We start from the raw sequence: 119849 nt of genomic DNA on the forward strand, positions 1-119849 counted from the left end.
AGGTTCTGTCTATGACATCCCAAAGGGTATTTATTAAGTATTCAGAATACAAGCACAGTAGCAAACGCAGTCACATTTAACAGACTCATTTCTTCTTTCAGTCAGAGTAGGTTTTGTCAAAAAACCCACTTGATTACTGAATCTTTTTAGACGACTTGTTACCATATCCATGATTATCAGATCATGGCCATAGGCTAGACACTGGTACATATATCCAGCTGTCAAAGTGAATTTAATCCATTAAATACAAAGGATAGCTATGGACAGGGCTGTTTTCTGTTTATGTATTAGTCAATCTTTTCAGACTAGTATTTCTTTCTTGAAGAAATTTAGGCAAATGTATTTATCTGCGCTTTCATATTTGGATTAGATTCAAATAAAATTTACAGAAATGAGAAGCATATGTAATCTGTGAAGGTTTCCTGAAACATTTTCTAGCACATTGCTGAGTCCTAGACTCAAATCTGCATTTCCACATTTTTAAATAGCAGAACTCACATTTAAAAAGCTGAATAGTAGATACAGTAAGAACTGAATTGAAAAATAAAAACCCGAAAACTTTATCAATGTAAGTAAAACATTGAATTACATGAGCAGAGACACAGAAATTATATACAAAAAGGAGTGGATATTAACACTGAAAATATGTGCAAGCTAATTTAACTCTGCTTAGGTCATATGAAGTTGTTTCTATTAATCCATTCCAAGTCCACCATTTCCCTGAATTGAGGAAGTTAATAAACACTGTCTCTTCTACAGTGTGAACATTAGTCCTCATTTTACAGCTGAGGAAATGGGAAAATAGAAAAAAAGCCAAACAAGCCAAACAAAACCACCCACCAGTTCCTCAAAGGGACGCAGGAACTATGCATCAAGATATGGACAGAAATTTTGCCTCTTAGCTATGTCCTTTAAAACTCAAGATTATCCTCTCTTTATTGTGCAATAATACAATCTTGGCAAAATTTTTTGATGGAGATATTAATGCCTGCTTTAGCTTATTTAAATTACAAAAATAACAGCACTAAGTGCCAAGTGATTAATAGTATGTCCCAGGAATTTGCTGTTCCTAGTGAATTTCTAGATATGAATTTTCAGGAAAAAAATCATTAAGACAGAAGAAAAACTCACATTTTGAGAATTCTGCATTTCGTTCATAATTCAGTATTCCATACCCCTATAATTTAATGGATCTGATAAAACAGTAGCACAGATGGAAACAAAACCAGAGGATATTTAAAAATATTGAATATCTCAAGAAGGAAGCTTGCTACATGAATTACATGAGCTGCTCATTTCATTTTAGAATCAGTCCTCCAAGTATAAAGTTCTTTCAAAATTAGAATTTCAGAAGATAAATACCTAACTTCTCATACTAAACTCATTTTAAATGTTATCTTTGCTAAGCCTGACAAAATCAGGCCAGTATTAACACATACTTACATATTCAGAAGACAATGAGCTTATCTCAATGTATTTCAGTGAACCTATTGCCACAATCCCAAAAACAGTGCCTATTCAATCGGTATTAATTGACTCAAAGGCTAAAAGGACACAAAAACAGAACTTTTGTTGGAGCTGTGAAAGACCTTTTTTCCCCAAACGTGACTTGAGACCAACTGGCAAAACAGTTAGAGGAAACTTGGGTTATTAATGTTGTGTTCAATCCCAAGGATAGGTAGAGAGCTTCAGTACACATGTCCGCTGATACAGCATTAAATTTGCTTAAAAAGGGAAAACAACAACAAACAGACACCTTGCAGCATCTAATTCCCTTGGTTCATGCTCTCCGTGGAATCAATGCTGACCTCTCCTTGGTACAGGATCTGCTCACCATGCCAAGGTCACTTACACCACGACTTGTCTACCCAGGTTAGACCAACATATGTAGGAACCATAAGTAACAAGTCCTGTCGAAACTGCTTAGAGCAGCAGCTCAGTAACGCTTCCCAAGGACAAGGCAACCTGAAGCTGTGCTGCTTCCCTACACTGACCAAGGGGCACGAGGGGGCAGGGATTAAAAAACAAACCCAAACCAACGATCACTAGGATGGCACATGCACACATCTGCTACAGCAGGCAGAAAGTTCTTTTCGAGTACCAGTAAAGTAATAATTATTTCATTCTTCCTTCACTGGGAAGGAGAAAAAAGAAGAATGAAGTGTTTTTTTAATTCTCATCTATATCTACAGCTTCAGAGAAAGTGATAAACCTGAAGACTATGTTACATAAAAAGCTGTGAAGGATGGAGCAAGCTATACAGATAACTTCAACATTCTTCTCTTCTACAGGCTCTTTCAGTAATAAAGGAACTCTCAAACATGGAAATCTCAGTCCACATGAAAGAATATGCTGTACAGTGTTAGTCACATTAATTGTCTCCTGGAGACTTAGAAAATTTTTCACTTTTTCCTTATATTCATCAGCTTAAAAATTGTTTGATCTTTTTAAATAAGGAAAAAATTAATCAACTCCATACTCACAGCAGACATAGAAATGAATGTTACTGCTGTCCAAAGCATCTGTGCTACACAAGTTGCCTCTGAACTCCTACACTTCGTCTTGGGGAAGAAAACATGACTCATCAAAAAAAATTATATACCTGATGGGACACAAGAAGTTCACAGCCTTTTCTTAATTTGATAACAAAACCACACTCTGAGGAGGAAATATCTGTACACAAAGACCTATCCGTGTTTGCTGACAAAGGGATCCTAGATAAGGTACATTTTCCAAATAAATACAGAGCCACACAACTCTACACAAGCGATTCTCCCCCATTAGTGTCGCATTTAGGGTTCTGTAATATAAATAATATGGGAGCAAGGCAACCGCTTCACTTAGAAAAAAGGAAAACTATCAAGTTGAAAAGCATTACAAATACAGCAGTGTATTTTCACAACTGTTTTGCGGTAACCAGAATCATGGAGGAAAGTCAAATGTATTTTGAAAATGTATTTTCCAAGTACTAAAAGGGACAAGTACTGTAGGAAACTATGAAAGTCATACAGTGATACTTTTGCAATAAACACTAGTTAGCTGTTATGACAGCTCAATCTATATAGGCTTTCAAGCTAAGTATGTTAAATATAAGAATCATTCACAGCTTAAGATTTTAAAAAGCTGTAGCTTTATGAACAGGGGGTTCAACCAACAATTAGCTGTGAAAAAAAGAAAACAATGTATTTTAAAGAAATCTATACTTCCCGCTCTTTTCTCTACAGCTATGTGCTAATACTGACAAGGTACTTTCAGATCAATGCACCGAATGCTTCAGGAGATGCAACAGCTCTGCCAAGAATCCTGCCTTCAAAAGGACTTCCATTGCTATGGCAACAGCATGTTCTCCAGTATCCAATTCAGAGACAACCTATGACACACACATGAGAGATGGCCAAACTCCGACTGAGTCCTCACTGCAGCACCAGTCACATTGTTATGTACATACCAGTTTTCACTTGCAGAAATATAAAGTACAAAACAGGTTTTTTTATAATGGTTCACAAGGCATTTAGATTACCTACAAATAAAGACCTGCATCTAGGAGAAAAAAAATGCCATGCACTTTATAAAACATAGACTATTTAAAAGCCGAAATGAATATAACCATTAGCCTAGACTATAAATTGCATGACACAGCATCTCTCATATGTAGGCATTTACCCCTTCTCTGATCCCAATTTCCCCTGACAGGATGGGGGAGAAGGAAAAAGGAAGCACTAGTTCATAGTAAATAAGTAGATTGAAGCCAAGTATCAAGTATCTTGAAAATTAAGTGGGTTTCATGAGTATAACAGACCCGGCTAAACATAAACTCTGGGTTTACTGCATCACTCAAAAAAAATAATAATAAACAGTGCAATCTCTTGTAATGCTTCACCTTCTACCCAGAAACATACTCACGAATGCACAGCCTTGACATGTCTTGAAATGTATTCACCTAACATGTAGATTTTTAAGCATCCATGCCGTATACATCACTGTTACACCTGTAAGAGTTTGTATACTACTACATAGGGACTAGCCAGTAATGGAAGCCATTAAAAAAAGATAAAAAGGAAATTTAAGGTACATATCCATTTATGTACTTTTATGACAAGACAGTTTTCAAGAGGTAGACAAAAACCAGCCAGTTGTTCCTCACTTAAGTTCATTCACCCCAGATGGTCAGATATATCTTTCCTGTAACACAACGAGAAATGCAGCAATGCAGTTGCATTCTTTATGTTCCTGGCAACCCTAAAACAGTTTAGCAACCTTTAAGATCACTTCTGGTTGTACTGTACGGTGCTTATATACTTAAGACTAACATACAAGTAGGAACTTCTTGTAAATAATCACAGCCACCTTTAAAATCTTGGTGGAAGAAAAAAAAAAAAAGATTAAATTAACTTTTATAGAAGTTGACTACTTCCCACTTTACAGGGGTTGACTTACAAAGAGGAGAAAATAAAAAGCCCTTTTGCCGATTTATGAAGTCCTGTAAGTCTGTTGGGAGACCATGTTCTGGAGAATATATGGTCTCCCATCCCTTAAAGCCACTCTCTGCTGCCTTTTGAAGTATCAGGCATTATCTAGGTTGGTTTGCAAGTAGTAAAATCACAGATTATTAAAAAAATATTTCAAATAAACTAATGAACAACTTAAAGGGAAAAAAAAATAGGGCTTTGGTTTATTTGGGTTTTTATTGGGGTTTGGGGCTTTGGGAGGTTTTTTGTTTGGGTTTTGGGTTTTCTGTTTGGGTTTCTTGAGTTTGGGGTTTTTTTGGTTGAAAAGCTTTTTAAATTCAGCATCTCATGAGTACTTGCAAGAAAAATATCTAATTCAGATGTTCCTGTCATAAGTAATATTGACAAAGTTCATGCTCCGATTTTTTGTGTGCTTATTACTGTCCTCTGGCAAGGGAATATGATATCAGAGATATTTTCAAGGTTACCAAAATAAAAGCATTACACAGAGCAGAGAACACATGTCAGACATTACACACATTCATACACATAAAGTGGCAGAGATGTGCATTTCTTCTATAAAATCAAACTTAAGAGAAAAATTTTTGCTTTACCATACCATTCAATCACCTTACCTCTAAGCATCACAAGCACTAATCTTGCAAAGACACACTACAAAATACAGCCATTTGAACTCCGCAGTAGTAAGCGCCATGCATCATTTTTTATAAATATACAAAAGCTTTTCATTACTCCGAAACTCGGTCATCTTCATTAAATCACCATCTCTTCATAAAAGCCTCAGCTTCGTTTAGCATTCAGGAAGATGAAAGAGCAGCTACCCTCCTTATGGATTACTTCTCTATTACAAGAGAATGTTTTGCACGTCAAAAGCAAACATTAAAGGATTAAATGATATTGTCGTTGCTGCTCTTGTTTATTTGCAGTGGGCAGTGAATAGAATTGCAAAGAAACAATCAGTGATTATTTTAAGCTGTGTTCTTTTGCTAGGATTATGACTCATGAAGTTGCTGCATAAAGAAACTGGAACAGGATAGGTGTCGCATTGAAAATCATCGAAACATCACAATGTAAAAAAAAAATGTTTGTCCTACAAGCAAAGCTGTCTGGTTTAATCATTTCACAGAGTAGCCACAATAGCTCTTGGGATAACACCAAGACAATAGTATCTTGCATTCAAATAAACAAAAAATAAAAATATAAACAATTAATTCCATTCTTCTACAGAAGACTAAAAATAAATATACTTCAGAAAATCCTAATGTATCTCCAACAGCATCCCACTAACACTAATGTACTGCAGTAGAAAATTCAAGAGCTACTTGGTTTCAAGACATCCCTGCAGCACGCAAAATGCAAAACTCGACGTCTTTATCATGGATTTATCTATTTCTTTTAGGCTTTAAATACGTTTTCCAACAGAACTAGAGAAACCAAGTTTGCAAAGCAATGTTATTTTAAACTAAAGTCTTTACATTTTACTTATACATTATATGCTAATAGGTATGAATCACACTCAGTTTCATGTTTCGCTAATTTTTCTGTCTGGTTCCCTTCTTACTGCCTCATTCAAGTAAAAAAAAAAACCAAACAGTTTATTTTGGACTTTTAAATAGATGTTAAAAATGCAGCTAGTACATACAAAAACCACCAATGTGCATTTAGTTTTTATTTTAGGTAAGACTTGGAATCATTCAATACACTAAAGATTTTGTCTGTAAAACCTGAATATGGAAGAAGACAGTAGGACTGTAAATCAATTTCCTCTCCAAAGACAACGATACACATATTTAAATTAGCAATATATTTTGGTCATGCTCTAAACAGAATAAATACAGATACCAGGTAATGCTACAGACCAAGTTCTTGTTTATATTGAATTAAGGGTAAACTTTGGTTTAAACTCAACTCCATTTAACACACAGAACATACACATTCATAGTCTGATATTCATTGGTATTTTACTCACAAAATGTACACAACTAGAAATGACCAAATTTGTACTTTGTTTTACTAGGTATGTTTTTCTAACAATTAGTTCTGCCTATTCACCTTTGTACTTAAGAAGGGGAAAAAAATACACCATCAAAAATGTAATTTTCACAAATCAAGGCTTAGGATACACTTCTATATAAAACTCTAACTTAAGTTTCTCCATGTTACCACTGCTTCATCTTCAGCAGCAGCAAAGAGCTCTTCCAGAAACAAGGCACAAACAAAATGTGTCCTGCCGTTTTGTTCATGCAAAGGAAAGGAGAAAAGCAAAAGTGGTTCAACTTATTACTAGAACTCCATGTAACTAACAACCTGATAAAGACACAGAGATACCACCGCTCCTGCAGCTACAACTGCTACAGAAAAAAACGAGTCTGCAATACCAAAGAAAGCAGACTTGAAAAGCATAATATAAATATCTCACATGCTTACAAAAAACAATATAGGCAATGTCTGTAGAACTTCAGGAGCAAGAAGTCAGGTCCACCACAATAAACAGGATTTACTTCAGAAAAAAAATTATTACTTCAAAGGTGTCAGCTATACGTAAAAAATATCTACTTATTTTCCACTTACCAATAAAGAGAAATTGTATGCAATATCAGAAATATACATTTTTAACCTTCTTTTTAAAATGCAGTTCTATAGCATTAGCAGTTTTTGAAGTTTTCTGTAGCACTAATATGGAAGTGTACAACTTCCCTGTCCAAGACAAACCTTACTTAGTTTTATACTAAAATTTTACTAGCATTCCTAGAGAGTATTACCCTACTAACAGGGCTGGAAAGTAAACCCTTTTTATCAACTCTTCCTCTTCTATACCCCATCCCAAGGTACTTCTTTAAAACACCAGCAACAATTATTCTGATGTGACCAAGCAAGATTTTTCTGCATTACATCAGTAAGAACATGAAGTTTATTTAATTTAAAGCAATTTAAGCTTTTTCTTAACCAAATAAAAAAAATAATCACATCCCTAGCATACAAGAAGAATCTAACAAAGTCCTAAAGATTGATTTGGTACATTTTAGCCTGATTATCCTCTGAAGACAGTGAGATATTATTAAATATAACAAAAGCTGTTCTTTCTGATCATTCTTGGTATTCAGTTAACATCTTCACCAAAAAAGTATGTCCTTTATGTTTTTGAATGTTGTGTTTACAAACACAGCTTTGTCTTACAATTGAAAAAAACAAGGCATTCATTCAATACTTTAAAAAAAAATCATTATCTCATCTTAGTCTCATAATAGAAAAAAACCTTGCCCCTACAACCACTAGTAAATAATAGATTGTAGTATTTAAAAAGGCCACAAGTACTTCCAAATCATCAGGTTGAGGTATACAATAGAACTGGAGACTTCTAGACTTTCATATTAATAAAAAAAAAACACAAATTGAAGGAGTGGCCATCACTACTTAAGACAGAAAAAAAAAAGATATTAAAAATACATTTCCTGTCCTTAGAATGATAATTATGCACTGAAATAATACTTTCCCCCCTTTTCTTACAATGCTTAATAATAAAAAAAAGTTAGTAAGGTGTATACACAATTTAAAACTAGTTGTGAGTGTTCAATAACAACCTCCATCTATTAATTCACATGCAGAAGAAAACAGGGCCTTCTCTTATTTCCTTATTTACTATTTAAATTTAGTGATTTGTTCACAGAACATACAAAACTAATCAAGTTTTGCTATATACTTCTGAAGAAGTGTGAACACACTAAATTAGACAATGCCTCTAAAAAAACTTTTTAGAGAACATACTTTAATTCAGTGAAGTCATTTATTTAAACTGAATTTTCAAATATTATAGACTAATATTTATTTTGAATTTAAGATAGAAGGCTTATTTATTATATCACATAGATACATCTGGCACTACAGGTAATTTAAGAAATTTTATAGAGCTTCTAAAAAAGCTCAATGCTATTCCCAAAAAACATAATCCTTCAACATTGGAGTACCAAAAAAAAAAAAAAAAAAACCACACCTGCCTCTCCATGGTCAAGGTCTAGTAAAGTACTCAAGTTTATGCACATCTTTCAATTTTAAAAATAGTCTCCACAAACTCCAATCTTACTAAGTGATATGATACTATGTTAGTGCCTTAGACATCCTTGTGTTCATAATAAATGCACACAGTTTTCAACCATTAGAAATTACACCACACCTTTAGCAACTTAAAGAAAGTACAGTTTACCAAGTTTATAGTACAGTATACAGTAGATTAATGGAAATTCATATAACAGTATCTATAGGCTCAACCACGGATAAAGTAGAATTATCTGAGACAAACAGCTGTCATACCAACTTGACAGCAAAATGACTAAGGGGTTAAGTCCTCTTTGTGTGACAGCTGGAAAGAAGCAGGGGGAAGGGGAACTTTGGCACCTATGTCTAAATGACAAGCTTTTAACATAAAATCCCCTTCCCAAAGACCAAAGAGAGACCACAAACAAATAAAACAAACAAACCCTCAAACCTTAGCAAAAGGTACAGACATAATAAAAGTTCTACAGTAATTAAGGGACCAAGTACAAGTTCAGCTGCCATTAAAGAAAATACAAATATGCAAGAATCTCATTTATACTTCTCTTTAAAGAAAAGGAATTCCTCAGAAAACATGTAATTTCTCAGTTTCTTTTCAGGATTTATCCTCTACTTCACCCAAAACTTTAGTCCTTGTGTTTACATTGATATCAACACTGCTCTCTGGGCAAATCCAGAAATACAGCAACAGGCAATTCCAAAACATATTCCTTCCCATGTGCCATTACGACCACTCTCCAAAGCATGTGGATACTGTTCAGCACTTACAGTAGCTCAGAAAAATCTGGCAGATCAAAGAGCTACTGGCTGGGGTGGAGGGTGATGGTGAGAGGTACCCACCCCAGGTAGCTCCACATCAGAAAAGGACAAGGCACTACTGCCACCCCAGACCCTCTGAAGCCAACCACAAATACCATTGCAAAGATCCCCCTTGCGAGACAGTAATGTTTATGTAGGGATGGGAGGTTAGATGCTGTGCTTGTCACCACAGTGATCACATCACTGCTCTCAACCAGGGAAAACTAATTGCTGGAAATAAGAGATTAACTTTTTGAAAGAATGCTTTCTAGATGCCAATACAGCAAAAGTCATTTTCCCTTATTAACAGTGTCAAGTGTATCTCTAAACAAAAGACAGGCCAAACACTACTAAAAATTCTAAAATTAGTTATTTGGAAGACAGCAAGGAATTTCTGACCAATTGACATGTGGTTCATACCATCACTTTCAGTGATAACAGCCATTTCAAAACCATAGTCCACAGCAAGAAATGATGGACAAACACCTACTTATCTGCTCATCAAGCTAGATTCAGAATAGCTAGCTGTTCCAGTAACTTTTCCTTCCTTTTTCTAAAAAAACAAAAAACCTCAATATCCACATGATCACAAACACTTTGCGAGAGACTGTCTGCTTTAAAATTGGGTTATCAGTGCCCTCCATTTATCCAACACTTCCCCCCCCCCCCTCTTTCTTACACAGGAATATGGAAGCAATACCCTGTCTACACGCTGTACTTTTCAAGACTGTTCATGGAGAAAGTGTCTGATAATTTATCTTTCCAAAGGCAAAGGAAGGGGAGGAGGAAAAGGGATGGCAATAGTGAGACAGCGGCTGTCAACAGGGAAGCTGCAGAGTCGTGTATTTACTGGCACTGTATCACCCTTCCAGGTTTCTAAATGCCATCAGTGAGGAACCCAGACTGAAATCTTCAGCTCACTTGGGTTTGGCCCATTTGAAGGGTAATTCACGGGTCCCCCCTACAAACAACTAGCAGGGAAAGAAGCTATGGATACCTGTCCGCTTTCAAGCATGAGGCTTCTACAACTCTTCCCAGGCGCATCAGAAAAAGCACTGAATTTAGCACCCCTCAGATCCAAGATGAAATACCAGGTTACTGGGTCTGCTGGTTCACTTTTAATGGAGCTAAAGGACAAACTAGATATTAAAAATAAAAATAATAAAAAAGCCACATAGCTGCATGACCTAATGTTTATTTTAATAGGCCACCCTAGATTTCTAGCACTTAACACACAATAAGCTTATCTTCTTTTGAACAGCAAACAAAAACACACATCTTGGATGACAAAACCAGAATTACGGATCAAATCCCTGAAACATAGGCCTTCCACTTTTTTCTTTTTTAAATTTAAAAGAGTCTGTCATGACCTAACACCAAGCTATGTGACTACACGAGATCACTCATCAGCTCCTCAATTTAGGGACTAGGAGCAGGCACTAGGAATTTCCTGCACCTCAATGGGAGACCGCACCAGAAACACGTGAAGAATGATATCAGAGAACTGATTCTTCTTAGGAATCACAGTTCTGGTTAAAAAAAAAAAAAAAAAAAAAAAAAAAAAAGAGTATTTTGAAAGGTTGGGAGCACTAATTTGCATACCTAAAAAGTCTCATCTTTCTGCAGTTTTCTCCAAGGCTGTGATTTGGCTGTCAGAGTTAACAGTGCCTTTTCTCTTCAACACTTTTAGATTAATGCACACAACATTTAAAACATTGCCCATCCAGGTAACTCCCAAGTTTTTTTGTCGGGGTTTTTTTGTTCGTTTGCTTTTACAAGGAACTGCTGATGCAAAACTAAAAAGGAAATAAGAGTTCACAGGACTGACAAACAGTAATCAAGTCAGGTTTTGCTAATTTTGGAAACACTGTTTGGAAACTTAATAGACCTGCTAAAGAATTGCCATTGTGTCCAGTCTCAAGACACATGGCCCTAATTTAGGGACACTCAGGTTAATGGCAGGCTATCAATTTAAACGGTCTTTGCATCAGGCCACTAATTAGTGGCCTATCCCAATCCATTCCTTACAAAGGCAGTATATTAGCAGACAGAAGTGGAAAGGGCACCCTCTTGAATTTGCATAAAAAGGGTCAAACGGACAGATACATTCAGAAGTTTTTTTGCATGTAGGTCTAGCATGAGGAATGTCAGGGCACACACAAGAGCTGTGCCTAAAGCTGTCCATACACAAACGTGTGCACTCATTTTTCATGAGCTGCAGAAGAATCTTACAGGCAAGAGAAGTGTCAGAAGTTTTGATGATGTAGCTCCTGAACTGTACCTCTTACTTCTAATTCTTACCACTTTGTTATCTCGTAGACATCCACACTACCTCACTGTAGCTTTTTGACTGATACCTCGCACGTGTACGTGCACAGCCACACACAAAAATAATGCTATTGGTACAATGAGGAGGCTACAGAAACTGAAGCTAGTAAGCCACATAGGAAAATGTAGTCTCAGATATGTTCTTCTTTAACATGTAAGAAGTTCTTTGCAAAAGTAAAAAAAAAAAAAAAAAGTTTTTATTTCAGGGTACCGCACCTGAGATTAAAAAAACTTCAATCCTAGGAAACCTAGGGGGAACCCTAGGAAAATTGCACTATTGTTGCCTATGGCAGGCATTTGAATATTGTGACTGGATTTTAATGGAGTTACTGTAATAAATAAAGGGCATTGGGCACAACTGGTAACCATGCGGGTTTGTATTGGCATATATTTTGTGTTTTTGACAAAAGGAAAGCAAAGCAAGTTTTCACTGCAATTCGTAAACACTGCTATTAACCATAGGAGTAACACAGAAAATTGTAATTTCAAATAAAGTCTTAAAAAAAGCTTGATTAAAAAGTCCAACAGAGCATATCTCTAACCTTTGCCTTCTCCCTCAACAATTTCTAAGACAGAAACGACTTATCTTCACAAGTTGGTTTTGGAGGAGAAAAGAATGGGAAGTTCCATTTTAAACAAGAGGTAATTACAACAGGAATGACAAGGAATATTTTGTGGCTTAACTCACTGACTTACATATCAGGTTACCCTTCCAATATGTTTATTTTCACCAGTAGTCTGACCAAGTTATTTGACTTTATCAGCAGCTTACACAACTTACTGTCATAAGATACTAGGATATATCAGATTAGTTCACTTATTTCATCTGCAGCTTTCATTCATAACTGATTGACCCGTAGAAAGCAAGCCTGCCCCAACACCAGACTTTAGCTATCTTTTAAGAAAAACACAATGTTCACATGTTAATCCATGAGAGTATTTTCTCACAAATTACAGATATCAGCCACATTAGCTGTTTTATTTATTTAGCCCAATTAAACATATACTTTTACAGCATAATCAACAGAAATATTAAAGAATTATATCAGGTCAAGCTTGTTACATCAGAATTAATAACATACACCCCAGTATTTCCAGCACTTCACAAAGCCACACCTGAAAAACAAACAAACTCAACCATTCTTGAACAGCAACTAATTTGTCCTTTTAAACTGGGGGCAGCAAGGAAAAGGCATCATGAGCCTTCCAAATCAGACTTCACAGAAACACAGTCTTAAGAGCCACGCAGACAAGCAACTGATTTTCAGCTACTTAATGGGGGTCATGAGGCTGCATCTCGAACCACTGATAGATTGGGGAGGGCAGGGAAGGTGTTTTCAGATTTGTTTTTTTATTTAAAGTTTAAATGAGAAAAAGGGGGCTCTATAATAACAAACAATAAACACATTCTTATTCCAACTAAGGAAAACACTTTCCTTTAGTATGTTTATAAAGACTTCAGAAAAATAAAACAACTGAGTTTAATGGGAAAGATACTGAAAAGAGCTTCACTTCTGTAATTGCCATCAAAATCACAGGAAGTCTCTGTAAGAGGTAGCATCATTCCATATTTAAAGAAAAAAATTTTAAAAGTACTTTTTAGGAATTTGTGCATACTGTGCTTCTCAGTACTACATAGCTCAAAGGAATAAATACGTCCTGTCATGTTTCTCTTTAAAGAATGGCCTCTAGCCAAGAAATTGAACACGAAGTTTCTAGAAATCAAATGCCTATACTTCATCAATGGTCTTAACATGTCTTTCTACAACACTTAACACTGACTCAGAACACAGCTAATATAGAAATTTGTCACCTCTCACTCCTGCAGAGTAATCCCCCTAGGTCAAGCCTTAGGTCATAACATTACAAGAATTAGGGCATATAATCCCACTAACCAGTAAATCTCCACAACTAGAAATGTTCTGAATTAAAACCCAGAACTATATACCATTCTCTTCTCCAAGGGGAATTCAGCTGAGGTTGTAGCTTATTTGACGCTGCAGGGCATTACTCATGATCGCTATCTATGTGATGATATACCGTATTGGTAAAGAAATTCAAGGAGTCAATAACACTGTCCCAAAAAGCTAAGTATTCTGGCATCCTCCCCTTTTTTTGAGCCATCCAAGGAAAAAAGGGGAAACAGTACCTACAAATACAGCAAGCTGCATTACCTAAGACTGATCTAAGAGCTAAACTAAAAATGAAAGCTTTATTATTCAACATAAAATTATTCTATTCCTTCAAGAAAAGCAAGGGGAAAGGGGAATGAGATGCTCAGATTGTGCTTCCCACAATAAGTTTTAGCTGCCTGAATATCTTTTAAAACAAGCTTTTGAGAAGCAACTGTCTTGAATATTTTTGTTAGAAAAAAAGAAAAATATTAACTCCATTGTACAGAGATTTGATGTCTTACTGTTGCCAATAATTTAAACTTGAAAGAGCAAGACAAAACCACTTATATATTTTAGGAGAGAAAAAGTAAAACGCTTCTTCAAGTATGTTACAACTACAAGATTTGCTACATATTTTCATTAAATTAAATGTGGGAGATCATCTCCGAAGAGTTTGCAAAACTACACAATTCAGAAGTTTTAAGATGCTTTTAAAAACAAAAATTCTAAAGTGTCACTAAAACACAAGGTGTCATTTGGAGTCTCAAAGTAAGAGCTGTGACAATAAGAGACAGTCGATGTTACTGCACAACTTCAAGCAACTACTTCACTCCTCTACAGGCATTCTAAAATTTATTTTCATTAACCTTAACTAAGAACACAAACATCGCTTTGTTGTATTCATAAAACCAAAAATAACGCTTCATGGTATTCATAGAAAATAAACATACATAAAAACCAAAACACATTATTAAAGAGTTACTTTAGTTTCTCTTTTGTAAGTAGTAATAAATACACCCTTTACAAGAATGATTAAAAGTATCTTAAAAAATTGCACTTTCCTATTACAGGCTCATCTTAAAAAGTCTCTGAAAACAGGCATTAGTTGGACCTCAATGAAAAGTCATTGAAACCACAAAACACATGCAACGTGTAAATACAGTTCCAGATGCACTGATAAAGGTCCAACATGGGAGTCTATTTGTCAAGACTTTGAGAACCACATAGTACTAGAAAATTGTATTAGCCTTACATTTTCCTTAAGAACTGCATTTTAAAATATATCCTTGAGTCAGGAGTATTGAATTATTTGGCATATTATTTAAATGTTTTCGCCTTTCATACAGGGTCTAGGAAATACTTCGGTTGAACAGGTAGGTTTGATTTTATCAAACAAAAACACCATTCATTTTTAACATAATAGATAAACAGACAACTTGCATGTCAGTCTGACTAGAGATACTTAACACTTCACTGTACTGGAACAAGTAGTCTAAGGCATATAGAGAAAAACTGTGGTTAAAGTTAACAAAATGTGTTACAAAGTCAGATCAAAACAGCACATCTCTAATTAATCTGAATGTCTCATGAGAATACGTACAAATGAAAGATTACCACACTTCAAGCACATGGAGACTAAGCTAAAATATCAAGACCTAGTTACATGAAATTTACGTATCTCATATGCATCCTACCTGATCCACTGAACTGGCTGCTTCCTAGCGTAGTTGGTCTGGTTTTCCCACTATTAACAGGTGGGGAAAACATCTGCAAAACAAGAAAAAAATATGTATTTAAGTTGACTTTGAAACTCCATGCAAAATTACTAATGAAAACTTAAAAAAAAAGTTAATAGGAAAAAATTCTTTGATTCATTTTTCTGCTAGAAAATAAAAAGAATATGATGTGCACGTTTAGACCACAAAACCAATAAGCTAAAGTACTCCTTGTGATTTATTAATACCACTAAAATACCACTTTTCTACATGAACACAAACAACTTAAAAAAAAAATTTCAAGGAGACCTACTACTACTAGGGCAATTTAAAATGGTCATACATCTTAAATTTTGCTACTTAAAATATATTTCTTGCTGATCTGTGAGTTTAAAGCCACTGGATAAAGACAGTTTCTGAGAGGCAGTAGTTTTCTATTATGTTTATAAGTCAAACACCTTTCTGAAATCTGTTAGAAGTATCATATAGGAAAAAAAACTATAATTTTCTAAGCCAAAATTACTGTATAAACTATCAATTAATAGTCTCTGTTATTTACAGACAATAAATTTTCATAGAATGGTTTGGATTGGAAGGGACCTTAAAGATCATCTAGTCCCAAGCCCTCTGCCATGGGCAGGGACACCTCCCACAATTTTCTTTTAGTTTGTTTAAAAAAAAAAAAAAAAAAAAACAGAAAGAAAATAAAAAAGCCAAAGTACCGGTGCCACACTCCAGCTTAACAAACGTTAATTATTAGATTATGCCATCACTGGGTCAGCCTGATTTTAACCAGTTAAACCAATTGACCCAGCTGGCATTACGGTATTAAATCTGGCAGTCTAGACATTACATCAAAGTTCAGGTGTCCGACTCGGCGGAGCGGGCCCCGCCGGGCCGCCCCCGCCGCCGTGAGGGGAGCCGGGGAGGACCCTACCGCGCTGAAGTCCAGGAGGTCGCTCAGCTCCTTGTCCGTCCCGATCGCGGCCATCCTCTGCTGCTGGGAATTCATTTTCCTCCGCTCCTCCGATCACCTCCTAGGGCACAGAGAGAGGGAGAGGCAGCACTTCACCGCGGGACGCCGGGGAAGGGCCCCCGGCCCCCGCGCCCCTCAGGCGGGGGATCCCGGGGGTGGGGGAGCCGCTTTACCGGGCGGGCTGCCGGAACCGGCAGCTTCCCCAAAGTAGCCAACTCTCCCCAAGTTTCCTCTTCTCCCTCACTCCACTTCTCCCCCACCTCCGGCGAGGCACGGTCGCGCCGCTGCCAGGAATGAGGCGCCCCCCCCCCACCCCACCCCCGCTTCCCCTCAGGAGAACAACCCGCCGCGGCCCCGCGCCGTCCGGAGAATTACCGGGAGATTAACCGACGCGCTGCCTCCACAACAATGGGGCCGGACCGGCCGTGCCTCAGCGGGGCCATCCCTGCCCCACCATGACCGCCTTCCCCAGCGCTGGCGGCAGCTTCTCCGCGCTCGGGACCGCGGCGGGGCGGGGGAGCCGCCCCCGCGCACCGCACGCGCACACGCGGCCGGGCGCGCGCCCCCGTCGGGCGGAGGGGGGTTGGGGGGGGGGGGGGGCGGAATGCGCGCGCGCGCACGACGGGAGGGGCGGCGGGGCCCGCGCCTTCCCTTGTGCCCGGCGGGGGAGCGGCGGGGCCGGTGCCGCAGCCCCGCTCCCCCGCCAAGTTTGGGAGCCGCCCGGCGCGGCGGGGCTGCGGCCGACTGCGATCCTTTATGAGCGGCCGGTAACGCGCGTCCCCAACGCCGCCCGCGGGGGACTCGCTCCTGACCGGGGCCGGGCGCCGCAGCCCGCCCGGAGACCCCCCCCCCGGCCCCCGCTACCGCCCCTCGGGCTCCCCGGCGGCGCCTCCTCCTCCTCGGTGGCCTCCTCCGCGCAGCCCCGCTCCCGCCCGGCCGCGGCCCCCTGCCCCTGCGAGCTCCCGGCCGCCGCTTCCCTCCCCCCCGCCGCTCTCTCCCAACTTCTCCCGGCCCCTCACCACCCGCGCTTACCTCCTGCCCCCCGAACGCTCCCGGTGACCGGGGCCGGGCCGGCGGCGGCGGGCGGGCCGCGGGCTGGGTGGGAGGCGACGAGCCGAGCGCTCCCCCCCCGCTGGAAGGAACTTGTGGGTTTCCCTCAGGCAGACATTTTTTTGCTTACGGAGCCTCAGCACCACGTTCACGGCTCCGGCTCCGTATCCCTCCGCGCCGAGCGCCGCCACGGCCTTAACCCTTGAGGCGCCGCGCCGCTACCGGCCGGGGGCGGGCGGGAGGCGCCGCCGCGCTGGCGGGGGCCCCAGGGAGCGGCCACTGCCAGCCGAGGGGACACACACACCCGCGGCCCGCTTAGGGACACTGCAACGGGCACCCGCCGGCACAGGCACCGCGGGGGAACGGAGCCCTCCCCGCCGCTCTCCGGCTCGTCCCGGCCCCCAGCGCAAACCTCGGCAATGCGCGGGCCCCAAAGGACATTATCACGCCCACCCTGAATCCAGACACCCTAAAATACGCCTCAATGATTTTAATAGATCAATGTACAGACTTACTTTGCAAAATAAAATTGCATACGAATTACATGAAGCTTTAAACGTTCATTAGCAGCTTCCTCTCAGATAGATAAAATTAAAACCATGACACGTCAAAGCATAACGGTAGGTATGCTAAGGCCAGGACACCCCCCCGAGAGAACTCCGCGGCTCCCCGCAACGGGCGATGCTGGGGGCGAGCCCGCCCCGCGCTGCCCGTGCGGGAACGGGAGCCAGCGAGAGCCGGGGCCCCGCCACCGCTGCGGGCAAACGGCAGTTCCGCGCTCCGTCTCCTTCCCCGGCGGCAGCACTCCCAGCCCGTCCCGCCGGGAAGTTCGTTCCATGTTTGGAAGCACGGTGAGGGCACGGCGCCGGAGCGCGGTGCCGGTGCCCGGCCCGGCGCTCAGTGGCACACACCTCTCCCGAGCCTGCAGAGCCCCCAGGTGGCACCTACTCGCCACCACCTGGCTCTCGGCCTGCTCCTCTCTGACCCTAGCTCCTCAGGGCTGCCCGCCCTCCTCCCTGAAAGTGAGAACTGAACAATAATCATCTCCGCAGCTACTGGCGTGTTATTTTTTTGGATCAAGGGAACTTAGGAAACACAAGGACAATGAAAAAGGATACTGAAAATCCTGGAGAACCTAACGCGCTCCAGGGAGACAGAGGGCAGGCGGCGTGGGGGAGCGCTCATCCCTCACAGGCTGCTGCTTGGCAGTGCCCCAGGTCTGGGAAACAGCAGGCTGTACAGAGGGCTCTCCAGCCCCACGCCGGTCTCTTCCAACCCCCAGATCCCGACCATGACATCTTCCGGAGGAAGGGGAGGGTGAGAACAAACTTACCACCCCCGTGCAGAGACAAACTGGAAATTCTGCGGCCTTAAAACATTCTCCTCCGGTTTTCTCCCGTATATGCCGTGTACTGGATCATCATCTGGCCTTGTGATTCTATGAATATTCATATATTCGCCACTTAGAAATGCAGGAAGCAATTTGTATTAAAATATCAACACAATGACTTCCATTCTCTGTGCCCCTGAGGGACATAAATATGTACTTTTTCCCTTTGATGTATAAGTAATACTTCACTTTAGAGGAAAACACCAAGTGACAGAGATCATTATACATTTCACGAGGAAAGGCCTTTAACAAGTTTTAGTTACAAGGAAGGTCCCCTACCTACATACTGCGAAAATATTGTTGTTTTTCTTGAAGTGTTACTTTGTAACCGGTATTGGGACTCAGTACAGCTGCAACAATGATAAACATTGACTAGAAAACTGACTAAAGCTAAAGAAGGTGGAAGCAATAACGCTTACAATTATTTCTACTGATGTGTAATTGTATTAAAATTAAAAATTAATTTCAAATACAATACTTTTTATTTGCCTTACGGCCTAAGGTTTTAAGGTTCATATTCTTAGGCTTTTATTTGCAGCTAGAAACTTTGAGTGGAAGATGACAGATCCACATAATCCATGACATAGGGTTTAAAGACACACAAAATACCATAAAATCTTCCATTTGGTCCACAATGACATGTCCCTTTCTCATGCGGAAGCTGGCAGTAAGCACGCTCATTACCAAAAGTCACATCGCAGCAGCCACTCCTCTGTGTTACATCCCTGCGGGGTGACAGTCCTCTTTGAAAAATTTCACTTTCAGGCACCTGTAGAAAAATGACCAGAACATAGATGATGCTTACAGGAATTATGCCAGATTACTTAGCTAGTACCCAAGGTCTCAGGGGAGGTGTGCTTTGGCCCAAAACATACGGTGAGTCTGACCTAAAGAAGATTTCTCTGGGGAGCCAAAATTGTTATCAGTTGGACAATTTGGAACTTTCAGGAGAAACTCACACAGGTAGCTCGATTAAAACTGTTGTGAAAGAGACCAATAACTATCACATCCTGTATTACAATAAAATTCTAAAAACAGATTTAACCTAATGTTTCCTGGGTACATCATCTGCCACATTGGTCAGATCTGGAATCTTTAACCTATTCAGTTTTCAACCCCTCTTCATTTAACACTGACCAGAGTTAACATGTACACTCAAAACATTGAGACACAATATTCTACGTCCATAAAACATTGTCTTTCATCTGTTCTCAGAATGTCCAACCCCTTTCTGAAGCTGCAACTTACTTAGTACCCTTTCGTCTCTGCCCCTCCTTATAAATTCTTCCTGTTCACTGCAAAGATAGGAGTTTAAAAAAAAAAAAGCAGCATTGCATATCCTTATCCTGTCATAGTCATACACAGAAAATGAAACAGAAAACAATGTGGTGAACAGTAAAAAAAGAAAACACCACCAAAAAACCCCAAAACAAACAAACTCTGTTTTCAGCTATTTAGAAATCTTTACAAGAAAAGATGACTGAGTAAGACTTTATAAACAATTTTAAAGGATATGAATAAATAGGTGTCTGAAACCTGGTTTGGACAATTACAACAGTTTTCCATTTGCGACAAAGAAAATGCTTGCAAGTTTATTCCTGCTTCAATCCCTAGTTACAGTACTTTCCTTACAAATATGCAAATGTGGCAAACATAATACACAGCTCATACAGAATGAAAAACTTCCAGCTTTGCTGTGACACGATACCTTCCTTGTACTTTACATAGAAGGCTGCAATGCTACTGTCTTCTGTTGCTGTTACACCTGTTTTTCTATCACTTCTTTAAAAATAAAGGTCTGCACTACCTAGGGAGCAATGGATCAGGTGGATAGCACAGGAATATAGGAGCAATCGTAAGCACCAATCAATTTGCTAGCGATTTCGTGAGCAAGGACTCCAGCAATCAGGGCTGAAGTCCCAAAGACGCTTTCCCAATCATATCCCACATATGCCATCGAGATAAGTTAATTTATTTGTCTTGTGGATAAACACCCTTTCCTTAGAGAAGTCTTAGGTCCATCGTGGAATAGTGCAAGTAAACCCATGCACACAAAGCCAGCAGTGAACTCCAGACTCTGACAGAGTGTACAACACAACTGTAAATCTTTATGGTAACAGCCCTGACAGCTGATCTACCAACATCAATATGGTCAGCTACCAACCACAGCAATCAGGGAATTGCTAGTTGCCAGATGGCAACGGCAACATTCTTCCGCATGCTTCAACATGACCATGAAAATGAAGAATTACATACAGGACATAAAAAAATTAAGAGGAATATAAAACCTAAAACACTTGAGCACAAACCCCTGAAAATAATCACACTCATACGCTGCTTCCACAGCCTTCGTGAATTGCTTTCCACCCACTCCTTAAAGGAAAAATATTTGATACAGCAGGCAGCTGTTGTGCATTCAGGGATGTGAGAAAATGTATTCCATATTACTATTTAATGTATCATGCCTGTGTGAACAAAATCATTAAGCCTGCATATCTCCTTTTGGTTTATTTATTCTTAAATTTACACCCACTGAATTAATTCACCACCACCATCCAAACCATATGAGCTCCCAGGGTGTTCCCCAACAGAGCATTTGACCCAGGATGGAGTTTTCACTGAAACGGCTCCTTTAAATCAACATGTATGTGCTCAGCCTGCATCCACAGCCAGCAATTTATCCATGATAAATGCCATTGCTCAGCAAATCCATAGCCCTGGAGAGAAGTCAGCAAACCTCCTTTCCTGTTCCAGCTTTTTTTTTTTCCCCACGATAAATTTCTACCCTCACCTAAGCCACTGAGTCCTTTGTACTGCTTCCAGTAGACTTCCCAGTACAGACAGCAATGCTCATTTGGAGTCAGCAATAAGGAGAACACAACTTGTTTTCCTGCAGCTGACATGGACAAGGCAATTCCATTTTCACTGACTTGTTCCTGGGGTCTGTACCTGGAATTTGATCCAAGCCAATAAAAATTAATTAAAATACTTCTGTTGTCATGTGTGAAACTTTTGGATGAAGCTCTTGGGAAGACACCGTGTTCTTCCTACAGCTCTTACTTCCAGAGCAGACTTTGGAAGAGTATCCTACAAGTGAGCTTACAGCTATGTTCCTATGGGCAAGCCTCACGATTGCGCAGTGCTTGCTGTTATCAGTACAGCCCATCTCACAGATAACTGAATTTGCTGCCTCACTCGCCGCCTGCTATATTTACCTCCTGGTAATTAAAATTATATAACATATACGTTACGTAACATGTATCTTACAAGAGGGAAGATTTAGAACATTTGCGGGAGGCTGCCATGGTGAAACCTCTCACCAAACAGCGTTACTTACAAGGGAACCACAGAGAGCCTGCAGGCTGACTCCCGTCAAGTCAGACCCTGTTTCTGCGGGAGCACTGGCAGCTATACCAAATTTGTTACTGCTGCGGACAAAGTGTTCACCGACGACTTCTGGCTAAGCGGGAAATAGCGAAAAACTTTGGCTTGCCGTAAGGGCCGACCTCCGCAAGAGGAATTCTTACACAAGCAGAAAGTTGAACCGGAGGGGAGGGTGGAAAAAAAGCGATTAAACAGAGAAATCGCGGCGGGAGCCGGGCTCCCCCGTCCCCGCTCTCGGCAGCGGGGCCTGGCCCTGCACAGCGCGGCCTTCCCCGGCCGCGACCGCAGCAACGCCGCTCGGCGGGCTGGCTGCCGGGCGGGGCGGGGCGGGCGGCGGCCGCCCGAGAGCCGCAGAAAGCGACGCCCGCCCCGCCGCCGGGTCCCTGGGGCGGAGCGGAGCCGGCCTATCGGCCAAGCCCTGCGAGCAGGGCGACAGCGCCCTGGGACGCACAGAGCAGAGCCAGAGCCAGAGCCCGGCCCCGGCCCCGGCCCCGGCAGCCGCAGCGCGGCCGGCGGAGGGGCGGCCGCCTCCGCCCGAGGGCGTCCGAAAGTTGCGCGTGGCCGAACAATGCGGAGAGGACTATTTGTCCTTCCGCCGGCCGGCTGTGACGGGAGGGGGCGGCGCGGGCCGCCGCCGAGCGGGCGGGAGGGGCCGGGGACGGCTCCTGGCTTCAGGCCCCCGGGGCCGAGCCCTCCCCGGAGCCGGTTATGAGAGCCGGGGGAGCCGCCGGGGGCCGTCCCGAGCGGCGGGGCGGCAGCGCCCGGCACGGCTCCTCCCTGCGCGGGGGGAAGGTCTCACGTCCCCCCTTCCCTGGTGCTGTCCTGCCGCCGGAGGGGCAGGCCCGCTCCCGCACCGGGCCCTCGGGCCCCCCGCTCCATGCCGGGGGTGGCTCGGCGGCCGCGTGGGCCCGGGAAACTCCCCCTTTCCCGCTGGGAGTCCAAGAAACGAACCTGAACGCTACCAGCGGCAAAGTGAACAGTTTACATCAAAAAGTGACTTTAAATTCACACAGGCGGTGGTTTGGGTACTTACTCTGTTTAAGCCAACCTTTTTAAATTAACTAAAACCAGTTAACAAGTTGAAGTTAACAGCGACATGTTTTCTTGCTTTTACAGTGGCTTACTACTTTAAGAGAAATAAGCAGTCACAGGAGATTTACGCTAGCTTTATAAAATTAATCTGAAATGATACTGTCTTCAAAGGTGACTTAAAAAAAATTCAGTATGATATAAAGCTTAATTTAAATAAACACCTAAACACTTTCCTAAGCAAAACATCCATTAAATCAAAAGCAGATTGATATCCCTGGAGGAAAAAGTACCTCTTTGCAGTGAATCTTGACCTTTCCAGGCAGCAGCCCCGGGCACGGGCGCACCCGGCTCCTGGTGGGACAGGCTGCAGGCGCTCTGCCACTGCACCACCTCAGAGCACTTCATTTTGAGAAAACTCATTTAGAAACTCAGAAAACACAGATTACACCCAAGAATCGTGTAACTGAGATCATAAAAGGGTGTTCTTTTCAGTGGGAAAATGAATATAAAGTTTTAAGTTTCCTATGTAAACTATATTCACCACAAATTTGTATGATGGATTGCATCATGCAGTTCAACGTGAGCAGTTTTGAAATATCCCCTGGATACGCATTACTGCTGCAAGCAACTCGGGCAAAGCATCTTTCAGCAAGAAGGTCACTCGCACTGCGAGACGTTGGCTGGGTAGTCAGAACGGAGCTCACTTGCAGAGAGGATAAAGCAGAGATATCACCATTTTTAGCCTGGTTTCCGCAGGAAATCACTTGTAGACAACTACCCTGTGTTCATGTGGATGGATGCGTTTCCTTAATAAATCGTGAACTTATTTGCTAATTTCAACCAAGCAAAATGAGGAGATCGTATCACACACAGTTAATGGAAACGGATTAAAGCAGAAAAGAGGAGACTGTGTTGGTGCACCCACTGAGGGGAAGGCTAGTTGAGGTCAATCCTTGTCAGCGACCAAAGAACCCAGGCAGAGGATGCAAAGCTAGGGGAAGGGAACTTGAGGTAGTTTCCCTTCTGGCAGAATGATTTCTGGTATTCCGCCTGTCACCGGGAGCTGGAACCCACAATCTGTTTTACACAGACTTTTTTGAACATTTCCCCATCTCCAAAGTTTCAGAGGAGCCAGGAAATATTTGTTTTAATGTAATCAAAAGCCATATAACCCACAGACAATGTTTTCCATTCTAAAATTGCTTGAAAGAATGTAACTGAAGTCTGACTACAACCATTCATCAGCCAATCCCAGATGGGCCTCTCATGCGTGAGATTCCCACTGAACACCAGTTCCCTCCTCGGCACTGAAGGGAACAGGTTGTCTCCCTCACACAACTAATGGACCGTCAGATGACGCATTCTGGGGAACCAAGGGATGACAGAGAAGGCCAAATTTACAGAGGAAAATCACAGCTTTGAAGAATAATAGGAACTCTTTATACCAAGCACATAGAACTACACCTTGAATTGCAACGGAAAAATTTAATTTCTTAAATCAGTGGAGTGGTAATGCATGGGGTTAGTATTGTTTTCTGTCATTGATTTGGGGTTTCTTTAAGGTTTTAGGAAGAAAAAAATATCTTAAAGTTCTATTTAAAGGCTGCGGCAGCCTCATCTTAGGTGGACTCTCATATAAAGAATATGAATATTCAAGTATTTTCCTCCTCATACATTATCATGATTATTTTGTCAAATATCTGCATATCAATTTTCATTTGGGAATACAATTGTGGGCAGTCTTCTTGTCATATGTATTTATAATGTCACTCTAATTAATATAAATATTTCTGTTAGAAATAAGGGAGAGTCTTGCAAGTGCTCTGTTCATAGAACTATTGACTGACTACATTTAATGTTCTTTTTACATGAATCATTTAGGATTGAGCTCCACAAAATACGTCTCATCCCCCATAATTTACCCTTATGTGGCACTTAACATAGTAAAATCTGGGGGCGCTGACACAGTTACTGAAAATACTTGATTATCTAAAATCCAGGAAATACTGGTTCTCTGTCTCAGAGTGGGGAAAAAAAACAGTTTCAGAAATAATAATGTGATAGAATTGCTGTGTATAGCATATTGCTATTTTGACCATAAAGTGTTTCCATGACAGACATGCAAATATTCAAGGCCAAATGACTTCAACAATGGTACCCATGCTTTTGATGAACTAGTTTGCATTGTCTCATCTGATCCCCTCTTTTACCGTACGTAGATGAGACATTTTATGCATTCACATGGTTTTGACGTTGTCACATGCAGATACTTACTGAACTACATAGTTTCCAGATGCTATAGAATAGTACAGCATCCAACTCAACAATGTGTCCAACTGGAATTTTATGAGTTTGCACTCAGACTAGAAACTAATGTAGAAAATTATGCATCTTATACCACATAGTAGGTAGTTCCATACAGGTCTCAAGCCTAGAGGTAAAGTACACTTCAAAGAAAGCAAATTTTTTAGGTTTTAGTTTTATCTTTCTTTTTTTTTGAGAGGGGTTTACTTTCTAAACAGCATATTTATGTTTTCAGTTCTTCTGTGCTTATACAGCATTAGTTATAACTTCCAGAGCCATCATAAATCACCAGTAATCCTATCCTAGCTGCAGGTCCTGGAGAGCTGGCATGTGTCAAACAGAGGCTTCCGAATGAAATATGACCCTTAATCAAGTTTCAACAGCTTATAAGAAGAGAGAACACAAGAAAGGCCATGCTGCTCAAACCAAAGGTCCACCTAGCCCAGCAGCCTATCTCCAAAATAACAACCCATTATGATGTCCACTCTTTTCAGTTTCATCTCTTCTCTCTTATGTTCTCATTGTTAACTATTCAGTGGGATTCTGGAGAGTGGAAATGGGTTTGGCCCTGTGCCTGTTCCCAGTATTGCATTGTTTCCAGAGTAATGAGAAAGAACAATCATTAGAAAGTACAGGACACGCAGGGAAGTAGGTAAGAACCAGGCATGAGCATGGTCATCCTGTATCTGGCACATTCCCCCTTCTGCCAATAAGAAATTTAAGAGTTTCTCAAGCAAGAAGTTGCATTTGATTATTGTTCTTAATGGCTATTGAGGGCTTATCCTTCATGAATTTATTTGGTTCATATTGAACTGTTTTAACTACTCAGCAGTTGTACATGTGGAGATCATGAAAAAAGAGTCAGCAAGTAATGACGCTTTTTAATACTGTCAATGGGGCAAACATATCCCATGAGGTCAACTCTTTCAAAGTCAGTAGGGGAGACCCAAGCCTTGAGGGGGAAGACTTGTATTTGTTCTCCGTCAAATACGGGATAAATATATTGCCACTGAAAGCTCTAAGGGCCAAGTTTTCTGATACAATCTGAGATTTTAGACAGTCATTTTACATTCTTTACATCACCTTATCTCTAGTTGTAAAATTAAGGTTTTACAATACAGAACATACTGTGATTTGCCCAGGGTTTCATGCTTAGGTTGCTACTATATGCAAACTGTTGGGGTGACCAAGCAGAATGGGTAAAGGTCAGTCTCTCTCTGCATTTGCCTTCGTAGGACTCAGTGTCTTCTACCCAGATTCTTATTTTCATGACACTTGTAGGGATTTAGTATCTTTGAGTCAATCACCCTCTGTTAACTTGGATAATACATTTAAAGCTTATTGGAAAGACAAATAGAAGAACTGGTCTTATGGAAGATAAGCGTGTCTTCCATAAAGAAAAGAACAGAATAAAAGCAGTTATAAAAGGTACTTGCCATAATATTGTTCTGATTAAAGTCGATGGATATGAAGCTATTGGCTTCAAAGGAGGACCGACGTATAGCCCATCTAGTGTCCCTTCGGTAATATTTCCAGCACAAACATCACAGCCTGTCAAAATAATTCATATTACATGTGGAAATTTTTCATTAAGTTCCATAAGAAAAATCGTTATTTCAAAGTCGAGAGATTTTTCTAACATTGTTTAGTATTAATCCCCTCTTTTTCAAACTGCACAAAAAATTCAAATTAGTTGTATAGCTCAAGGCAATTCCAAAGTTTACGTTCATTGTTGATGGTGATTGAAGTGATGGTTATTAGAGACCTGAGCAGCTGCATTGCCATCAGGGTCCTGGCTCAGAACTGAAAATTGAGGGGTTGCTGAGCCCAAGCTGAAGTTCAGAACATACTTTTATCTCTGGGAGGCAAGAATTATGGTACAGTTTGCAAATTTTTTTGCATGTCAGACTCAGTTTAAGGTTTTTGAAAGACTACTGTTGCATAAATAAATCTGAATGCTGTCTTCCACTTCACCGGTTTAAATATTACAATTCTGGCTCTTATTTTTAAGGAAAATATTTTAGCAGCACAAATAGAAGACTTGCAGCAGAATCCTGTCCCCTTGAACCACCTCAAAGTTTTAGATTTCTCTTCAGCAGAGCTATGATTTTCTCTCTGGGCTTTCAACTCTGCCAATAATGGAGTAACTTTGCATAGGTCAGTTTCATTTTCTTTATCTCTGTTGCCTCACATGTAAAATGAGAGTAGACAATAACCTCTCTTAAAGGGTTGCCAAGAGGAACTAAACTATAAGGTCTTCAAATGAAACACATAGTAAAAAAAGGTTTTAAGTTATTTAACATTTAAAACTAGAAGTGGGTAATATTCTGCATACCTGTATGACTGCATTTTAATCTTGGATTATAGGATAGATGTATGTAGAAAAAACCTTTGGTAATTTATACCAGTTACCACTAGGGTTATACTACATTAATTTGAAAAAGCTAATAATGTTCATCTAAAAAACCCCTCATTATTGCTATTTCATACACAAAGATTTAAAGAGACACTGTCTAACAACTTCTTTAAATATCTTTTCAAACTTCATGAGAAATATATTTTAAAATTACCACCTGTAGAAGTATTACTAGAATGTATAAATATGACCTGCATTTCCTAACAGCTGTAGAATATCTAAAAAGTATCTTAAGATTCTATTACCTGTGAAAGCAGGGATTTTCTAGATAATTTTTTTGTAGGCAGAGACCATAAATTTAACTTTCTATGTAAAATCCCACTCACCCAATTCCTCTGTTTCTCTGATCATGTTTTAAAATATGTATTAATTTCGATAGGAAACAGTTTCTATGGTTACACCTTCTACCTGATATTATAAAAACACTGTGAAACATATGTTGAAACTCAGTATCAATATAGCCTTTAAACTCTCCTTAAATCAAATAATGAAACAGGAACTATTAGAATATCAGTTAAGTGAGACCTGCTTGTTGGGGGGAGGTGCTGTTTGTTGGGTTTTTTTAGTTTTATGCTGCAGCTGTGTATTTGTATATTGCATTTATGGTGGTTAAGCTGGAATGGTAAAATACGATGAGGTATGTATATCTAAAAATGAAAATGTTTTACTCAGTCAGTGAGACAAAGCCATTTCTCGGACAACTCCAAACAAGCAGGAAAATTTCTTTGTAGTTAATTTTACGGCTATTTGGGCATCTGTAGCTTATAAATAAAATAAAACATTATAGATTATTACTATGAATTATCACTTATTTGCATTTCACGTTTTCAGAACGTATTTTTCACCCCTTCGTTATAGGATACACAATATCCAAACAGGATGGTATTAGGTTAAGAGGTCCAGAACTGTAATATCCAGTGTAGATGCAAGTCTGGGAAGAAGGCCATAGAACAGGTAAAGCTTAACTTTGAAAAAGAGGTCTCCAGCTTTTATTTTGCATAGGAGAGGCTCTATTTGGACTGATAAGAAAACAGTTTTAAGAAGCCTATAAGAGCTTTCTTGAGACAAGAAAAGTTTCCTGTGGGATTGCTTTTCAGACTACCAGTTAATGATAAACAGTGATACTGTAGTATGTAAGCAACTCTAACTAGCATGACACAAGAGAATACCATTATATCATGACATTCATGATACTGGTCTTGTGACCTGCTCAGTGCCACCTTCTTGGTCTGACTTAGCTCTGCTGTACCTAGGATAGCTGGTCATCCCCACGTAGCATTTGATTTGTTGATCTTCTGAGGTCCCTTCCAACGTGAGTTATCCTATGATCTTGTGATCCTACAGTTCTTCATATAATTTGGTTTAACGTTTCTTTTAAGCCCTCACACCAGCAGAGAAATTGCACATGAAGAACTGCTGTTGGTACCTATAACTTCCTTACAGAGGATGGAATGGTGATGCGTCTGGTCTACAGTCAGCCTTTAGAAAGGTTAGCAATGAAATATCAGATAGTCTCTCAAATGTAGAAAAAATCAAAACAATTCGTTTAGCATGATGTAAAGCCAAATTAGAACTAGGACAGAAAGCTTTTGGGGGAATAGGCACATGGTAAATAAAAGTGGCTGCTGCCACTGCCACCCTGCAGGGCCTTACAAGATATCATGGAATGTGTCAATGTGATTTATTTTTATGAATTATTCCTATGGGCACTATGTATGTATTCTGTGAAGATTAAAAGGAGTTGTTTCTTTAGAGATACTACATTAAGAATCATCATAATGTTATAATTTAATTTTATAAAACAAAAGATCCCACTCACTGAAAATAAATCAGTATAACAGAATAAATATTGTATACAAATTCCACCACAGAACAATCTACAAGGCTGAATACATTTTTAAAAGCCAATGAAGTTAGAAATGAAAGAGATGAGGCAATGGCCAAAAACATTTTCCAATTTTGAAGCCATAATGTCAGAGACATATTTCATGTATGGTAGGATTTAATTCTCTTCATTATATCTGTTAGCCTTTCAAGAACTTCCAAAGTGGTTCCCACTGTTACTCACTTTTTTTTTTTTAAAGAGGTTACTAGTCTGTCAAGTCTGTCAATTGCCCATAGAGGCACCAGTTTCAGAAAAATCTGATTTCAACCCATATTGAGTAAGACTATGATTACCTCAAAAAATTATTTCCAGTGGGTTTTATGTATTTCTAATAATCCATACTGAGGGTCACACTACACTTTATTAGGACTGCTAACTATAAGTTTCTATAATAATTAATCACAATAAAATAGAATTTTTTTCTACGCAGTGCAGAAGCTTTGAGAAATGCACAGCCTATTTGTTTCAACATCAGAAAGCATTTAATGAATGACCTCCGGAGCCTGCACTGATTACCTACTTGGTTCTGACCATAGTTATGAAGTTTCCACCGGAATACACTTATTCCTAGCGGGTGCCAACTTTGATGTAGACAGTACTCCCTACACTTGTAGTCCCTGCTGTCCGGTAAAGCTATCACTGTGTGCAGGAAGACTGTCAGAATTCTCTTTCGCTAAAGCCTTCTAGGACTAGACCTGGCTGTTGAATATGGCTGATGTCCATGCTGCAGGGCTCAACTCTGAACTGCGCTCACTTTGTCAGATACAACCTGAACACGTTTAGAGCTTTAGGCAATACAGAAGGTTTCACTCCTGTGCATGACAGGACATGAAAATAATCCATGTTTCCAGTTTATACATAAAGCAAATACCTACTTCTAAATAAAAAATATCTCATATCATTAATTTTGAAGATTATCAGTTCATTTAATTTTGTGTATATGTAGATAACTACTGTCATCTTTTCATACTTCTTTATTCCTTTTTTTTTTTTTGCTTACTGTCTCGTAGTGTGTTGTGATTAGGGTAGGTTCTTGGTTCTTAGAATTGTTTTGTCTTCACCATTAAATGCAAATTTTTGTGGCAGACCACTTATGCATGAGAATGTAACTATATTTGTGCATTAGTTATATACATGTATATCTACATACATATTTATATGTACATATGTTAAGTATAGCACAAAGTACTTGAGACATTATAAAATAATTGCTAAAAACACTATTTATTAAATTAAAATTTGTTTTTAACAGATGCTCCAGGTACTTATTTGAGTATAGAATCTCTTTAATATAGATTTACGTCTAGTTAAATGAGCTTCTTAAAAAGACCCATAGATACAAAAGCAAGAGAAATCAGGAAAATTGATTCTGTCACATTCTGGAGGTAGTTATAAAGCAATTTATTGCTTATGAAAGGACTTCAAAAGCTCATGAGCATTTGGGGCACCATGTATCAGAAAGGAAGTCAAGTTTATAAAAGACACCAAACATTACAGAAGGAGGAGAATGATGCTGCGTATTTTAGAGAACAGTGATGTATGTGCAAAGGCTGTTCCAGAGTAACAAGAAAACTGGGGAATAGAAAACATATGTAAATGTTCTCCTGCTTTCTCTACATGTGTATTCTTTTTATGTTGCTAATGGTAAAAAGACACTGGCTTAAAAATCACATCACAAAATCTAGTGTTCTGTGTCAGATGCAGTAGTAAGTTTTCTCAGTAATTGCTCTGACGAGCCTCACCTGAGGTCTCCCACACCTTGGACTAGGGACTCCATTTAAGCTCAGGCTGGGCCTTTCAGTCCCTTCTGAGCTGCATCTTGGATGTGCCTGCTGCTGATCCTGTTCCTGAAGTGCTGTCATGCATCCCCTGGTAGACCTTGAATCCTCTCTTGCCTGATGATCACTGGACCACTGATAGGATCTGTTGCTGTTATCATCCTGCTCTGCTTGCCTGTCTCCAGTGCTGTGGGACTGTGTCCTGAGGTGATGTCTTTGCCTAGCCTGTGCTGCCAGCACTGCTGGCTCAACTTCCCTTAGGGAGCAACCTGCTCTTGCTGTTCCCTGATATTGTGCTTGAACTGCATTCCTATAGAGAGGCACCATGAGAAGAATTCCTGTAGTGTTAGAAATGTGGAAACCTTGTAAGTAGTAACAGAAGTCTTCACTCATCTTACAATGAAAGGTAAGCTGCAGCTGGACTGATGGGCCCTTTCTGAGCTTGGAGTTTGTATGCAGTTCCTCAGGAACTCGGAGACCGTTGGAGTCTACACAGACCAGTGCAAAAGTACACAGTATGTGATACCACCCAGGTAGTTACTGTTGTAGTAAATACTGAGATATGACTTAAAACTGTTATAATAAACACACGCATATCTATTTTGTAATGTTACTTGCATACAAGTAATGAGGCTATTACTGGAAAACAATTACTGCAAGAAGTGTGTTGCATGACTGAGGTCCATCTTGGCCATTGACTAAGTCTTGACCATTACATTTGCATTTTGTTGTGAGAGGACAGAACAAATCTGTGGGTTTTTTTATAAAGCACAAAGGTCTCTGTACTACCTTTCAGAGATTTTTTTTAAGTAGGATGGCAGCTTACCTCATCCATCCACTGTTCCACTTCAACTCCCAAAACATGTTTTAAAGAGTTAAGTACTAATCAAAAGTAGTCTCACTGAGTCATCTATCAGTGAAGTGTTAGGAATAAGTCATAATTTTATGAGGTGCCATTTTTCTATAGTATATTAAATGCAAAAGCATATCAAACATATTGCCACTAAGGGTTTGTTGTTAAGTCTGTCAAAAGCATTTTGTTCAAAACAATGTTTGCTGTATCTCATATAGCTTGAAGTCTAAATTAAATGAGCTTCTTTGCTGCAGTCAACAGGAGAAAGAATTCTTTCCCTGCTTCAACTCTCTGCCACAAGCAACAATGGTGTCAGTATTCAACTATGCTACAAACATTAACGATGCTAATTTGCAACTATGCCTTGAGCAACTGTGGAGTTTCTTTGCCACTACCTTTATCCCTAATGCAAGATCGATGAATGATGATGCTATGTAGTTGGCCCTTCTCTAATGGCTCTAATCTCAGTCTCTCATTTACTGTATGTTAGAGCAACTGCATTCTCTTCTACAGGCTAAAAGGTTTAGACGTCTACCTGAATTTGTAGCCTATTCCAGGTACACATATTTTGCATTAGGCAAGTGAGTGCCATATCTCACATATGCATGGTTGTGTATAGAATTAGTCACTAACTGAAGTGTTACCAGGGAAAAAAAAATCACAGCAGCTGACACGGACATGAAAATATGACTAATCTGTGTTGGGGTTCAGTCAGTTTAGTGCAGAAGGCTCTGTGAGGCTGTGTGTATCATTAAGATCCTACTGTATAATTCAAACTCTTTCATCTAGAGAATAGCCTAAATAAGCAGTACAAGAGCACAAGGACCCTCTAATTTATATACGTGGTGACAATACTATAAAGTATTCCTTTAGTTCTGACCTTCGTGCTCTGAAGTATGTAGTAAAAGTGGTGATTCAACCATTACTTTTTCAGGCTTAATTTGAAATTACACACTACCCAGATCACATTGGAAGATCCTGAGAGTCTGTATGCGAATATTATTGACAACCACTCAACTACAATCTTTTCATGCACCCTTCTGCAGCTCTCCCCAGTTGTGATTCCTGAGAAATCAATATAAGTTGTGCTTTCTAGAAAAGAGGACTCAAATCTAAATGCGGTGTATATTTCTCTAAGCCATAAAAATACTATGGAAGGAGAGGCCCAAGGCTAAAATAGCAGGTGTTTTTCAAGCTAGAATTGAAATCAATTGGCAGCACTGCATGGGGGAAGCTTGCACAGTATCTTCCTGAACTCTGTTTGATTTAAGCAACTGTTTGCAATCTTCCTTTTCATGAAGTTAAGATTATCTATCCTTTTTTATTTTCAATAAATTATAAAACATTATCACTTCTAATCAGGCCTTTTCATGTTGAAAAAATTTGCTGAGCTTCCTGACAGAAAAATTTGATAATTTCTTGGATACAAGCAAGACAATATAAAATTGCAGGTCTTCTCTAATTGTTTTGAGCAGTGGCTTTATGATTGTGAAGTCTGTCAGGTTTTTTTAATGGCTCACATTTCAGCATCAGAACTATGTGTGGCATCAGGTGTTTAAGTTTTTCACCATTTAAACCTGGCAGCTGTTTAATTTACCCTTGTTGCATAATAAAACCTTCTTGGAATAAAAAGGGAAATTTTCAATAAGACTAGTCAGAGCAAGATCACTAGATGCCACTTTAACTGCATTACACAGCTCTTCATAGCATTTCACTGAGTATAGGTACAATTTCAAAGGGACAGATTCTCTAGGTTTCTGAATTCTTTGTGCTCCTTAGCCAGTAAGGAAAGACCGGAAAGAGGGCTGACAGTGCGCACAAAATGAATGAAACAGGATTCAACAGCTCACTGCCCATAACTGCCAATCTTAATGGGGGAAGGGACTACAGCACCCTAGGGTAGGGTGGGGAGGGTGACCCTAGTCCTGTGGATCACTGCTAAGTAGGACGGATTAGAGCATTCCCCAGGTTGCTGGCATCTGTTATAGCCAAAGTGTAACTACAGCAGCAGATAATTTGTAGTACTCTTCCAATTCCTCTTGTCTCCCTACCTAGCAGAAATTTGCTACAGCAAAGAATAACATGCTCATTTGAACAAGATTTCTTGCAGTTCTTCCACTAAGGAATGCCTTTGTCCTGGCTACAAGGAAGATTGTCTGGACTGATTGCTGTCTTTCATGCTACTCTTCATCAGCTATTCATTTACTACAGGCACTGCTAAACAGCGCCGAGGATGGCCAGCATGAACATTCTTCCTGTAATGGCTGAAGGTCTACCCCATCATTTCTTACCCATGTTTATGTCATTCTGGAGGTAGACTGTATTTCCAGGTGCTACTAAACAATTACATTTCAAAAGGATCAGGAATGTATCTTTCCTTTTTTTAAGCAGAGCATGCCCAGACTCTTCTCAGTGGTGCTCAGTGACAGGACAATAGGCAATGGGTACAACCTGAAACACATTACATTCCATCTAAATGTAAGAAAACACTTCACTGTGCGGGTGACTGGATGCTGGAATAGGTTGTTGAGAGTGATTGTGGAGCCTTCGTTCTTGGAGACGCAGCCCTGGGCATCCTGCTCTAGCTGACCCTGCTTGAGCAGGGGTGTTGAACTATATATAATTCAGGTGTCTTCCAACCTCAACTATTCTGCGATTCTGTAATTAGACCACCTTCTTTAATGCAGCCATCATATAACTTATGCCTTTTACTTTGAGATTGGATAGCTGTAATTGATTCAACAGGGCAAAGCCTCATGACCACTGAGAGTATGAAGCTGTTAGAGATTCATAGCCTAATGGTGAAAATGAGATACTTAAACTCAAGCAAATCACATTAGTTTTTAATGTCTATCCTGGCTTGGGTGCGTTTGAGGAGGAATCGGAAAGAGCTGGGCTGACTACATGTTACCATCCTGGAATTGCCCTAAATGAGAGACCGCGCCTCTCCCTCTCTGTTCCGCACAGTGAGCAGCAAAGGTGGCTAAGCTAGCTGACGTGCCACTGGCAGGACTGTCTGCCAGCAACTCTCCTCACTGCCACATTTTCACCTCCGGTCTTGAATAGGCGGGTGGTGTTAACTCAAGCTAGTCTATAAAGCTGCAGGGGTTTCACAAGAGAGAGATGCTGCTGAGAAGATTGTCTTTGGAATTAGTAGGGTGTTTTTACTCTTTCAAATGGTCTGAGGACAACCACTATCTGCTGCTTGCTGCACAGCGTTTGTAGGCATTACTGATTTACAAAAGGGTAATTTTAAAGACTGAGAAAGATCACAAGTATTCTGGTTGAAAACATTCTTTGTACATTCCAAATAAACACAGTTTAAAATTCAGCTTTCTTAGACTCTGTTTTGTCCCCCTAAATTCAGATGCGTCGGAATATTCCCCCTTTTCAAAAGCTACCCATACAGAAATGTTTGGCTTCCCTTCAAAGGGAACAGTATAAAAAGGAGAAAGAACTGCTGAGCACACAGGTTAGCAACAGTTGCACTTTAAAATGATTGATACTTTAAAATCACTAGAGAACTGAATTTATACTTGTGAAAATGGAGTAACAGGTACAGCAGAAAGGCCATGAAAATCAGGTTTATATTATGACTAGTTGGACTTATGAAATGTGATTAGATTATTAGCAATAAAACTTGCACAGATCATGGAGCTAAACATATTTATACAGAGAGGCCCCAGCTGTACTGGCTCTGAGGAGTGCGCTTGTTTAACAAAGAATTTGCAAACAAAATGGCTCACTTAAAAAGGTAGATGCAGAAAACTAGAGATTTTGATGTTACGCTTCCAAATACGAGCAGAAAGTGACTTTTTTAACTTTTAAATATTATTTTTAAATTATTTTCAGTGGATAGTAGTTCTAAAAAAAAAAAAAAACACAAGAACTAAAAACCCCAAATAATTTTTAAGCAAACAATTGATCAGTATTTTTTAATGTTATTCCTATGATGTTGGAACTAATTGTACATATTACCCATTTCAAATGTTAGAGCCTTAATAAAAACTGAGTATGTATTTAGCCAGCCCTATCAGTATAAAGTCACATGAGGTATTAATACACCAAGAGCCCCCCCCTTCCCTATACCACCAGAAAAATGATCCCTTTTTTATCTTTTCAGTATAAGAAGCTCTTTTATCCATTTCTTTTACAAGCTGCTGTTGCCACTATTCCCCTTCACAAGTCTTGACAGCTGACTCAAGTTGATGGCCACGCTTCCACTGACTGCTGTAGAGTAACTGCCAAACCTGCTTCATACGGTAAGACTGGTGCTATCTGTAAATCCCCATTTCTGAATTTTCTCCAAATATGTATACAATTTCCTTATGTTATCATGGAAACGATACATGTGTGAAGCCTGGAGAGAAAAAAAAGCTTTGTTTTCTTTTTTGCTGAAATAGTCAAATCTTTAGGAGTTAATGCACAGCAGAACTCCCTTGCACAGCATGGCTAAAAGCAAGGCTAGAACAGGTGAAAAGGACTATGTTTTAAAAGTAAACTTTTCTCCTACAAAAAAGGAGGGGACAAAATGAGTTGAGGATGCTAATCAAACAGTAGGAAGTATCATGGTGCTGAATGTGTGATAAAAGCCAGTTTTTGACTAAGGAAAAAATGGTTGTGTTAGTTAAAACACACAAGGTGTGGGCCTAGAAGCAGAGATTATTGGCAATAGTTATTGTGTTTTGCAGACAATAGGAAGTAGGGTTTTGACTGGCCATCTGGTCTGCACTCTATAACTACAGCTGTGTTAGCTAGCTTAGAGGAGGAGCAGCAGCTGTGTAATGAATACATACAGTGTAGCAGGGTGTGATATTTACGGCAAAGATAAGAATTGATGAAAAAGTAGGACTGGACATGCTTTAGGTTGAAGATGTCATTTCAAATCCTGTTGTCTATGATTCAATGCTGCACATTTCCTTTAAATATTCAGAGACCTGAAATAAGAGATTTGATTCATAACTTTGCTGTAGCGTGCACAAATATAAATGTTAGGAAATAATACACAGTTGCCCAGGTCCAATTGTTCTAAACAGTTATACAAGCACAGAATTTTTCTGCTGAGCAGAATGATCAGATGTCTTCAGTTTCATAGCTTAGTAGCTAAGAATTAGGAAATACTTTTAGATAGCTGGGAACTCTAAACACCTTGAGCACAATTCATTTTATATTATTCACAGCAATGAATCAGACTCAGAATTAGAGATGGTCTGGGTAGAACAGCAAATTGTCATCATAAGACATCTTCACTGATGTAACTTGTTGGTAATTATACTTTAGTAGAAAAAATACCATTTTTTTAAGTGGGACTTTTTTACTTTCACAGAAATATATATACAGCAGATGTTTAACACGTTCTACCTACTGTCCCTTCTACAGAGATGGTGAACAAATAATTAGAATATAAGTGCTTAAAGATATACCTTTCCCTAGAGGACACTACTTAGCTGCCACAGGTAAAGCTATTCACAATGGCTCATATGCTGGTAGAGAAGTATTAACCTGCCCACCAGTCATGAGCAGACAGGAGCTAACATGCAGTTGCCACAGGACACGGTGTGCGAAAGAAGCGAGCCTGTAATTGGGTGGAAAAAGAAATGCCAGCAAGATTTCCTCATTTTTGCCTTGCAAAAGAAATGTGTGTTGCATGGTAGGTACTGCCTTGGAAAAAATATTCAGCTAGAAGCCCTTGAACAGGGAATTAGTCACATTCCTGGTTGCTTTTCCTGTGCCCAGGAGAGTTTGTGACAAGCACAGACAAGTGTGAAAAAAGCTTTGATAATAAATCCAGAGATAACATTCATCTGAAGAGTTGGTGTCCCTGGAGCACTGAGGGAAAGTGTTATTCTCTAGCATTCCTTAAAACACTCAAACCAAATGGGTATTATTCTGTCTATTAAGACATACTCAGAAATTTAATTCTATTAAGTGCTACTGCCTTAAGAAGCACTATAAGAGAGTTAACACCCTACACCTTCAAGAAAAAAATGGGCCACAGTATATTGTTAGATATAAGGGTGGATGTAAGTAGCTGGCATTTGTTTCTAATTTGCGTTTATCCTACTTCATTGCAAATTTTAATTCATCTCTTCCAAATGAATATGGAACATTTCATTTGCTGATCTTTTGCATTAATGTGGTCAATATAATTGGAGATGAAGTGAGCTGTTTGCCAGACTTTCTAACTGCTGCCAAGAAAAACTTGGGTGTCATTTTAGAAAAATCCATGGGTGGAGGAGGAGGAGATCATGACCATCTGTCTGTGCATCAAAGGCTAAATCATTATAGGGGAAAAATAACTTCTCTGTTGTGTTTGCCAGCCGTGTTCCCTTTTAAAGTAAGTTCAGTTAGTAACTTTCGAAGATAAACATTTTCAAAACTGTCCTGTGGGCTCAAATATTTCTTGGAAGGAAGCTGGGGAAAAATTTAAAGGACAAAACTGCACAATTTGGAAGTGAATGAGATAGCAGGAGGATAACATTGCAGGAAAAGTATACAGTCTCCTTGGAATGTTCCCAAACACTTACTGTTGCATCCTTTTCAGTTCCAGGATCTAACAAGTATATAGAAAAGGAAGCACATCATCTCTTGCTTGTCCTGCAGACAAGCTATACACATTCCATGCCCCATAGCATTTACAGACATCTTGGCTTAACATTTAACAAAGGGACAATAGACTAACAGCATTTGAGAGACGTGACTGTAAATATGCACCTGGACCTACTTGAGCCTTAGAACTTCTGTTGTCAGTCAGGATAATAGTCTGAAAATTAAACATTCTGCAAAAAAAAATCACATAGAGAAGAAGGGCATTATCTGTAGTATAGCTAATACTTTGCTCTTTTTATTTGTTTAGTCTTTTATTTAACACCCTGCAAAATTAAAATCTTGGCATCGTGCTGAAATCCATCATAAGAAGCTAAACTATGAATGTCTCTGAAAAGCCATCAGTCCTTCAAACCAGGAGTCACTATTGCAGGAGTGCTGTGGGTTCCTTTATCAGTAGTCACTGTGACATAAAGGTCTCTATGATGAGAGTGAAATGACAACAAATTGAAAATGCCAGTAACCATGGGAGTTCTGTTTAGACTGACACTTCCAGCATTGCTACTGCTCGAGTTGAATCTGCTATAGTAACCACTTTAGTTCCCATAACTTCTACCTTCTAGCATACTCTCTCATCAAAATATTTGCATTTTGTAGGGTATGACATCTAAGTCCAGACATTGTTACTTAAAAATATTGCTCTGGCTTCTCTGAGCAGGAATCCTTCATAGTGTCAGTCTTCAAAGGAAAGATTTACAGTTCTTATCAGGTGTATGGGGTTTTTCTTTGTATTGAGATTCTGAATTCTCTCCTCCTTTGAAGATAAGAAATCCCTGCTATCACAGAGTTTATCTGAATACGAATGGGTCCCTGGATTTGATAAACTGTTTAGGACTACTAGGATCAAATCCTAAATATGTGCACATTGAGAGTTCAAAAGGTGAATTAATTTCACCTTTGTATGCTTGCTATTCTTGATTCCTATCTTTCCTGATAATAAGTAGTGAAATTCAAAAATGCAATTTAAAAAATTTATGGCTTTTTGGAGTTATACTTCATGTTCTGCTCCAACATTTTAAAATAAAAAAAAATATTTTACAGGCAGACCAAGGTGTGACTTTTGGAAAAATAATCTATTGCTCATTTTTAATAAATGCAAAACCAAACATAAGTAAATATTTATATGAATCAAACGTTGACAGCATGCTTCACATACTTGAAATGGAACAAACACTATTTTAATTTGCAGTACTTTCTGAACAGGGAGCCACAGCATTCCACCACATCTGGAATCTTTGAAGATATACATACACATATATGTATATATATTACAAGTTTCTTTCTAACAGTAACTACAAAGTACTACCTCAGTCTCGGGTAATAAAATGCCAGCATGAAGATAAATGGAAAAATAGAACTGCCTAAGATTTTTAAGAGGTATTGACAATTCAGACAAATTATCCTTTTACATTATTGAATCTGAATGATATCTTGAAAAAGAACTCAAAATCTGCAAGTTCTCTATAAAATCCAAATTACTGCACTGCAATGATATAGCTGAGTTCGCTAAAATGTTTGTTTGCATCAGGCTTCTTGTTTGAATTGTACATTAATTACCTTTTTAAGCCTCTAGTCTTTAATTTTAAGTTAACAGTGCAACAGGATTTATGTATTTAAAAAAAAATAAAATCAAAGGTTAAAAGAGTAAAACCTAGTAATTATGCACTCCTGTAACACTTGCACAAACCTGGTGGTAAAAAATGAACTTGTTTCATTATAATGAAAAATATAATAAAGTATATACACTGTTTCAGAACATTCTCCTAAGGTTTTTAAAAAAAAAAACAAGAGTAGATACTTTTCTGCCCTGCCACTGTGTCAAAGTCCATGTGGTCAACAAATAGTTGACTGTGAATAGTAAAATTTACTGTCTGAGCTGCATAATAGGATATCCTGTAAAGCAGGAGTGTTAGAGATCTGCATGGAGGATTGAATTGGAAAATTGCCAGAAGTTCAAGGGCCACATCTATTTTGCATAAAATGGAGCAGATGGTAGCTGACTTCATCTTTGATACCATGGTACAGTCCACAGAGATTATGAATCCCAGCATGAACCACTCTATTTCTTTCTTGCATTGAGCAGGTGATAAAGGAAGATACAACATATCTTGCAGATATTTTGAAACACCTACTTTGAAAATAGGTTTTGTGTTGCATTATTGTTTCTCACCTAGATTTTTCTAGCAAGAGTTCTGTTTTTAGCACCTACAACTAATAGCATACAGTTGATTAGTAACTACAACTACCTGGCAGCTTCTTGGCCATATTACTGGAGCTTTGCCTATGCTGGCCCAGAGATTTACCCTGTTCCTTAGGAAGTCTTTTTGCTATGTTACACAATGATTTATAAATCTTCTGTTGTTACATTTGATCTATCTGATGCCATTCACAGACATAACCAGATCAGCCAATAGATCAAATGCTGAGAGTCAGTATTTGAAATTCTTATACTACTCAAAAAGCTTGTGCACCATTAACATATTGCTAAGGAGAGGATGTCTTAGATTGTCCCTGAGGACCATCATTTAATAGCTATTTAACATGCCATGAGTGTCTAAGACTGCTGGCTTTTTTGGTTGAGAGTGTAAGAGATTTAGAGCCTAATTCAGCAAATCTTAAATTTAAGAATAGTTCATATTAAGCAAAGCAAGTAAACGTAATGTGTACATCAAAACTCCAGGAAATCCACACCATCTACATATGCAGACTAAGGAGGCGTAAAACAGAAAAATGCGTAATGGATAGTATTGAATCAGTCACTACTTGTAGACATCTCCTGTACTGCACTATATCAAATTAACAGTGGGTATGATCTGTGATTCAATATAAAGGATCTCAACTGGTTTTAGTTGTATTGCTAAAGCTCAGATACAAAATACTAATCTGAAAATACTGGTATCCCAGATTGAAGAAGGCTTAAGTCTGAAGTCAAAAGAAGTAAAGTATAGAATGATTTTTGTCAACTGTCCACAACTTGTTCATACAGTGTAAAACCCACTGGATATCTAGTAATAAAAATTGTGTTATTTTGGAAATACGCATTTTCTGTCAAAAGATTTAAAATATAGGTGCAAGACTATTCCTAAACTTCTGGAATCTCCAACTACTATACTATATTTGGGGATATTTTACTTTCATCTACTTTGTAGACCCCCTACAAAGGTATATGTGGGTTATGACAGAGTTTTGGTGCAACAGTAGTTGTAAGAAAACAGTAGTTTGTAAGAAAATAGTTCAGATTTGATTACTGATAACTGATCTTTTAGTAGAAAGATGGCCTAGAAAGTAGTTATAACTTGTAATTGCTAGTGCTTCTATATCTATTTCCTTCAAAAAAGGAAAATGGTCAATGTTTTCTCATCCAAAGTTAAAACCAGTATTATTCAACACTTGTGAAGCCCAGCCTTAGCCTGCTTGCTTTGCTCTGATCTGACCGCACAGAGCAAACAGAGATCTGGGGGGCTTAAATGGTGGAGATTTCACTAGCATTCTTGCATGTCTTTCAGATCCTGCTCCCCTTCTCCCATGTAGGTGCTGCCGAACAGTGGACATAGCTTTGTAGCTCTGTATTGCTTGTCAGGATCTCTAGCTAAACCTTTTAAAACTGTCTGAGAGCTGAGGGAAGCTCAAACACATTCTTTATTGGAGCCTGCTGGGGCTGTAGCTCTCACTGTTAGTACTATCCAATATGTCATGAATAGTTCCAATCTCGTGAAGTGGTAACAGCCACAGAGCCAGAGTTGTATCCATTGCTTCAACTGGAATAGCATTAGGGCGGCTATTATTTGTGTCAGGCTGACTCAGCGCAAAATCTACAGGGCATCACTGAAAACTAAGGGGTAGTGCTACGGTTTACCACTACTGACGAGAACTGCCCTGAGCCTATATAAGCAGTAATATCTGGTTTTTGTAGGTGAGAGATATCAAACTATTCTTCAATATTACAGGCAGTTTAGCATTCAGGAATTTCTGCTCTTTCCCTAGTACTGCAATAGGAAAGCAAAATCAAGGTGGGGGGGGTAGGGAAACATTTAGAAATTATTGCAACTGCATCTTTTCTCTCCCTTTGAGGATTTTGTTTTTAAGCAATGGCTTCCTCTCCCAGCTTTTAATACTTAATTAGTCATTTTCATCAGCATGGAGTTGTTCTGATTTGTTACTTCTATGTTCCGATTATGAAATATGACAGAATTCTAAATATTTAATGGGAATGGGATTATTAGCAATGTGCCCTTGTTGCATGCTGCATTGTTATCCTCTTTAGTATCATAAAATATATAATGTACCTGTAGCAAAAAGACCTTAGTAGAGCATACAGATGGAACTGAATTCCTAAAGCAGTCATAGGTCTGCAAGTGTTATTCTCAAGATCTCAATACAGTCTTTTTAGATTATTATACATGAACACCAGTGAAAAAATTCTTTTTAATACAGTAAGTCCACGTATTATTCAAAGATACACTGGTACAAAATGATCAGTTTAATTACACCTTAAAATTGAAAAGACCATCCGTTTTGGGTTGGTCTTCATCAACAGAAAGTAAGTTTATGATTTAATATTTTACTGTATGGAATAATTTTCTTGCAGATTATAATGCCTCTCAGAGTATTCTGGGTTCTTTCCTCACCATTTAAAACCAATTTTTCTAATATTCTTAGAGAACGGTCAGACTCTGCCAAAGGTGTAGAGAGAAATATTCTCATTTGAAATGGAAAAACATTATGATTTAAGACTTTGAGACTCATGTAGTGAGATCTTTTGTTTATGTGTTAAGACACCGAATGAAGATTATTATAATATCTGGTAGTCAGTGCAAGAACACAGGGATGGAAAGCCTCCTAGATTATTTACTTGGTACTGGTGGGTTTTGATCCACGGTATAAGGGAAATATAGATTTTTGTTTACAAGGTGATGGAAGGAAAAAGAAACACAAGTACGTTATGGCTCCTAAGGTAAGCTTTTCTTACTCAAAGAGCTAATTCTATGTTGGCAGTATATTTGCAATTGTTGAAATCAAAACTTTATTGCTCACTTCAAAAATGTAGCAAATCAGTGTGGGGTTTTGATATAAGCAAGATACAAAAATAGAACAGCAGCTGAAAACATTCACTGCTCATAGGCAGATATGCAGAGAAAAGCCTGCAACGTACTTAGGGCTGTGTTACAGATCAAGCTCTACCAATGTATAACCAGCTGTGGGAAGGGGAAGATCATGATAAAGTCAGATTTTCTTTATAGAACAGCTGGTGAGACCAACAAAGTTACTCATATGATGGAAGTAAATTAGCAGCAACCATAGAGGTAGGCTCCATTTAGAGTAAGTAGAATTTATTATATAGTGGTCAAGAACATGAAATGAAGTTATTTGTGAGTTGCTGGAGCAAAGTGAAACACATGTTTCACCTTGTGTACTAAAAGCAAGTGCACTACCTTATCAGCAATAAACTACTCACCTTTTCTGCTGCTAGCTGTTCTCAGCTCCACCAGAGACAAAGATCAGGTCAGTCGCAGGGTGTCAGTCACTGGTACCTACAGTCTTGATTGCTCTGTACATCACAACAGCCCACCTGGGACTGCTGCTGCAGAAGCTGATTTTCATCTCACATGTATCTTCTCTCCCAGAAGGCTCTGTCACAGCCCAGCTATCTGCTGTGCTCTAGCTTCCATTCAGCCATCTCCTATTCTCCTGTATCTTGACCACTGCAGATATAAAGCACATCAAAGGTGTTTTTAAAGCTTTTTTCCTCATTAACCGAGTCCCTTCAGCCTCATTTTGAGGCTGTGTCTAGCTGACAGCTACACATCCAGGATAGCACCTAAGCCTTTCCACTAGCGAAAAAGACGACTAATTTCAAAGAATATTCCTTAAAATTCTCATAACGTACACTTTCTCAATAAACCTTATAAAAAAGTCCAACACGAGTAAACCAGAAATCAAGCATAATGTCCGCATTGGAGAGGTGGTTTACTTGAAAACAATGAAAGAGTTAAAGTATTTCTCAAATGGTGCGCATGAAGTCTAATTAAGTTCTTGTTTTTCACAAAAACATGGAAATCAAGTGTAGGGTGTTCTTAGCATTGACTGTAACCACTGGGAATTAGGAAATGGAATTAAGTTGCAATCTGCTAAATATGGATGATTGACTTCTTCAGGACTGATGAAAAGAAAAAAGTACTTAGCCAGAAAGAGAACTAAATAAATTGGGTTTTTCACTATGAAAAAAATGCTGAAGATGCTTTGCCCTACATCTATAGGGAATAGTTCATAAAAGAAAACCATAACTCAACACAGATGTCATTAAAACTATTGCTATTCTGAACCTGCCTTAATTTCTAGTTGCTTAATTTTGTTGTTTCACTCACTTCTCTTTAAACAGGATTTCAATTTATGGCATCTGATATCATTTTCTTGGTATCCTCTAAAATTCAAGTTTGGAGGACAAATGAGATTGTTGATTTGGAAATTTCTGCAATAAATCTCCTCTATTTTATAATAGAGTTTATGTTATCATGTGGCTCTTAAATTTGCAGGTACTAGGAATATAAATTTCAAGCTGTGAATACTTAGGAGTGTAATTCTTTTTACTCAATATTAGGAAACCAGATATAGCCAGTCTGTCCCTCTGCCTGGAAAACATTCTTGTCAGAAGCTCTATGGTAAGGAGATGCCTAACCATGGAAGGTTAGGCTTTGAAAAGTTTTCAGTCAGATCAAGATCTGATCTAAAAACCATCTATTCACATTCTCCTTTATTGTCAAGTGTAGATTTTCATTAATACTATACAATCTTTAGATTTTTTTAAATTGCTGAGAGAGAAGCCATTAAAATAGAAATTATTATCAATCTCAAGACTTTTTTTTTTCCTTTCAACCTATGTTTTTTCAGCCTTGAACACCCCCTGAAGCTATAGAACTGGAGTAGAACTCTTTTACTCTTGGGCAAACCCCGAGATTCTTACTTTCTCAGAAATAAATAGTCACCTTTTACATTTGCCTCCCATTCTAGTTCCCAATTTTCCCACAAAAAGAACCAGGACTGCATTCTAGCAAACTAGGATTTCTATAGTTTTAAGTAGCTAATGTAAAAAGAATTGAATGCTATGCTTTGCTATTCTATTCTGCTCTGAGCACTACATTCAGTCAATCAGAGCCTTACCCTACCCACTCCAGAAAAAAACCCACATCTGAAAAAGTAAAGGAATGAAAAAAGCTTCCCTAGTACTTTTACATTATCTTTGGTTTTTTCCTAGGTCTGGACACACATGCATTGCACTTTCGTAGCTGTCAACTGTTTCATTTCAAAGTGTTTTCCACTCCTGAAAAGTACAAAATTATGAAGATCCTGATTAGTGACACAGATATTAAGGATTACTGATACTATTACTGTTTCAGTAAATATTGTGTATTCAGCTTTATACCCAAAGAGAACTGATCAGTGCAAAAGAGTACCTAGAGCTGATCAGTTCATCATAATGTCTTTCAAAGTACCATTCTGGAAACTCTAAAAATATGCAAGAAAATAGATGCTATCCCAAGGAGATTGCAAAGGTCCCAATCCTGGCACTGGATCCACATGGAAGCAATTCTTGTCCAACAAACATCCTTTTGTGTAATTCAATTTATTTATAGAAAATACATTTCTGACATCTAAAGCATCAAGTTTCTGCTTTTTCTGTAACGCTGCTCAGTAAGTTTAGCTGTCCTCTGATTTACAGTGCTATTCAAGGTTTTACAGTAACATTAGCCATCTATCTTCAGTGTTAAACACTTTTCAAGAATAATGCTTGAGTAGATATGCAACCAAAACAGTAAATATCTGAGAAAACACACTGCAGAAACCCTTCTAACTTAAATACATTTTATTTTAATATGCTAGAGTAGAAATTAGTAAAATTAAATATTTTTTTACTCCAATTAGCACAATATTGGATTTATATACAGTGAGGAAGCTATGTTCTGTTAACAGACACGAGATTATCTGGTTTGGACTCGAAGTATATTGCTATAAGCATAAGTTTATAAGGTGGATACACTTTATTCCTCTCCAAAATAATATCAAATTGAAAATACTGTAAATGAATTAGGTGGCTATATGATTCCATGGGAGTAGGATCTCTTTCCCTGTTATAGATCATTAAGTGGTTAATGAGGTGAATGAACATGGCTGCTTCTGCAAATTCTTTTCAATTAGCTGGTGAAATAGAAAACTCATCTGAGAAACTGCTCTAAAATTATATCACAAGTTTCCCAAGTGAATACTTTGCTACTGAACTAAAACAGCAGTCCTGTAGCTCAAGCCACCAGAGATTGTTTATAACTAACGCGTAATTTTTCACAGGTGCATTTTTTATATATTTTGTCAGGGTATTGGCATTTTATAGCTAACTCGGATTGTGTCAAACTGAAAGTTGCTGTTTTTGTCCACACAGCATATACTGATGGAAGCAAAGTGTGTTTTTAAATTCGTAAGTCAATTCCACTTGGTTAACTTCCAGAAGATTATTTTATTTTAAAATTAACTCTTTGTCAATGCCAGTAACCTAAGTTGCAGCCCTATGTGAAAGTCTTCTCTAGAATAATAATTTTGAACAGAAGGCTGCCTTTAAGTATCACTTCTCCATATATACCACTGCTTTCTGATATTTCATCCTTATCTTTCCTGAAAAGGAGAATATTAGCCTGTCTCAAACCTTCAAAGGGATGAGCTGTTTTTTACTGACTTGCACATGGCCTTTTAAAAAAGTAATTTTGGGGATTGGCAGATCTGGTGAGTAATCCTGGCTTGTAGTAAAGGATATGCACAGTGTTCACACTCGCTTAGAAAACATGAAAAAACACCATTTTTAAAATTTCTGTCAAATTCAGATAGGCATCTGTTTGTTGTGGAAGTTTAATATCTGTATTCCACCTGTCTAAATAAAAGCAGAGCAGTTGACTGATTCATTGTTAATGCTTCCCGGTGAAACCATATACTAGAAGTGGGGCACTAGAGAAAACTACTAATCTGACATATTTTGTTCGTGACAATGAAACTAAATACAAACCACAAATTGTTTAGGGCTTCAGTGTTTTGCTAGATACTTAAGATCTAGAAAAATTATTTTTTACTGCACATAGATTTGTACTAATACATTAGCACAATTAAGGAAATCGCCCTGCAAGTGTCTGCTGCAGGCACATAAAATAACTTGTTAGAGAAATCTGTGGGCTGCAGAATGTGATGATCAAGATCCCTTAAAGAATTCTGTTTAGCCGCCTCTTACCTGTATTGTTTGTTAGGATGGATTTTATTGCCATAGCATTGTTATTTGTGATTTAATACTTCTTGTCCATATAATTAAAAGTTCATTTTTTAGCTGTTGTGTCACCAGAATGGCATTTCTGATGTCCTAGGCCAGAAGAATTTTCAGCCGGTACTAATGCAATACTATTAATCGCAATGTCATATGAAAATTACAATTTCTCTCTGTAAGTTATCACTCAAAGATCTTAAGAGCATCCATCAAACTTCGCTCATCTACAACTCTCTGTTTAAGGTTTAGCTCTACAATCCTTCATTGCTACAGGCTCTGATGCTATGTTGGTCTCCATTGCTACCAGCCCGTTATGTGTGCCTATAACACAGAACTATCATCTCTACTGTAGTTGGCATGGAAAGTAACACTGGATAGACACAGAATTTGGAGAGAAATTAAAGGATATTTTCACTAGTTTTATGCACTTACGCAAAACCGGAAACTGGGATAATAATAGGGCTTATTGGGAGGAAATGGAGCACTATGGGGTGTTGAGAAAAAGGAAAGAGAACAAAGATAATCAACTCGAAGCGAGGTTAGCACAGAAATGGTGTCTTCCCTCCCTCTTCTGTGTGCAAATGCAAAAAAAAGCTGCAAGTTCTAGTTTGAGACTGAAGTAAGATGATTATTGTTTTAAGGATACTTGTAGAACGCAGAAGAGTCAGCAGAAGAATTCTGTTTGTGGTAAACAGCTAATAAATGTTGAAGAGGTGAGAGAATGACACAGGCTGTCACTTGGACTCTAGCTGTGCTTTGGGAGCCAGCTGAGACTCCAGTTGCTCATGTGCTATCCTTGCCCTCAGAGTTCAGGAATTACTGGGCTAATAATGGTGCTTTCCCTTTGTTAACTCAGGTCTGTGAGAACCACAATAAATGAAACCTGGCTCTTGCTTGCTAACTGATGGAAGCCACAGTTGTAGCATTTCCCAGATCTCTCTCCTGGAGTGAATGAGCATCTCTTCACTCTAACTCTCAGTATGGGTACTCTCTGCCCAGCAGTTATTTTTACAAATATTTGAAGCTTTTAATTACTTTAAAGGTGTATCTACCCTTTTACCAAATTTGTCTCAAATCAGCCTATGTGCTCAAAACCTATCAATAGGCCACATACGTGCTATGATTGCACAGATCTCCTTTCCTTAGTAAACTAGGCTAAATATCTCTAAGAAGCCAAAGCAAAGTTTAACCTTTAAGTAGTTACATTTTTTAAAAAATTACAGATGTTCCTATCAATTTTAATGTCACGTTAATACTACTAGTCAAATGTACAGGAATAACGAAGAAATTATATTCTTTATATGAATTTTTGATCCCTCCTCCACATTTCCACATCAAAAATATGATTTTTTAGTCAAGCTGTTTAGCACACTTGAGATGTTGCACAGCAAATGATTGCCTTGTTTGCTTCAGGGCTAAGTCAACATTAACACCAATGAAGCATGCATCACCATGGTATTCAGATGGACTTTGCATTTTGATGGAAGTACAAACATATCCAGCCTGCCAGACACGTGCAGTCCAGGTAGGAAGCATGCATTCTATTTTGTAATTTGGCAAGAGAACTACAAATTGGCTAGATCTTAGTCAAGGACAAAATATTTAGGAATCTGGAGATGATGGAGAGCCTTGGCAGTATTAACTGTTTTAGAGTTGCTGCTCACCATTTTGTTTCTTAAGTTTTCTGCAAGGAGTACAGTAATTCCTGCTACGAACACTATATGGTCAGCATGAGGGAGCCTGAAGGAAAGATAAACAAGTTGACTCTGCTGAATATTGAGGCAAAAAGGAAATAGCTGTGTAGATATGAGGGCTGTCGGACAGTTTCAGACTTTATAAATAGCAGTCAGTGGATCATAAAACTTATGACAAAAAAAAAACCAGCACAATATTTTTTTTTAAAACAAGTATTTTAAAAATATATAATCCTACCATTTTAAAGTTATCATTCATGTGCTGCAGAGGAACTTTCTGAAACCGAAGAGAAAACGTTAATCTTCTAGATACTGTTCTCAATAGAACCTGGCAAAAACTGCAGTTTAAGGAAAGGCAATGATACAGCATTCACATGAAATAAATAGAATGTTTTAGAGATGACAACAATTTACTTTGTTGGTTCTTAAACTTCATCAAGCAGTGTGAATCTAAAACCCTAGGACATGACTGGCTAGATTTGTAAGCAAGAGAAGGAAGGTGGAAGTGATGTTGCCTTTCATCCTAAAGCCCAGGCACTAGTGCGTTTATCTGGGAGAATGCACAAGGCAAAGGTCTTCCCTTTCCTGTTTGAGGAGATCTTCTCCCTCAGACTAGTAGGGATTTTGGAATAAACCTCTTTGTTTTGTTTCACGTAAGTGTTCACCGAGTCTGAATGACTCAAGCCTGATACATAAACCAGGAACTGGTGACGCGCGTCACCCTCGGTTTTTAATCCCTGTTCAGATTAACATCTAACATTCTTAAAGGGGAGCACCTAAATTCTTTTTCTGACAAGGCTTGTGAGAGCGAGAAACCTATCCAGCAGTAGGATTCTTGCAGCATAGCAGTTGTTGTCAGTATGAGCTGGCGATTGCTGTCAATAAGACAACTTCAATAAATATACATTACTCCCTTGGGTTTTGGGTTTTTTTGAAGCAGAAAATATGACTGTAAACTTTACCCAGTAGTGCCATTTTTCAACAAGAGCCTCTGGGGCATATGTTGAGTTGGTATTATGTCACTTTTCATGTTATTTAAGGCTTCTGCCAAGTACTATAACAATGTCTGGCATCAACCCAGTGGAACAATGTTCTTTACTACTGAATTACTTAATTGAGTAGAAGTGGAGACGCAAAGGCTAAATCAAGTAGTTATTTGCTTGGATTTTCTTTACTACATGGAGTACACACAGTAGTAGACATCTAGGACTGAATTTGTTCCAAGGTGAATGATAAAAATGAATCTAATAGACAAGGTGTATGCCCTGTGTCTCTGATCTGAGAACTGGACGAACAGCTGCAATAGATAAATGGATGTATGTAGCATCATTTTTCTAAAATCAATTTCTTAAATGAAAACTAAATTATTTCAAGGCTTATTTCTTAAAGTTAATTTACTAACTTTATTTCAACCTAAAGCCACCATGAAAAGCTGCTGGAAACAAAAATTTTTTTAAGAAATATTTTTCTTTTGCATACAAATAAACAAACTGGATTTGTAATAGCAATGGTTCTGGTTTTAGCCATTTTCACTCTGACAAAGCTCATCCAATTCAACATTTCTTGTAGCTTCAAGCAGTTTAGAATGTGTTCTCATCTGATGAGTTTGAGTAAAGTCAGCACTAGAAATACATGCACACTGAAGAGACACTGACTCTCCTAGATACTAATTTTTTTATTATTATGCATGATGGTATGTTGGAATTGTTTCAAAAGACAATTTATGGTTTGGTTTGCGTTTTTTCTTAATTTACAGGAGCATATTCTTAAAGTTTAAAAGAATGACAGCCTATGATTTCTTTAGGGTTGAATGTTAGACTTTTCATATTGTCTCAAAAAGGAAAGTATAAATATGTTACATATGCCTAACAAGCATTATAAAATAATGTTATAAACAGATTAGATCACCCTTTAGTGTTTATACTTGTGCCAAATTCCTGAAGGTATAATACTTTAACAGCAAACCACAGCAGACTAAATGCAATCAATTTTACAAGCATACCTTATGGAATACTTGAATACTTGAGCAAACTATACATGTGTTGAATAGTGTTTGTTTTGCAGATGTTCATTTAGTATCTGTTTGTGCATTCATGGTTACAAGCTTCCCACCTGAACATATCTATTCTAACAAAATTTTGGCAGCAGCTTCAATTGCCATGTCATGCAGGTTGGTACTTGCTGTATGTGTGTAGTACTTCTAAGAATAACAAATAATATTAAACAAACCTATAACTTCAGTGCTAATGAGCAAGACTTACTCACTCTGCTGTAGGTTTTTTATTGACATACAAAATCAGAACTAGACAATTGCACTCTGATTCCCAGCTTACATTCAAATAGTGATCAGACATAACATGGAGTCCTCATTAAGCAGGGTTTAAAAAAAAAATAAATCGTCATTAGGTATATTTGTCACAGTCGTTTAGTAGCACTCCTCCTAGTAGCTTAATAACACTAAATGTACCAAGTCTGTTTCTGACATGTTTTCACTTACTCTAGAAATCTTCTGTGATGGGAACTTCACAGTCTCCCTAGGTAACTCTGACAAAATAAACCTTGATGTTAATAAAAAGGCAGCATCATGTTAAGCTTAAGCCATGTATAAAATTTGGTTTTCAGGAACCTAATCAAGACTTTTCAGAACACACTATAAACTTCTTTACACCTCAGCCACTCTCAACAAATACTAATTTTGTTTACTAAATCAATAGTGAAGAAAATAGTCAAAGTTAATTTTTAAATATCAACCTGAAAATTACATACGAGAGATTTTAGTATCAGCAGAGCAGAAGGGGATGTCTGAAATGTACTGTAAAGTTTTAATCTGTAAAAATTCTGTTTTCCTAAACAGTTTGATAACTTTATGTTCTCCTAGTACTCTGCTTGTATTTCTGTTCAGGTAAATGAATATCTATTTAAATTCCCTGTCATTTTCTTTGTATATGGCACTTTCCCACAACTGGAACACTGCTGGCACTGTTACATTGACCTCCAAGTTCTATGACAGAGGTATCTGCATGCTGATGGTAGCTTAATTGATCCCCACGTTTAAGTAATCTATAAACCTATAAACTTGTAAGAGGCTTGCACAAATAGTTTATGGTGACATGTCTCACTGCTTCAGTTAAGGAATGTGAAGTCCCTTATCCTGTACACTATCTCCCATTCACCTCCGTTGTTTATGGAGAGAGTTGGTGAAGACTCATTCATTCTAGTGAAGCGGGTTAGGTCATCATAGTAACAAAATGGACTTCCTAAGATGAATGTCAATAGCAATAGTTCTAAGAATTTTTTTATAAATTCTTAATTGAAAGATAATGTAATTTGTAATGCATATCTGATTTTGTGAATCTTTAATGGTATAGCTAAAGGTTTTCCAAATTAGCCTGTATCTATAGATGACTAAAACACTAGCTTGTCTTATGAGATTTCATGGTAAGAGGTAAGGTGGTTTACATGCTTTAAGCACACAATTTGCTGTTGTTGCATAGCAAGGTTTCTGAAGTATCAACTACGTTTCCTGGTTTCCTACTATCCAGCTCTTTGGTCTTGATCTGGAAATAGAAAGCAGTTCAAACTATTTGTGTTGCTAAAAACCTTGATGGAATATTTGCCTTTTAGCTACATCTGGGTGGGATGGCTGTGGTTAAAAAGCATGGTGCCAAGGTGAAAAGTAATCATCCAGCTTTTGCAGACATTGATGCATTGTTTAAAGACCTGCTAACTGATATAAAGAGTATGAGCATTTTTTCCCAGACCCAAGCTTTTCTTCCATAAAAGAACAATGGATTATCATCTTGAGAATTATTATTATTATTATATATCTTAACTGCAAAATCCTCATGCTTAACTGACTGACACTCTTGCCTCAAAATGCCTGAACATGATAAGTAAAATAAGAACAATATGAACAACTGTTGGTTGATATGCAGAATAAAGTTGATAGCTGTATTCATAACTTCTCACTTGTTACACTCCTCCCTTGACCAGCACAAAGTCTGACGAGTAAAGAGATGAAATAAGTTATACTCCCTGGTGTTGTGAGCAATGCAGCTACCAGTTTCTGTGATTTCTTAACAAACTTCCGTATGCCTTGTCAAAATTAGAGTGTTGTCTGTTAATTCATCAGTGTTTGATACAGGGTGATGTGGGGGGAACAGATCCCTGGGATAGAACAAATGATAGTTTAGTGGGCAATTTACAACTGAGAAAGAGAAGTAAAAGACCTGCAGAGCAGCAGGGGCAGATGACAGTAACAATATATAGAGAATCTACACTTAGAATGAATCTATGAATCTCTCATTGCGATTTTTTTGCTTGGGGGAAAGAAAAAGAACGGCACTGGAGAAGCAAAATACAAACAGCTAAGAGACTTTGTTTTTTGATTGGACTGGTGGGTCTAACAGCTGCCAGAGTTGACAATATCAATGTGTCTAGTTGCCTGCATCCATGTTAGTCCATGTTAGCAAGTGCCTTTAATTTACAAATGCAACTCACTTTTATTTGCATATTTTTTTTAAATCTGCAGCAAGCAACAGAAGCATTTTGGACCATTGAGGGATATTACAATCAATTGATTTCTCTGGCACAGACAATGCTTTTGAGACAAAAAACAGAGACTCATGAAATATTACTGTCAATAATTCTCAAAAGGAACATCTCTTTAGTAGTCAAGTTACAGGTCAGTAGATCTAAGATGAAGTAATTCAGACTAGATTTCAAGCTCAGCTTTACTACTGTAGCCAACAGTGCACGCATGCTGCCCAACTGCATGAAATACAATTGTTTTCTATAATCAGCTTCTGATAAGTTTCTCTTTTAGAGTATATCATATGTTTGCAGATTTCTCTGAAAGTTTTCAGGCACGGCCCTCCTAAAACCTCTTGTTACCTTATCGGTACTTCCTTTTAGGTATAATGCAGCCCTCCTTCATGGTACTTAATTCGGGCTGGCATCTCCAGAACTTGCAGTTTTTTAGACTGCATTTGAAAGTACTGCATGTCTTCCATCATACTAGCTTCTCCTACATGAGTTATAAATGTTCCTGTGTGGTGCATCTGCCTATGCTTTTCTTATTGCAAGGACACCATGGAGTAGTGTGTTCTTTAATTGCCTGGATCTGCTGGCTCACTGCAACGATAACTGCCAAGGACTATCACTAAATGTGGAGGCCAGGAATCCCTGTTTTTATTTTCCCCTACCCCAGCACCTCCCGTGTTGTTTCCATGGCTGATGAGTAACATTAGAAGGGCACCTTCATTGTTGATGCAGTCTATGAAGTCTCACATCTTAATGTCAAGGAGACACAGCTCACTCATGTGACAGTAAGTACACTGTGTTTTCACTCTCTTCTTTATAGAGAGCTTTTCCAGATCCCATTAGATTTCTACTTTTTTCTTTAGTTAGTCACCAATTATTTGTTGCAACATAAAGTTTTAGGGCTTTCTCATTAACTATATACTAAGCTTAGCCAAGATATCATCATCTATAAAACTGAGGGAGCCTTGGAAAGAACTATTTTTTTGTAATTATGGGGGCTATTTATATTCATTTGTGAGTTTCATAGTTGTGAACACTTGTTAATTTTCACTTGGTAAACTTGTTTTGCTCCTATGGCTTTGCAGGATGATGGAAAAACATGAGATTCAAACAAGTCTGTCCAAGGACTTAGGCCAGGGGTCTTGCAGAACAGACAGTATGCAATTCTGCACCTTCAGAATGTACAAATTTAATAAATTAAATGTGCAGAGTTGATCTTAATTCTGCTATTTCACACTTTTTCAATGTTTTACGTTGTAATCTTAGTATTATCTTCATATTTGTCTTGCTTTAGAAAGAATATAAACACCTGCAATGATTTCTCAGTGGGTAAATGTGTAGTTGAAAATACGTGTTTCAAATAACTGGACTATGCCCCTCTCTTTCCAGTCACTTCTGTCTAAAATAAGTTCCCCTCTCTAGTTCACATTCTTTTTCTCAATTTTCTGCCAAATATCAGGAATATTTCTTTCTCTCTTTTTTTTTTCCTCCTACTTTGGCAGGATGGCATAGTTTAGTAATTGTTTAATTACTCAACTGTAATAACCAAATGATTTAATAGCATAATCACTAAGCAGCAATTATTTAATTACTAATGTTGTTTAGTTCTTTTTTTCACTTCTCTGAGGTTCCAAAATACTTTGAAAGCATCTAGAAGATAAAGATAATAGTGAAAATGAACAGAATATTTTACAGGCTAAACACTGTAGACAAATCTTTACAGCTTAAGTTCACAAGGAAAGACACTTTACTTATTCTTCTGAAAAATACCTGTATTTGAGAGAGAATTTACACTAAATAAATTGAGGATGTCCGAAGGGAGCTATGGCAGATGTCACCAACAGTAAGTTATGAGAAGTATGAGCTGAAAAAGTTGAGATACACAGATTACATGTAGTTTAAGTACTTTCCCATTATTTACCTTCAAAATTCACCAGAAATATTTTCATATTTTACTAAAAGAAGAATCACGCTTTCTTTTTTCAATTAGTGTAGAATGGAAGGCAAAACTGAGAAAAACAAAGAAAATCTAAACTCGGGAGCATTCTTAAGACTGATGTTGGCCAGTGTGACAGAGCACTATAGACAAAAAAGCTTGAGAAAACCTGAATTTCTTAGTCACCTTTTGACATAGAGATTTCCATATGCAAATTCTGAGATGAGTGAAACCGCAGCCCTCTATGGTGCTGTGCTCCAAGACTGTTCTCTCTAGCAACTGTGCCTTCACTGCCCAGTTAGGGCCTTGTCTAGCAGTTTTGCGATGTCCCACTGAAAGTAATGGGAATGTTTTATTCACTAAAGGTTTGGAACAGTTGATCATATATTTGATATTTAACCCACTGGGTAAATGGCTCTGAAAAAACACCACAAAAACACAGGTTTACAATGAACCCCCAGTCTCAATAGTATTGTATCACAGAATGGTGACATTTTTTCACTGAAAGGGTTATTAAACATTGGAATAGGCTGCCCAGGGAGGTGGTGGATTCACCATCTCTGGAGGTGTTTAAAAAAAGGGTAGATGGGGCACTTAGGGACATGGTTTAGAAGTGGCTCTTGTCAGGGTAGGCTAAAGGTTGGACTCGATGATCTTAAAGGTCCCTTTCAACCTCAACAATTCTATGATTCTATGGTGGGGGCTGGAAGGGAACTCTGGAGATCATCTCGTCCAGTCCCGCTGCCAGAGGCGGCTGGACAGGAACGTGTCCAGGGGGGTTTTGAAGGTCTCCAGAGAAAGAGACTCCACACCTCTGGGCAGCCTATTCCAGTGCTCTGCCACCCTCAAAGGAAAGAAGTTTTTCCTCATGTTCAGATGGAATTTCCTGTGTAAAAACAAAATAAAATCTTATGCTCCACTGCCTCCAGCAACATACTCCACACTATATTCTCAGTTGTTTGCATTTAACCTTAACTTCGGGTATCCTTTTCCCCAGCTTTTGTTTGGCCACACAGCTGCGTGGAGTTATTGGTGCCTGTGACCGACTGTATGGCCAGGGAAAGGCCTGATCTCCCCGTCGCGGCCTACCCAGGGTTGTGCTGACATGACAGCGGCGCTGGCTCCACGGCCAATGGGGCCTACTCACGGGGCACCGCCGCTGTGGTGGACGCCGCCGGCGGCTCCTCTCGGCGCCCGCCATGGCCCGGTCCCGGCCGGCCCTCGCTGAGGGGGCGCGAGGCGGGCGAGCGCGCGCTGGGTGTGAGGCCCGGCACATGGCGCGCGGCCCCGCCCCCGGAGCGGCCCCGCCCCGCGGCCGCCGGGAAGCAGGCGCCGCTGTGGGGCTGACCCGCGCTCTACCCGGCAGGCAGCGCGCCGGGCGGCCACCCCCGCCCGCCTCCCTCCCGCCTTCCCCCAGCGGCGGCGGCTGAGGTGGGGCGCCGCGGTCCGGCGATGTGAAGCGCCTCCGCCAGCGCGGCTGCTTCCCATCCCCCTCCCCCACCCCGCCAGCCCGGGAGGAAGGGAGCGGGGCGGCCTGCCCGCTACCGCCGCCTCTCCGGACGCGCAGCACGGTAAGGTAGCCCGCTTCTTCCCCTCGGCCCTGCCTGCCGCTTCCCCAGGAGGAGGGAGCCGCCGCTCGGCGGCGGGCGGGCCGCGGGGGGATTGTCGCCTGCGAGACCGACGCCATCTTAGGTCGGAGCGCGGCCTTGCCCCCATTCCCCCCGCCCCCGCCGCGTCTGTGGAGCGGGGACCCCGCGCCGTGAAGGCTCCCTTGGGCCGCCCGCGGGGCCCCGCTGGGAACCAGGCGGGGGGGTTCTGCCCGCAGGGGCGTCCCGGACAGGGCTCGCTCCGCCCTGCCTCCGCCGTCCAGGGGCCGGCCGCGGCCAGGGCCCCCCGGCCATTGGCAGCGGATGCTGCCGGGCCTCCTCCCCTCCCGGCGCGGCTGTGGTATGCGGGCCTCGTCCAAAGCCGAACCTGCAGCCAGGAGCCGAGTCCTTGCGGTCACCCGGCACTCGGGAGGCGGGGCGGTGGGGCTGCGCCGGGGACGGCGGCGCCGGGGGCGCTGCGGGCGGAGCGGCGGCGGCCGCTGGGCCGCCCGCGGGGAATTGGACGCCTCCCGCCGCCTGGCAGCCGCGTCTGCCCGGGGGTGTGAGCTCCTGAGCGGGCTGCGAAGGCGATGTCGGCCCGCCCGAGGCGGAGCTTGTTCCATCTCACGGCGGAGAGGGCAGCGCTGGCTGGTGTACTCTGTTTTTGAGGGAAGTTGGTTTCTACTTTGGCTTTTTTAAAACTTTCAGGTTCAGTTTCATCTCGGTCATCGTTTCTTCGCTGCTGCCACAAATGCAGCACTCGATTAAAACCACAATTGCGCACAGTGCTGATGAAGCTGTGGATTGCACACATCTTCTACAACTAACGTGATGCAAAGTTATGTGCCTGTACGGGAAGTTGTCTGAAAAGTACAACGTGGGTGCTCGCCCTATGGTCTGTGCTGTCAATAATATAGCTTTCCCGTGCATTTGAAGTGCAGCTTTTAAACTGGAGGAAAAAAACAATGTCTGAATAATTCACTGATAAAACCATTATGGAAAGATGACAAACAAGGCTAGTCTGAGAACTTTCTGGTTAACAAAGGCGTCCTCACTCTTTAAGCTCACTACCAATTTCATACTGGGGATTTGGTTTCAGTTATTTTAGGCCAATCCAAAGAAGTACTGAGTATTGGAAAGTTCACTTGACCTTAACAGTAGAACAGGTGAATTGCATCTAAAGAAATAAATGGATTTTCAGTAACTCTAAATCTTATTGCAGCTTCATTTGCCATGATTTTCTGTAGTATTGATTTCTGTGCATCTTTAATGTGGGCTTCTACAGGGCACTTTCTGCAGTTTTCACTACAGCTGTTACACTCTTGTTACATTTACTAATGTTTGTATCACTTTTGTTTATGTGAGTGCTTTTAAATCCTAACAGTAAAAAAAAAAAAAGGTTATAAATACCTAACTTTATTAAAAGCCAGTTGTATCTTTAAACGTAATTGCCATGATAAATAGAAATGTCCAAACTAGTGCTTTTGAAACGTTTATTTATCAGAAGGTTATTGCTCTTTTGTGCAATGAGTTCAATTTTTTTTCCTGTCTCTGCAGGTTGTTGATTATCTGTGCCTGCCTAATGAACTTTCATGACTAGCTTTAGCTTTTGTTGTGCAGTTGCCTTGTAAAGCGATATCTTGATAAAGTCTAATGGTATTTTTAAAAATGTTTTAAAGAATTTTTTTACAATTTTGACACTTTTTAGCCTAGAACAATGTTTTAAACACTTTCTTTGATTATATACATAGAGCATTTCATTGGAGTTCTGGACCTCTCAGATTCATGGACTACCTTTAAGATGTGTATATATGTTTATACATATTAAAAAATGAGGAAAATAAAGTCTATTGTCAGTAGGTTTACCTTTCTTATACTGGCATCTGCACCTCCACTGGGAAATATTTGGGGAGCGTCGGGGAAGGATTCACTGTTGGTTTTGGCATTTAGAGCAACCACTAGCAGTATTCCTGGAATGCGTTTTCTGTGTTAATGTAGTTAAAGAAGCTGAAAACTTGGAAGCTAGTTGTACTCTAAAAATGGACGTAGATGTTTTCCTTGGCAATGGAGACCATTTGAGCAGTTCCTGCACACCACCTGTAATCAAATCCATTCCCCTGTATTGCAGCTTTGATTGCTCAGGCCACCGATTTTGCAACCTCTCTGTCGTGCCGGTAAAACTGTTAGTGGGCCAGCCTATTTTTAACCTGCACTGGTTCACGTCATAGTCCCATGAAAAGTTGTACTAGCACAACTAAGGGAGCAGTGCAGGAACTCATTGGTCTGGCTTTGTTGCCAGGAAAAAAGTCAGAGAAAGCTTGGCTTCAGATCATAGTAATGAATTAAAAAAAAAAAAGTAGATTAAAAGATCTGAAATAATCTTGATACTTTTTAAAAGTCTTTTAAAAGGAGACATATGTTTGGAATCACCATTTGAGAGTACCTTAATATGTACATCCTGATTTGTAAAATGAAACATCCATGAGAGATGCCACCAGTTGGTGTAACTTTCTAAAAGTCCCTGCCTGTGTTATCAAATTACTTTTAGCTGTATATAAAAAAAACCCCAACAAACACACACAAAACCAGCTGCATTATAGCGTAGCTGAGGTTATCGCATGTATCTTGTTAGAATTCTGCTAACTTATAGACAGCTTGTGTCTATTTTGTGGTTTTAATATAAATTGTGCATGCTTTCATTTGCATTCTCTGTACACATTTTATAATTGGTTACTTTTTCCCCTGAGGTCAAACAAATCTAATTTTTTTTTTTAAATAAAAAAGAAAAACAAACCCTGATGTTTATGTTGTCAGTTCCATGTAAAAAGTCTCTGAAAATAGTCTTTCATGTTGGCTTGAAATCTAATGAACTTTGCCTCTCTGTTAGTAAAGAAAAGGTTTTCTAAAGAACATCCTTCTGCAGAGGAGAGGCAGGATTGATTATCTTTCCTAGACTTGGCACGTGGCCCCTATTGTCTCTGTCAAGTGGAAATAGGTTTCATACTCTTTCTTTTTTCCTGTGACAAGAATTTAGTTTAGTGTCTTATTTTCTTCTTTTCTAGCACTGTGTTTAACTTCAACACCCTAAGCTGATGGAAGGAGGAAGGAAGGAGTATAGCTTTGCTACTTGATATTATCCCCAAGACTTTGCATGTAACACCAGCAGCCCCATTCTCATGCACTTTAATGAAAGTAGGGGCACGATTCTGTCTGCTCCCCTGTGATAAGCTATTACAAGCTAATTATTTCTACAGTCTATCACCAAATCTAGCAACTCATTACTCTTGTCATGAAATTGTCTTCTCTTATTAGGCAGTTTCTCACTGTGTCTGTGCTGAAGGCTTTCATTTCAAACACTGTTGGTAGATAATGAGGAGTATTCTTAGTTTGCATAATTATACTTTCAAAAAAGAAACTTGACCCAATGTTTAATATATATGTTGCTTTTGAAATATTTTTGAAAAGGAGAAAATAATGGGAAATTGCACAGAAAAATGTGTTGAATAAACACCCTCTTCATCTTACAAGATAAATAATTTGGTTTAAGAAATATCAGTTTATGATTATGAATGGAATCTTGATTTTGTCACCTTGTGTATAAGGTTTGATAGGCTTTAATGACATAATCACATACACTAGTGTTGGTCTGATGCCCTGGCTTAGGGGCATCAGGTTTAGGGGGTAAACTGTCAGAGAACTATCACTGCCTAATAGTGGGAAGTCAAGCTTCCATAACTAGTTTGCTTTGTCAGATAAGCGTTGCATGAGCACACGAATGAGAGACCTATTCGTAATGGTTTTTTGTTGACAGTGGCCTGGTAATAAGACATGAAATTTTCTTACATCAATTGTGACCTTCATGAAAGGAACTGTTGCTTGGATGTTATTCACTTTTTGTCAAAGCAGTCCAATGATGAATTGAATTTCATGTGCTTAACTGCTCCTTAATTTTGAGGAATTTCTGCATTGACTGGAGTTACTATTTGGTTCCTCATGCGAAACTATATTGTTTCCCTTCCAATTTACTAAAAAATTGAGTCACTGAATTTTGTGAAGCTCTGTGTCTTAGGCAAAGCAAACACTGTTGTATTGGGATCCTGATCCTGGTTATTGCTGTGACAGTCCTGTGGTTTTATGAAATTACTGGTCTTATTACAAATTAGATTATTGGTATAGCATGTGTAAAGAAATTGGAAAGTTTCTTATTTCCTGATTTGCTTGGAAATACTTTCAAGATTATGTTAGAGGATATGAAAAGAAAGAGGAAAACCTCATGAGTCATCACACTTTCTTTAACAAAACAAATAAAACTAGTTGTGATTAGAGATGCTGATTGTAATTTGGTTAATTCCAAAAGCTACATATTTTCATTACTGTTTTCACACATGATTTTTTTTCCTTACTGCAAGACCAAGTCTCCAAGCTTGAGGGACTCAGTCTAATGAGATCTACTCAAAACTTTTATCAAGTCCTAACTGATAATGAAAACACTACGTAATGTGTTGTGGGTATGGTTTTGGGGTTGTGTTATTGTTGTGGGGGTTTTTGTTTGAGGGGTTTTTGTGGGTGGATTGTTCTTTGTTGTGTGGGTTTTGGGGAATGTTGTTTTGTTTTTGTTGTGTTTTAAAGAAAATGTGACTATATGGGAAGCCCTGGCAAAATCTTACAAAATTCGTGGGGTTGTGGGTTTGGGTGGGGTTTTGTTTGGTTTGAGATTTTTAGATGCAAAGAGAGTAAAGCTGTAACTAGTGTTGCTGTAACTCAGTTGTGCCAGGTATATTACATGCTTTGTAGTAGAGTCTTCACATTTCTTTTGAAAAACTTACCTGAAAGAGGAGTATTTTTTTTCAAAGATACCTTTCACTGTGGTGTCAGAGGCTTCCTCTGATAGTTACTAGTGGATTGTGCAAAAATAGTTTAAATTATGTGGAGGATATCTCTGATCTTTTCTCATGTTTAATAGCAAAGATGAGAATTCAAATAATTATCAGAAAGGTGATGTGGTGTTGATGTTTGAAGATCTATATCAGATCATGTTCAACCTGTATAGAACATGGTGGGGGGGTGGGGAGGGAAGACCGTTCTATGGGAATTACCATGAAGTGCAGTAATCTTTACTGAACAGTGAAATATTTGTTCCATGAAAGTACTGAATGTTTTGGTATGTGTGCTTTGTTTTTTACTGTCTAGTCTCAAGATGGCAGAATTATTTATGGAATGTGAAGAAGAGGAGCTAGAACCATGGCAAAAGAGAGTGAAAGAAGTGGAGGAAGATGATGATGATGATGAGCCCATCTTTGTTGGGGAAATTTCAAGCTCGAAGCCAGCTAGTACATGTAAGATAACATTTTTCATAATTTAAAACAGATATTTCAAGGAGTAATACTTTAAATGTACTTTGATAATACGGAATTTTTAACAGTGAGACCTTAGAAAATCTACATCTTAAAGCTGTTCTGTAGTTTGCTGTCATACTGAAAATTAGAATTCTTAAGAAATTCTGTCCTAAAACCAAGGTTATGCACAGCTGTGTCTACCTCTGACCTGAAATCTCTGAAGTCAAAACAAGGATGTTTGAAGGTTTTAGCAATATGGTTAAAAATCAAGTATGCTGAAACCATGCATGCAATTGCTCTTAATGTAGTTGATATTTAGTTAGATACTTGGAAGTGTCTCCCTGCTAAAGTAATGTGCATGAATTTAAGTCTTCATGTTACAGTTCCTCTTTTTTCTCCACCCCGCGTTTCATGTGTTGGTAGACAGTCTGGGTGAACAACATTCTGACAAAACCAAGATACCTGTCTTAAGTGTCTGTAATAAAAGCACAATCAGGAAAAGTGATTAATATGAAAATAGTAGAAGCCTCTTTGTTAAGTAAGAGACTTTTATTAATACATTCATTCATCCCCTGTAAAGTAAAGAGTTTTTTTCATCAAGTTCTGTAGTTTTCTCCTAATGCAGGCAGTGCAGGGAGTGAGGTTAGGTGGTTGTGATGACAGCAGATGTGTCAGGATTCCATGTTTGTCCCGTGCTTGGGCTGTGTCAGGTAAGTAAAGGAGAACATTTTTGTTACTTAAATTAATTTTAGTAATGAAACTTTTTGATTTCTGTATGCAGCCATTTTGCAGCCAGTTGACCTTAGTCAATTGACCTGATGTTTCTCTAGCTGTCGAATGCATGAGACTGCCTGGTGAGATTTACTGCTTTCAGTTTCTGCCTCATGTCTGCTATGCTTGCATCTAAGATTTCCATAGTCATTTTCTGAAAGTGTATAGTTTGCAGTGAAGAATCTCAAGACACGATGTGAAACTAGGCTGTCACGCTCTGGTGCATGGACTTTGGAGCTGTTATTAGCTGTTCAGTCATTTTGGTTCACAATACCTTCATCTTCCATCTGAATTCTATTTTACTTTGTTACTGGGATAGTAAGTCTAATTCTCCTTACACATGCTTTAAAAAGTGAAAAAATATGTTTTAAATATTAAAAGAATATTGAAGCTGATGTTAAAGTTCTCCCACCTGAAAATAGCTCTTAAGGGTTAATCTTTTTGAATATTTAAAAATATCTTCTATCCTTTTGAAAATTTGAAGAATATCTTAAAATTGCTCTAAGAAGTTTTCTGCTGTTACAAACTTCCATAAGGACTGAAAAGTACCCTTGCTGTTTTCTGGAAGGTCCAGAGACCTCTGGATTGCTGCTGGTCAGTGGCAGTAGGTCATGGCATAGAACAATTATTAAGGCACTAGGCAAGTTTCATTGCAGTTGTCGTAGTCTCAAGATTTTTTTGTAGTCATAAAGGTTGGAAATAGTTCAGTAAAAACTGTAATGTTGATGTCATTCAGTAACTTCAAGAACTTTGGTAAAAGACAGAGACTTACAATGTATGTATCTTATTCTAGTGCTGTCCATGCTCAGTCCTGACACCAGTAAAATCACTTACGGTATAACTTTTTACTTTATCTCTTTTCCTTCCCTTTCCTCACCTTTTCTCTTTGTAATCTTCTACTTCACTATCAAAAACAGCTATGGAAGAATGACCTCAGTTGTTCTCTGGCTTGTAAGTAGTACTACCTGGCAGTAGTCAGGCTTCAGTTTGTTATTGGTGATAGGCAAGACACAGTGAACTCAACTTTGCTTATCACTGTTGTTTAGTTTTTACCTGAGAAAATTCCTGTCTGATCAGGTGAAAAATTATATGGGAAACGGAGACTTGTGTGTAGTGTTTAATTTTTCTGAAAGGTATATTTTCTACAATACACAGTAAAATTTTTTTTAACCTTTTCCTGACAATGCAGTTATCAGTTTTTGTACAGACTGGTGTGGAAAACTTGAAGAAAATAGTTAAAAACCCAACTTTGACCTGCTGTCACAGTGTCATGTACAATAAAGTGCTTCTTCTAATGTACTGGAGGATTAGTTGGAGATTAAAAGTAATTCACGCTTTGTTCCCTTTACCATTTCCTGCAACTACACATTTTTTCTACCGTTACTGCTCATTTTTCTTGCTTCCTTTTTCATAATGTTACAAACCTGTAATTTGTTGCTACTTGAAAATGTTGTGCTGCATGTTAGCTTTCTTACACTTCAGTGTTGTTTTACCTAAACAGGACAAATAATACTGTGATGGGGGAGGGGAAAGGGCGCATCAAGTCTATGATGAATCACTTGAGTCATGTAAATCTAGTTTATAATTTCAAATCACGGGCTTCCTGAAATGTTCTTCCTAAAAACAGTAAAATCTACCTTTGTGTTTTAGGATGTGAATTGTGCGTGCATCAGACTGACTGAAGCTGAATATGCTTTCTGAGACGTAACTTTTAGGATAGCTTTTTTTTTGTAGGTAGATGAAGATTTTAGTTTCATTTCTCTTTGGAATTCAAATGTAAGGTATAGATTTATTAACAAACACAAAGTATGTGTTCAGCTAAATCCTTGCTCATAGTTAGTGTTGTGTTGAAGTAAAAATAGTATTACTATTACAGGATGAAAAGTCATCATATCTTAAAAAATGCAAACCTGTTTGGATCTGTTGGTTGCAGCTGCTTTTTTATTAGTATGATCTAAATGCAGGTGACAGGGTTGAAAGCTGTGATCTGAGCTCTACTGCAATTAGATTTATTTGTCAACCTGAGTAGTATATACTAATGAGCCATTGCTGGTGGAAACAGCCTTAAGGTTGTTAAACACAATGTGTAGATACTCTTAAGATCTGTTGTTTGAGATCCTGATGTAATTTGATCCTGGTTTAAGAAGGTACATTAAATGTTCTTGGTTAGATATTGAAGGATCTATCTAATTTCATATGCATATTTTCACATGTCAGAGCAAGAAACTTGACAGCAACACTAATGGAATTGAGAATCTGGTGGTAGAAAAATATTTTGATTTCATGAATATTTTTGTAACATTCTGGAATGATCAGAAACCCCAGACTAAGACAGAAAACAATGGTGAATATTGGTGGCATTAGGGAGTAAACATCAAATCTAAGAAATTCCACATGTTTCTAATGAGCTAGAACTCTGGTCATAGACTACTGTGTAGGATATGTGAGAATATCAGTCCTCTTGTTACGCAATTCCAACACAGCTCCTTTGATTGCTGGTCTGTTGATTTTTCTTTCACATTGGAAAATGGAGATCATGAAGCCTGAAAACAAATTTGTAAGTGCTGTATTTTCCTGTGATACAGAAGCAAATTGTGTAGTTACTGGTTTAGAGAAAATGCTTCCTTTAGTGTAGAGTGGTTCTAGTATTTGGGGAACTTATTATGTATATGAGAAACAAAAGTTAATAAATGCATTATAATCAGCGAAGCTAAATATTTACTAAATGTTCTTTTTTTGTTTGCACTCGTATTTGTGTGTTAATCTATCTCCAAGAAAACAAAAACTGATATTCTTAGGTGAAGTAGCTTATCTAAGAGGAGTAGAAGAACATACCTTAATTTGTACAAATGACGCTTTGTTTTGCCAGGTATTTGGTATTTATTTTAGAAATAAAATTCTAATTTATAAGTCAAATCCTAATTGGCTTAATTAGTGGATATGAATGCTACTTTTAATTTGAAAAGCAATTAAGCTATTAATTTAACTGCAATTAAGATAAATGTAACTTTTGACAGATATATTGAACAGAGTCAACCTCAGCTCATCACGAAGGGGGATACAGAATGGTGCACCCAGTAGAGGTACTTTATTGTCCTAATATGGTAATTAAAAACAAAAAATCCACAACACTTATGAAACATCTGACAGCAATATTATATAAAGATAACTTTGGAATCCTTTGTAACAGGTACAGTTACTACATTCAAGGCTGACAGTCACCATTATGCGACACCTGCCTCCAGCCCCAGTGCCATGCCTGTTTCATCAGTCTTTCAGTCTGTATCCAGACCTACAGCTAGTGCTGTAGCAGTTCAGCCGTTGTCTGTACCAGTGAATGTTTCAGGAACTTCACAAACGCTGCAGAGACCAGTGGCTGGATGTTTATCAACACAGCAGATGCCTGGGTCAAGTTCTGGAATATCACAGCCTGTTAGCATTCCAGTGACAACACAGCCTGTATCAAGAAATATCACGGTTCCTGTAGTGGCTCAACCTGTATCCAGGCCAGTGACTACTGTAACAGCACAGCCTGTAATACTCAATCAGGTAAATTTTTATTCCCTTAAACTGTAAAATACTCAGATGCAATTGCTTTTGAATAAATTAATGAGGAACATACTGACTCAGTCTAGTAATTTGAAGACCTGGACTAGATTATAGACTAGCATTATATAAACTGTAAAGATTCTAGGACCATAACCTTGCACTCGTGAATTAAAATATATATTTGAAAATATTGATTTGCGAGACTCAAAGATGATAGCTTTAGTAACAGTGGAATTACATTAAATTAAAATCTTAGGCATAAGAGCAATCAGTACTGTTTGGATTATTTTAAGTTGTGTGGAGAAATTATGGAAATTCTTATTCTCTAAATATTGCGGATTTCTGTGCTCAGAGACAGATTCTGGTATTGATAAATGAATTTCATTTTTAAATAGCTTGCATTTGGTGTTTAAAGTAACTTTGTGGTTTTCGCACCTGGTTTTTACAGTGCCTCTCTTGGGATTTTTGCTTCTTTAGTATTGTAGCTTCTTAGGTGCTTTTGCGTTTTGGTTCACATGTCAGTTGTAGTCAAACAGTAGTATCATAAGGAGGACTTAAGCAACCAAAAGTTGCAGGGTCAGTAGACAAAACAATTCAGCAACATACTTGTTTTGTTTGAAAAGCCCAAGGGAATTATGCACAGAGATCATGTATTGTAGATCTCCCTGGATTGCCACAGAACCTCAGAATGGTAACTTTAGGGAGTCAAGTTAGATGCTGTTTTTATTGCCTTAGCTGTTGTACATTTGTGAGAAAGAGAGAATGAAGATTAAAATTTCATGTTTGTATGAGTTAAACTATGATGTGATACCTTTATCGAAAATAATTGTAGCTGGAACTGTTTAGACAATGTGCAGTGCCTATAATGTTAGCTACTACAGTCAGGTTAAAATGAGGTCTGACAGTAGGCGCCATCTCCACCATCCATGCAAATATACACACCTGCAGTTGTCCCAGCTGTCAGTCTTTTCATGTAAATAAAAATCATGCAGCCTAATGTATTCTGCATTTGCTAAACAGGGGTGTCAGTCTGAATAAACATAGTTAGTAAGGCCATTAAAACATGAGAAATAGATGTTCTTAAGACTTGTGGCTAAATCATTGCCAATGATTGGTTGCATTTTAAGAGAAACAATGCAATGGAATCATTGCCTATTAACTGGGTAACTGAATCTCTGGTAGATTCATTAGGAAAGAACTCATACTTTCCAATGTTGAGTCTTCAGCAGCTGATTGATAGTTTGCAGAGAGAAATTGTGGGCATGTCTGGTGAAGCAGGTTAGCTAAATCAGTCACTGTATCTAAGAAGGTCTAAAAAATGATATAATCAAAAGTCCAGATATTGGTAGGATATCTAGATTGCCTCTGGAGTCCTCTTAAATCTGTTGTTATCAAGCAGGACAGTTTAATACAGAAATGTCTGCTACTTCACATAATGTATACACATATTTCAAGTCTGTGAATTTGATTTTTATAAACGTTTACTTATGACATAGTATGCTTTATTAAATCCTTCAAGGAGTACTAGGATGTCTTGCAGAATCTTAACTGCAAAAGAAAGCCCCCTTCTTTACTTCTCTCACCTGTATACGGTCATGTTTTTGTTTTAATCAACAAAGCTCCCTCTACATTGATTTTATTAGAAAACCTTAGAGCAAACAGACCTAGGTAGGAAAGCTGAACTTCTCCAAAAGGTGTATGTAAGCTGGATGTAATTCCCCAAGACAGTGATTTGCTTTAAAGATATCATGCACACAGCACTTCCTTTTCTGAGTTCTTTCTAGTTTACTTTCAACAAGGGTGTCACAAATGAGACTTTAGTTAAGTTTAAAGTCTTTGCCAAAATCTGTAGGTTGTTTTTCTTCCCTGGCAGAGTAGAGAAACACCTATTTGAAGAAGTTGCAGCCTGAAATGTGACTTTCAAGGTATACAGCATGGAAAAGGATTTCTAACCATGTATTAGTCAGTTCTCTCTATTCCAAGTTAGACCGACATGCTTTAGAAAGTAATGCATCCTGTTCTGGAACATGCAATGCATAGATATTCCACTGTTTTTTATGGGGAAAGAGGCCTGTTTGGTGTGCTTTCTTTTACTGTGGTACTGTATTTCAGCTTCTTGGGCAAAGTTCTGTGATTCTTAATATCACTTAATATCAGTGCCATGTTATGTCATTTGCTGTTCTTAGTGTCGTATGTGTCCTACCTGTATTTTGGTTCGTGTCCTCAGTTTGAATTGTCTTCATTCAAGAGCTCCTTAGGTTTTTTGGAATTCCACACACACACCCACCCCTTATCTAGTATTTATTTCACTTGAGGACATTTTTTTATATTGATGATTTTCTGCCTTGGGCTTTCTGTGACATTTTTGTTCACACATTTTCTGTTTCTTCCCAACTTAATTATTCCTAAGGGGCAAGGGCTTCAAGTAAGTTTTTCTGCGAAGTATTTGACATTTGGATCTTCAGCTTACAGATGTTGAAACTTACCTTTGAAATTAAAATACTGCAATGTGAAGATGACCGTGAGGTGTGACTAGACACTGGCAGGACCCCACTTTAGCTGAATGTCCTTCAGAGTGCCTGTGCATTCTTAATATGGTGCAATATTTTTTAATCTCAGGATGTCAAAGATTTTTCTGTGGGAACTGATTGCTTTTGATCATCAACTGTGTTGAAACACACATTTCCTCAATTTTGTGACATGTAGGTGTATAACTTACCTGTTGTCAATGTTTGCTATTCCAGTTTTATCATTGAAATACCCTTTTTCAATCACAGGCTTGATTCACTGACTTCCTGTAAAAGTTTTTTGTGTTCTTGTTACTGCACTATGTTAATGCAGTTACAAAAATTGAGTTGAATTTGGCTTCAGTTGAACTGTTTACAGCAATTCTAATTCAGTCACAGCTATTGCTCTTGTATATGATACCATAGGACTATCCTCTTTGTGAAAAATTTGTTCTTAGCGGTAAAGATCTTCTATAGTTCAGTGCTCAGAATGCTCTCTGTTAAGCCCCAGCCAATTCTGTCCTTATCTTCCCCCTACTTAATAAGTACTTTCCTTATTCTGAGTATGATTCAGGTTCCAATTGTTCCTAGTTAATTTTGGGAGAGCAAAAGTCCAATACCATGCATTGTACTTCTTCTGTGTGGATTTGGTTACCAATTATCACATTGGTTTCCACAGTTAGGAAATGTAGGATGCACAGGATGAACCCAATATTTTTGCTCGTGTCTTGGAAAACTAGAGTGGTGGTGGATTTTTATTTTTTTTTTCACTTGAGCCCTAGGAATTTAATTTATAAAGGTGTTGGGTTTTGCCTTTCTGCATGTAAGAGCACAAGTGCATGTTAATTTGATGGGGTTTTTTTATTGATGTCATAAAGCTGTTTTGTTTTTTTTTTTTCTTTCAAATGTTTTTGCTTTCTAAAGCATGGGAAGATGCTGTGTTTTTTTCTGTATGTAAAATGGCAGAGCCAAATTGCATGAAAGGAATAAGTGTAAACAGAAAAGGGCATTTTGAAAATTATGAGACTTTGAATTTTCATGTTTTTTACTTTCTTACTCGCCAGATGTTTAGTATATACTAGGGGGATGTACATATGCCATCAAAATACCATGGCGATTATTTTGAAGACAGTTAAAATGTTAGCAGCACTTAAAACCAAACAAACCACGGAGTAGTGAGAGAAGCAGATTTTGTGTGTGGCTATTTTATTGGTTGTATTTCAAAAGGACGTGGTGTGCATAGTCCTTCACACTAGGAGCCTTCCAGAGGCTTACCACCCGAGCATCAGTTGTACTTGATGTGTTGTTTGCAGGCTAAGCTGCTTTGCTTGTAATTTTACTGGCTAGTCTGAAACCATCGTGGCTCTTGATTATCATTAAGGTCCTGCAGGGTCTTCATTTAAGAGATGTACAACAAAAAGACAGGATGGTGAGATGCATCTTCCTTTTTTGTTCAAATCTTTTCTGGTACTTAGGAGTCCTAAAATAGATCATCACACCTGTAGATGTATTTGTGCACTTCTTTAGACTTTTTTCCGTCAAATTTAGTCAACATGGTGGTAGTTAAAGATTTGGTAATTTCCACAGGGATGTTTTCAAATAATTAGCACAATTGTGAATGGGAAGCATTTTGTGAGATTGATCTTACAGCAAAATGTATTTTGGCCTTCGTCTCATGGATACATAGGCTGTCATCAGTGCATGTGTATTGGGTTAATTTTTTATTTTTTTTTTTTTTAGGAAAATGGAGCTACTTCTGTCAAGTTTTTTGTTTCACAGTACAGGTTGATGAAGTATAACTAATTGAATTATTTCAGGGTAGAAAAATCAAGTGCCAATATTTTGCTGTTCATACCTTACTTTTGAAATTAAACCTAACTCTATTATAAGGTTTTTCTTAACTCCTTATTGCCATTGCTGAAAATATTTCGTGTTCCTGATTGTTTGCGTTAGGATGAATGGCCTATTAAGATGTGAGCAGTGTTGATGAATCTTGGAAAGTGTGTTTCTTCTACCTCACCTCCCAAACCTTTAATAATCTGTAAAGAGAACTAAATTTCACATTTCTTTTCCCTCTGAATTTTGCCTGTTGAGTGATCAGTGAAGTTATTTAGTTTTAACAGTTTTCACAGCCAAGAAATGTGGACTATTTAATTTGTTAGGTTATATGTAGTACTTAAGGGCAAACCTTTTAAACTGAATGGTAAGAAGATACCTAATGTAACAAGGTGCTAAGAAACACGAACCAACTCTTAGGGTAGCTGTGCTTTGAAAAGAGGGTTTGATTATATTATTTCCAGAAGTCCTTATGAAATTACTCTACATAAAAGAAAAAACCCTTAGCGATATCGTGAATTTGAGTGCCATTCCCAATCAGCATGCTATAGATACACTTTATTTTCATTAAAGCTTGACCACTTAGTAGAATTTTATTTATTTAGTATCATCTTGCTTTGAGAAGCTTCTGCTTGCTGCACATTTGTGCTACTTTTGAGTTCTGTTTCCTGATCTTTTAAGATGCAGCTACCTGTTATGCAAGAGTAACAGGCAAATGCCTGAGTTTGGGTTGAAGGAAGAAAGTATTAATTTTTGAAAAACAAGTCAAGTAGAAATTGAAACATCATCAGACTTGAACAAAAGCAGTTACAATTAGCCATTCAAACAGGTTCAGTAACATTTCATAAAATGGAGTTTCCCAGGTCTTATGGTTGTTCTTACTATTCTGATGCACAGCTATGAATAAATTAACAACCACTGAAAGAGTTGCAAACTTATCAAAATGTCAAAAGAAAGTATTTTGGGGAGATGGTAATGAACTTGAATTACAGCTGAGGACTTAGGAGTACTTTTAAGCAGTCACTTGTTTTTAAAATAAACCCTTTGAAGCCTGTAAGAAAAAAAAATTTAAACCTCGAATTTCTTTTCCCTCTTGAAAATATCTTACTAGGATTATATTATGGATTCTCCACCAGCTGCACCAGATAATACATCTGGTATACTGTTTGGTGTGAGACAGAACTCGGGAGTTCCACAGTACCAGACTGGGCCAGCAGTGAATGTAACAGGTGGGTATAACTGTAGTAGTTGGTAAGAGAAAGAAACAGCCTAATGTCACTTAACTGTAGTGCAGATCTTTGGGTTATAACTTTAAGTAGACTTTCTAGAACATAGTATAGCTACTTTTTTCTTCCCTCTGTACATAACACTGTATAATGTTTAATGAAATAAACTTTGGAGCCTTGTGTTGTCAGACTTTGCTTTTCAGCACATTAGACCGACTGTAATATCAACTGCTGTTGTCTTATAATGCTCATTTAGATGGAAAAAATATTGCAAGATCCACTGTAATTTTTTTGACCAATGAAGGCTCGTTTTCAGTATATCAGCGCGCTTTGACTGGCATGACTAGGAATGGCTGTTAGTGAGGCTGTGAGCAGTACCAGAAGAACTGCCTGAGTCTGCTGAGTGGATTCCCTGTGGTGATGATCTTGGTTTCCTGGCTGCTATATATAGGAATAGATGGGATAAAAAGGATCCTGTCCGAAAAGGAGGGGAAGAGAAAGAATACATAGTTTGACAACTACTTTTTTTTTTTTAAACTAGCTAAATTGTGTTCTAGCTGAAATTATTTAACCTACTAAAAAACAAACAAAAAAATGCCTTTTTGTTTAACATCAGCTAAAGTAGATTTGTGGCATGCAGTGTATTCAATCTGAAACAGGCTATAACTCGGGACTTCCCTTCTCTTTTGCAAAGGGTTGCACTTCTGTGATAACTGATCAGAGTCCTGTTATTCAGTTTATAAGTTACAGATGGCAATCACTTCTGATTCTTCCATGAGGTAACAAGTATGGCCTAACCGGTCATATTAAGTTATGTGGAACAGAACAATTGCTAGTTTATTCTGCTTGATGTGATGATTTTGCATCTCTAGTTTAGGCACTCACTCCAGATACTTATCGATGAAGGGTTGGTAGTGTATTTCCTTGCATGTGTCCAACTATTCTGCGATCTCATTCTTATCTTACTGGGTTAAATAGCTTTTTGCAAAGTAAGTAAAGGTTTTATTTCTTGCAAATGGTTCAGTATTCCAGCCCTTGTTCTCCAGAGAACAGGTATTTAAGTTTAATTGTTTATGGATTTGTGTTGTTTGGTTTGGGTTTTTTTGTTTGGTTTTTTTTTTAATTTGGAGACCTGCTTGCATATTTAAAAATTACTTTTATTAGTCTCTTTTCCAGAAAAATGAAATACTTAAAAGCATCAAGGATAGTAATTCAAAGGGTCTTAAATATACCATGCTTAGTCTGTTTATTTCTGTAAGATGGCAATAGGATTTAGAAATTAAATGGTACACAGTTGTGGGTTGAAACACAAGTATCTTTATGACACAGAAGGCAAATTTAAGATACGTTTCACTTCACAAAAAGGAAGTGTCTGCTTATTTTGTGTTTTTTCTTGCATGGTGAGGTCACATAATGTGCTTACGTTCATGTTGTTCATATGTGCCGATGCCTACTTGCTTGGGTTGGTGCTATGCTTCCTCCAAGCCTGTGCAGCACAGTGGGCACAAGCCATTCTGGAATATGTTATTTAACAGCAGAATCCTTTTGGGAACTGACCTGTGGTACTCTGCAGGACAATTTAACTATTGTATGTGGATGGTTAAGGACATTTTTTTAGCTCAATATTGCATAAATATTTATTTCTGAGGTATAAGCGGGGAAATGACAAGTTGCTAAGGGACCCTAACCAACCATTTTGTTATGTTGCTAGATAGTTGATGGTGTTAAGTTAAACAGCATTGACAACTCTTAGCTGCAGGTTGGGTGGGCACTGGGGATGTGTGTAGAACTGTAGTTTTCTTTCTGAGAATATTTTGGGATTGTTCTCCCACAAACTTTACCCACTTGGAGGAACCAGAAAATGCCATAACCAATAGAAGAACTGTTCTGTGGTGTTTACAAGTTGACTGGACTGTGTATGTGCATTCATAGGACTAGATTAATGGGAGATGTTGGTGAGTGACAGTGCACCAGAGGCCTGAAATACTTTGGCTTTCGTGTCCGTAGTCTGTTAATTTGATCTGACTGTTACCATAGTACATTTGATGCTTTTATTCTTGGTCAACATTTCTATTGTTATTTGCCATCATTTATAAAATTAGACCCAGCAAGCACAGATGCACATAACAGTGTTAAGGATTTTACAGTAGTATTGTAATGTGTGTTTAGAAAGCTGTCGTTAAGGTGATACTGCATCCAGTATACTTTGCTCCTTCTTGCAATCATTTTGGATACTGTACACAATAACGTACAGAGTTGTATAAACTGAGTTAAGAATGCTCACCTTTATAAATATATGAAATAGTCTTCAATTTTTTTGCCACAGATATGTCAAGCTTTTCTAATTGAAATTATTACCAATTTTGTTAACATGTAAAAATAGTCTTCTTTTCCAAATCAGGATTTCTAAAGTAAAATAAAATACTTTACTGAAGATTCTTTTAAAATAAGCCAGACCTTCTATCTTTTCCCTGGCCCTTCTTACACAACTACCCATAATTACCTATATAGCAGCAGTTCCTGCTGTAGGTTGATGGCTTGATGCTCAAAGAGCCTCAGTGGTATAAAAGAATGCTAAAGTCCTACCAGCTCTATGGAAGCCTTTGCAGATCAACACACATATGTCAATGTAACCAGCCCATATACCTAGTAGTGCAAGTAAATTAAAAAACCCTAGGAAGTAGTAGTATGTAATGAATAACCTGTTTGTTTTGTGAATGTGTTAATTACCTTAGGCAAACAATGCATAGAGTGAGTCATTTTAGCTTAATATGTTCATTTATGTCGGAAAGAACAAAAGGTGTCCTACAAAGGAGAACGTTAGAATGATTAAATATGTATATAACAGCTGAATTTTGTTTTCCTGTATATGAGGCACAGTGTGGTAAATTCTCCAAGATGCTTAAATATCAGCATTCCCTGCTGGAATTCTTTGCCTCTGTGGATTGAATGGGGAGACTCTCCAGGCTGTTTGCCAGGTGTAGATAGTTACCACTGAGTAAACAGAACTTGGGGGTGGGAGGGAGTTGTTTTGTGTTCTTGGAAGAAGTTTGAATAATTTTACGTGACACAAGTTATCTCTGCTTGTTGAAAAGACTTTTAAAGATCCTAACTCAGTCTTTTTATCACACAAATCATTGGAGCAGCTAGACCATTGATTGGGAGGGGAATATACAAGAATGTCCTTAGTTCATATCATTGTGTCTAGAACTGAAGTCCAGTCCTCATGCTAGTTTATTGTAGTCTTAAGGCTGTTTGCACTGTGTGATTGTGATAGCTTTACAAAGCCTGTGCTGGCATTTCATGCTTCTTGGTATGTAGCTGTGCTATTTCAGGTCTACATGAGGACTGATCGCTGTATTGAGATTACATCGTTGAGGGTAATCTTACAGTGACAGAGAAGTGGGTTTCAGGATGAGATAGAGCCAAGTATTGACGGGTATGTTAACCAGGCACCAAACCTCTGAATGTCTGAGTTATTTTTTAGTGATTTTCTTTTTTTAGAAGAATACTGCAAACAGTATAAATTTCTTTCATCTGTCTTTCAGAAGAGAGCAGATAGGTGTGCTGTGATTGGACATTAGAAGTTACAACACTTTTTGTTTTGCATACAAACTGATGTTTCAAATGTTTTGCAGAGTTAAATAGCAAACTAAACGAGCACCAGAAAAACAGAGAGATGTTTTTCATCAGAAGGGCAGAGGTTGTTCCAAATAGTGGGCATTGCAGAAACCAGCTGCTTAGTTTAACTTTATTACGGTAAACTCGCCTTGTCTCAGATTAGTGTGGGTCAAGATGTGGAAAGCAGGCCAGATAAATTCAGGTGGTCAAAGTATGATTTACTGGGTTTCAGAGATGGGGCTTTATCTCTTTGCGTTTACCCTTTCTTTCTCCACTGGCCTTAGAATATTCAGTCTGAGTTGGATATTGTTTTCTTAACTTCTGTATGGCTTATTATTTTAGGGAGATCTTAACTGCGTTATGTGGACTTGTCCATCTGTTAAAGTATAGGCATCAGTAATGTGTTGGTAGTATACTATGGAAAAAACCTGCGTGTTTTTAATTTAAACCACTGTGGGAAGGAATGAAAGTGTTTTTGTATCTAAGTGTCCTGCTACTTCTGAAGGCAACAGTGTAACTCCAAAAAAGGCGAGGCTTAATGAGGGTGGTGCTGGAAGCAATTCACATGTTTGACCTGCTGTTAGCTCTCCAACAGTAATGCCATCACAAAATGTGTCTTCGTAAGGTGGGGTAGATCAGGTGGTCTAGCTGTCAATCCATGCATCTGTTTCATGGAAAAAGCTAGCGCTCTTGTCATGTTTCAGTTGATTGGTATTATTAATGCTATTAGGGCACTGGAAATAAGTAAACTCTGTTCTTATGCCTTCAAGTAAGAAAAAACTTTTATGCAAGGATTTATATCCCGTTACAAATTAATACACCCTAGGTTATTACATATTCAAATTTTAGACGCTTATTGTTTAGTAGGTATGTTTGAATTCTGTAAAGCAATGATTAGTTAAGTTGTTGAGTGGCTGTGAAGACAGATGATGAAAATAAATGCCCCTAACCTCATGCTGTTAGTTCAGATTTTCTATGTCAAAGAACTGAATAGAGAGTTGAAACTTTAAGAAACCACCAAACAGAAAATCAAGATTGAAAGAATGCTGTGACTGGTGAATTTATCGATTAATTCTGATTAGATAAAACGAAGAAAAAAAAAATTGTAGGAACGTCAGGCAAGGCAGCAAGGACTCAGGTTGGGGAATCTCCATCCTTGGAGATATTCGGAAGTTGACTGGACACGGCTCTGAGCATCGTGATAAGGTTGGACTTACTTTGAGTGGGAGGTTGCACAAAAAAACCTCCACAGGTCCAGCCTAAATTATTCTGTGAGTCAGTACTTTGAGTAACTATTGCGAAGTGTGATTTGTAGTTTCCCCCCTTTCTTTTGCAGCAGTGTTTTTGATACAGTTTGAAACAGTAGTGGGAAAGGAGGAGGGGGATCTAAGTTTCAACGAGTGGATGTTATTTGAAAGACCTTTCCCTCCCTACAAGAAAAAGAGGTAGTCTAGCTGTTTCAGTGTATTAATAATTAGGTGCATTTTCCTCCTGAGCCAAAAGGTGCTTTCCATCTGATTGTAATAGACGAGGATTTGTTCTTGACTTTGAGATATTTCCAACCACATAGTCTCTGTATAATGTCGAAATGAGGAGCTACCTACAGTGTGATTCTGTGGTTTGGAATCATTTCCTATTTGGGGGTTTTGCATGTCTTGTTTACAGCTGGTTTGCTGTCAGACTCTTCCCCAGCAACTGGAAGGAAGTGGCTATAACATGGAATATTGCAGCAAAACATTTTCCTCCACCCTATATTGTGTAAAAGATACTGTGCTGTAGCCTATAATATACAAAAGATAACTGGAGGATCTTACTAAATGCAGTAACAAAGGAATCGACCATATTCACCGAGAACCTTATTTTTATGAGTTTGTCTCTAAGCTGTCCCATGCTAGCATAGTGATTTCTAATCTCACAGAATCCAGCACTGAAGCACTGCAGAACACTAGATCTTGCTGCAGAACCTGTTTTCTTCCAGCTCAGCTTGCACTTCGCTGTGATGTGTCAAAATGTTTTACAAACCTTAATAGTGAAGACTTGCAGCACTGTTTTGTGGTATCTCTCTTGCATGGCCATCCACTCATGTGAAGGACTTTCTACTTAATCATGATTCTTAGCAATGCTGTTATCTTCAAGGAAAAATACTATTTGATCCATGACTACCTCATGGTCTATGCAAGACTATTTTTGTGAAAAAGTGTAATGCTGATGCATGGTGATCTCTTCACTCATACACTTACTCATTCCCTTGTTCTAAGGTGGATCTATTTGTGTCTTTATTTTTATTACATTTTTTTCATAGCTGTGGCAGGGCACAGTTGACTGTTGACCCTACAGTTGAGATGTTACTTAAAACTCTTCCTGTGTTTAACCCCTTCTTCCAAGCTACTTATTCAGCATGGAGTCCTCCGGATCTGTGAATGACTTGAGAATGCAAGAGAACTTCACGTGGAAAAGTAGCTCTTGCTCTGAGTTTTTTTGGCAGTTTGGAGAAAACTGGAAGCCTGGATTTATTCATTAAAGTTTAAGCTAATGCAAAGCTGCTTTTTTTTTCTTTTTTTTCTCAAAAGGTATTAATCATCTTACATTGATAAGAGAAATACTATTTCTTTTCACTACTGGGAGTAATTATTAAGAGGATTTATTCTCCAGGTTCTCCAAAGACACTTTTGCTCAACAGGAATGATGCATCTGAATAGGCCTAGGTTCCATCAACTGTCCAGAGAGAAATATTCTCATCACTGAGAGCCAGTTGGGGAAATTCCTTTCCAAACCCAGTTATCTGAACCCTATTGTGGTCACGATTGGGTTATGGCATAAAACACATTTTACATGTTCATTTGAGAACTGCATTCTTAAATCAAAAACATAAAAAAATCTGTCCTATCCAAGTGGGGGGGGGGGATGTGGTGGTGCACAGAATTAATGCTTTGTCTTTATCATGCTACCTTCACCCTCTCCCATTTTTTCCTCATTCATTGCTAAGATTTTGTAAAAGTTGTTTATAGGTCTATATCAAGCAGAACAAACTCAAACTCAATTTGGAAAAAAGGAAGGGTAGTTAAAAGATGGTTGTAAAAAAACCTTGCTTATGGTTACCACCGCTACATCAATTGTAATAGTTCTCATTTAAAATAGTGTATATTGCTAGAATAATAAATAACAATAAATCAAGTATTCTGCTTATTCTGCATATTTTAAATTTTACAGGTACAAATGCTGCATCAAGCACCATTAAAAATGGAGGACCTTTTCCACGAGCTTGTCCGAAGTGCAATATTCATTTCAATCTTATGGATCCTCTAAAAAATCATATGAAGGTAAAATGTTTTGGGGCTGGTAAACGTTATAACAAACTTATGTGGGCTTTTGCACTGAGTACATCAACCAAATGAAAGAACCATTGAAGAAGTGGGTCTACTTAGTATTAGTTAATTAAATTTTTATTTAAACTATATGGTATAAATATACCGAGTTACACGTACAAGGTAGGAAATGAACTCCTTACTAGTAGGCTCATAGAAAGTAGTCCTGCGCTATAAGAACCATTATTCAGCAGGAGAAAGAGCTGTCCTCTGAAACATGCTAATTTTGTTCACTGTTGTAAACTTCATAGCATCTTCTGTATGAAGTACTTCATAGTTTATAAGCGCTAAGTTTCATATTATAGCTGTTGGGTTAAGCATTCATTGCGTACACTTTGACATAAAGAAGCTTGCATAATGTGTGTTGTGTGACTTAGAATTTCTGAATTTTTCAGTAATGCTGGAAAGAACTTTTGCAGGTTTCAACATAAGTCCTCCCCAAAGAAATAAAACATAAAACTTTCCATTAAGTTCTCAATAAACTTGTCTAGTCAGCAAAATACTTGCATAAAAGCTGCTTTTGTCTTTCTTGTTATTAAATTTAAATGAGGTAGACTTCTTTCTAATGAGTAAGGCAACACTGGTATTCTGATTTCAAGCCTAAATTTATCTTACTTGAACCTATGAGAGTAATGCCTTTTCGGCTTTTTTAATATGTAGTCTTTTATTGCCTAAACACTACCTGAAGATCAGTTACTGTTCTAAATCCATATGTGAATATGAACAAAGTCAGTGTGTCAGAGAGTTGAGCTTTGCGTCTCACTCTAGTTAGTGAGTGGCTTCAGTTTTTAAAATGCTGTTGTCATTGACGCAGTTTGGTAAGAGGGACTGATCCTTTTGTCTCTGTCTCTTCTCCTACCCCTTTCCATCCAGTATTGTTGCCCAGATCTGGTAAATGACTTTTTCCCGGGAATGGCCAAAACAGAATGTTCGAGCACAAGCAAGACTGCTGAATCCGAGAAAGGAAAATTGATTATGTTAGTTAATGACTTTTATTATGGCAAACATGAAGGTGACACCCAGCAGGTACAACAGGAACAGAAGACTCATACGACATTTAAGTGCTTCAGTTGTCTGAAAGTTCTTAAAAATAACATAAGGTATTGGAATCACTTCCTTAATTGTTTGTTAATCACTTACAGCCCATAGCACTTAGTCTTATGCATTAAAAATCTGTCTTTCTGGAATAGAAACTTTTTTTTACTGAAAATTGATAATATTGGGTGACTGAACAGAAATTGAATTAATTTTGATTAGGCATCTATGACCATAACTTAAACTTTTTACAGATTAGAGTACAAATTTTAGTGGTGTAGAATTTTAATGAGAGCAGTTGTAGGACTTGGGGTTAGAAAGGGCAGCATAAAGCATTTTACAATTTGCCATCTGGATTGATGGTGATATCAGTAGATGCGAGTGTTAATTCCCTTTAGGGATGCACAATGACTAATAGTTGGTGCTTTACTTCTGTAACATCTGTTATTTTGATGGTATAATTTTACTTCCAAATGCTGCAAAAAACTTCGGTAAGCTGTTTTAATAGGTAGACGAGTTCATGTCATTGTTCCTATGGAAGCTAAGGTCATTGAACTTTTTTACATGCATTCTTCAAGGGAAGCTGAAGTAGCAGAATGTAAAGCTGAAAAATGGACTATTTCTTTGAAGGGCACAGTCTGCAAGTTAAAATGACCAGGTTTATGCTAACATTAGAGCTATATTATTGAACAAAAGTTTCATGTAATTACAAATGCTACATTTTCTATTAATCGTTAAGTCTGTGTAAATCCTAAGGAAAAGTGCTAGTAATTTGTCTTAAGCTGTATGCTATAGTTCTGTAATTTTTATTCCAATGTATATTTTACACCTTTAACCAAAAAAAAATACATGGTACCTCTCTACTCATAGCAGAATTTTTCTGGGCCTTAATTCAGAAAAGCACAAAGTGATTCATCAGGGTAATCCCCTGGTTCCTTTGAAAGATCTATGATTGAACACACCATTGAAATAATGTTCTATTAAGGTAGTACGCAGTACTAGTGTCAATTCCTTTCTTCTGCTTAGGTACCTGGATATCTTCAGTTAGCGAATTTTTGTTGTTCTTTTTTTCTTTTTTTTAAACAACTGCATGATGTTAGAAGCTTGAGCTCAAGAGACTATTCTCCTTGCTCATTTGTTTTTTCCAATTCCAAGGTCACCACTTCGAAAACTACATTCCTTTTGTGAGTGTGACGTACATTTAATAGTTCCTCTGGCTGTACTGAAGTGAAGCACATTCAAAATAGAACAGTTTTTGAAGTCCAACAGTAGTGGGTTGTGCAACTAACCTCTCCTTGTGCTGCTCCACCAGTAACACTTGTGATGGGTGCCTCGACTTCTCAGCCAGAACAGGTTCCTACTACAGATAGGGCACATACTAATGAGGAAAAGGTGGTAACTTGAAGTAGTAACACAGCACCAAGTTTCTCATACTCTTTGGATTGTCAGCTGCACGGTGGCATTCTTTGATAACTGTCCTTCATAATTCAACTTCAGTCCTGAATGCCCGATACAACAAAAGCTCGTGGAACCCTGACAGTTTTGCATAGAGGTTGTTTCAGATAAGGCTATAACGTCCTAATTGCAGATATGTTCTTGCTACTTAATAGTTTCCAGGAGAGCTAAAGTTATACTTGCTTCAGAATGTGGCTTTGAGACTAATGGTGGTGAAATGCGTACAGCAGACATGTTTTGTTGTTGCTGCATTTGCTAATCTCCCTTTATTTCAAGGCAAGAATTTTTCTAAGCAAACATGAAAAATGCAATAGATTTCTTAGTCTTAGAACATGTTTCAAATATGCTGTATCTTCCTTATAGTAGCCAAGATTTCTTTTTAAGCTTTGAAAGGTGATTTCTGTCATAGTCAGCTTGCTTAACTTTGTTGCATTTTTTTTTAACAAACACTTATTCCTAGAACTTTTTTTTTTAAATTGAGAAGTCCTTACAGAGTAAAGTTTCTAAAGAATCCTGTACATGTGGCAAGTAATACGTCATGTATAGTGAATGTTAAAATATAGTTTTTTGCACCTGTTCTCTGTGATTTAAAGGTTTATGAACCACATGAAACATCACTTGGAGCTTGAGAAGCAGAGCAGTGAAAGTTGGGAAAGCCACACCACCTGCCAGCACTGTTACCGTCAGTTTCCAACCCCGTTCCAGCTGCAGTGCCACATTGAAAGTACACACACGCCTTACGAGTCATCTAGTAAGTTGGATTGTATCGCATTGAATCTCTTTGTGACCTACAGTTTTTACATATTTTCTGACTTTTTCTTTCCTGGTTTGTAACTTCAGAATAAAGCTATTGTACTTTAAAAGCAATAGTCTTGAGATGTAATATAGAAGCTGAGCACTCATTCAGTGTGTAGTGTGCAGCAGAAAGAGCAATGTGTGTAGGAAAAAAAAAATCTTAAAAGCTTTTTGTTTTGTTTTGTTTTTTTGTTTTTGAATTGAACTCTTGACTGCAAGAATTCATGTTTAAGGGCCTTGCACTCCTGGCTTCCTCAGATTGTACAGGGAATTTCTTCCGAAGAGTACAATAATCGTTAGATTGCTTTACCTTTATAGATTTATACAGTTCACATATACATACGTGTTATATTTTATCTCTTATTATCCCAAACAAATTTTTACTTTTTTTCGTGTTTTTCATTTTTTCTAGCGATTTGTAAAATCTGTGAATTATCCTTTGAAACAGAGCAAGTTCTTTTGCAACATATGAAGGACAATCATAAGCCAGGTGAAATGCCGTATGTTTGCCAGGTATCTCAGAGTGACTGTTTTGTAATTAGATTGTACACCCCACCCCCCCATCTTTACTGTCAATAAACTTTTAACAAGCAAGTCCAACTTTTTGTTTTAGGTATGCAACTACAGATCCTCAGCTTTTTCAGATGTAGAAACACATTTTAGAACAGTTCATGAAAACACAAAACATTTGCTATGCCCATTTTGCCTCAAAGTAATTAAAATTGGAGCACCATATATGCATCATTACATGAGGCATCAGGTAAGCAGATATTTTCAGTCCTTAATGCTAGAAAAATGCTAAATATATGTCATGAATCTGTCTCTGAAAAAAAAGCATAACTAATTTGTATGGTTGTTACTGGATAAGAATAGTTAATAAAATACGATAGAAGAATTATGACTGTGTCTTTTGAAAAGTCTTTAAGGGAATTGTTAGAATTTGTCATGTTTTTGTGTGACAGTAGCTCCCTGATTTAAAAAAAAATAATCTCTGAATACTCTTGAAAGAATGTCTCTGCTATCTGGTTTCTTCATTAAGTAGTAGTCATGTGTTCTGCTTTTCTTGAGGTTACTAGCAAACCTTTCACTAGTTCAAATAGAGAAAAAGATTATGAAGTACTATGCCTTTTTGTAAGTGGTAAACTGATTCCTCCTCTTCTTAGTAATGATACTGCCTTGCATTTTCAAGTATTTAAATATTCTGTCTTTAATTCCTACACAGTATCTTGGCTTTTTACAATATAAGGAGTTTGTCCAGTTCATGTTTTGGAAACTGGATGACCATTGCTTGAGACAGGCTAGGGTTGGAGTTTTGTTTATCATTAAGTTAATGCTTACTATAGATTGTCTTCCATTTTTAAAAGAAAAAAGGAATATACCGTTGCACTAAGTGCAGACTGCAATTTTTGACATGCAAAGAAAAAATGGATCACAAGACTCAGCATCACCGAACATTTAGGAAACCCAAACAGTTAGAAGGATTGCCTCCTGGAACAAAGGTAAGTGTTCATACAGGAAAATTAGGGGGGGACAAAGGAAAAAAATGTATCGGTAGAGAAAGGGGTAGAATAGAAAGAATTGCTTTTCTCCTTTCTTTTCCAAAGCAAAGATCTCCCCCCGCTCCCCAAATTAAAAATCTAAAATACACTCCTGTTGCAAGAATTGCCAGGCACAGTTTATGGTTTCTTCTGGTGATCTGTGGTGGTGCTGTCTGTCCTGTTCTTCCATGCATGTATATGTCAGTAGTCCAGTCAGTGCTGCTGCTTTCTTCAGCTCTTGGTTAATTTGCCCCTTCCCATTTATCCTTTCTTGTCCTTGGAGAAAAGGAGATAGTCTGGATGTTGGTCTGAGGGATCTGAATAATTTCTTGTGAAAGACTTTCAACCTGTGGAACGTGGTGGCAAAAAATCATATAGAATACAAGACCTACTTCTCCATAGCCAATATGTACTTAAAACTGAGTTCACCAGGTCTTTTTTAGGTCCAGCATTTGAAGGGGAAAAAGAACCCCACAATTTGCTGCTAAGTGTTTTATGAAGTAAACTTGGGTCCCCTCAGAACACTTTAAAATCACTCTTAACTTTCTTGAGAAGGAACCACCTAGACTATGATTTTCCTGCAGTTTTCAAGATTTTTTTTTCCTACTTTTTTTAATGAAGTGTGAAGATACATGTCCTTTCAGTTGAAAGGAAGAAAAAAATTCACATTTTGATCAACTCTTCACAGTTCATTTGTTGTAGAATCAGGAAGGGAAAATGACTGCAGTTGATGTTGTTTGTGTTCCTTGGCAGAATGTAGAGCACTGATTCTCTGTTCTGTGACAATACCTCAATTTTCTAAAGATGTCGGGGTCTTCATGATCTAATAAAAGCTTAGATTATTTAAAATTTTGGCGTTACTAGCCCTTGACAGGATGTAGATGATGAGACTTAAGAGCTTGGAACCAGGTTTAGAAGATGAGGTGCTTCTAAACTATGAGTATGGGCAAGAAGTATAATTAGGAGTCATGCTGCGAGTGAAAACTGGAGACCAAATTTAAGAGCAAGACAAAGGAGTTCGGTAATGCCAGATGAGAGGTCAGAAACCAGAATGAGTCCTTGGAGGGCGTCTATGATGAGAAGTAAAAATATCTGAAGGAAGTAGATGGGCTAATCATGAAGCAACAAGACACAGGGCTTTTGTTAAATCCAGGCACTGATGGGATTGGTTGATATTCTTCTTCGTAAGGCTAATTGGCCTGACCTTTCTGTTTCTTTTCCATAGCTACATTTTATTGTTTTAAGAAAGCAGAATGTAGCCAGTTGCAGGTCTGAAGAGAGCAGTGTGTTTTGTCATGGCTATTTCCACCAAAACAAGAGCTTTTTAAACATTCAATAGACTGTTAAGATTACGTTCACTCTAGTCAATAGTATTTCATATTTTTCAAAGCAGTCTTCACTGAGGAGTGGTTCTTATGCCATGATTTTTGTCCTAAAGTGGCTTAAACTTTGGGACAAATAGAAATGGGAACCTAGAAATTTTAAATCTAAATGGAAAAATTTTTAATTTTATACTTGTAGGTGACTATTCGAGCGTCTGTTGGATCTCTTCAATCAGGATCATCGGCTACATCTTTTGTTAGTACAAGTGCTTCCACGTTTCAGTTATCACCTAAAGCTAAAAATACAACCACTAAAAATCATAACAAGTCTAATGCAAATAAGTCAAAGGCAAAATCAAAACCAGCTACATCGAAGAAGCAAAATGCATGGACCAACAGCAAAAAAAAAAAAGAAATTACAAATACAGCATTGCATAATCTAAGGTAAAATATTAGCATTAAAAATATCTTCAAGTAAACTTTGAACATAAATAACTGATCATTTAATTATCTCTCAATAACTTCTAATGCTGCAATACAGGAGACTTGACAGTTCCGTTTTGCAGAAAAAGAAGCATAAACTTTCCCCATCTTGGTGCTGTGATTATAAATCTGAATCTTCATTCACCGATTTTGTTGGTGGTAGACTACTTTATGTTGGAAGAACAGATGTTCTGGAAACTTTTCTGTTCTAAATTTAGAATTTTTCTCTGCACAGAGACATAGAGTCTTGAAATACTGACTCATTAGGCAGATGTATGTTTAAAAGTGACCTGTGGAGGGGAATATGTCTGCCTTGGGTGTTCTTTGCAAATTTTTTTATGGAGGGAAAAGTATTTTCCTCCTCCAATTTTTTAAGGATTTTATTTGAACCTGTTATTTAAAAGGTTACGTCTTGTCTGTTGTAGGAGATACCTTAATTTGGGGAGCTACCAAAAAAAAAAAAAATCAAGAAAGTAAAAGCAAGCTGTTGATAGAATGCTGTCCTTATATTGACAGTTTCCTGTGTTTTGCTATCCTTATATTGATAACCGGTGTTTTATGGACTAGTAAATAATTTCATTGGCTAAGAGGAGTTAGCATTTTTTTTGTCAAAGATTGTCAATGTCTCCCTTCCAATAAGGTGCTAACACTTACAGCATGTAGCTCACTGAGACATCCAAAACCAGCCAGCAAAATTAAGGAAGAGCAGGATTACATTCTTGTGTTGTAGGTATTTCAGGTCTTATAGGGAATATCACGGGTGACAGGAAAACCAAAAGCTTTTTCTGTGCGTCGTGGTGGATGAAGCATTTCTTGCAATCCATCTCAAGTACATAGGAGCCAAAGTCGGAGGTTGTCATCTACTGCAGTGTCTTGTTCCCGGGAGTGGCCAGTAACAGATGCTTACATTAGCTTTCACTTTTTTATTAAGGTCATAATGACAGGATAATTCAAGAAAAAATACAGTTTTCTTCATGTGTGCTAACACAACCTATAAGAAGTATTTAACTGATGCATTTTTAAGTTTCTCATTTATTTTCCCTAATGTAGGCGAGCTTGTCACTGACTTAAAGCAAAAAGTTTGAAATAGTTATCTCGTCTTAAAGTGTTGATATTAACTATTAACTTTTTCATATTAGTGTTAGGTATCGTTTGGGAGCTCACAAATGCATTGAGTGTTACTCGGAAATAAAAGATTTTGCAAGCCATTTTCCTGCTTATGTCCACTGCAGCTTATGCAGATACAACACTAGCTGTAGCAAAGCCTATGTGAATCACATGATGAGGTAAGAACTCTTCAAAATTTTTATTGGGTTATCAAATACTTCCTAAATTCATACAAGGTGTGTTACATGTTTCTATTAGCTGGATTTTGAACTCGGTCATAGGACTGGCAGGGAAATGTGTAAGGTTGAATTTTTACTTTGTAATGAGGGCCTAAACCTCATGTTTTTGTTTTGCCTTAAAAATCCAGTGGTTCAGAGTGTTCTGTCTTTGCTTCAGAGCTTCTGTGGGATCTTCCGTAATCATTTCAGCCAGGCTTAACAAATAATGACTAATTGTCGTGTGTTCTCTGGGTTTCAGATTGAATACCTCATCTAATTTTTTTTAAGTGCTGAATTCATACAGCTATTGCTAATGAAATCTGTGCTCAGAATTCCATGTAAAGGATGTCTCAAATAGCATACTCAAGTGGATACTTTTTTCTTGTACTACTTCGGTCATCCATAAAAATAACATCTCATTTTGCAGGAGGCTTGTCACTGATTATGAGGCAGTGTAGGGTACTAGTGATGACAGCTGTAAAAAAGCCTGTTAAGAAAACAAATGCATTAGTTTTTCAGAGCAATAGAATTATACTATGCAATAATTAGACACAGATCACATAGCAGCGATGGTAAAACAAAATTTTGAAAACCTACTTGTTAATCCTGTGCCCCGAACAAGCCAAATGTATTGCAGAAAAGTACAGAATGCAGTTGACTTTTTAAGTACATGTATATATAAAATGCCTTGGCATTTTTGAAAGCTAGAATTCTTGAATTTATGACCCAAGTCTTTAAAAGTTTTTGTGTATATTTTATATGTTGACCTATTCATTAATTTCAATGCTCATGTAAGTCCTAGGCTGAAATTGTTTACATGCTTTTATGCATATAACATATTGGTTGCATGCTTAAAAAAATAATAAAAGTTAATGTGCTTAATTGTGATTGTACAAGAGAAAGTTTACTCCAGAAGGGGAGACGGGAATCTGAGGTAAACTGTTCCTACTGTTGCCCATGTTCTGAGTGTTGTCAAATTCAGCCATGCAGTAAAATAGTCGGGTTTTTTAGTCCTATGTCTCCTTGATGCACTAAAGCTTCTCTGACTTTGACCCCTTGCAGCACCTGTCATCACCTTTTTTGGTGAGTGTGAGGACCAAGGGATGGTGAGGAGGAAGGCTCTTAGCGGGAGGGTGTTTCTACAGTACCAGCCCCTGTACTCTGCTGCTCGCTTTTTGTTTCATATGGCAGTACAGTGTTGGCACATACTTAACCTGCATATAAGATAACTTACAGGTTGTCTGAAAATGTGATTTATCTCATTTAAAGCCATCATTTTAGGAAGCATGAGTTCAGCAAAGCTTCACTTCTTTTGTAGAGCCATGTAGCTTCAAGAGCTAAACTGATGATGAAGGCAGTCTTAACTGTGTTCTTGCAGGACTGTGCCGACAAAGCTTTGCCCCTCCCAAACTCGTTATTTACAAGAGAGACAGTGTTTTAAACTAGAGCTCAGTTTCACAAGCCTGTAAGCTTTTAGCAATTTAATATTTTAGAATAATGCAGGTCTGTAATTGAGCCTTCTATTTTCATGCCTTGTCATGAGCAAATTGGCATACCATGTACAGTGTAGGCGCTATGTGGAATAATGTGCTCAAGAAAACCAGTCTAAGCGGTAATGTTTTCTTGTATTTAGTTTTCACAGTGCTCGTCCAAGTAAAAGATTTTGGATCTATAAGAAGCATTCAGAAGAGCTACGGTAATTCAGCTTTTTTTTTTCAGTTACAGATCATTATGTTTTTAATTTCTGATAGTGAACTGATTAGTTAAATGAGATTAGAGTCTCTTGAATTTCTAGGCTTCCACAATTTAGAAAGAGCAGGGAAATAAAAACATTAGTTCTTTCACTAGCATTGTTCTCTTCAGTGACAAATATTTGTTATTTGTCCACACTTATTGACTTCTTTCTCAACCTTGAGCAATTTTAAAAAATATTTCTATTTCTTTATTTTGCAGTTATTCATAATGTGCAAAATGGAGGGTTGTGAGGGAAACAAAAAACAACCAACCAACCAAAACTGAGAAACTGATGCTTTACAAATAAGTTTGTGTCTAAAGTGGTGTTTTTTGTACTACATCCAGCATGGAGATACCCTTGTCATTGACTGGGATTTCCAGGTGCTAGTTGCAGTAGAAAAAGCAAAAATATGTTTTTGTGAGTCATCTCGTCTAAAGTTGCAGGGAACTTTATTGTTTTACAGTCTGTAAATTGCTGTAAGTTAAGAAAACTGTTTTCACAACCATGTTGTATTTATAATTCCTTATTACTTTCTCTTCTCTAGAGGTGTGACTGTAGTATGTCTTAACTGTGATTTCCTGACTGATGTTTATGGCCTAGATAGCATGGCCACGCATCTGAGTGAAAGCCACGCTCATACCTGTCAAGTTATTATAGAGAAAGGTGAGTATATAGAGTGTCTTTTTTATATAATATACATATATGAATACTTACATGTGGATGTCACTGTCTTACTGCAGTCCTTTCAGTTGCATTATCATTATTTCTGTGTACTTGGATTTAAAAGTGTATTTCAACATTTTAAAATATTTTTAATTAAATCCTTTATTTTTATTTTCAGTTTCTGTAGATATCCCAACTGCTGAACAAGTATCTGAGTAAGTTTTGTTTTACTGCTCAATGTTTACTTCTATTAGTTTAGTGACAGATGGACAAAATTTGCACTTTAAACTTAGATTTCTTTTGAATTTCATAGAACTTGAAACATATGGATGAACATAGACCCTTACTTTACTAGCTTTTTGCTCCTACCACGTCCAAAATTACAAGAACAGGGAGATAAAATGATTACCTACTGAAACCAAAATCAGAACTAGGTTTTTGTTCAGTTTGGCCAAAGAGACATAAATAATTCTTGCAATATTAGGACTTCTCGATCCTGACTTCTAGGTCTAGACATGGTGAGACTGCTACTTCGACTTGCTTTTAATACTAGCTTTATTAAATGACTGTTTGATGTTCTTTACGTAATATTAATATGAATTTTTTAAAAAATTACCTTTATTGAAGTAGGACAAATTCAGTCTTAATCTTTTATAAATATTAAAAAATTATTTTCAAAATTATGTTATTTGTATGACAAAGGTATACTGTTTTGTATTAACTTTTTAATTCTGACTTTCAAAGAAAAATTAATATGAGGATTTTGGCTTTCGTTTTTTTTTTAAGGATTTGAAAAAGAACCTGAATATTGTGGAGATTGTGTTGCAAGGTTTGCGTGGGGTTTTTTTTAACCTTAGAAGAATTAGAGGTGCCAGACCATCCCTGAATATCCTGGAACAGTACCTGAGGCATTACAATGTAGTTTGTGAGCCTACTTACACCTTAATTGAAGGTTCAGAGGTGTGTCAGTTGCATCAAACATTTGAGTTCTCTCTAAACCGTTTCAGAAAACAGAAAGAAAAATGTCATTTAGACTGCAAAGAAAGATACTTTAAAAGATGGAAGAAAATAAATTTAATCCTGATTTAACAACAAGGTGTCATTGAGTCTGTCTAGCCTATAGCAGGGTTCTAAAGGGGATTACATAGTCTCGTGCATGGTGAGAACTCTTCCAACAGAGCGAGTTCTTAGGCCTCTAAGCATAAATCAGCCTTCACTGAGTGTCAGCAGTACCCCCAGTAGGTTATTTCGTAAGTATTAAGTATTTCTTAGTTTCCATAAAGTGGCCAGTGAGAGGGGATACTGAAATAATCTGTCATCTGATCCAAACATGGAAATTCTTATTTTTGGCTATGAGTAATAGTAGAGCAAAATATATGCTATAAACTTCAGACCTCTACTAGTAACTGCTTAGAATGTGATGCAGTTGAATAAAACTGGTGGTCTGATGGAATGATAAAAAGTCATTGTTAAAAAGAATTGAAGATATTCTGGCAGGAATGAGCAGGGGAAGGAAGTTAATTTGGGAAAGCATTCCAAAAAGCCATTTGAAAAATGAAATTTCTGATTTTGGAGCACAGAATATTGAAATTGGACAAAACACTGAAAAGAGTCATCTAGGACAGTGAGCTTTATCCCCTTCGTTAATACAGGGTAGCTTGTGTCCTTTAACAGTTTAGATTTCAGTGAAACTCAAACAATGGAAAAATAAAAGTGTTGAGCTGTGATACAACCATAGCTTTTCTACTGGGAGCTGGCATTAGGGTGCTGGTAATTAATACTTGCTGAACTGTATGTAAGGAAAGGTTATAGATGTATTGAACAGTGGGGAAAGAGGTACAGTTGTGGCAGGCTGTTGTCAGTACTGCACAAGGATCTTGCTGTCTTGAATGTATTACAGAGATATCACGTGAAAACATTTAAGAATGTTGGATTAACAAAGTATATATTACTCAGAAACAGATGGCTGAGCACTGAAAAGATTTAAAGTAGAGTCAAGAATATGTGCAGGTTTGTTTCTGCAAGCAGCTAGATTATGACAGATGCAGATAGCCATTATTTTTGAGAGCTCTGATGTTGGCACAAGGTTAGTTACTGGTACTAAATGAGGTGATATAATCTGTGATGGTGCTTTTTGAAACTGTCATGCTCATAGACTTCATTAATTTCAGTAAATCTTGTCCTGCTTCGTATACTAATTCTGTGATACTCTGGACAAGAATATATTATTGCTATATCTAAAAGCATGAGTGTACCCGTGTAGCAGTTTTTTTCATTATTTGTAGTACAGAGTACACACAAAAATGTTCATCTTTTTGTGGGATGGTTCTTCATGGTACTGTGTGGTTTGCTTTGGAGGAAAAGGAACTTGCAGATAATATTCATAACTTTTGCTGTGTAGTTTCTCAATGATCTATGAATGTTTCTTCCCACTCTTTGACCTATAATTCAATGAGGTATGACTTGTTTATGGGGCTCTTCAGAATCACTTCATCATCAGAAACAATGACTCACGGTTACAATCTTAAACGCTTTTGGATCCTCTCTTGCATCTCTCTCTCACATGGTGTCTTTTGGTATCTTTTATTATATATCAGACTGTCTGTATGTGTTGTAAAACTCATCTTTATTGCTAATGACCCGACATATTCTATGGGTTCTGTGTAGTGTTGATGAGACTGTCTTTGGACCAGAATCCTGCCATTAGTAATACAAATAACCTAGCTGGAGATGTTCCAGCAGGAAATGCTTTTTAAATTGTTACTCTACATAAAGTTGCCTTGTTTGTTTAGTGACCCACCTTGTGCTGAGGGAATAAGGCTTAATAACTATGCCAGTATTCTTAATGCTCAACTCTCTGCTTTGCGCAACAATTAACATATTTTAAAATGAACTGACAGCAGACATTTTTGTTGCAGGGGAGTTGAAAGTGAGCAGGTATCCTATACTGCCTTGGCTCACTGATACATCATTGTGGACCAGAAAATTGAACCCAGTCCAGCTTGGGATTATTTTGGTATGTAAGCGAACAAGGATCTGACCAGACCTTTTCCTTTTTCTTCATACATTGAAGCTGTGGTATTCTCTTCTTGCATCTTTTAGGCAGCAGGTCTGGTCTTTTCTCCCAATATTGTAGTCTGGCAAAGGCCCTTCTGTGATAACATTCTCTGCTTTGCAGCATTGACTTGCAGCTTTTTGGGGGCTATACTCCTTTGAAGAGAGTCTTACCAGGAGTTTCACTTACGTGATGCAGTGTTTCTTTGCTGCTCGTTTGCAGCGTTTCTTTGCTGCTCAAGTCTATTGATATCATCCCAAGCTAGAGTAGTGTATAAATGATGACATACATGTGTTGACATCAAAGCCCGTTTTGTTCTGAACTTGATCTAGCTTCTGAAACTAAAGGGCTGTGTCATTCTCTTTGGGTGTTCACTAAAACATACAAATCCTGATCTATTTAATATTCAAGTGAGTTGCATTTTTGTCTGTCAATGACTTTACAGTATATAGTGGCAAAATATGCTTTGAATGACTTCTGTCACAGGTAACTGCATAAACTGAATCTTGGCCAAAGGAGTTTATTAGCTGCTTTGCTCTGGTAGCTAAGCTTCTTTTTGCTCCTAAATACTGTAGGAGGAAAGCATGTGATGGAAGCAGATACACTTATTGAGCCTTGATTCTGAGGGTGGAGCAGCCACAGTTCATTCACACTTTGTTCTTTTGGTATCATCTCTCATCTTCAAGGATGCTCTACTCAAGCTGCTGAGACATCTGCTGCTTTTGATTTTACTGCTTCTGACTTCATCTTTAGTTCTAGATTATCTATCCATCAACAGGTTGTCTGGATATATGATGAGCTTTCCTTTTGTCATGATGAACATCTAGTGTTCCTCCAAACTCAGCCCCCTGCTTAACAGTGGATATACGTCTTGGTTGAATCTCTAATTTACTAGCTTCCAAGCAACCTAATAGGTAGAGCTAATCTTACTCTGAGATCAGTCACTGTTATAACCTTCTAGTTATAAGAGATTATTTCTGGTGAATGCAAGCTGTTCTTGATTTGCAGCACTTCCTTTTTCTGCATAATCAAATTCTCTGATATTAATTCATTTTTACTGGTATTTTTGTCCTGTTCACTTTCAGTATTCAAACAGTAACAGTTTTGGTGCTAGTGAGCTTCTGCAACCACTGTGGTATTCCTAATAATAGCAAGGATCCTGTCATCCATTGTCTCTTATGCATATTTTGTGATTGAGCATCTGCACGCTTACTCAGTACTCTAAAGTCTCGTTGTTCTTTTTGCTACTTTTTTTTCCTTCTGACAGAAGCTATGTTCCATCTTGAATGCTGCTGTCCAACTTCAAGCATCAGTTACCTACTACAGGTTTTTCTTGCAGGACTTATTTCTGTTTTGACACAGCAGCATTCAAAAAAGCATAGTGGGTTTGTGTTTTCATTGTGAACATGCTGTTGCATTTCAGAGGAAGTTGAATCTGTGATATTTCACTTCCATTCAGGTTTCCAGCAACAACAAAACTGGAATAGGATTGCAGTTTTTCGCGGCTTTCAGAAATGTTCTCTAAGAATTTCCCAGAAATTACACTAGATTGACACTTTGATTTGAACTTATGTGAATTATACCTCTTTTGAATGCTCATTTGGAATATTATCATTTGGTTCTTTTACAGCTTTGCTACAGAACTTTTTTTAAGTTTCAGACGTACAAGTGTTTTAACTGCAAGCTACATTCAGATTTGCAAGCTTTGTGTAACTGGTTCACGTAGAAACTATTGACATTGTGGTGTCCTGTTTCCATTTGTGTGAGGATCTCGGAAAAGTTACTTGTGTGGAAAACTCATAACATAAAACCAGTACTAAAGCATGCAAGTAAATCTGCCTGACTTGATATTAAATATCCTTGATGGTCCCAGCAACTACCAAGTTACATGAATATTGTAACGTATTGGACCCCATCTGCAAGGACAGAGGATGAATATGCATGGTATAACCAGTTCAGCTTATGGACAAAGAATTAAGATTTCATTTGTGTGTACCTTAACCTGTCTCTCGATTGTTATTTTTAGGACATCGAGTGTCACTGCATTATGGCCTCTTAAAAGACATGTAGTTGCAGGGCAACCTTGATTAGCAAATCCTGTATTACCTTTGTTTTGAAAGTCTTTCTGACAAGAAAGTAAATGTTTCTGTTATTCTGTTAAATGTTTGTAACTGCAGCTTTGTGTGTAATAACACTTCACTTACTGGTGATAACAAAAGTTATTATGTAGCTGTCTTCATTGCTAACCCCATTTTACAGGTGAGAAACTGGAGACAGCGTCAAGTAACATAAATGTCACCATCTTTCCTTTCCCATTCAGTCATTAACAGTGTAAAACACCATAGTGTTGAAGCAGCTTTTTCTTCTCTCTAACTAAGCATTCACATGTACCTTCTCAGTAAGTGCTCATACAATCAGATATTTGGGGGAGAATTGTGCTTTATGCAGAAAAACCCAAACAAAAGAACAAAAATGCCAACCCAAGGACCTTTCCATTCTTTTGGCTGTAAAATAGATTTATGTTTTTAATGCTGGGTGTGGTTCAATTGAGTGGTTGGAAGGTGCCTTGACCTGCTTAGATAATATGGTTTGTTTCTAGAAATTCTTGAAGCTACAGGCATCCTAGAAAAGGTTACTTTTGGCTAGGGGTGGACAAAAAAGGGATGTTTGTCAAAAGATTCCAGCTGAGTTTCAGTACTGCTTACCCAAAGAAGCTGTGTGAGTAATACTTAGGTTGTAAGGAAACGTGACAGGTCACTGGGAAGACAGTTGCTCATGATTTGAGCTCTGTGTGCGTGTGCAAGTATACATAATTTTATTATGTGAGAGCAGGGGAAGCAATGAGACTGTATGAATTTCAGAAATGAGAATACTCCCGTCCGTGCTTGGACTGTGCATTTTGTAGTCTACTTGTTTCACTGACTCCAGATGTTTTCCATTAGTCCTAGGTGACTCCTCATGTATCAAATAAAGTGTCAGATCAACCTTTAAGGTGTCTAAATTAACGTTCTTACTTACCTGGCTTTTATTTGGAGTCTGTTTGGTTTTATGGCCAATCCATTCTATTGAGTGTCTCAAGCTGAAATTTTGTGCTTAGCTGCTACATTTTGGGGGCATTTTTCTTAAGGGATTGACAATTAAGGGGCATTTTTTTATTGTTCTTAACTAGAATTCTATTTTTATGTAGAATAAAGAATCTTTGGAGAGTTCTAGAGAGGTTTCAAAATTGCTCGAAATTGTGGACCAGCAGGCTGTACTTACGGGAGATGGTCACAATCTTTGTTTTATTTTCGTAATGTTCTTTCCAGAAGCACCGTAGCTCCACAGATGTAAGAAAGTATGTTGCATTTGTTGCTGTTTGATAACTATGGGATTTAAGATCTCTTATATCATAAGTGTGTTGGGAACATCACAAAGTGATAGTCTTCTATGGTTTAGTATCCACTTACGAAACTAATTCTAAATTCAGGTTGAGAATATATGTCAGGAATCCAAGGTAAACCATGTTAACAAAGATGTGGTTATCACAAAATATTGTAAACCCTCTTCACTTCCAAAACAGCATAAAATAGCCAGTTTGAATCTGTTTTATAAGCTGTAAAACATGACCACAGAAATCGTATTAGAATTTATGATGTAAAATAATGTTTATAATGCATTTAAGACAATTTACAGATATTGGATACAATTCATAGCCATTTATTTTGGTGGCAACGCTTACATTTATTCAGACAGGAAGAACAGTATGTTTTGTCCTTGGGTATACAATATCTGATTTATTTGTGTCTAAATTGTTCTGCTCTTTCAAGAATGACTGTTTTTAGACAGATTAATATTTCCAACATATTTGTTTAAGTTCTTGCATAGAAATCATTAAAGCAGTGAAGCTAAGCTAAATATTTGGTGTTATGTTATCTCTTACTGGTGTTGCTACTCGTGATTAAATACTTCAGAGTCTTTCAAGTCCCTGACCCAAAAAATGCATTGTCATTTGATTTACCCTGATCATTTTTCTTACTGTTAATTAGATGAGCATTGTTGTAGTGTTATCATAGAAAAGTGATTTTAAACAATCCTTTTTTTTGTAGTTATTTTTGTCATCTTTTATTGCAAATGAAGATGTAATAATTAAAACAGTTATGAACAGTTTTATACTTTATACTACAGTCCAAGTTGTTGGTTACCTGCTAGAACGTTAGTGTTAGAAGGTCTTTATGGTGTGCTGAAAGAATGTGCTAAAATTCTTTAAAAGGTCTGGTTTTAGCACTGCTTTCTGGGATTAAATTAGGAAAATACATGTGGTAGGTATCAATCTAATATTACTGTACATTTTTCATAAAATTTAAGTTGATAAAGCTGTTTTTTTCTGTCAAGTATTTTGTACCTTGTAGACAGCCACTAAGACTCGCTGAGGTCATGAATCATTTAATATATGATTAATAACATTCTTTAAATATAACAAGGGCAGTACCATACTTCAGCAGATTAAATTTGCCTTTAATGCAGCATCAACAAAGAAGATACAGGCATAAGCAATTTTGAGGGGTTTGTTCAGTTTTTCTTTTTTATAGGAAACCTTTGAAAGGTTAGATTTTATATTAGAACTGATGACTTAACAAGGTTTTGTAGGAGACATACTTCTTGCTATCTCTGCGATAGCAGTTTCTTATATAAACACAGAAAATCAATTTTAGTGATGTTGTGATAAGCTCTTTAATTAATGTGGTTTTAAAAGTCAATAAATTTAAATAATTTATAGTTCATCTAATGTATAGACTGTGCAATGAAGGTATTTTGAGGGAAGTATCTCCTCCAAATAGTAGTTGGAGGTCAGCAGCAATGTTTTACAGTTGCCCTAAAGTAAACTTCAGCTGTGTTCTGGGTGTTTGGGTTATGGTACACAAGTAAAACTGAGCTTGTTTTGCAGAATGTTTTTGTTGGGTCATAATGTAGCTTTATGCACTTTTAAAAAGTGCATTTCATCAAATCGATCATTTCAGATCTTAAATACTTCAGTTGTGGTTTGAAAGGCCTTTATGGTGAGGAGGTTATTCCTCATGTAGAAGAGCAGCACTAGAATGAAAGTATTGCTAACCATTTTAAGACTGTTGCTTCCTGGTTTTCATGAGGTGAGATAACTGGAAAAGGTTACATGAAACAAGTTTATGTTATAATTTTTGTATACCCAATAAAACACTTTAAAATTCTGAAATGCTCTTCTGGAACTCTGAAGTACATTTAATCTGAAAATCAGTATCAACTTTAAAAAGTGGTTTCAGATTACCAAGTTGCTTTCTGACTGTAAGTATCTTCATCCTTATCTCTATTTTAACCGTACAGTGTTTTAAAACATTGAATCTTAATTCATTATCCACTAGGTTAAAGACCGAAATCTCCATTAGAGAGGGAGAAGCTAAGTTGGAGGTAATGTCTCGTCTTTTCTCCACACAATCTACCAGTATCTCTGAACTTCATAATTTGTTTGAAGATCCAAGACAATTCTTTTTTAACCTTATGTATACGGCTGGGTCATGGTGTTCAGAAGATACGCATAGTGCAAAAGTCTAGTTTTCTGTGTTTTGCTACAAAAAGGTATGGCAGTGTTGGAGGGGCACCTATAGTATGTCTGCCACACCTAGAGATTTCCAGTTTGCGGTCAGTCCGTTCTGGTTGATTTGTATGCCAGGCTCCAATGAAGGAATGGTTTAGTTGCCTTAGGTATCTTCCATCTTCAGGGAACCTGGAAATTGACCTGGAATGTAACCTGAGATCTCAGTAAATATTGACTCTGAACTGTAACTTTTTGAGGTTTTTTTATTTTATTTATACTTCTTTAAAGAGGAAAATTTTGGAAATGCCTCTTCAGGCCTGAATTTTTTTTTGAGGCACATGTACAAATTTTCCCCTGCTTTCTGCCTATCAGGAAACTAAATGATACACAGTACAGCTTCTGACCTTTTTTCAAAAATATCATCTTTGGATTCTGATTTTACAGAATTGTCTTCTGTAAGAAGTTGTCTTTCTGTTGCCCTTCAGAAAAGGCAATCTGTTACAGAAATCCCAGCCAGTAACAGAGTGGGAGAAGTCCTTAGACCTAATAAAGATTTTTCTTGTAATACTGCTTGCGTACTTTCCAAAACATAAAGGGGTTGGGTGAGGTTTTTCTAAAAAAGCAATGATTTTGTAGAAACGTGAGAAGACTGTTCATCTTATTCAGCAGTGTTAAGCAAGATTCTCAAGTACACACAGTAACACCCTTTTTTCCCATAGACTCCATTACTGCTTCAGATGTGTTTTCTCATAGTTTTTCTATTTTTTTTTTCATCCCATATTGTGTTTCAGCATTATAGAAGATGTGGAATTTGCGTTTTTTTGCTCCACAATATTGTGTTCTGTAATATTGGCTTTCATTTAAAAATAAAATAAAAAATGCAACACACAGCCCCACCTCCTTACAGTTGGAAAAGATGGAGAATACAGATAGAATAGGCTACTTTGGTGTTACCTGTCTGAGCTTACACGACATCTGAACCAGGACATTTTAGAAGAGTGAGCTGCTGTTCAGTGTGGTCTGGGCCATGTGGAACCTCTTGTTTTTTCCAAGGTGCCATGGAATGCCGGTTATTTTGCTGCAGCCAGGCCAGATGCTCAGCATTTTGGCTGTTTGTTGAAATAGGTCAAAGGACAGACCCCTAGGGTGCTGAAGAACCAAAAATATAAATTGATGAAGCATGTTGTTTGAAAACATAGCATTTAAAACTTGGAAAAATAAGTCAGGAAATCTTCCTTTCCTGATACTTCCCAGAGGGGCATACGGTCAGCCAGGGCAGAGGAGGATGGTGGACAGGGAAGGAGGTTCTGTAATAGGAAGCAGAGTGCAGTAATTTTAAGTCAGAAAGTGTTTCTCAGCATGGGTCATGTATGTATGGGTTTTGTATGACAAATATAACCAAGTATGATAGAAGTATAGCAAAGGGTATTTTATTTAGAGGGTAGAATAAGCTTAACTTTACCATACAATTTTAAAATACTTGCTGCATAATTTGGCCTCATTTAAACAAAATATACCACCTCTGTGAGGAAAAAATACTATGTTGAAAGTATGGAACACTGTTTACACAGTTTAAAATATTTAAGAGGTTGTGATATAAATAAACATTTAAAATGCTTGTTTTTATGTACAGTGACCTTTTCTATTTTAAAATCAAAATTAACTCATAGTTGTATTAAAACAGAAAAAAAAAGTTTAATTTCTTAATTTTGTCACTTAGACACTTAACATTTCCTAAAAAAGAATAAGATTATATGGGCAAGATGCCCTGCAGGGTAGGAGATGCTTTTAGAAGACTGGTGTGACTGTTGCGAAATGGCAGTGTTTGGTACACTTGCTTTGCTACTATTCTAAAAATGGGTGGAAAAAATTGCCTTTGTTCATATTATTTAGAGTTAAAAAGTTATTACATTGGGGAAGGTGCAATAGAGACTCAAAAGTTTCTTCTGTGACAAGCATTTTGTTAAGAATCTTCCTTATGCTTATATTACACTTAATGTAATAGCATCTGTAGGGCTAAAACACTGTGTAATGCTTAAAAAAGATACTCACCTCAACTTTGTCTTTCTTGCTTTTCCTTTTTTTTAAGGCTTTTTTTTTTCTTGCAAAACACAAGTTTAGTTCTGACCCGCCCCTCCCCCTCCCCCCCCCCAATAAAAAGCTGCCCAGACTTCGTCGTTTGCATCCTGTTCAATCAAGCATAATTGACATTACATATATGAAAAAGGCTACAGGAGTTGCTTTAAATTTTCGCTTTGTTTCTGGGGTTTTAATTTGTTTTTTTTTTTTAACTTGGAAGACTTTGCAAACGTCTATACTAAGATCCGTGCTCAATCTCTGCCACATAGCAGATTTATGGGAATGTATTTCTACAAATTTATATTGTAATCAGTTGCTCATGAATGCATAATAAAAGAAATATCATTAATTATTACAGAAAATTTCAAGACCTAGTATATCTGAAGGAAAAACAGAAACACCAACTTTTGAAAGGTAAATACAATGATCAGCTGCATCTTGAAATCAGGTACATAAAATAACACATGCTGTGTTATTTCTCAGGTAATTGGGCAAAAGTATTTAATTACTGTTTTCATAATGTGTATTTTCTATGATAGAAAATTTTGAATGGCGGTCATCATGTATTTACTCAACAAGATGTGTAGAATTTAGGTTCCAAGAGTCAAAATACAATTTTAGTAACACTTAAACTGCAAATCAGTCAAAATTCACAAGACATTAAATAAATTGTACAGATTGTTAAAAGAAGCATTTTTTATAATATTGCATAGGGGTTAACAGGATTACTGGGGCAATCGGGAAACAATTTTAAAATACATATAAAATGTTAATTCTTTGATGTTCATTTAGATTTTTAAAAACCCATGTAATTTGTGGAAACTGTACTCAACCAAATTCTTAGCAGAGCAAATATGTGAGATTGTTGGGTAACTAACAGTTATAACTCTACACTTAAAAAAATATGCAAAATTGTGGAATTTTTCATGTCAGTCTAGGGAAACAATTGAAATCTTATACATTTCTTTTGACACATGTTGTGGGCAGGCTTATACTTCATATAATTCATCTAAATTATTAGTCCAGATCCCACAGCCTGAAGTGTCTTATTCTAGGTAGTGATCCTTCACAATTGTTGGTGTCAATGTAACCTTTAAAAGCTTAGTCAAAACATAATTGTAGTTATTTGTTATAAATGCATTTATTGCGCCTCCAAGAAAAAGAAAGCAAACTGCTTTCAGGGTCTCTCTGTAGGTTACTTTTCTTAGAAAAGGTTCTGCTTTATGTCTCCTTATTCTAGTCATATGCAGTGTGGGCCAAATAGATTGAAATTTTACTTCCACTTAAAATGCTTGCTTAAGAATTGGGACTAAATGGTTGAGGTATTAGAAGCTAACTCTGTCTTTAAGCTACAGATTAGTAAACAGTCAGTGTAATTCTAATTGAATATGATGTACTACTTTCCCCTATCCTTGTATTGAAGTAGACAAAAATAATTTTAATATGTAAATCTGTTCTGTGTTTTCTGTTAAAACTACTGTATGGGCTTTAAGACAGACATCTGGAGTATTGCAGCTCTAGCACCAGATATCCTCAGTCCTCAAACACTTTTTTCTGTTACTAAGCCAAGGTAGTTATGTTGATATTAGCAAGTAATTAGTGCTGCAGGAGCAGATTAGTAGATGAAAGCAGTTGATTCCGCGAATCTGGCATCTTCACTGCTCTGTGGTTCAGAGGTGTTATTTTAGACCAGATTTGTGTTCCCTGGACAGAGTGTCCGTACTGTGCCCATATTCAGAGCTGTGTGGAACGTCCATTGTTGGTTTGGACTCTTGAGGACCCAGCTCCGTTAGGAGTTGGAGCACTTGTGGATCAACGCTTCCAGTTCATGGTAACGCTTCCATGGTGTAGTTTCACACGAAACTGTTAATGTAAACGCAGCTGTAATACAGGTTTTATTACCTGGAAGTACATTTCCACAGACTGCAGGTGTTGTTTGTGTTTGCACATTGCAACTACTCTGTAGGCAACATGTAAATGTCACTTGTTTATAGTTGTGTTCTGAAGTTCTATGTTTTTTTCTTTCTTGCTGTAGAATTTTCCTTGAAAGATTTTTAAAATCTTAATATAAAATAATATACTCTGAAGTTAAGTGAATGCGTCTAGCAAAGAGCAGCAAGAAAATTTGAGGTAGTTGGATTTTAAAACTAAGAATATTCAGAGCCTAGCTTCCCTTAGCCTCACTTGGCACCCAAATCTTACATTTTTTTCTATGCAATGAGGAAAAGAAAAAAAAAATCCCTTTAGTTTCTAGGCTTCTGTAGGTTGGGATGGGTGTATGTTTGCACTAAGTAGGTTCATCTCTTGCGTTCCAAATTTTGTCTTATTGTACTCCCCTGAAGTAGTCTTACTCTAAAACCTGGCTTCATACAGACGATATGGCAGCTAGTTCATTAGTGTAGCCCATACCTGATAGTCTAGCCACGGTTTGTATCATGCTTTAGCAAAGGGGTTCATTGTTTTCATGAAACCAAAGTCAGATTTTACGTTCTAACTGTTCACTGATATCGTCCTTCTTGTATAGTAGTTATTATCCTTATCACATTTTCTAGTCTTTTTGATGCCTGAATTTTTAGTTTTCTTATGCTATAACCAGTATTGTTTGCACATAGAGTAGTGTTTCATTCCTAATATTGGATGTAAGGCTATTCTTTTTCAGTTACTGACTCACTAACAGAATGGTTTCTTTAAATCCTATATGATTTTTTTGTTTTATTGCAGGATTTTAGTGCATCACAATTGCTAGGTTTTGTTTATTCATCTGCAGTTCTCAGCAGAGGTAAATTATTTAATTGGAGAACTGTTCTATCTAAATGAACTTACTGTTGCGCTTAGTGATTTAAAAGATCACTGTTCTTAGTGGATAATTGTTTTTGTGATGGTGATTGTTGTGAGAAATTTTGTTCAATTTTATTTTTATACTCTGTTTTCTTGGTATAAATGGCTCACAGGAAGATATACTGATGAGAGACAGCATGTTTCTGCATAAGAAATGAATATACAGAGATTTTTCTTTTCTTCTTCCCTGCTTCCTCTCCCTCCCTTCCTGTGTTTTGCCAAAAATGAGTGAGAATGAGAGGCTGGCTTTGGATGAAGCTGGGATTTTGGTTTACTAGAAGGTGAGGGAGACTGTGATGGATTCCTTTGATATGTTGAGGGCAGCTATGCCCTTTGAAGAGTTTCTTGGTGTGAATCACGAGAGTGTGTATGTACATATATGCAATCCACCTGTGATTTCCAGTGTGGAAACACTGCTCTGTGTATGCTAATGAGGCATTCGTCATCCCTTTATTTAAACCTTTTTTTGTGTGTGTGTATCTGTTCAAGACTTCCCACATAAAGCATAATACTGCACTTGTTAACTCTGCAACTACACCTCACCCTCAAGCTGCTTGTTGAAAAGTAATAGCTAAAGGTCATGTATATACGCTGTTTCATAAAAGTTGACTGGATTTTCATATGAAAACTATTCTAAATATTTAGTAGCATTTATACAGCTCTATATAGCTTAAGTGTTTCTCTGGAGTAGATGAGGTAATTAGGAATAGTTATGGCAAGACCAGTTATGTCAGCCACAGCTGATGGGTGGTTCTGAGTCTTGGCTTTTGTACTGGAACTTAGTCTTGAGTTTTCCCTCAAATATTACCTCTATTCCCCTTTTTTCTTGAAGTTTGAGAGATAGGAGAAGAACTTGGATAGAAAATTTGTTTGTATACTCAAGAATGTAATTTACTGGTTTAGATAGCCCAATAAATGAAAAAAAAAAAACTTTGACACAAGTAGCAAATACAGGTTGTAACTTGGTAAAGAGGTTGGCATATCTCTTGAGTTCATTCCTTATTATGAATGAAAAAAATCAATGTAACAGGATGAAAAGATTCTTCTGACAATCTCAGTGATCAGTAAGATTTCACCACTCAAGGATGTCTCAGTAGTCTCTTATCCCTACTCGTAACGTTCCTCCAACTTAAATTCGAAGTAGGAAATAGAATATTTTTGGATTAGTTTATTTAAGTGAAAGTAAAACTTGAAAACAGATTTCTTATTGTTTGTATTATGTAGCACCTCTTCCAGAACAACCATTTTCTGTAGAACTCAATATCATTTAGCATCTAGATGTTTTGTTTTAAATTCCTGGATCAGTAGAACAATATAGTATCAGGAAATTGGTTATTCCTTTTATGAGTCCTGGAACTACCTGTTGCTTAGGTAATGTTGAAAGTGGGTTTACCCAAAAAATATTTCAAACCATTTTTAAAACTATTTGAAGAAATAAAGTACAAATTAATTTTTATTAATACGTGATGATATTATATCTCTCACATCTTTTGTCTGCGTGTCACTGTTCAGAGACTGTTTTCAATTTTAAGTTTTACATTTTAAAAGTGAATTTGGGAGACTTATTTGCTCCTAATTTCACTTCCTATATAGAATTTATATCTGAAATCGGACCAACTGTTGTTGTTCTTCCCTCCCCCTGCGTTATTTTGTCTGTTGCCATCATCATTTTAGGTAATTTGAGCTACTTCTCATTCTTAAAAAAAATTTGAATGGATTAGAAATTATATTAAACTTTTACCAAATTTAAATCTTTACAGCAAAAATTGAACTCCATAATTGAAGAGATGGGAGAAGCTGGTGTTCCTGTAACAAATGAGGAGAAATAAACTAGTATTTAGGATTTTGACTGTTGGAATATGAAAATATGAGCAAATTGCATATAGCAATATGACTAGACTACTTTGTATTTTTGTGGGTACAGATGGCATTCGAAGTGTACAGTTCAGTCTTTCTTTGGAACATTCTGGTATTTTTTTTCCTGGTCACCCTACAGCATTGCACGCATGCAGTTTTATTGAAATAACACAAAGTTTAAACAATCAGTTTGTCTACAAAGTTAATACACTGTGTTTTGGATTTTATTATACAGTAAGATTCTCATTTTTACTTGCATAATTCAGTACTGATCTGTGTTTCCTTTTTATAAACATAAAGTTTTACTCTGAAAAGTGACTGGAAATGCTACTTCACAGATTCACTTTTTCAGTGAATCCAAATTTGTAGTTGCTGAACTAAATTTTAGATTGAAGTTAGTTTAGATTTCCAACTGTTATCTTTTTTCTTGCTTTACTCTCATTAGTTTTGCAGAGTCAGTTGGACATTATCAAGGTACCAACTGGCTTCTTTTTCTTGCACATCATCAACAAGTTTCTAAGTAGTTGTATCTGCATCTATGTCAAAGAGGCTGTGCAGGTAGAGGAACTTAACATTGTATTTTGGCAAATTCCATGTGTCACACAAAGGGGATAACTTAACCTTCCTTTCTGGAGATGAAACACAAGAACTAAAGAGTACTAATTGAATGCTAAATACAAAGCTGAGTTTGTAAATAGGTAAGAAAAATGCAGCTGTTAAATAAATTCAGACCATCTTACTGTGAAAATTTGTGAGCAATACTATATAGGAAGTCTATAATACTGCTTTCTGAGTGTCACTTTGCAGAGTACAGCCATGCGTTTCTTTATTTCATTTGTTATAAAAATAACTTGTTTTGGTTTTTTCAGCAAACAAGAGCATGATTCTTCAGACAGAACAAAAGAATGCAATAGAAATCAAACGAAAAAAGTCAGATCAGTTGAAAAGAATGAAGAAAACTCATCATCGTCAAATACAGAAAATGTTCCTAGTTTGGCAGTCCCTGACGACAGCTCAAAGAATTCTTTGCATGAGAGAGGAGCATGTTGTGATTCAGATAATAACAAACAATTGGTAGATGAGAAACAAAAATGTATCAATGATGAAAGTGAGTTGAAAAATTGCCAAAGCTCAGATGACGTTATCTTGAATGAGCAGACTAAAGTACATAGCTTGGATGAAACTACACTTTCAGCAATGAATGCAAGGGACTTAAAACTAACACTGGGTGAGGATGTTAGTTTTGAGCAGTTCTTGAGAAAAAGAGATGAACCTGAATCCGTTAGTTCAGACATTAGTGAACAAGGCAGTATTCATTTGGAGCCTTTGACTCCATCAGAGGTACTAGAGCATGAAGCTACTGAAATTCTTCAAAAAGGTAATGTTGCACCTTCGTCAAAGAAAGCTGGACAACTCTCTGAACAAACAGATGAGACCTCTAAAGAAAGCAGTCCCAACAGAATGGAAACAACTGTAAACAAGACAGACAAAAATGAAGCAAGCTGAAATTATGTTAATTTTATTGTTTGTTATAAACAATGGTAAGAATACCATGGACCATTCCTGATGAGTGTGCTCATTGATGCTAATTATTAAAAATAAAAAAGCTGGGTGTGGGGGGAGGGGAGGAGAGAAAGAGACACTAAAGGGAAGTTTTGCATATGAAGATAGCAAGATAGCATGTATATGTATATATACAACAGAATTAACTAAATTTACAGAAGGTAACGTTCAAATATCTCTTCCTGTCTCTTTGATGTGATATATCTTATTAGATTGACATTTGAAAGGAGAAATAAATTCTAATTTTTATAGTTAACTAGACCGGGATAAGGTGATTTATTTGCCAAGAAAATATTTTTTTAAATCCTTCAGTGTGAATATCATTAAACAGTGGAATTCAGTATGAACTCACTTCTGATGCTGAAGTGGAGCACACTTGTAATGATGGTTATTGGTCTGCTGATAATCTGGGTGAACATAACCCTTTGGATTTGGTGTCACATTCCTGTCTTTAAAAGCATGTAAACAGAATTATATGAATCTATGCACCTCTGTACAGGTGTAATCCTGCCAGGCTGTAAGCTTACCTAATAAACTTTCAGTGAAAGTGGAATTATTACAATAAAAATATATATTGTGGGGTTTTCAATGTGCAGGCTGTGCAGAGATACCGAACATAATTGTATAAAGTAGAACATACTGCTGAAAGTACTGTAGCTGTTAGGCTTTTACCATTGTTTTAATTATTCTTAGCCGTAGACCCATGGGAATGGTCTGTGAGTCACACCAAAGTATGGTTTAATGTAAAAACTGGTTTAAGCAAAAAGAAGGAAAACCCCAAACTGGAAGCACCAACTGGCATGCATTCTGCCATTTTGCAGCTGCTACTGGCTAACTGTTACAAAAAGGACACAAGAGCATAGAAGCAGAATTGTACAGTTCAATTTCAGGACTTTTTGTAGTCTAAATTGTGTACAGAAAGATGGCTGCCGATTTTGGTCTGTTTTTTTTTTTAATCTTCTAGTTAGCAGCTAGGTGTAGGAATGCATATGATTAATGGTAGCTTGCTCTTATGACTTCATTGCTCCATTTGAAACATTCAGAATGTGCTTTTGACTTACAGTTTTGTTTCTAATGAATGTTAAATGTTTTGAACAGCTGTTAAAGCACTGCTGTAAATTATTACTTTTTGAGTAAATATTTGCAACAAAATTTTGTCTTTGTGCATAATTTTATGCTCAGCTTGAAACTTTGGGCATAGATTTCCCACATTATTTTTTTTTAAGATTTAGTGACAGTTCCCGAAACCTATTTCATTTTAAAATTGGGATTTAGAGACTTATGTGGGGCTTTTTATTTGGTTGGGATTTGGGGTTTTTTTTTAAGAATTAAATGAGCAAGTGCCTATGCATAAACATATTTTTGTAGCTGTGTATTGTGGTAAAATGTGCTAACTTCTGCAGATTATAGAGATATTTTTCTGGGCCATCAGCATGCAACTGAAATCTATTCTGTCCTCCTAGGTTAATTGGGCTCAGCTGCTAAATGAATCTAATCAGCAACAGTATTAAAATTTAGAAACCATTCAGCTTATTGTTGAGTCCTCTAAATAAACCACATCAATCTCAACATCTCAAAAAATTGCTTCAAACTCTGAAGAGTTATATATGACTTAAATTTTGAATTGCATCTTGATTTTCATCCACACAGGTCTAGAAGACTTTTAGAAAGAAAAGTGGAACAGTTTACATAGTCACAGCTCTTCAAGATCTGCCACTTTAAGAACTTCAAATAATAAGCCACATGAAAAAGTTGAGAGCAATAAGTTGCAGCATTCTTTTGTTCTTGAAAGATTTTAGTGAAGTCGTTAACTCACAGTATGATTAACCAGTCTGATGTCTTCATGCATGTACACGTGGAAGATTATAAAATACAGCATCCCAATGAGGACAGTTTAAAGGACTTAACCATTTATGGAACTTGATATGTATGTTACTGAAGGAGTTCCTGAATGCATCTGCATTTAAACCCAGAGAAATCTTTATAGTATTTTTAATCTGATTGCTGATCTTCCATGAAAATGATATATTTTGAATAACATGATGGTATGTGGTGTTGGAAAAGACTAAGTTCAACTGGAACCAGTTGTACGATACTTGCTTGTAAATTCCTGACATCTGTCTTCTATTATGCAGTTACGTTTTTAAACATTTACCATTTTAATAATAAGAATTTGGCCACGTACTGTTGAGAAAAGTTGGAAAATAAAACTGAGAGTGAAAAATCTGCATATTTAGCAGATGTATATATATTTTCTCAGATACTTAATATGTAAAGCATTGTTTGCTTCAAACCATGTAGAGAATGCTTATACAAAAGGTAATGTTAGGTATAAACCACCCAAATATCTAGTAGCCCTTCCAAACGAACAGGCAAGAGAGAACTAGATTGTTCTAGCAAGACTGTCAGATAACTTTAAATGGGCAAGTAAAGCGTATCATGAAAACAGTGGCATGGTATCTTTGTGAAGGAGAAAAACAAATTTGTTACAATTTTTCCTATAGGAAGTAATTCATTTTCTGACTAAACACTGTAAGAGACTGCATAACTATGAAGAATAATCTCTATCATGTTATTAGGGAGATTTCCTAGAGATATGTTAAATTGCAATTTTTTTCTGAAGTCACTCCAGAAGAACAAGTTAATTGAATGCATTTTGAGTTATTTGAACGTAACTGCATGTAATTCAGTTTTTTGTTTGTTTCTGAGTCTTTTAAAAGTCTTTTTTTTTCCATCCAGTTATTGGTAGTTCTTATTCTGTGCCATCTCTGTTATTGTACTTACGAAGACATTTTACCTCAAGTTTTCATTGCCTTACCAAAAAGCGGTAACTTAAAGTTAATTCGTGGTATCCATACTAGAAACACCATTTCCCCTCATCTCAAGAGACCATATTTCCTTCAATGATCATTTCAGATTGTTTATATAACGTTTGTTTTTAAGGAAATCACATGCCACACGTTTGCTATCTTCATTACTTGAGTTTAATGGAAAACTGTTGTTGTTATTAGCTTATGGTCAGGGAGCATTCAGTCACTTGGAGCTTCCTTAGGTGCAGCCAGTATCTCAGTTTGCCTTCTGCAGTTTGGGAAAGAAACTTTGGTTTACCTACGGTTCAGTTTTTCTTGCAACAGAATGGATGAGTAAACCTGGGGCGTGGGGGGAAACCAGATCACATCATAGCACACACTGAGTTCTATGTATTGGGTGATGTATTTCAAACAAGAAAATTTTTACAACAAGACCACATCCACTCCTCTTCTCCTGGAAATGAGGAGAGAGAGAACCCTGGGAAACAGGTGTTAAATCATGTTCTGTGGTGCTTTACTGCCAGAAGGCATTAGAAACTGAAGGTCAGGGTAAAGAATCTTCAATAACACTTGGTATTCTGAAAAAAATAAAAAATTTCAAAGCTTTTCTGCAGGCATTAAGCATTGTTATTTATGTACTGGCATGTAGAAAGCAGTTATTTTTTTATGCTGTAGGATATACTAATATTCCACCAAAGACTGTGGCCATAGGCTGTCACAGTAGAGTTCTGTTAGAGACTGTTTAGAAATTTTTGAGTAGAGGAAATTTTATACCTGATTGCTCTCTTTTTGTTTTCATTAGTGTTTGGGTTTTGAGGCTTGTGACCTTATTTTGTCTAGTTGCATCCTGTATTTTTTGATGTATGTTTAATCTGCCTCTAATAAAAAAAATTGGTAAGTATGTTTTATGATTGCTTGAATGATTTTTTGCTTTTAATAAAACCTTTACTCCAGTTTTGAAGTAGCTCAGAAGGACAGTTCTTAGATAAAGCCCGGCATGTTTTCCCTTTGAACGTTACATTTTTATGCATAATTATGCCTCTTTAATTTTTCCCCATTAATTCAGTGCTAAAAGGGAAAGTATGTTAACTGGTATTTAATATCCTTTAAGTTTTGGATCGCTGTTCTGGCTCTAAGACACTTAATTAAAATTTTGTATTCAGTCATTTCATTAACCCAAAGTAACCATGTTAAGTTGATGTTTCCTGTATTGAAGCAGATTTAAAAACAAAAAAAATGGGGAAAATCCTTGGCTGTGAAACACTTCATTTTGAGGGAGATTAGTGTAGTTGTTATGCCTGCAAGGTGCTATAAAGCTAATGTGTTTATTTATGTAAAAATGTGCTGGTTTTGTTGAGGTTTTCTTACTGTTTAAACCATTATTTCAGAGAGGCTGAGGTTTTTGTGACAACCACAAGGATAACTGTGATGTTACATGTATATCTGCATTTAAATTTGGGCAAATTTTACTTCATATTAAGAAAACTAAATGCTCAAATTATATGTGTATATATACATATGTGTGTATATATATATCTTATATATATATCAGACAATTTAAAATAAGGTTAATTCCATGATCAAAAAGTGTCAGGCTGTCAGCAACCAATTCTCTGTTCTTTAAGCATTTTTTAAGTAGCATTGTTAATCAAATCCCCTGTGTTATGAATTTAATGCAAATAAACTTTGTTTCATATTTTAGTTCACTAAATTCTCAATGTTAGCCATTTAATAAAAAGAGCTGTTTTCCAAAAATTATGGTGAATGAGGTAGCATGTAATGGTATCTTTATAAAGAAAGTTGTCTCATACGGATAATGTGGTAGGCTTGAAAATGTAACCTTGTAATATCGTTTGCTCGTGACTAGTATAATTAGGAATTAATCCTTTTGACCAAAGGAAAGTAATCTGTAGGTCTGTTTCTTACAGCCTCTTGTGATGGTTTTATTCTGATCCTGTCATGATGTTCTAGCAACAAATTGATGTCCTTTCTTCTCTTCTAAGGCCGTAGAAGTGGGACATGAATACTTAATAGTTTTTAAATTGTATATAATTTAGTTACTTGGGTGTTTGCTGTCTGAAATGAGGATTGAATTTTGTGTACCAGTTTCTCAGGTTTTCAGGTGAATTCAGCTGAGAATTGTCTTTCCACTTAATCTTCTTGGAAAGACTTCACTGCCTCTTTGAGCTAGTAAGTTGATGGCACAGGGTATAATTTTCCCAGGGTATTTAGTGAAGTGCAGTGTATTTGTTAAGATATCATTTAAATGGCTTCTTTTTCCCTGTCACAATCCTTTGTATTGTCGAATGTCTCCTTTTCTTGATGGTTGGTATATAATCAACTTTGAAGTTGTTGGCTGGTGATAGAAAGCAAAAGACACCTCTGGAGGAGAAGCGAAAGTAAGTTCAGAATTTTAATCATGAGTAGTGCGCAACACGTGGGACAGGTTGGTTAACCTGCTTTATCTGATAAAGTGAAGCTTTTTTACTGATTCCTAAAATTGCAGCTTGAGGAACCAGAGCAGTTGGGCACATCCAACTTCAATGGCTCTGAAAGATAGCAACAAGCTTTAGATATCTGCATCGGATCAGAATTCCCAAAATGAGTCTAAGACAACACGTTTATGTTAGGGAAGCTTTGCTTCTATTTGTGTGACTTTCCACTCTATTTTTTTTCCCAGATAACATATACTGGATGCTCTCTTGAGACCATAGAAAGGCCAGTTATCCTAGAGGAGACAAGTGCTTGTATGATCTTCCTTGATGGAACCAAAAAGAAGCTCTTAACATGTGGCCACGTATGCTGTTTAATATTGATATAGTAAGAAGTGACTTGGCATTGAATAGTGGCATTTTGTTAATCTGCTAAATAATGAAGTTCTGTCAGTTCCTCTGAAGAGTCTCTTAATAATACTGTTTAAAATAAACATAAATCTTTAAACTACAGATTGTCACTTTTCAGTGACCCTTGTCTGAGATAGCAGGCAAAAGTACCACGGCAAAAAAGTATCAAGGCAGGTTGTGTCATTCCCTGCTTTAAGGCTGATAATGACTTAGCCTGTCTTGAGGACAGATAACCTATGAAGTCTCTTCAAGTTTGTTGTAAGAGAAACTTCAATGCGTAAAACTTCTATTGTTTGTAGACCTGCTTGGAACTTAATGATTCGATTTAAATAAGTAAGACAAACTTACTGAAGCAGAACCTATTTTTTTAATACCCTAAAACTTACTTGTATTTGAGAAAAGAAATCCCTTGTCCTCTGGGATCCTCAGAAGGCAGTCTTGATGATGTAAAAGGAAATGAAAGTCCAATCTGTGTTTAAAATACAGTAAACATACCAAAGTTTTTTGTAGCGAAAGTAATGCAAGTTAGTTGTAGATGGGAATGCATAATAATCCACTCTGTCCAGGACTGCTCTTCTCGGCTCTGGTCAGTGGACTGAAAGATAAAGCTTCCTCCCTTCCCTTTACAGCTGCTTCCCTTAGCGTATTTAAAATACTAGTGAGGGTGTAGTGCCAATATCAAATCAGATGTTACATTTGTATGGTCTTCAAATATCAGAAGCAATGTTATGAAAGATCTTTGAAAGATGAGCCTGGGGGCTAAAATTAAAACCTGTAGTGTATATTAAAAACAATGAACCAAGTCCAGCATAAAACTAAAACATACCGCAGTTAGAATTTTGGCATCATTCCTCTAGTTGACCCCTGGCTGTTTCATGGTGATTTCTTTGTCCATCCTGCAGGGTTTTAAAGCCCTCCTCGTTTCACCACTAGATAGTCCTGTGCTCTTCACTTGTTTAATCTGCTTTTTCTCTCAAATTGGCGAATTAATGAACGTAACAGAATTCAAAATAATTATTCCCCACTTGTACTTTCCTGCAGTTTGTTGCTTCAGTTTCACAACCCCAAGAAGGGCTGTGTACCTGAAAGTTTCTTTCTATTACAGCCACAGATATAGTTGAGGGGAAAAAAAGATGATTCTCTTCCCTTGTGAACCTGCATCACCAACACCCTTTGGACTATCATGCTGCACCACCACAAATAGAGTTAAGTGAATTTTGCTAGCCGTTACAATTTTTTAGATGAAGGTACCTGAGTTTTACAAGAGGAGTCCAAGTTTAATCTCATAAATTTGCTAAACCGAGGCTTGTAAGGCTCTGATTCTGTAAGAACGTTTTCAGTGATTGAAGCAGCCCTTTTCCCCTGTAGCTGCTGAGTCTCACTTGAGCCAATTTTTGCAGATACACGCTGAGCTAAGTCACGCAGCTGATCAGGCTGAAAAAACACCACTGGCAGCAGCAGAAAACGGCATGGCCAGTTTAGGCCATTCAGTTGCTGCTGAAGGGGAAACCACAGCCTAAGAAACACAGCTTTTGGAGTAGTCTGTAGGGAATTCTAGACAAATTCCTACTTTGTCGGGGGGAGAGCATTTCCATAAGAGGAATAAACACAGTGAGCTTTCAGTATACCAAACAGCTGCAAGTAATGAAGCTATTGGATCAGTTCCTTTGGAAACTGTCTGCTTATTATGGCTGGATCTCCAGAGATGTTATTAGTTGTGTATATTTCAATTAACTGCTGCCACTGAAGGTAGAAGCCTTTTTTTGAATATTACCTATACGTCCTTTAGTGTAAAGGCTTAAATGTTATAATACAACTTCTATAATTCACATGCATGTGTATGTGTGCTTTTAGATCTATGCAAATGCAACATACTTAGTTCATCCAAGCATGCACATTGCAATAGGGGCAACCTATTATAGTTACAGAAGACTCATTTTCAGTATAAATTCTGAAAATTCAAATGTTATTGTGTAGGATTTTAGAAAGTAGAAAACTAGTCTGCTACCCAGGAAGATGTTCAGCACTCACACTTTAATTTTTAATTATTTGTATATGAAAACTTATTACTAAGTAAACCTGGGACAGAATGGAGGGACTCAAAGTGAATCCCAGTAGTGTGAGTAATTAGGAAGAATTCAACCTGAAAGGAAACCTTTAGAAAAATTGAACTTGATAGAGGATAAGTGGTGGCAGTGTAGGAAGTCAGGTGATGTCTTAACTACGTTGGACTGTTACTGCTTTCCCCTTATTTTTCCTTGTACACACACACGCACGCTTCTTTATGTGCAACTATAATGAAAACACAACTTGGTTTTATTTTCCCTGATGTATATGAACAGAGTAATAAAGAACAAAGTGGGTGTTATTTTTTTATCGTGTTAAAAAGATGGTAGAGTGTTAGCAACAATCCTTATACTCTCTTGAGCACAAAGTTGTCTAAACAGATTGTTATAAAATTGCCATTATACTTGAATTAGAGCATCTTGCTAATCCAAGCACGCTTCTGACTAGGTGAGCTACTCTACTCAATGGAGGGAAATGGGATTTCATCTCCACTCTCCATAAAAGTAGGTTCGTGCTAAGGAAGCAGGGCTCCCCGAGGGCTCAGGGCAGCATTGTTCCTGTCCAGGACAGCTGTGCCTCTCAGACTGTTGCTAGGCTTGTGCGCTTCCATCAGGCTAAAACTGGCCCTTCCTAGTACAGTTGATCCATAGACATTATTATATACCGGAAAGTTTATTCATAGTTGAAATGAAACGGGGAAAAAAAAAGGAATTCTGCATGTAAATGGGCTGTGAGCTTTCACAGAGTGATTTAACTGCACTAGGGAACTGCTGTTTAGCAGTGGTATCTTGAAAACTTTTAACATGCCATTACCTCTTATTGCCATTTGTATTTTGGCAGTAATAAAAATGTATCTGTTTTCTTCTCACATCACAAATGTTTTATATTAATGTATTCTTTATTTGATGTGTTTACGCAGTCCTTACAAATACGTTGGTTCTTTCCATCGACTTAAAATGTATTGTTTGAGAGATCTTACAATCCACTTGCAATTTTATGAGAGATTCTTTATCATCTCTTTTATCATTTTGCATGTGACCCTGCATAAAATAAATTGAGGGGAGCAGGGGGAGGGAACTATGAAAAAATGTTTTCAAGGTCAGTCTCTTGCTTACCCCTAATTAGAGAGGGCAAAATATATCCACCCTGAACTTCTGACTCCCTGCAATAACAGCCATACTCTCTTCCTTATAGGTGATGCTAAAGCTGGTAGGAATTCTGCTGAACAGAATCTCCAGAGAAAATACAAAGCAGCAAATGAAGAGTGTCATTGGGTTGTCAAGATGCCTAAAAGATCGATAAGAAGCAGCAGCAAATGGGAACTTCACTGTGGGTGGAATATAGAACAAGTACAGGCAAAACGCTTCGGCTTTTAGTCTTTTAGTTAATGAGAGTAGAGGTCTCTATCGAGAAACATGAGGTTCTGTGCAGCGTCTGACCAAACTGTCTGTTACCAGTTGCTTCCCAGCACAAAGACTTTTCACCTGACTGTAAACTGATATTCTTGAGTATAATGTAGACAGTTAGATAAAAGTCCATAATTGACAAAGTTCCCTCAGTCCAAACTCTAAATATATTTCACTGCCATATCTGGTTTGAGGGAGGCAAAAAGTGCTTTCTGCACCTCACCCATATTATCTGCTAAGGTCTCTTTTATCTGCTGAAAAGAATATGCACAGAGTAGGAAACCTTTGTGCTTGCTGGAGACCATACAAAGTCTGTACTGTCTTCTTTTTTATTTGTGCAACACTTCGCATTTTGGGGAAGCTGTAAAAACAGTTTCAGTTTAACTACCATCGTGTTCTTTCTCCTAGCATAGGAAATAGACTTTCTCTCCTGTGGTTTTTTTTTTACACAAACATGTCTTTACTGCTCTGCCGTCAGTTTGGCAGTGTATATTTTAGCTGGGCATAGTAAAGGTAGTAATGCTGAAATAGAAAAACAAAGTATTTCAACAGAAGAAATAGTTCTATGTATTTATAGATCTAATATTCACCAATTTCATGGTGCCTCTCTAATACCCTAAACTTTTGAATACTATGCCGGATCAGTTCTAAGATCAGGAACATAAAGAACCTCCCTGGAGAAACATTTTTATTATTATTACTATTATTATTGTTGTTATTGTTGTTGTTGTTATTTACATTGGTGATAACTGGAAATCCAGAGGAAAACTAACCAAGATAGAGACATAAAAAAAGGAAGTTTGTCTTCCCCACTGCAACAGCAGGCGGAACACTGATTGTAGAGGTCATGTCACAGAGCCACCGATCAGGCTCTTCCACATGGTGCCCAGTGGAAGCTCTAGAGGAATTTACTGAAGCTGAAAACACCTAAAAGAAAAGCAGATTCATCCATTTAAGTTTCACAAGAGTGTCCTTTAAAATTCCGGTGGGGTCTGTGTCAGTATTTTTACCATTCTCATAATCAGCAAGTTCTGTGTTACAGATTCTAAGTGACAGAAAAGTTAAAATGTAAAAGTTGATCAAAAAAAGTTAAAAAAAGAACTATTTTGTTCTGTATGTAGTTGTGCAAATAAACTTAATTGACTAGGAACGTGCATATCTAAGGAACGGTTCTTAGTGCATGTGCTGAGCTTGAACAAAGAAACGAGCAGCCCTTCTGCTGATTGCGGAAAGGCTCTGTCGGCACATGCTGCTAAGGTGAAGCAGACAAGGCATTACTGTGTTTGTAGATGGATAGCTACGGTAGTTGCCTATGAAACCATAGCTCATTAATCTTTGCACCCTTTTACGGAGTGCTAGAGTATGCGATGGGGTAAATGAATTGCAAGGCTAACCAGCTGCAGTTGTGAAATGGAGACATGCTTAACTGGATGTGACTTGAGATATGAGAACTAGAGTCTCTACAGGCAATCCAGGCAATGATTTCTCCTATTACTACAGAAGCAAGAGGGTAATTTTTTTTTTAACAATACAATATATTTTTCAAAGTATGGGTCAAAATCTGAATAAAACTCTCTGAGGCTCACCTAATTCAGTAATGAGGTTAAGACAGCTTGGTATGCAGTAACTCTATTGATGATTGAGTCTGGAACCACTACAAGACGGTATTAGCGAAATTGGAAATAGGAGTAACTGGACCACCTTCGGACTTCAAAAAAAAACACAACACCTTTGCAAAAGAGCAGAGACAGCAACTGTAAAATATTCTGGTTTTCCTAAAATTGAATTCAGGAGTCGTCTTATCAATGAAACCTGATAGGTTTATTAAATACGCTGTAGAATACTGTATGAGAAAGCTGGTTTTATCTGCTACAGTTTTTCTCCTTAATTTCAGCTGTATGTATGCGACTGCAGCTTCAAAACATCTGGGTACAGCAATTTTTTTCTTTTCTGCACCTGCAAGTGTAAGTACACACATAAACAAAAAAGAAATTAAATCTTTCACAGAGCCAAAGAGAAAGAAAAAAACCCAACCATCCGTGAAGCTCAGGGGAGCAGTATGACAAGTGCTGAGCTGTAAACAAGCTTGAGAGGGATTTAATTCTTATGACAAGCGCCAGTGGTAGCATCTCACATGGACTCAGCATATGCACACATTTCAGAGGAGGAATCACAGAGGACTTAATGCAAATATAAAAAAGCTCAGAGCACATCAGCCTACAATGTTCTAAAAATAGCCTCACAAATCAGGATGAGCTAGGGTTGTAATTATCTTGATTTTTCAGAATTTTGCCACTTGTATGAGGGTTTCTGGTTTACGTTCATACTATAATTAGACTTTATAACATATAAACTGCAAGCTCTTTGGGGCCGGGACAGTATCATATATTTGTAGGACAAATACAACAAAACCTCACTGGGTGGTGTTTTCAGGGTGATAGTACAATATAAAGGCTGAGTAATAGCTGCTGTACTCAGTTTTAAAGAAGCTTATTTTAGGTCGGAAGCTTTTGTTGTTGTTGTTTGTTAAGGAAAGAGAACTGAGATGTAATTTGGTATCCAAATTAAATTTTAAAAGCCTCTAATGCACACTTATTCCCTAATTACAGTCAGGTCCTTTCTCTTTCAAGTATGCTCATAACTGCCTCGTTTCTCCAGCAGCATTCTAAAAAGCACATACTGCAAACCATACCCTGCAGTCTGTACTTAAGCAGATTTCCCCATGGCAGTTGATGAGTTCATGCTGCAAGACGTAGCCAGTCTTCACAAAACCTTCAGGCAGCTTTGAGATGAGTCGCGTGCTCCCTGCGCTCCAGCCACTACACAGGTTTGACTTGTTTGAGAAGCCAGAGCAGGGCTCTGTTCACTTTAAATCTTCAGTCCAGCTGCTTTCTTTTCTGCTTTCCTCGGTCTGCAATAAATTCATTTAAAGGTAAAATTTACTAGCAAAGGGTTAACAGTCCCTGGAGGCACGGTTTTGGATTGTCTGCAGGCTCAGCCAAATGCATTGTGTTGGGTTGTAGTCAGCTAAAAAACTGGTTTTGACCCTAGTTTAGATTTCATTGCAAAAGGAGGCAGTCTCCAGGAAAACAGTATCTCTTGGACCCAATCTTTCTTGCTCGCTTAGATGGTTGACAACTGGAAGAACATATTATTTTAGCAAAGCTCTATCGTATTTTAAACATACTGAATTTTAAACACAGTTTTACAATACTGATGTTGCTGGATTTAAATAT

At 37.7% G+C, this 119849-nt stretch overlaps 2 protein-coding genes and 1 long non-coding RNA gene across 22 annotated transcripts in view; 1 reads left to right on the plus strand and 2 right to left on the minus strand.

The window, feature by feature from the left end:
- Positions 1–17511, minus strand: part of TCF12 (transcription factor 12) — a 170204-nt gene extending 152693 nt beyond the window's left edge. For 2 of the 7 annotated variants that reach the window (XM_063346153.1, XM_063346151.1), the window contains exons 1-3: positions 17264–17500; positions 16193–16292; positions 15235–15307 (exon numbers count right to left, since the gene is read on the minus strand). In XM_063346153.1, coding sequence (XP_063202223.1) covers positions 15235–15307; positions 16193–16267 — 148 coding nt within the window. In that variant the 5' untranslated portion in view covers positions 16268–16292; positions 17264–17500. Of the gene's footprint in view, positions 1–15234; positions 15308–16192; positions 16293–16606; positions 16783–17263 lie in introns of those variants that run through there. The other 5 variants (XM_063346157.1, XM_063346155.1, XM_063346154.1 and 2 more) reach the window with 4 other exon arrangements.
- A 253-nt stretch (positions 17512–17764) lies between these two features.
- Positions 17765–22558, minus strand: LOC134520699 (uncharacterized). The gene is made up of 3 exons (XR_010072520.1): positions 22009–22558; positions 19281–19440; positions 17765–18719 (listed from the first exon to the last, which is right to left on the minus strand). It is a non-coding gene; the product is annotated as an uncharacterized LOC134520699 (long non-coding RNA).
- A 35128-nt stretch (positions 22559–57686) lies between these two features.
- ZNF280D (zinc finger protein 280D) lies at positions 57687–111934 on the plus strand. Of its 14 annotated transcripts, none has more exons than XM_063347413.1 (20): positions 57688–57967; positions 58691–58877; positions 63173–63318; positions 67107–67172; positions 67280–67638; positions 73093–73210; positions 80039–80148; positions 81067–81293; positions 83277–83434; positions 83891–83991; positions 84092–84238; positions 84843–84977; positions 86538–86782; positions 87961–88107; positions 89780–89842; positions 90426–90544; positions 90723–90759; positions 98978–99023; positions 101588–101643; positions 106794–111934. In XM_063347413.1, exons 3-20 carry the CDS (start codon positions 63180–63182, stop codon positions 107428–107430), a joined length of 2910 nt encoding a protein of 969 aa, XP_063203483.1. In that variant the 5' UTR covers positions 57688–57967; positions 58691–58877; positions 63173–63179; the 3' UTR covers positions 107431–111934. The 14 variants fall into 14 exon arrangements, 11 of the variants coding, with proteins under 11 accessions (XP_063203491.1, XP_063203483.1, XP_063203484.1 ...); XM_063347414.1 differs by lacking the exon at positions 58691–58877 and having other exon boundaries at positions 106794–107465; positions 109138–111933; XM_063347421.1 differs by lacking the exon at positions 58691–58877 and having other exon boundaries at positions 57687–57967; positions 101588–101677; positions 106794–106916.
- The last annotated feature ends 7915 nt before the right edge of the window (positions 111935–119849 follow it).

The sequence above is a fragment of the Chroicocephalus ridibundus genome, chromosome 9 (assembly GCF_963924245.1).
Source record: "Chroicocephalus ridibundus chromosome 9, bChrRid1.1, whole genome shotgun sequence".
Lineage (NCBI taxonomy): Eukaryota > Metazoa > Chordata > Aves > Charadriiformes > Laridae > Chroicocephalus > Chroicocephalus ridibundus.

Excerpts from the sequence above, each read along its gene's own strand:
- ZNF280D (XM_063347413.1), top strand. The coding sequence starts at position 63,180 with ATGGCAGAATTATTTATGGAATGTGAAGAAGAGGAGCTAGAACCATGG. Across the intron at positions 80,149-81,066 it reads CTCTAAAAAATCATATGAAG|TATTGTTGCCCAGATCTGGT; the intron begins GTAAAATGTTTT and ends CTTTCCATCCAG. Across the intron at positions 84,239-84,842 it reads ATCATTACATGAGGCATCAG|AAAAAAGGAATATACCGTTG; the intron begins GTAAGCAGATAT and ends CATTTTTAAAAG.